We start from the raw sequence: 113,433 nt of genomic DNA, 5'->3' as shown, positions 1-113,433 counted from the left end.
CTATAGAGTTTTTTTCTTGTTTGTTTTGTTTTTCTTCTTTTTTCTTCTTTGTTGTTTGTTTTGTTTTACACAATGCAGTGGACAATTACTATGCAGAAGCAATAGTAACTACGCAAACTGTGCTGCAATATATTATTATTTTCTGCACTCGTAATGCATCGTCAAAATCTCTAAACAATAGCTAGAAGTACTCCTATGTGAAAGCTAGTCAACATATCTTGAATCGTGCTTTCGATATTAACACATGGTATTTCCTATTCCAAGGGCTTTCTCTCTCACTGTTATTAAAGTGACGAATGCTGAATGGTACTCAGTATTATATTTTCTACTATTGTAAATAAGGTACTGTTCTCGTGTTAATATTGTCTATCATACAATGCAATTATATGTTGGAGGTGCAATGCAGTTGTTTGTATTCAATCCGTTACGGCTCGTTCAAATAGGACGCCGTAAACCGCCACAAAACAGCAGCCACATTTTTTTAAATCTTTAAAATGAAAGGCAACTGCTAATGCAAACTTGGTTGTGGAAGAAATAATTATTTTTGTGTGCTTAACCTTTCTATAATTCTACTGCTCTTTCGCTTGGACAAAACTTAGGTATCTCGATATTCATGTTTGCTTTTGCAAATTGCAATGCCTCATTGATATATATTTATTTTATAGGAATCTATGCATTTATTGACAACAGTCAAAGGTGCATATTAACTTTGTCAGCATATTGTTTAGATTAATTTGTATTTCGTTTTATGCATGTATTTGCTTTGGAGATAGTTTCTCTCCTACGTTTTCTTGCTATATCATAACAATTCTTCCCGTTTACTTGCTTGAAAACAAGAAGATATTTAACACCTGTTCAAAGCCAGACAAAATTAACTCTCTATTATTATTGCTGTCTTTATGGAGCTAGAAGGGCATTAACTTGAAACTTGGAAACTGTAAAGGGTTAATGCCATTCTGCTCTCAGAAAATGATACAATTTTTTTGCCAATGATCATTTTTGTAATGTAATCAAATTCGCTGCACAAATCTGTGTTCAGTGCCATGTTACACATTGTTACATTCATCTGTAATGTATTATTGTATTTCGATAGTTAGAATGCAAATCGCATGCATTATGTGTTGCTAGGTAGGGCAAGCCATGATGTTTGTCCTACCTAGCACAATTAATGTATGCAACTCGTATTCTGACTATTGAATACAATTTTCATTACAGGTTAATGAATCAATTAGCAACATGGCAGGGAACAAAGATTCGTGCATTGAATTTGATTACGAAAATCGTCTAATTACTTGTAACCGGAGAACTGTTTAAACCCTTCAAATGTATGTACTATGTAATAGTCCTTTTTTGTGACAGAGTTTATATTTTATAATTATTTAGGTGTGAAGTTTGGGTTCACATTAACATGTACTATGTATATCATGTGGTTATCTAGGATGAATTATTGTAAAGTTGACAATATGAATAGTATATGATTGATAATAAAGATATTAACGATAACCCAACTGACAATGATGTATCCTTTCTTCATAATTGTCAAAACTGTGCGAGCATTTAGACTATGATGATTTATAATTTCATTCAATTTAATTATTTCCATTTAAAAAATACAAAATATTTACATTCATAAAGCAGACCTACATCAAGAAAAAATAGCATAAAATGGTGGGATACCCTACTAAAGCAAAGCACATGTGAGCAGCGTCCTAGAGTAATAATATTATAAGGTGGCACACGGAAACAAACATTAAAAACTTCACACGTACGAATATCTCTGATTTCCAAACCAATTTTTTTTATGGCAAGCTAGATGAGAGAAACGGAAATGCACATAGAAAGTGAAACAATGTAAGAACCATCCCAAACTAAAAATAATTCTAACGTTGGATCCTCATCCTCATGAGCAGTGGTTTCAGAAAAATAATATTATGGACATAATTATGATTTATATTTATATGCACTGATTTTCCGTAGAGATCAGTGATTTATATGGCGCCGGTATCCGCCTTTCTCTGACGCTGATGGCGCTGTACATATTACCCTGGTTGACTTGTAGCCGAGCTGCCAAAGTAACTAGCGCTCAAGCATTATCAGAAACCCATTAACACCTTGGTGGAGAGTGGCAGGGGCGTACGCAGGGGGGTGTTTTGGGGGTTCAAACCCCCCCCCTTTGGTATTTTCATGTATGTAAACCCCCCTAAAAAAACCTTAAAACCCCCCCCCCCCCCCCCCCCCCCTTTGGCTTTTTTTTTTTTTTTTTTATTTAAAAAAAAAAAAAAAAAAAAAAAAAAAAATTATACCCACGGCTAACCTAAATAAGGTGACCTTACCCCCCCCCCCCATACGTAAAAAATGTCAATTTTGAAATTTTGAGACCAAAAAAAAAAAAAAGTGTCCGCTTACCCCCCCCCCCCCCCCCCCCCCCCCCCCCCCCCCCCCCCCAAGGCATCAATCCTCATTACTAAGTCCCTTGGAATGGACTTAAAGCCGTCGGTCCCTGGTTGCTAACAAGCATATACACGCTTTCTTAGCAGTCAGGTGAATCAAACCATCACAAAGTAGTGATTTGTAAGGGAAAATGACTGTGCCTGACAAGAGTCTTTTAGTTGGCTGAGGAAGTGAAACGAAAAAAAAAAGGATGTTTTTTGGCCTATGGTAGAGCAGTGATTGTGAAATTTAGTTTGATAATATACCCCATCGGCACACTGAGGGCGCTAGTATCTCTTTCTTTTTCCAGCCATATATCTCTTTCTCTATTTCTCTCTTCTCGTTTTCTATCTCTCTAGTTTTGTTCCTCCCCACCCCTCTCCCTATTTGTTTCTATCTTGATCCCTCCTTCTTTCTCTCTCTCTCTCTCTCTCTCTCTCACTCTCTCTCTCTCTCTCTCCTCTCTCTCTCTCTCTCTCTCTCCTCCCTCTCTCTCTCTCTCTCTCTCTCTCTCTCCCCCTCCCCCTCTCTCTCTCTCTCTACACACAGTGTACCCTCTCTGTCACTCTCTTTCTATCTCCTCTGTCTTGATTTTTTTGTCTCACACATTACTTTCTAAAATTTCTCTATCTGTCACTCTCTCAAAAGTATCTATTCTGTCTCTACTCATTTCTACCTCATATTTCCTCTATCTATCTATCTACTTTTATTTATCTAGGTTTTCTACCACTCTTCCGAAAGCATATGCTCTTGTTTCCTGGGAATAGTGCCACGCCCCCTTTTCCTAGACAGCATTACCTCTGTACACATGAAGGTCATGCAGCACCGCGACCTATAAATCCGCCCTAAAACCAATACCAGAGAACGGTGGATCGGGACGAGAGGGTGAGAGAGAGAAGGAGAGAGAGAGAGAGAGAGAGAGAGAGAGAGAGAGAGAGAGGAGAGAGAGAGAGAGAGAGAGAGAGGGCAGAGAGGGAGGAGAAAGAGAGATAGAGAGCAAGACAGAGACAAAGACAGACAGAGACAGAGAGATACAAAGAGACAGAGACATAGTGAAAAGAGTTAAGACAGAGAGGAAGGGGGAGAAAGAGACAGAGAGAGACAGAGAGAGAGATAAAGAGGGAAAGAGAGAGAGAGAGAGAGAGGCAAAAAGGGAGACTGGGGAGCAGGGGGCTAAAAAAAAAAGATAGGCAGTGACATAGGGAAGGATAGAGGCGGGAAGAAGAAAGAGGGAAGGGATGAAGAGGAAAGAGAGAGAGAGAGAAACAAATATCTAAACCATCGAATTTGCTCATCAAAATAATGTTTCATAATAAGTTTCCTGTTGGATAGACATGCACGTATGGGTCTTATACAAACACCAAGAGGGGGAAGCCGGGTAAGGAACATTAAGAGAGGGAGAGAGAGAGAGAGAGAGAGAGAGAGAGAGGGGGAGAGAGAGAGAGAGCTACAGCTAATGACGAATACTCCTTTTATCACCTGTTTCACATAATCCCATGGGCACACCACACGCATGGTTCATTCCTGCTGAAGACTTCGTGGTATACCTCACCATCATGCACCTTGATCAAGTCCAAGTTGATCAAACTCCAGTCTGAACCTATAGCTCTAGTCTGGCTTATCGATCTACATCTGGGCCAAATTTGGACCAGATTCAAGTGAAGAGACCGAGGATGAATTTTGACAGTTTCGTTTACTTTCGCTGACTTTTAGTGAGGCCGAGTATAGAGGAACGGTGTGAGTGTGTCGATGTAGGGTCCATGTTTGATGCCTGCATGCTGCTGCTGGATGCTTTTTCATAGAAATCGAGTTTTGTTTAGTGGTCGCTCTTACCACCACCATCATCTTCTCCAGATTTCCTCATCTTGCATAGATTATAACACGCGAACAGAGCTCATTGAATATGAACTGTACATTTTTAATGGCCAGTGAAATCTGACCTGAGACAACTAGCATTTCAATAATTATTGCCTGCATGGAAACTTTGATGTTGAGTCGAGAAGTACTGTGCATTACATTTGAAACTTTAACTGTTTCATGGACGAAACTCATCTCTGCAAGACCGAATTTTCAATACCAGGAGCGTATCAACTATCATCATTTTGGCTAGCCACTTTTGATGGCAAACTGATGCTTTCATAGTAAACTTTCAGCGCAAGCGCATTAAGCGTCATCGTCAGACCGAAAATATTAATACAGTGTGGATGCCGCCAAAATATTAACATTCTGCTCGTTTCCTGTTTGGAAGGACTTCGTGAACGTGTATGGTTTCCTTTGCATATTTTTATGTTAGCGAGTAAAAAAAAAACTGCTCATACTATCCATTACACCCAACATTGATATGCTGGTACCTTTATAGCCGTATACAATCTGCACAGTAACGTCTCTAGAAATGGTATTCACCAGTGTTGTTTAGGAGTCTCGCCATACATTTCGCGCGTTTACATTTTCTTTCTGAAGAACTCGATCGTCCAAAATGCCTCGGGTATATTTTACGGTGGTCATCTCTGGGACGGCTTGGCTTTCCCTCGCCTTTCTCCTCTTCTTCATACATCATGAGAACAAGCAGATTATGGGGAATATCAAACAGGCCATGGTTGCCGACATAGCAGCGGTCGGACCGCCTGTCATCCACCCGCACAATGTCCACGATACGCGAGGAGGTGGACTAACAAGAAAGTTGGACGGTAACGACGAGGACCTTGACTCGGTCCTGGGCCAACTGGACAAGGATATCCCCCGTTTTGGTCCAGGGGAAGGGGGCCAACCGTTGATATTGTCGGGCAAGGATATGGAGAAGGCCAAGAAGAGCAGAGACCAGCATAATTTCAACCTGGTGGTCAGTGATAAGATATCTTTGGAGAGAACCGTCAAGGACACAAGAGATTCAAGGTTATTATTTTAATTATTATCTTCGTCATCATCATCATCATCGTCGTCGTCATTATTATCATCATTATTATCATCATTATTGTCATCATAATCATCTTCATCATTATTATCATCATCATTATCATCATCATTATCACATCTTCATTATCCTCATTAAAATCATCATCACCATCATCATTATTATCATCTTCATTATCATCATCATTAGTATCATCATCTTCATTATCATCATTATCATCATTATCATCACCATTATCACCATCATCACCATATCATAATCATCATCTTCATTATCATTATCACCATCATCATCTTCATTATCATTATTGTCATCCTCATCATCATCTTCATCATCATCATCATCATCATTATATTATTATAGTTGTTAATATCATTATTGTTTTGGTTGTTGTTATTATTATTATTATTTTTATAACTTACTGTTATCATTCATATTAATAGAATTAGAAGTAGTATTGTTTTTATTATACACTCAGTAAAACAAAAAATTAAAGTGCATGGACACTCTCTTTGTTGTTTAAAATGTACATGTCAGCACGAGGTAAGTTAACTGTTATTAAAACTTAAACCATGCAGTAAACTATTTTCCACCTTTTCTTCAACACATTTAAATCAACGTTTATGTCATGATTATAGTTTATGATTTGGATAACGATTAACAGCATTACTACCATTGACGACTTTGAAAGGTAAATGAGGCAACGTAAACAAAAACATGATTTGAATTGATTTTTTCACGATTTCCATGATTATTACAGGTGCCAGGACATCACATACCGGTTCTCCAAGTTTCCCACAGCCAGCGTGATCATCGCCTTCCACAACGAGGCGTGGTCGACGCTCATGAGGACGGTGCACAGCGTCGTCAATCGTACACCACGCGACATCCTTACCGAAGTCGTACTCGTCGACGACGCGAGCACTGATGGTAAATTCTCATTTCAGTGATTTATCAGTTACTAACTGTCATGATATAGTACTGGAAAACATATTGTGATTGATAAATATGAGATGGATGTAAAAACCTTTTATTATAACGCAAAGATTTTAGAGAAAAAAAATCAAACACAGGCAATTTTGATAGCCTTGACATCGCCCATCCTTGAAAATTGTACGAGCGTTTCAATGAACGTGAAGACGTATTATTTAATGTAAACATGATTTCTATAAGATATACAAAAAGGGGTTAAAATAAGTTACCCTTGATTTAATTTCTGAAAGTCTTTGTTATTCCTTAAATATTGTATCTGTTAAAAAGTTTCCAGTGATATTACGTAATAGTATTGTCAGTGTGTGCGTACTAAATTTAGATTATTAAAAAAAGATGAGAGCCATGTTTCTCAAATTGGCCAATGGGGGCACACGTGTGTTCATATCAACATAGACAGATTTCGGGGTGGGGTGGCGATGTGCCCTCCAGCACCCTTCCTCGATCTTCAAATAAATGCTATGTCATTTTGAATACAATATCTAGCTTGATGTATCAACATGCATGCTGCACAGTTAAAAATTTAGTGAACATGTTGTTTAAAAGTTTAAACAACTGTTGATTAACGGGTGACCTGATCTAAGAGTTGTTTAAAATGTTAAGCAACTCGAGATGTTTAAAGTTTAAACACTTAGTTGATCAACATTTTGAACAACTTGTTTAAAATCACAATTTAAACAACTGGTGTTGTTTAAAGACGGTTGTTTAAAACGGAGCTGTTGTTCAGTGGGGGTTGTTTACACCAACTGGGTTGTTTAAAAAGGAGCTGTTGTTCAGTGGGGGTTGTTTACACCAACTGGGTTGTTTAAAGAAAGTTGTTTAAAAAGGAGCTGTTGTTAAATAATAATAATAATATTTGATTCTTATATAGCGCACGTATCGACCTTGCAAGGTCCTCAAGGTGCTCCAACATTACCCGGCTATGCTAGGCTGCCATAGGACATTAGTTCCGCGGCGGGACTCGAACCGTGGACCTTGTGATCGACAGTCCGGCGACGTTTCCACTCATCCACGACACGTCTACAGCTTGGTTGGCCATGATTTGAAACAAATCTTTTAGCCAACGCGCACTTTACTGGCACGTGACACATGACGTCATATGTAAACAACACTGTCTAAAAGCTCTCGTATAGTAAATAAAGCAGTCATTAAATTTTAAACAGCGAATGTTTAACAAAATTACTTTCGTTTCGAGCAACATTGTTTACAATTTGTTCAACTGTTGTTTAAGATAGTGTACAACTGTAAGTGAACATCACTTTTTTAAGCAGCGTTTTTACTGTGTATTGTATGCGAAACTCCGACAGCTTGAACTGGTTCTCTTTCCCTTTTCACCCTTCGGGTTTCCTCTCGTGTTATAATATATCACGGTTTATCAGCGGGGACGAAACTAGCATGGCAGCTGGCCCAATACCTCTCAGTCATGTCTATAAACATACACGAGGAAGGATTCCTTGGAAGGAAGGCATAGTGAAGGATAATAACATATTTTCATTTTAGGGCCAGCACATAATTATTTGCCATCTGTGTAAGTACCGTCAGCTGCCGGGGATTTCTTTATACCGTACCTCGTCATCAAGCTAATAAAGTTCGTTCGGATGGCGACTGGAAAGAAGATTGTGTACCATTTGAACGTCTGAACGGATTTAGGAGGTTAATAGTTCGACCGGTTTCCCTTCTCGTTTTCGCCGTTCACCACCCCACCCGGCCCTTACTCCAAGCTCACCATAACCCACTTAGAATTCCCCTCTAATGCCTTTTTTCACAGCCCTTTAAGGTTGTTTCTTTTCTTCAATATCTACTTTATACATGTACCTTTTTTTATTCCTCGTTTTTCTTCTTCTCTGAATAGTTAAGGACGTGTCTCCCCGTCCCTCTATTTCTGCCCCCCCCCTTTCTCTCTCTCTCTCTCTCTCTCTCTCTCTCTCTCCATCGATGAAATATATGCCTACGCTGGTATTTTAAACCATGCGCGGAGTGCACGAGTACACGGTGTGTATTAACAAATTTGGAAGATTTTATTGCTGAACAATTTCTCCAGAATTGTTTGGACAATATCGTTTAGAAAAAGGGTCAACATCACATCCAAATGTAACTGTCGCACTATAGTCATTTATTAAAGTAGGATCTGTCGCAGAACTCTTATCTAAAATAATGAAGATTTGGTTTGGCGAGCGGAATAACGTGGTGCCTCTAATTACATCCGTCCATGCACTTGAGCAAGCATTGCAACGTGTGTATTGAATGGAATTAAATTTATTGACACGATACTTCACAATAATGACAGTATTATGAACAATCACACCATGCAAAGAATAATAATGATACATGAATAAATACAACAAGGAATAGTACTGTTGATTGAGCAGTAATTGTTTTAAAACGACATTCAAAAGTAGATCTGAATACTTGAATATAATGAAACAAGGAAGAGTACTGTTGTTGATTGTACAGTTTATGGCTTTAAAAAGATATTCAGACATACATCTGCATACCATTTTAATGTACATGTACAAGATATGCACATAACCATAATTTTTATGTTCTAATGTTAAGATGAAGTTGTTAAACTTGTTAATTCGTTAATCACCGTGGCTAGAAATTTAGAATTCCCTACGGTTTGGATTATCGTGCATAATATACGTGTGGCTAAAGTCGATTGTAGCAACCCCTTGCTTGTTCCTTAATCGACCAAAGATAGGAAAGGGTTAATTAATGGGAACTAGATGAACTTGCTTTGACTTTTCTCTACAACTAAAAAGTCTATACGACGTGCATGATATAGTCACGAAGTATTATAAGAAACTTTCAGGCCCAATCTGCTTGAGTCATCGAAACAAATAACATCCCAGTGACCTAAACTGGTCCCAGATGCGCCTCCGTAATTACACACGATCGATTACCCATGAGTGCTACTGATTCCAAGTTCAAGATCATGTTCCTAGCTGATCAAGTATTTCCACATGAACGTCGTGAAGGATTCATGATGTGATTAAATAGGTGGTGTCACACAGAGCCAATTATCTGGATAAGATTTATCTAGATAATTCGTAGCATGTCTTTCACCTGTTTGTCACCTACGCAGGTGAATTATCTAGATAACTATACATGTATTATCTCGATAATTCATGTTGGATCGGGAAAATTGTGTCTCAATCCGCCTAATAACAGATATATTAGCCTCTCTAACAATTTAAGAAGCTTTACTGTATACGAAGGATCTCTAATATGTGTTGGTGTGTAAATATTGGGCTCCAAGTTTACTCATGAGTGTTAATGTTCTTGTTCATGTTTTGTTGTTGTTGTTGTTATTGGTGTGCTGTTGTTGTTTTGTCCTATGCGTTTACACGAAAGAACTCAAATCTTGTCTCTTGTCTTGCCCTGTTAATATCCAGGCCCCTATTTGTGTTGTTGTTGCTGTCGTTGTTGTGTGGTTGATGACGATGACGATGATGATGATGATGATGATTTTATTGTGTATACAGCCCCATAGCTGTCATTATATCAGCGCGTCTTTAATTTGTTTAAATCATATTCGTTTTAGCTCGCTGTTTTATTGGGGGAGGCTGGTCGTGTTTTTTGTTGTTGTTGTGGTGTTATTATATTTGTTTATGTTTACTTTAGAAGGACCTTCTTTGCACTTGAATGCCAGTAAACGTCATACTGTCATAATATCTGAAGACACTAGATAAGAACTTGGCTGAAGCGCATTCTATAGGCCCTGCTGATCGGAACTGCCCCCTAGATTGTCATAATTTCTTGGCAACAAGGGCCAGTATCTTCTCCAAGAATGTGTCTTGAAATTGATGAAGACACTGAGAGGATGGGATACTTGTAGAGATGCAGGTATATTTTTGGCAGGGTCCCTCCCATCTCCCTGGTTTTGGAGGCTGTGTTTCAGAATCGTTAGAGGCTCTAATGGTAAAAATGGCCGGGGTTGTGGTAATCGCCTTTCCCCCCTTCAGTTACTAAAAGTTGATACTGGAAATGCGTTGAATAATACATCATATCCTAGATATAATTATAATCATTTATTAATATTCATTTTAGCGTTTGACCCCCTCAAAAACATGATAGTTTTGAAGTGTCTTTTTCTTTTCATGTCTAATAATAATTTCCAGATTTAAAAATGTTGCTTATCTATCAGCTATAATTGAAAACAAATACGAATAGGTCTATAATAAGACCAAGCAGTCCGAAAAAAAAAACTAATGAACACTAACCAAAGCTGTCACTTCTCTCTAAAATTATCTTTCATATCACAATAATTATATTCAGTTTCACTACTCTGAATTAATACTGGGAAGCAGCAGCTATAACTGCAAATGTCTGATACCAGACGCAGTGTCATGGGTTTCATATTTCCGTTATTTTCGTCTTTATTGAAGTCGTTTGCAGACTACTTTAAAAAAAAAATGTTTTACGTGGGTAATGTATGGCTTTGAAGTAGTTCAGACAAATATAAATGTTTAAAATGAAAACAACCGGATTTCCAATTTGTCTTTAGAAACAATAGCTTTCCAGAAAAACATTACGCCCACAAATATTTCCTTGTCAGACACATTAATTATATAAAACTCACCCCCCCCCCCCCCACAGACACACACACACAATTTCTTGTCGACAATGGCACCCATAACTAATTTACGTCAGAGGCCTGATGCCATGCGCCTATACCAATGATCAATTTTACAGTTTTGAAGATTTGCGAGGGAACGAAGCAAGAGAGCAAAATTTTGACTTTTTATTATCATAGTGACAATGTAAGACTATCATGAAAGTACATAAAGTGAGATCAGGGACCCTGGTACAGTATGAAAGATAGGAATAAATCATCTCTCTCCCCAAATATGATATGCGGTGAGATTATCTTGTTAAAAAATGTTATACCTAAAAATACCCACTTGACAAGTTGATCTCAAGCTATGTCAGTGCAGAAAATCCAGAAAATCCAGAAAGGTCTAAGAATGCAGTGACTTAATTATAGCGATGGTCCAGTCCTATGATCCAGCCATCATGGAGGGGGCACTTACAGCATGGGGGGGGGGCTCTGGTCGTATTCGTTGAATGACACGCGAGAAAACAAGACCATCGATTATGGTAGGCTGTGTGGGAGTGGGACAAATCGTCTTTAATTTCAAGTTTCTTTTCCCCATAATCCATTTAATCTCTCTCTCTCTCTCCCCCCTCTCTCTCTCCCCCTCTCTCTCTCCTATCTAAATGCATTTTCTTTTTGTTACAGGGTGGGCCCCTCCTCCCCCTACCCCTCCTTTAAATTCGCTAGTGCAGAATAGTCTAGGTTTTAGTTTGAGACTCTGCAAATTCAACTTCTCTTCATCCACTTTAATGTCGGACTGAAATTTTTACTCTTTTTCTTCTCCTTCGCCCTCCCCTTCTCCTCCTCTACCTCCTCTTCTTTCTCCTCCCCCTTCTTCTTCAGCCCAATCTTATTCTTCTTCTACTTTGTCTGATTTCTTTCTCCTTCTTCCTCTTATCCTCCCTCTTCTCCTACTATTCCTCCCCTTCTCCTCCTTTTCTTTGTCCTCCTCTTTCTTCTCTTCTTCTTCTTCTTCTTCTTCTTCTTCTTCTTCTTCTTCTTCTTCTTCTTCTTCTTCTTCTTCTTCTTCTTCTTCTTCTTCTTTTTCTTCTTCTTCTTCTTCATCTTTATGATTTATGTACTATGTACTGTTTATATATGGATTCATTTAAAAGTGTTAAAGCATATAATTATATTTTTATGTCTATGGAATTATTTTTACCTTGTAAATTCACTTGCATCAGCCTCCAGCTGTATTGTTGAATATTCGAATAAAAACCTTATCAAATCAAATCAAATCTTCATCTTCTCTTCTTTTCTTCTTCTTCTCTGTTTCCTTTATTTTTACTTTCTTTTATTCACGGTGTTCTCCATCTTATTCCGTCTGTCTCTCCCCCCCCCCCCTCTCTCTCTATCTCTCTCTCTCTCTCTCTTTCTCTGCCTGCAAGATTATTGTGTAATGTAAAATATGGAAAGTACACTGTCTACATCAATACTTTTCATTTTGGACCCATAGAAGTCTCAGTTGCATTTGCTGCTTAGTGATTAAGACTGGTTTCGTAAACATTATTCTGTTGCCCAGACACGTGGAGCCATGAAGCGGGAGATCTATGAAATACATTTTGAATTGGATTGATCAGGATCGTGATAACTTTATACCTGCCATATTAAACTTGCTCCTTCGTTTTTGTACTTGAAACCCGGGGGCGGATCTAGCTTTTTGCCAAGGGGGGGGGGGGGGTGGTGACCAAAAAAATCCAAAAATCGCGCCGCTTTACTGTTTTACTTTTTTTCTTTTTCACTTGGCCGCCCATGGGGGGGGGGGGGGGGGGTAAACCGCCGAAACACCCCCCCCCCCCAGATCCGCCCCTGAAACCTAATATCCAAATCAATCGTCGATTGCGAGACATTTTTCCAGTCTTGCCCAGTTTGTGTTTGCATTCATTACAGAGGAAAAGCAGGAAATCCACTGGAAGTGCAAACGGTAGATAAAGTTGCACTTACATAATAAGGTAACCGGGTCATTTGTTGGGGAATGTTTTGTGCTTGCGCATAGCAATCGTGTAGTAGATAATACATTTGAATTGAATTGAATTGAATTGACATTTATTTCCATGATCATCACAATAATTCTATACAAAGATAAAGAGTTGGAATATCATAACAGATAGAAATATATCAAAATTACATATAAACTGGCATAAAACATTAGAATCTGGTTTAATATGGCGCTTGATACGAATTATGCGCTTTACATATATTATTACCCCGGTCAGCGGATTTATTCATTCACAATATGCACCATCTCCACTCCCTGGGGAGTATTCCTACCATATGATCACCGTGAGGACATATGGCAATCACTAACACAAAGGCTTTCGTCATCCCACCAGTTAACATTCAAAATATATTTTTAAAATATTAAAGTGTAAACCCTAGTTCAAATGGAAAATGGTGCATCCATAAAATCCAATAAGGCTTGACAATTGAATGCACAAGGCGCACAAGTAATAATAAAATAGGCTGTATAGAAAAAAGCATATCTTTTATTTCCCTATCTTACTTCGCCTTTACTTCACTCCTTTTCTTCACTCCCTCCGCCTAAAATTTCTTCTTCTAACTTTCGATTTTTTTAATTCTCTTCTGTCTTTTTTTAATATAAATTATATACTATGCTTCAATATCCCTACATGACACAGTACATTTTCTGATTTCGTAATTTGATTATATTTCTTCATGTTTAAATTTATTTCTATGATACATTTTCTTTCAGAGGACCTGAAGAAAAAACTCCTGAACATTCCGAAATCGGTACGGGGCAAAGTGAGGTTGGTTCATACAACGCACAGGGAAGGGGTGGCCAGGGCGAAAATGAGAGGGGCCAGAGAGGCACGCGGAGAGGTTCTCGTGTTTCTGGATGCGCACTGCGAAGTGAACACCCATTGGTAAGTGGACGATTCCAGAAACTTTGTTTCTCCGAGCTAGCTGTGATGAATCTATAGTGCAAAGACCCAAGATTCCCCCCCCCCCCCTGTTCACATCTGAACTCACTTTGAAAATCCTTTACACGTTTTCCTCTTTAATGTATCCATGCATATCCTTAATTTTATCGTGTAGATCTCCCATGTTTCCTATCGTTATGAGTATAGTAGCCTCTTTTCATGAAGTGGTTGTGACAATATCCTTTATTCTTGATTAAAAAGAAACACAGAGATTGATAAATAAAGTTCTGATGAGATATAAACCTAATAGATCAAGAATAAAACATATTGTCACAATTATTTAATGAAAAAGGTAAGAAAAAAAATATACCAAATTACCGACTTTATGGAAAACAGTCTATATGACATTTTCTATTTAAACCAATGGAAATGAAAATGCTCCATGAGAAAATGTCAGTCTACGAAGACCTCTTGTTGTAAGTATGTCAGTGGTGAAAAGTAAATATGATATAAACGTATCCACACCAAGACAAGAAAGCCTCTTCTTGAGACATGACTATTATTAGGAACATTTTTTAATGAAATAAGCGTCCGGCTAAAAGGCATGCTATGTTTCCATTTACCCAATAAAAGAACTTTCGTTTTGCACATCCCCTTTCCCAACGGACTTCAAAATTTGGAAAGTGCATCGTCTTGGCTCGTATACATCGTTGGGACTGTTTTAATTAGTGGTGTATTGCTCCCAGGACTAAATAGCTTTTTCCGTTATCCGAAAATTAGTTTCCATTTTTTTTATAGTGGTGCAACCAGCGGAGATTTACAGAGATATAATGATACACCCACCCCATCCCCGTTTGACAATTCAGGGAGGAAATCATTAAAATAATGATGTGGATTTATTTACCGAGGTTGCCTGATCAATATTAAAACTACTACATGTACTTTCGGGGACTACTTTTCCTGAGAAGTCAGCAGTTGATCTTACATGCAGTTCACTTACGCCCCTGTAAATCAGTTTCTGGACATGTCACTGTACTTAATTATAACCTGTAAGCAATCTTAATCGGAGACGACCCTCCCCCGGAAATCCATTTAACATCAGGATAGATCTTATATCCGTTATGAAAGAGTGTAATGGGCATAAAGTAATGAAAATCTTGCCCAACAAACAAAATGACATGTGTTCCAAACATGAGCTTGCAGTACTACAAAGTGACTGTTTTAAAGGTAAAGACCAGTTATGGTCCTGCGATTGCATTGTGAAAGAAAGTACGTTGTGGAATCGATCAGAAAAGGTTGACAATCTAGCATCTAGCATCTGCAAGGTTCTGGAATCATCAAAATGATAAGAAATTTGGCCCATTCTTCGTAAAGTTACAAGGACTATACACAGAAAGATATGGGACTACCCTGTATCTCTCACAGACCATGAGAGAAACAAATTTACCAAATATATGAATTAGAAGGCGGTTTCCCGGCAAATTTTTTATCATCATGTATTAGTCAAAACATATTCTTTCACATGATTGGTAATGAGAGCTTCCATTTCATTTTTTGAAATTGGGGCGTTTCCAATACTGGTCTTTACCTTTAATGTCTCGATCACATTAATTCCAGGGAAGTATATGTTTAATGAACCCGATAGAAAAATAGTCTGAGAGGAAACCGGGTATGTTTTGAGAGCTGGACGAAAACAAATAAGGAGCATGAAGAATGATCCGACTTCCTGAGGTATTTGTTGAATGTTCTTCAATTTGAAGAGACTTCTTTGGAAAAATTGCTAAAATGGACCAGTCGTGAAGTTATGGGTCGACTGGAGAAGGGGGGGGGGGTAGAAAGAAAAGGGGAAGCGAGAGTGCGAAAGGGGAGGGGGAGGGGGACGGGGGGGGGGGAATGCGAAGGACAACGTGGAATAAGACGATAGTACCTCTCCCACACGCTCCACTCACTCTATGCATTACCTTGTTCTGTCGCAATTTATTATCTAATTTGTCTTGGTACCAGCATGTCGCAATTACGTGCCCCTTTGACAGCTTGACGTCACTCATTGATGCTTTGGATGTTATAAAGTATTGGTAGCCCTTTATTATCACTTGTTTCTATTTAATAATATGGTATTTATGTTGTTCAAGATAGATGTATAGGCCATAATATTATTATAGGCCTATCCTGAAATGGTTCGGTGTAGGGGTCTCCCCCCCCCCCAGGATGATTACGATACTTATATTGTTTCAATTTTTTAATCCGCTCGGGCACTGCTATCTAAACATTGCATCAATGTGATAAACATACATGGTTATATTTCTGGCTATAGAAACAGGATGGGGGCATATGCCAAGCTCATTACTTTTTAACGTAGATACGCCCATGAATGCAACTGCTATAATTATGATAAACAACTATATATGCCTTTATTACTGGGGGTAGTCCTCGACAAATCATTTTTGATTTCACTACTCCTTCCACATTTGCTGACTTTTTTTCTTTTTAAAACATACATTGCTCATACTGGAGTCGTTTTATATGATGTACATGTTCTATTATTGTATTGACAATACAAAGTATGTATGTATTTTATTTTATGTATCTCCCTATGTTTTGCATTTGTGGAGAAATAAATTGAACTTGAACTTGAACTTGAAACCCCTACAGCAAGTACTTTGAACAATACATTATTAATTCATGATTATGAATATAGTAATGGAACACTGTTCGAATTTCTGAATGTACCATGGGTCTTGTGGGGGTGGTCTGGTTCTAAACATTGATGTAAGGGGCACTGGTATCATGGGGGGTCCCGTCTTACTGGGTTGATGAAATTAAATGCGAATTCCAAGGTCATCGTTTAAGGGAAGGTGAGGGGGAGGGTCCTATTATCATTTTGTTTTTATTCATCCCCTCCCCCTTCTTTTTCTTACCTTTTTTCTCTTGATTTTTTTTTCCGCCGGTCGATGGGGTCTGGGTTGCGTGCACCCCTGGATATCCCTCCCATTAGTGCACCCAAATACGTTTAAATATACGTGTACCTGGACATTTTACAGGTCCCATATTAAACACAGTCTGTTTGGAGCCAGAAGAACATTTACTCACATCATTTTAACACAGAGTTAACGCACATCTGGCTTCTAAAGAAAGCTTGTTTTGTTTTAAACCTTATGTGATTTTGACCATGGCTCTGTCGAAGCTTTGACCTCTAAGTTGTGACCCATAAAACCCTCTTGATCACGTGCACTTTCTGATGATGTATTCGTGTGAGAAATAATTCGATCCAGATCCTATCTTTAACGATAGATTTATCGAGGTCATATGGAGGGGGTGGAGACTCTGAAGACGGTGTAGGAGTGGATAGGTAGAAAGGGGGTGGAGAGCAGGGAGAAAGGGGGCAGAGGGGACTTTGATAGAAATTAAAAAGGAGGCGAAAAGGGCGAGTTTGATTATTTTACTGTACATAGAGAGAAGAAAGAGAATGATAAGGAGAGAGAGAGAGAGAGAGAGAGAGAGAGAGAGGGAGAGACTATGATATAATATGCTATACAGTGGAAGGGGAAGAGGGAAGAGAGAGATAGAGAGAGAGAGAGAGAGGGGGAGTAATTAAGACATGGTAAGGGAGAGAGAGAGAGAGGGAGAGAGAGAGGGTGAAAGAGAGAGTGAAACTTTGACAAGTGAAGTGACAGAAAGATCGAGAGGGAGAGATAGAGATATTAATAGTAGACATGATATAACATTCCACGGAAAGAGAGTCGAGGGGAGGAGTGCCCCTTTAAATATGAGAGGGGCTGGGAGTGCAGCCGTAAACTCCCTCTATTAAACTGATTATCGAGCATTTCTTTATCACCTCAGTCCTTTCAAAACCGACTTAATCTACCATGTGCACTTCCACTCGGTTTCCTGTTCTTCATCTAAAATAAATACAAACCCAAAACTCAAGGAAAACACATCTTGCAATTGCCGATTGATTCGATATTTACTTCTGAAAATGTAATCCACGTTTCCCACATGTGCTAACCGGGGTAACGTCTGTTCGATAAATACATCACGTACAGAATTTAATCAACCGAATATTCTACCTTATTGGTTACGTGTGAGAGAAACAGGTTCTATATTCCGGCGATGTAGGTCTACGACTTGAACTTTCTTCAGAAAAATGTAAAGAGGTTTTGCATGCCATCGCATGGTTGCAGTGAATTTATTCGTTATTGCAAAAATGACTTTAGATCTCCAAGACTACTACTAGCTTAAACGTTTGCCTTTCATAAATATTTGATAACTACAATTTTATGCGCGACCAACTTTATAGAGCTTAATTGGTAAAAACATTAAATTAATCGACTTTTATTTGAAAGACAAAAAAGTGGGTCGTTAAGTTTGCCAGTGGAGAACACAATTTCCCAAGATAGCCAACGCTTACATTTAGTATAGGAAAAAATGTATTATGCCCTGTGCCGGATTTCCTATATGCTCATTACTCAGCCACTATACATTTTCTACCAAAATTTTTTGGAACATTCAGTGTAACATTTCGTTTGATTCTGTGAGAATTTATTATTACCAGATCTCAAGTGTATCTTAAAGATACTATGTCCCTTTTGCAGCCAACATCAAATTTTGTAGGACTTTGCAGGAATTATGAATATGTCATCTATGTCCTATCTGTGAAATTTAAACGTTAGCAGTATCCTAATGTTCAAATTATGCAAGGAAATCCGTTTACTTGCTAGACTTCACTGTCAGACACTGTTGTCAGTGTTGAGTGACTGACTGGCTTTTTCTTCTTCTTTGGTAATAACATACATAAAATGAGCTGTAAAGGATTCGTCTACATCAAATAACCCACTTCTTGTAATGGCCAAAATTAAACTGATTGAATCTTTGCGCAGCATAAAACGTACGACCATGCCGACCATGCGGTACAACGGTCTGAAAATCAAGACCATTACTTATTGGCTCTATAGCTCCTAAGTCGAATTGACAACTAATAGTCGTTATTTTCCCACTTACAGACATTTTCAAACCCCATTTTTTAAGGGGGGTTCTAAATTAGTATTGTCTTTCAAATGCCATTGGAATTTAACCTTTTCATTTTTTTGGCCTGCAAAAGGGACATAGTACCTTTAAACACTAAAGCTGATTTTTTAAAATGTTTTTTTGATGTTGAAAGCTTTGGAGTGATAAAGAGTTTCTTAATGTCAATCCATTCTAGAGGGCTTGGCCTCGCTATACATACATCACACTCTTATTTAAATTAATCATAGTCAGCAATTAAAATATGACATAACCACGATGGCAAAACATTACATCATCACAATTCTCCCCTGTTACTGTATAAGACTAATTATCAGGTCATTACCCTCTTAATTAATTACCTAATCACTACTTCCACAGTGCATGAATTATACGATAAGTAATTAATGGCTTAATCCTAGGGAGATGTGAGCAGGGGCGTCGCTAGACCTTTTTCAGTGGGGGGGGGGGGTGTAGAGGCCAACGATTACCGACAAAACTAGCCCCCAATTACCGACAAAATTAAATGTCGAATATCTACAAATTCAACCCTATAAACCTGGGACCGAAGGCTAAATTGTTTTTCCCTATGGACTATCTATAGTACTTGCATATGCGCAAAATGGTCATTTTCCTCGGCGACATAAATATACGAATTATTTCTTCAATTTAGTCAGCATCATAGCTATATATTTTAATGCAGGCGCGGAGCTAGGATTTTATTTTAGGGAGGGGCGGTAGTGAGCAAGAGAATCACCTAAAAGCGCGCTCATTAGGGGGGTGTGGGTGATGGGCCCCCCGCGCGAAGCGCGGACGCTTAGACGTTTCCTTAAATTATTAGGAAAAGAAGACGATTAATTGTACCGTTTTCGACTGGTAATCCTTGGCTGAATGAAGTTCCCCCCTCCCGCGCGAAGCGCGAAAGCTTTGACGTTTCATTAAATTATAATAAAAAAGAAGACGATTTGCTGTACCGTTCTCGACTGTTTGTCCTTTTCTGAATTCAGTTCCCCCCCTCCCGCGCAAAGCGCGGAAGCTTTGACGTTTCATTAAATTATGAGAAAAAGCAGGCGATTCGGTGTACCGTTCTCGACTCTTAATCCTTATCTGAATGAAGCTTCCCCTCCCGCGCGAAGCGCGGAAGTTTTGACGTTTCATTAAATTATTAGAGAAAGAAGACGATTCGGTGTACTGTTCTCGATTCTTTATCTTTGTCTGAATGAAGCTTCCCCCTCCCGCGCGAAGCACGGAAGTTTTGACGTTTCATTAAATTATTAGAGAAAGAAGACGATTCGTCGTACCGTTTTCGACTCTTAATAAGCCCTATTCATCTGAATTCAGTTTCCCCCTCTCGCGCGAAGCGCGGAAGCTTTGACGTTTCCTTAAATTATTAGAGAAAGAACACGATTCGTTGTACCGTTTTCAACTCTAAATATGTCCTATTAAATTTGTCTGAATTCAGTTTCCCCCTCTCGCGCAAAGCGCGGAAGCTTTGACGTTTCCTTAAATTATTAGAGAAAGAAGACGATTCGTTGTACCGTTCTCGACTCGTCTAAATGAAGTTTTCTCCTTCCGCGCGAAGCGCGGAATTTTTGGCGTTTCATCACTATATAGAGAAAGGAAGACGATTCATTGTACCGTTTTCGACTGTTATTAAGCCCTATTCATCTGAATTCAGTTTCCCCCTCTCGCGCGAAAGCTTTGACGTTTCCTCATATTTTTAGAGAAAGAACACGATTCGTTGTACCGTTTTCGTCTCTAAAGAAGCCCTATTAATTTTGTCTAAATTCAGTTTCCCCCTCTCGCGCAAAGCGCGGAAGCTTTGACGTTTCCTTAAATTATTAGAGAAAGAAGACGATTCGTTGTACCATTCTCGACTCGTCTAAATGAAGTTTTCTCCTTCCGCGCGAAGCGCGGATTTTTTGGCGTTTCATCACAATATAAAGAAAGGAAGACGATTCGTCGTACCGTTGTTGACTCTTAAACCTTGTTTGAATTTAGTTTCCCCGAAAATGTTAAACCTCTGATTTCTTTAGCTGACATTATAGGAAAGTGAAACTTCGAGAAAATACAAGTATTGTAGTTGTAGTCACTCTCGAAGTCGTCACAGCTGATAAGAAGTCACAGTTCGTAGGGAAAAAAAACTTGTCGGCGACCGACAATATACCTCTCACCGACTTCAAACTTCTGCATTGATATAGTACACGAGGATCGAGGAAGAATACCGACACAGCTGACCCGACACAGCAACATATTTACCCGTGTCTTTCTTGCTCCCTCGACGAGACGACTCCACCCAACAACCCCCTTCTCTCTTTTACTCCCACTCCTCCTCTCTCAGACTCTTACCTCCCCTCTCTCTCCTTTCTTCATCCCCCGTTTCTTTTGTTTCCCTTTTACTCTTTTGTCTTCTCTTTTCTTTCCTTTCTTTTTCTTTCTTTCCTTTCTTTTCCTTTCTTTCTTTTCTTTTCCTTTTCTTTTTTCTTTTCTTTCCTTTTCCCTCTCTTTTTTCCCTCTCTTTTTTTTCCCTCTCTTTTTTTCCCTCTCTTTTTTCCCTCTCTTTTTTCCCTCCCCCTTTTCTCTTTTTCCCGACGGCAGCGCAATTTTACCGACAATATCCTGACAGGTGGGGGGTGTCGCACCCCCCACACCCCCCCCCCCTTTGGCGACGCCCCTGGATGTGAGGTAGTCTGGCGGGGCCGTCAAAGGTATTTCTGACTTCTGACTTCGCTTACACACTGACGCTTGCGGGGCCCAAGTTCGAAACTGAGTCACGTCTTTTAGAAGATGACACTAAAGGTCGGTCCCCAGACATTAATAATTTAATTGATATCGCGCGCTTTTAAAAACCCAATAGACCAGTCGGTGATTTATCGCAATTATAATATACAAATGACCCAGAAATATTCACAGATCTTGTAAACGTTCAGAAGTCCCGCTTTGTGCATTTTAGAATAATCACTGCCAAGTTGATGAAGGTGCTTTATGAATACTTTTGTTTGTCCTCTTCAAAAGAATACCACATGACTTGTGTATCTTAACATGTAACGTCGGTGTATAAATGCATGATGATTTCAATAAGTTAGTTTAACTTTCATGAACATGACTGTATCCAGCAATCGTCTGGTAGTGGTGGTTATTTTACCTGACTGCTAAGAAAGCATAAATGCTTGTTAGTAAGCAACCAGAGGGCCAAGGGCTTTAGGTCCTCTCCGAGAGACCTGGTAATGAGGATTAATGCCTTAATACCAAACGGCACTATAGCGCATCGCCTTGGTTTCGAATCCGGGTCGCCGGATTACGAAACCATTGCTCTACCAACTGAGCTATCGCGTTCGATGGGTTTCACAGTTTTGTACAAATTAACTTTATTCTAGAATAACACGCGCATATAATAATCTTAGAGTCCATAGTGGCTTATCAATTCACAGACGCAACACTTTCTATCATTTTGTAAACTCATTGTCAGGTTGGAGCCGATGTTGGACCTCGTTCATCAAGGCCCGACCACCGTCGTTTCGCCGATCATTGACAAGATCGACCCCGAGACGTTTGGTTTCGAAGACGGCTCCCTGGCTCGGGTCACCTTCAGATGGAGCCTGGAGACTCGACGGATCCCGCTCAGTCAGATCGAAAAAGCAGAGAGACTCAACCCACTGGAGCCCGTTAGGTCAGTCCCTAAGCCACACCTAGGAATTCTGCAGGTTTTCACTAATTGTAATCCCCCCCCCCCCCCCATTTACGTCGTTTTTTATAATTTCATTTCTGTCATGCTGTTTATTGCGTAATGTGCAAGACCTGAATAATATTACAGATTAAACTTCAATCCAGACCAAGCAATTATGGTTGAACTGCGTTAAAGATACTATGTAAGAAACTATGTAGCACTTGAATATTTTTCCATCACATCAATGACTAATTCATGATGGTAATGTCAGTTTGCAGAACCTAAATAAGCGGTATAGGTATAAACTTTTAAGTGCTATTATGACATTTGGTAACATCATTGGTGTCATTTTATATCCTGTAGCATACAGTACTAAGATATTTCTATTTGAATGATCTCAAACTCATAATTGACAGATCACCCCTCACCAACGGAGGGATCTTTGCCGTCAGTAAGTCATTCTTTGAGAAGATTGGTGGCATTGACGCAGGGCTTGACGGATGGGGAGCTGATGGTCTCGACTTCTCTATGAAGGTGAGTTAATAAGTCATTCTTTGAGAAGTTCGAAAGCTTGACGCATGCTTGAATGGCTAGAAAGTTCCCTACAATGTTGATCTGACAATATTTCGTTGAGAAGGTTGGTTTTCTTGACGTAGGTCTTAACGGTTAGGGAGCAGATGGTCTTGACTTCTCTTTCAAGGTGAAAAAGTAATGCCCGGTGCACACGAGGCGTCCTTCGATTACGTTATTATTTGCGCTAAAGCAATTAGCTCATAGGGCCTACGCCGGTAATTTAAAGCAATTTTTACTATATACATATACTAATCGTTGAATCATTTTTTAAACAAAAATAATAGTTGACAATATAAGTTGACAATATATCAGTAGAAGTATATATTTTTCACCTTATATATTTTGTAAATGGTTATACATTCATTTTAACAGATATGCTTTTAATTGATACAAATTATTGATATCCTTCAAATATTGTCAACAGATATTTCCAACTAATATTTTCAGCTGATATGTTTCCAATCACTAGGAATAACCTCGACCAGTTTGAAAATGCGGAGACTGTATATAGCATTTATTTATTATGATAAGCTTTTATTGATGCCCTGGATTATGTTGTTTATCTACCCTCATGTATACGCAACATGTTGCATTTTCAATGTATTATTAATAATTGATGTATCTATTGTATTTATTCTAGTTGTAAAAGAATCAGCAATACGGCCATTCGGCCGCGACTAATTTCTTATCAACCAACCGTTTTAAATGACTTAAATGGATACAAATAATGTTTAGCTCTATATGGTTTCAATGGATATCATTTTATTGTCATTTTATGTATTTTTAACTAATATATTTCAAATAATATATTTGTCAGACCTGGATGTGCGGTGGTTCAGTCTACGTAGTACCATGTAGCAGGGTGGGTCACGTGACTCGTCAGGTGCCTCCATACTCGTTCCCAGGTTCCATCCAGACATCGTATCAGCGTAATTTAGTCAGGATCGCCGAGACGTGGATGGATGAATACAAAGACGAGTTCTATTCAGCAGTACCAGATGCCAGAGTATGTAGACTATGCCTTTAGCCCTCCTCTCCCCTTCCCCTCCCCTCCCCTCCCTAATCTTCCCCTCCCCATTCCCCACCCCTTCCCATTCTCTCCCCTTTCCCTCTCCCTTCCTCTACCCCTTCCCCTTCCCCTCCCTTTCTTCTCCCCTTCCCCTCCCCTCCCCTCCCCTTCCCCTCCCATCCCCTTCCCCTCCCCATTCCCGTTCACCTCCCTCCCCCTTCTCTTAACCCTCCCCTCCCAATTCCCCACCCCTTCCCCTCCTGATTCCCATCCCCTTCCCTTCCCTTCCCCTTCCCCTCACCCATCCTTCCCCTTCTCCTCCCATTCCGCTTTCCCTTCCCTCACCCCCCTTCCCCTCCCCTTTTCCTCCTCCTTGTTCACCTCCCTCCCCATTTCCTTAACCCTCTCCCATCCCCTCCACTATCTCTTCTATTCCCCTCCCCTCCCCAGTCCTCTCCCCTCCCCTGCTCGAAATTTCTGGCAGAATATCTTTAACTGTCTGGAAATTTGTAATTATGATTATTTATTCTACCGGTTTGAAAATAAGAGGCCTTTTTTTATTCTCCTTACTTCAAGAAAAATGTTAATGTCCATCATGGGCGCATTTTGTTATTATTACAAAACCTTTACCTTAAATCACTATACGCAGGATTCAATTTTATATCGCTTATTGTTGAGAGAAGAATATTCAATTAGCTTGAAGTTATGCAAATCCCTCCTTTTAAGCCGATTATGAAAGACGCCAAATAGTGGAAATATTGAAATGGACGTCTCAAACTTATTTTGTTCAAGGTGGTCATTTTTAATCGTTTTATTTGCAGTTTTAAGAAGTGCCTTTTGATTACAAAAATACAGTGTTAACGTATAATGAATCGTTTTTGCTTCTACCTTTTATTGTTATAGGACAGGTATTTCGGCGATGTTTCGGAGATCAAATCTTTGAGAGCACGTCTGAGTTGTCACAGCTTTGACTGGTATCTAAGTCACGTGACACCGTCTCTCCTAGCAACCGCAAACAACGCAAGAAGAGCATGGGGTCGGGTAAGGCCATTCTAGAACGCTTGTAGTTCTAACATAAATTATTAGAAAACAATTTCAATTTCATCTTTATTCAACGATATAAGAAAATAGTACAATACAATTAAACATATTGACATAATCATATAGCCTACATGAATAAAGTTAACATATCGTTAGGAGCAACCAAAAAAGATCGCTATACATGCTCATAAACATTAAGAAATGCAACACTCTCTGGCTGATTGTGTAAACAATTTGAAGAAATGCAAGATTTTTCTATCCACATGGTCGAATTCCAAGGAAAAACAATCCACTAGACACTCAAAGCTTCAACGGCAATAATTGATCATACGATTGATTTTTGCAATTAATTGCAATAAGTGATCAATGCAACTAATCGCAAAGATAAGCTTTGTGTAACGGGGCGGCCTAGACTACCACCCTCTGATGAATGACCCCTCCCCAATTAACCTGCAGTCAACTACCCGCTGACAACCGCCCCTAGGACAATTTTCTCACTAGTCTGCAGACAATTACCCACTGGCATTTGCCCCGTAGGACAATTATTATCTCATGATAGGACAATGATCTCGCGGCCAACTACCCCTCTCGTATCGAAAGTATGAACAAGAGGGTAATCTCTGTGGGGGTAGTTTCCCAATTTGTAATGGCGTAGATGGGCAACAGGAGGAATTAGGTGTGTGCCTCGTAATCGGATGGGAGAAAGAAGAAGAGTGAGTGGAGGTGGAAAGGAAGATGGGGAGGCAACCACCTCCTCCCTCCCTCACGCGTCCCTCCACTGTACTTGATGGTTTTGACGCATTTCTTCCCCCTAACATCAGTTCCCTTCCCTGGGGCGGGGTCCCGGGGCGGGGTACTCAGATTTGGTTTGGACGGAGCTGTGCCACTTAAGCCTCGAAACCCCTACCCATTTTTTTAGGGTTATTTGGGGGGATTTTTCTCGAAATAAAGGCCCATTTTTCACAATTTCCAAAGATTTTGAAATTTTGAAAAAACAGACCCATGTTTAATGATTATAATGGAACCCATGTTTATGGTTTTTTGTGTGAAAAAGTGACCCATTAGAGCGGCACACCACCGTATGTCTTAATATGTGAGTACCCCCCCCCCCCCCCCCGGGGGGGGGGTGCCCTCAGGCCTCAGCCAAGGTTGGAGGATCGGGGTAGTTTTCATTATACGAAATTAAATTGATGTAGAAATTGTCGAGTAGTAACTATATACTGGTCTAGTTTTTACCATTGTTATAATTATGAGGGTGTCTATGAACCTATTATATTGATCATGAAATAAATATGTTTAAGGTAGTTATAATTTTATCATAATTATATCGCTCCTTTTCAGGTTCATAATCAAAACCATGATGTGTGTTTCATGCCGAGCGAAGAAGGCAAGAAGTTGGTCCTAGACATATGCAGCAATTACAATGAAAAACAGGTAAGGATTGTTTACCTCAAGTTAAAGATGCATATAGTGGTTGTTGGCCATGGCCTCTCATAGGGAATTTGACACCATTCAGGTGTTCCCTTAATAATTATGTTGGCAGTCAGTTTTATGACAAACAGACCTTTTGTAATGCTTTGTATTCTACCCATCGCCCATTATGGTTAAAGGTAAAGACCAGTAATGGTCATGCGATTGCATTGTGAAAGAAACGTTGTGGAATCGATCAGAAAAGGTTGATCATCTAGCATCTAGCATCTGCAAGGTTCTGGAATCATCAAAATGATAAGAAATTTGGCCCATTCTTCGTAAAGTTACAAGCACTATACACAGAAATACTACCCTATCTCTCTCACCAGACCATGAGAGAAATAAGTTTACCAAATATATGAATTAGTAGGCGGTTTCCCGGCAAATTTTTTATCATCATGTATTAGTCAAAACATATTCTTTCACATGATTGGTAATGAGAGCTTCCATTTCATTTTTTGAAATTGGGGCGTTGCCAATACTGGTCTTTACCTTTAAGACAGTCATTATCTTACATTCTTACATTTTCTCTGGGAGACTAGGGGGTATTTCTTGATAGGTCTACGGGTTGGCCGTGTGCTAGACCTGTACACCCACTAATGGTATTTCCACCAAATCTCGTGTCAGCAAATTATGATCTTTTGTACGTGGACCCCGGCCCCCCCCCCCCCCCCCCCCCACTCAGTGTTATTTAGGGTACGCATAATATGCTCGTACCCTTTTTTTGAAAGCACCCCCTATCTGAGGACTGCCAACATTTCCGAACCCCCCTTTCGCGGGCTTTTCGCGTGCTTTTCCTGCCTTGGAGACCCCCCTAAATCAGGAAAAATGCTCAATGTACCCCCCTAAATTCGGAATAATTTCTCAGGAGTCCAAAGAGATGAGAGAAAAAAAGAAAAACATCCCCTTTTTAAAGAAATCTCCGGGTGAAAAGTCAAATACACCCCTTTTTTTACAATTCTCGGGCCGGACTTTGTCACACGAAAAGTACCCCTTTACCGGACATTTTGGCAACACGCATGCGGTCATTCCGACCTCTGAGTGGGGGGGCCGGGACGTGGACACTTACGACCACCCAGGTGCCCACTTTCAAACCCAATTTATTCTGGCCTACCTCTATGCCAAAAATGTGTCCCACTCAAAGTCCCAATGGGTAAGCAATTAGTAGGAAGGAAAAGTATTTTATAAGTCTCTTTTACATACAGTACCATAATGCGTTTTGATCAGATAGTAGTATAATGGGCACTTATTGAAATAACGGCTTGACATTTAGTTTTGATACGTGCAGAACTTGTCTGGCTGTATTCAACTTGAACTATATATTATGTTCCAATCTGACCTTTCACACAATTATATTTGTGATGATAGTGCTGTCAACCAGAATTAAAGGCTTAGAATCCACTCAGATGATCAACTGCCACATTATGAATCTCGGCAAATGTTTTCCTCTAACATTTTCTTTTATGTATACAGGCGTTATTACTCACCAAAGATTTTGAGATCCGTTTTGAAGATTTGTGTCTGGATCTCTCAGACTACAGAGTAGGGCAGCACGTGACATTCGAAGCATGTCACGGAATGGCGGGAACACAAGAATGGATACATTCCAAGGTAGGATGTCGTCTGCTCATTATTACTGAGAAGGGCGCTATTTCAAAGTATTAGAACAATGCGAAGCTCAGAAAAATAATTATTACTAAACTAGCAGTTCTCTGCAACCCAAGTATGTTTCTTGTTTTTTGTTTTTTAAATGCTGACGTAAAGTGTAATAAAAGTGAAAACTGCGGCGGCGGCGGCGATTTTTTTTTTTTGAGGGGGGGGGGGGGGGGCGGTTGACCGCATCATATCTGAACCAGCCTCGAGTCGGTTAATAATGACCGCAGTTCATCATCATCGTAACCTGAATTAAGTTTGTTGTTTTCCTCGTTCGTATCAAATTTTGCAGGGTCGTCCATTCCTCCTTTTCCACCTCTGTGACATTAAATCTTGACGTTTTCTCTTTCAAGATGATTCTCCGTTTTTTTCTTCTTCAAGAACTCGAAGGAGGGTTTCACAGTATTCATATTCCATTTTTAAAGCGTCATGCGTAAGAGGCATTACCCCTACATTATTTTGGCAGTCCTGTTGCGCATATCAACAAAGATTGGTTCGTGTAAAACGAAATACCGTTAAAGGTAAAGACCAGTATTGGAAACGCCCCAATTTCAAAAAATGAAATGGAAGCTCTCATTACCAATCATGTGAAAGAATATGTTTTGACTAATACATGATGATAAAAAATTTGCCGGGAAACCGCCTACTAATTCATATATTTGGTAAATTTGTTTCTCTCATGGGCTGTGAGAGATATAGCGTAGTCCCATATACATCTTTCTGTGTATAGTGCTTGTAACTTTACGAAGAATGGACCAAATTTCTTATCATTTTGATGATTCCAGAACCTTGCAGATGCTAGATGCTAGATGATCAACCTTTTGTGATCGATTCCACAACGTTTCTTTCACAATGCAATCGCATGACCATAACTGGTCTTTACCTTTAAAGACCACCTACAATTGTATCAATACAGACCGCTTTACTTGTCTCTCTCGGGTGGTCTTTCTATACAGGTTTCACTGTATTCTCTTTTTTGTTTACCACGTAGTCTTGTCTTCTTCTTTTTTTACTGCAGCCTGGTAAAATAAAGCATCGTGAGAGTGGATACTGCTTGGATGTAGCGATCGGACGGATCTACAAACCACAACTCATGACGAACGAATGCAATGATTCAGGAACGCAGAGATGGGAGTTTAGGCATTATACGAAACGAATGAATCATTGAGAAATTGAATATTTTCACCATCGTCGAGTATTATTTTGTGCAGTACTGGAATTCGCTGTGTATATACTATGATGACGCGCCGATGTATACACGATTGAAAGGAACAAAAAGGGAAACACAACCCCACTACGCTCTTTCGCAAAAAAAAAGTGCTAAAACAATTACGCATTGCTTCCACTCTGCAATTTACATGCGCTTTTTGAACGATATGCAACACTACTTGCTGACGGGCCCTATATAATGCGGCAGAGACTTGAAATGCATTGCTATAAAATGGACACTACCTTACATAAGACTGTCTTATTGACACGCGATTAATCTTAATCTTAATCTACTTGTAAATCTATGATATTTTGAAAATGCAATCATTTGTTACTATTTTTGTGAATATGAAATACCATTTCATCCGAGTAAGCCAGTTACTGATAAAGAAAGTTGTGTCATTGGAAAACGTAACATACACAGGGTATTTTCCCCATACTTGTACCATTTTTTAAAGAGAATGTACATTGTATTTGGCTTATTCAGAAAATATGTTGGCTTATACATAAAGAATGTTGATTTCTCGCTTTTTATTGATGTACTACAAATGTGACAAGCAAAGTAGTTTTTATAAAAACAAATAAAAGAATAAAGTAAATAAAATAAATATGAATGATTATTTTCTAAATCTATTCCTCTATGTGACATTTATTAAGTGGTTTGAGTCATTTTCAGCACTTTTTCTTTCTATTTTTCTTTCTTTCTTTTTTTCTTTTAGAACTTTGTGTCGGTATATAGACCACTAGATGGCGCACTACTTGAAATACAAAGGGAGGGAATGGAATACAGCAAATCATTGAACTAAAATTATTTTGCTTACATAAACTTTAGTAACGGCCAAGCCCAATTCGATGCCTTCTTCAGTTTTTCTCGACTTATTTACTTACTTTTCTCGGGACTTTTCCCTTATCAATTATGATTACCTAATTTTTCATGTTGTTTTCTTCTTATGTTTCTTATTATTTCTTCAATTCTCTTTATCTACTTTGGTTTTCTTAAAGCATATCTGCACTAGTTTGGCCAGGAGGGATTGTACCTCCCTGCATGGTCACTGACTGGTGGTCTCAAGTCAGCTTCAGTGAAAAAAATACACGGGGGCTCGGGGCGAAATAGCCCCCGAAATGCCCCCAAAACAGGCACGTAGCCAAGGGGGGGGGGAATTTCCAAGATCGGTTGAACTTTTTTTTACCTCGATCGATTACAGGTATGTGCCCCCCCCCCCCCCCCCCCCCACCCAAACATCAAACTCTGGCTACGTGCCTGCCCAAAAAGCCCCTGAAAATCAGAAAAGAGCCCTCTTAAATTTGCATAGAGTTCAATGCAATTTTATAATGTTATTTTCATGCAGGCAGGGTTGAAAAGTAGGCCCCGAAAAATAAATATTCATTTTTCCCCGGCTCTCAATTAACATTTTGTTTGCTATATAGAGGGCGCAAGTAGCTATAAGTAGTGCAGTGGGGCTTAAAATTTACCTGACCATGGTCGACAGTGTTATAAATTACTTTTATCACCACCCCCCCCCCCCCTTCCCCCTCCTTTTTTCTCTCTCTCTCCCTTTCTCATCCACTCTTTCTTTCTTTCTCTCTCTCTCTCTTTCCCCCTACTTTCTTGATCTGTCTCCCTCTCCATCCTGTCTTCTCCATTTTGTGTGTATTCTAAGATTATTTTCTAGCCCTTTTAAAAGTACCTTAATTTCCCAAACAGTGTAAGAACTACTTGCACTTTGAATAAAAATAAAATGCTCATTAATAATAAATGTCTTTTAAAGTTTTAATACAATTTTATTCTGTAATATCATAAAAGATTTCATAATAGATGCAAAGATACATACAAGATAGAACAATATTCTGAGTAATAATCACAATATGTATTGCCTTTTATACATATTTGGTGTTGATACAATCCCATAATTGCATTCCATTGGCATTTTACACTACTACTCCGTAAGTGGAACAAAAGTTATTTCTCAAGTATAGTTAACATGTACTTCGATGACAAAAATATTGAAAATGTGTATTTCTTCCTAAATATCAGAGGCAGTTTCTAGGGCTTTTTTCAGCATTATCAGCGGAAAGTACATTGCCCATTTAACATGTGAATGTTAGAATGGTATAAATTTGAATACACTGCATGGATAGCTCTCAATATGTCGCTTACTCCATTGTGTATAATACTCTGTTATTCTATATACTAAGGGGTTTTTCTTTTACATTTTGCAACGTTTCTTTCTTTATTTGTTTAATTTCCAGGCAAAGTTGAACAAAAACAAAAACATACAGAGACAAAGGAAGTAAGAAATACCACTGGTTAGTGCCCGAGGATACTACATGCAAAAGGGTATTAATTCCTGTTAAGAAATCATTCCATCGTTTACTGTAAAACCAGAGATATATGCCATCATAAGATGCCAATATAATTACCCATAATTAGTTTCCGTATTAAAAGGTCCTATATTTCTTGGCGAATTTACCCCCAGGATATAAGGCGCTCCGGATGATCCGCATCTCTATTCCTCACATACTTCTTTCACGCACCCACCTGTGTCTCTTACATTCTAATCTCTCAAACAAGAGATGCAAATCACCCGGAGACCCAACAACCCTGGAATATAACAAGGGATAAATGTTGCTATGTCCGTCCACACTAGCGAGCCCACATGCTTCTGGCTATTACACACCTGTAATCCTCACTTCCCCTCTCATACTATTTCGATAGTGTGAACAGACCCGGCAACAAGGAAAAACCCTTCCAATTGTAATACAAATCTATTTCCCAAATTTGCCTGATTAAATTTAAGTCAACTGTGGCGACACGCCCAACGACACCTAATCCAATCGGCCAAGCCGAAAAAGTAGAGCCAAAATTAAGAGCGCAACGTCTCGGAACAGGTGTTAAAAATAGCATACAAGGAATTTGCCTTGTATATGTACGTCAATGAACCTTTGAGGAAAACGTAAACACGAGAATATCCATATCATCCCTAAAACAGTAAAAATTGAGAAATTAAGGCGATATTTTTCACCAATTATTGAAGGGACCGTAATATTGACGGTTAATTATCACGGTAATTAGTCGTTTACATCAAATTGGAGAGTTAATAATTTTAATTATCCAACTTTTACTGTTTTAGGGCTGGGCACCCGTCCTGATTTTATGAGTCATGTTCTTATTTGGTCATAGCTTTGTCCGCCGGACTCTGGGCCGGCGGGCTGGGGAGTTGTCGCTTATCGTAGCTGATGAGCAGCGTTCTGTGCAGTGTTATGGAGAGGGGGGGCTGAGCTTCTCCAGGATGCGGGCTAACCCGAGAAGGTATTTTCGTATTCTGGAGGAGGCCAGCTCCACGCACTCTGTGTTGGTAATCGATTTGGGTACCAACGACTTGAGTCAGGCGGAGCCCGTGACCGTGGCTCGGCGTCTGTGGGAGTTCGTGGATGAGTTGGGTCGTCGGGGGTTGTTCCCCACGGCGATCTTTCTCCTCCCCGTGCTCCCACGGACTCGGAGATGGGCCGGTTCGACTCTGTCTCTAAGGGAATTCAACTCCCGTGTGCAGGAATTCAACCGACTTATGTCAGATGGTTCTTTCCACCGGGACTTTGTGTGGGTGTGGGAGCATCGGTTGCTCCCACACGCACCCCATCTTATCATTGATGGAGTGCACCTCACTCCCCGGGGGACAGAGTTGTATCGGCGTACGCTCCGTCGGATTTCTAGTTTTTGTCGAAAGAATTTTTGGATGTAATTGTGGTGATTTTTAATTGGGGTCATTTATGGTTATGGTGATTTTTGCCTAATCGCGTATTGAAATTGGTTGTATATTCCATGGATTTGCATATTACAAATTTTTATATTTTTCCAGTTACATGTATCGTTGTCTATTCCAGTGTTCGGAGAATGTGCATGTATTATCACTAGTATATTTCAATTTTTAAGTAATTTCTGATTACATATGGATGTTTACAAGTGGCAGGAGAAGTCCCAACAACCGGTTGGAGGAGGTCTGGGGTATCCGGCTCTGACCGCCGGGGTTGTGACACTTCCCTAAGCTTCGCAAACAGTTTCAGGCTATAATTACGAGTAGTTGGAGACATGATAGTAGTAGGTTTCATAGTCTGCTGTAGGGAAATTTGGGCGTTTTTGTTAACCATGCAGGAATAGGACACTCGAGGAGTTTATAATAGGTTTTTGGATTAAAATTTTAATTTTGTTATTGCCTCTTTAGGCAGAACCACATAATTGGTTAATTATGTGGATGAAGAGAGAGGAAAAAAAAAGGAAAATTTTGGAGTTTGGGGGTTTGTGTAATTGACTATTGCATTAAGGTTGTGCATTTACTTGCAAAGTATTGACATGCTGTTTTAATATGTAAAGGGCGTCATTAATGGGAGGTGATGTTTCTAAGTATGTTTGAACTAGTGGGTATTTTTGTGAGTTGGATTGACAGTTTGATATGTGTGTTTACATATTGTAATTTGGAAGCCATGTTGGCTTTATATGATGTATATGAAGTTATTGTAAATGTTTTAGGGCTGGGCAGCCATGTACGTGTATGTACCTTAGAGGGGAACGGATTATGACGAGAATTTCAATTTTTTTTGTTGGTTTTTTTTTGTTGCGATCTTATGGGACAGATCGTTTCAGTAGGGGAGTTTGTAATGATATGGATATTCTCGTGTTTACGTTTTCCTCAAAGGTTCATTGACGTACATATACAAGGCAAATTCCTTGTATGCTATTTTTAACACCTGTTCCGAGACGTTGCGCTCTTAATTTTGGCTCTACTTTTTCGGCTTGGCCGATTGGATTAGGTGTCGTTGGGCGTGTCGCCACAGTTGACTTAAATTTAATCAGGCAAATTTGGGAAATAGATTTGTATTACAATTGGAAGGGTTTTTCCTTGTTGCCGGGTCTGTTCACACTATCGAAATAGTATGAGAGGGGAAGTGAGGATTACAGGTGTGTAATAGCCAGAAGCATGTGGGCTCGCTAGTGTGGACGGACATAGCAACATTTATCCCTTGTTATATTCCAGGGTTGTTGGGTCTCCGGGTGATTTGCATCTCTTGTTTGAGAGATTAGAATGTAAGAGACACAGGTGGGTGCGTGAAAGAAGTATGTGAGGAATAGAGATGCGGATCATCCGGAGCGCCTTATATCCTGGGGGTAAATTCGCCAAGAAATATAGGACCTTTTAATACGGAAACTAATTATGGGTGGATTGATATTACGCAATGCGTCTGTGTGACACGCCTCAATTTTTGGGTGCGCGAGGCGTGTCAGTTCGGGGGTATAAAAACCGAGTTGCGTCTCTAGAGCGGGACCTCTTTTCCGTTACGATCGACATGAGTTGCTAATTTGTTTCGATTGGGTTGCCCAGCCCCAAAACATGAACTTCGTGATTTATTAATTCTTCGTTTATTTTAATAAATCTTCAACTCCAATCAAGAATTTGTTTCAGTGACTTTGATTTATCTTCGTTTTCTACACTTCAAGAACTAAAGCTATACTTTAACATTTTCTGAGTCGGTACTAGGCGGGGCGGTTTTGGCCACCGGGCCGTCTCGCCGTGGATCGCTTCAATTGGTAGTACGGATGGGATAAGAAAGTACTGGTGCTTCAATAAGCGTTTGTTTTAGCAATTGAAATGCTTCATTTGCTTCTTCATTCCAAATTAAACTCTGAAATTTGGGTTTCTTACCCTTAACTAAAGGGGGAATTAACTTAAACAAAGGAGCTGCTATCTTCGCAAAATTATCTACGAATCTACGATAATATCCTGCTAATCCCAGGAATGAACGTAACTGTTCGCTACTAGTTGGCACAGGCCAGTCTCGGATCTTCGAGATCTTATCGTCATCTACTTCGATTCCTTTCGCACTAACAACATGTCCCAGGTAATTGACCTGATCCTGAAATAAATGACACTTTTTACCCTTAATCTTTAAACCAAAACTATGAAGCCTAGCAAATACCTTACCTAGGCGTTGTAGATGTTCCTCAAATGTTGTTGAGAACACCAAAATATCATCTAAATAAATCAATAGTTCTGACAAATTCATATCACCTAGACAATTCTCCATTACCCTTTGAAAAGTAGCTGGAGCATTGCTCAACCCAAAGGGCATTCTCCTAAATTCAAACAATCCAAAGGGGATCCTAAATGCAGTCTTATAAATAGAATCTGGATCCATAGCAACTTGATAATATCCATGAGCTAAATCTAATGAACTAAAAAAACGAGCACCCCCTAGGGACTCTAGTGACTCCTCTATTCGAGGAAGTGGGAACGAATCTCTAATAGTCTTAGAGTTGAGTCTACGGTAATCTATACACATTCTTAACGACCCATCTCCCTTCTTAACTAAAACAATAGGACTGGCATAGGGACTTGTACTGTGCTTAATTATATGCTGGTCTAGCAACTTTTGGATTAAACTCTTAACTTCTTGAACACAAGATGGTGTAATCCTACGGTAAGGTAAATTAATTGAAACTTCATCATCCGTATGTATTTCATGGGGAATCTTATCACAAAATCCTACATCAAATTCACCCTTAGAAAATACAAAATCGTACTTCTGAACCAAACGAACTAATTGTTCAGCCTGCTCAGTAGAAAATAAAGACAATCGTAAACTTAATCCTGGTGGTAATGTATATGTATCACCATTGCTAAAAACAAAAATCTCACTATCAGGATTCTTTTCAAGTTCTTCAACTTTTGGTTGAGTCTTGGGTTGTCCCTTCGAAACATCACTTATAACAGAAAATGTATTAACCTGTATTCCTTGTTCGTCTTCTTCTAAATGAACATGTGAAGTCGATTTAGCTGGACTCATTCTAGCTATTGGACTATAAGGGGGAATCCAAATGGGATTGACTCCCGAATTTGCAACGAAAATCCCTAAAGTATTTCCTTCTACAACAGTACAACCATTGAGAACCTGAAATGTATCGAGTAAATCTACAGCACTATCGCTATCCAATTCTTCTATCAAAACTAAGCTCCCATCAAAATGATGGAGAGGTTTACGAACCCTAATGGGAACTCTCTTAACAGAGTTAGGTGGTATTTCCACACCTAACTTCCCTACTCTTAATGCAACGGGACTCTTAAAACTACATTTTTGCTGATTTACTGTGTTTTCTGATGCCCTAGTTAATTTAAGACATTTTAATGCTAATACCCATGCTTGTGCATCTCTATCTTGATTAGGTACTTGAACATCTATAAATTCATATAAAATATTACTCCCAATAATTACTGGTGTATTCGACATTCCTTGCCTGAAATCTTGCTTAACGATAATAAAATGTCCAATTTTTGTAATGCCAAAAACTTGTACTGGAATTTGAACATAACCAACTACTGGGACATCTGTACTATTTACACCTATAATATTACAATGAATACCCAACTGCTCCACCTGAACTTTATGTAATAGGTATTTATCAAAATAAGTTTCACTAATAAGAGAGGTCTCTGCCCCTGTATCTAAAAGACAAACAGAGGGAATATCAAATAAATTAATATTTACTTTGGGGCAACTACGGACTAATTTATCCCATAATTCAGAAGTGGAGTCAGCCTTGCTTTGAGTACTCTGTTCCTCCCTCACCTGGCTTAAGGGTGGGGAGGTATCCAGTTTCCCGAGCCTCTACCCCGGTTTATTGGTGTCTGCTCTAACCATCTACAATTAGCTACTACATGTCCAAATTCACCACAATGATTACAATGCAAGGGGTCTAGCAGCGCAGGGGCTGGGGGTTCAGTGCTCTGAAGGTGCGAACCCGATGCCCGGTGATGCCCTTCAGAGAGTTGACGAACCCCCACCTCCCTTACTGCACCCCTTCTAGTTTGAACAGTATCCAATTCTTTAAGTAACTTTCTAGCAGACTCCCTCATATCTACAAAGGTTTTGGCTGAACCAGCTAACTCAAGGCGCCTAAGTTCTAATCGAATTGGCATACTACGGGCTCCTGCAACAAATTGGGCAATGAGGGCTTCCTCTCGCAAACCTTCAAGGGATGATTTTTGTGTGGAGTTTGCTATTGCTATGGCTTTATCATATAAATCAATAAGGTCCCTACTAAACTCCATTAACGATTCACCCTCCTTCTGACTACGATCGTAAAAGGCCTGTTGCAGAGACTGTACAGTCTGTGTCTTACCAAAGTGGTTCTGCAAAATAGTAACTATTTGATTTGTATCTAGTGTTTCAGAATAACATCGTAACTCTTTACGTGCCGGCCCCTCCAAATGAGCCTTGATCACACTGACCTTTTGGGTCTCTGAAATTTGTGACTGTTCACAATATAGGTCAACCTCTCCTAACCAATCTTCTAATAACATACCACCCTGCCCTGAAAATCTATCCAACGTAGCGGTTGTCCTACCAGTAGGTGTAATCCGGATACCCTGTAGAGCTTCGGTAAAACCCGTTACCAAATCTTTAACCAACTCTTCCGCCATAATTATTATCTAATGTAAATATTATTAAATACTTAGTCTAATATGAACATTAAGGCAAGGGATGCAACCTCGGGTTACCATATATAGTATAAAACCCCTAAATACTGCTTACCTTAATTTTTTGAAGAGATGTATACTACATGTAGGCGAGCCAGAGTGAAACCAGAACCATATTCTTAGTTACCATATGTATATATGAAAAAAACACACCTTCACTACTGTTCTCGTTTACAAGGATTATATAAATTTACCAGTCAATTAATGAATTATGCCGTCAGATAATACACTAAATGTTCTGAATAATGGTATACATCAAAAGATGTATCTAATTGTATATAATGCCATACGCAACAAGGCATAGAATCAATTATCATATATAGATAAAGTGTTCTAAGTTCAAGACATACCAGAGATGTCAATCCGCTGCCTGCATCCGTCACCCTCAGAAATACTCCCTCCTAGATGATGTCTGAACACGCCTTAGATCGCCGTAAATACACAGTCTTGCAGACCCTCTCGATGGCGATGATGTTGTGTCGCGTCGATGTAGTTGACTGCAAGACTTCACGTCTACGGAGATCACAGGACGAACCGTTAGGCTACGCAGAAAACCCGTAGACCAGCTACGAGACCAGCTGAACGTACCTAGTTTCCCGGCACCGCGGCCTTCTAATTCACCGGAACGATGCAAGCATGCAACACTGAAGGCATGTGCCGCCGACCATGAATGAAGTGACGATATCACCTCCCCGCTGACACAAGCAGCGAGCCCCTTCAAGATGACACCCACGCGGCCCTAAAGTACTACCGTTTTCCCAGCATAAAAGAATCACCAGCTACGCTTCCACCGTCGCTTCGTCGCGCTGTAGCTCTGCGGAAATAAGCTCCTGGGCCCCCTCGTCAGGAAACCACCAGCAGAAGAAAATTTCACTCCTCTCAATACTCTTCGATGCTGAGCGGCCGACAAAAAAAAAAAGTTAGTTCGAAGCCCAGGGGTTCTTGGACTCCGTCCTCGTGACAACCCTAACAGATCCACATATAACTAGTTGACGGATGTGAGCTAACAAAAATCTCTGCAGCTCTCCGCTGACGTCGCTAATATATCTTGAAGTTCCAATGGACGTAATGTCCGCATGGGTTCGAACCCCATCCGTACTACCAATTGAAGCGATCCACGGCGAGACGGCCCGGTGGCCAAAACCGCCCCGCCTAGTACCGACTCAGAAAATGTTAAAGTATAGCTTTAGTTCTTGAAGTGTAGAAAACGAAGATAAATCAAAGTCACTGAAACAAATTCTTGATTGGAGTTGAAGATTTATTAAAATAAACGAAGAATTAATAAATCACGAAGTTCATGTTTTGGGGCTGGGCAACCCAATCGAAACAAATTAGCAACTCATGTCGATCGTAACGGAAAAGAGGTCCCGCTCTAGAGACGCAACTCGGTTTTTATACCCCCGAACTGACACGCCTCGCGCACCCAAAAATTGAGGCGTGTCACACAGACGCATTGCGTAATATCAATCCACCCATAATTAGTTTCCGTATTAAAAGGTCCTATATTTCTTGGCGAATTTACCCCCAGGATATAAGGCGCTCCGGATGATCCGCATCTCTATTCCTCACATACTTCTTTCACGCACCCACCTGTGTCTCTTACATTCTAATCTCTCAAACAAGAGATGCAAATCACCCGGAGACCCAACAACCCTGGAATATAACAAGGGATAAATGTTGCTATGTCCGTCCACACTAGCGAGCCCACATGCTTCTGGCTATTACACACCTGTAATCCTCACTTCCCCTCTCATACTATTTCGATAGTGTGAACAGACCCGGCAACAAGGAAAAACCCTTCCAATTGTAATACAAATCTATTTCCCAAATTTGCCTGATTAAATTTAAGTCAACTGTGGCGACACGCCCAACGACACCTAATCCAATCGGCCAAGCCGAAAAAGTAGAGCCAAAATTAAGAGCGCAACGTCTCGGAACAGGTGTTAAAAATAGCATACAAGGAATTTGCCTTGTATATGTACGTCAATGAACCTTTGAGGAAAACGTAAACACGAGAATATCCATATCATTACAGTAATTTAGTTCTTGTAGCTTTAATCTATCAAAAATCTGGGCCCTGTCTCATAAAACTTGATATCAACAACAAGTAACAATGACTCTTATATGCTCCTGAAATCATTGCATTTGATTGGGCATGAGCAAATTTCTTCTGGAAACGTGACAATTTTATAAACAACATTTTTTATGAAACAGGTCCCAGTACCAATGAAGAAATTGTGCAATTTTCTGGTTGAACCCGTATAAGATGACTAATCCCCAATTACAATATTTCAAACCTGAACCTTATCTTATCAGCCAAACATTCATGTGGCAAGTTCATGATGACAGGATGTAGTTGATCACTTCTTTTACAACCAGTGAGACTTCCTAGAGCTGCATTCTAATTGCCTATTGTAAGCAAAGCAAAAGGTATTTTCTTTTCCCATGAAAACAAGTACAATACAACCAAAAGCAATAAACAAAATGGAAGATACATGATTTCTATATAATAGAAATAATGCACAAGTAGATTTTAAAGGAAAAGAAATAAATACATGTATACGCTACTCAATAGCAAGGCATATATAAAGCAGATAAAGCAATACATCATTTTACAAGGAGGGAGGCAAATACAGGTGCTCAATCTTCTCACCAGCATTATTTGTGCGACATGTTTCATGGTGTGAATTTGTTTTGTTTTTAAACTCCAGTCGCATCAAAACACCGACGACAAACAAACTTCTTCTTTTTTCTTGGGGGGGGGGGGGGGTTATGTCCTTTTCATTTGGAGTATTGTCAGTCTGGTGTCCATCTCGGTGGTGTAACGAGATGTAGGCCTACATTGTAGGTATCAAGGATCTATGTAATACTGGCTCAAGAATACCATTCCCTGGTACACATTACACAAATATATCACCAGTACCCGTTTCACACAGCCTTTTTTTAATGACAAATGACAAAAAAAAAAATCAGTGACAAATCTGCTGATAACCAATCAAAAGCGAGGATTTCAGTAGCTTATAACAAAAAATGTAATTTGTCACTGATGACAAGTTCTGTGAAACGCCCCCAGATGGTTCAAAAGAGGTACATTACTGTACAATCAAATGTGTGATCATATCTTCCATACAATAACCCTTTCCAACAGATTGTAAAAGTATTCTAAAATACAGCTCAACTAATCATCAATTGGAGTAATACATCAAAAGAATTGTGAAATAATGAAATGTTCAAAAAATTGTAATTTGCAAAAGAAATAAAAAAATTGGACATGATTAGGGACACACAATAACGTTTGGTCTGCCTAAAACAAAGAGAAAAGTTTCCTTGATGTAAGTACGGATAACGCCAAATGTCCAAAGTCCCAAAATACGTTTCATTTGGTTTAAGGTTCAGCAGTAGCTGCGTCACAAAGTAAAGAACTGGGTGATAAAGCATGGATTCTACAACACATTCTTTCCACATTGTTATCAATATTTGAGATACGCAAACACATAATGGCACTGCATTCCAGCACTGCAAGATAATGAAATGGCAAATCATCCTCATCAATATTTAGTTAGAGCCTCAAGGGGACTTTGTAAGCTTAAGCTTATCTGCCTGGGCCTGTACCAGGCGCCGATCGTGGCAGCATAGAAGTCCACCAAACTCTTTCAAAAACTAATCTCACAACTCGATGCAGAGAGACCAAAATATTGTAACAAAGTTTGTTATCATTGCAAACTCTTTTGTAAATGAGATAATCTCATTCGTCATTAATGGACTTTGTCTCTGTTTGAAAACAGACTGATTGCTTCCCATACCCTTGTTTACTTAGATCTACATGCACATGCAAAGTCTGAGTAAGAGGAGATGAAATGCCTTAAATCGATTGGAATTGGAAACACATTCTCACAATGTCACAATGAGTTTACATTATGGTTGCTAAGTTAAACGCACTGTGTACCTGAATGTGGTAAATGGTAACATAATGTAATATCTATTAGTGTGTGTCATGGATAGTTACAATGAAGAAGAGATAAAATCTAGGATTTTAGTAATATTGTAAATGCGTACTCTCAACATGTAACATTGTTTCCATGTTTTTAAATATTGTGCACTTTTACAATAGAAGTCTTAAAACATCTATGACATGGACGATATGACGTAATATCAAAGCACACTTTGAGCAACATATACATTCATCAAAGTGAGAGGTCTTTAAGCAAAGATATAGAATGAAATCCCCTTAAAAAAATATATGTACAGCCATGTCGTACTATGTAGTAGCTTTAAAACAGGTACATATCTATAAAATAATAACATAATTATGATTGTAATATGCAAAGTAAAAACATCAGTCAAGACACTTTGTCCCATAACTTCAATCAGTAAGTATCTCTCATGTTAGAACAGATTATGCGACTGAAATGCAGATGAGTTTCATGGCTGCTCTGCAACTTCATTCACACTTACTGATACTAATCAAGTGGCAATGGTCAAAACCAAAGTAAATATCATCTTGTCTGGACTCTGGAGCCAGGAGGGCGTTCACTCGGTGCAAGACGATGAGCGCTAGCACCCTTCTGGCTCCAAACAGACGATATGATCAGATCTAAACTTGGAAGACCCGAGGGCAATTGATGTCAGCATTTATAAAGTAAAATATCTGCAAATCACTGTATGCAGGTTATGGCTCAGGACGGCTACTTCAAATTCTGCATTGTCCGCTCATATCAGCAGGAAGACCTTTTAAGTTTGTGAGAGGTATCCTCACGTATCTGCCACTTTCTCACTAACATTTAAAGCTTAAATGAACAGAGTTAAGAAATTGAGTGACATGTTAACTGCATCTCCATAAATTCAACCAGTCGCTCCTTACCATAGCAGCACTAGGGTCAATAATAGTTCCTGCGGGCACAACAAGATGTAGAAGACTTCATTCCCATTATCTACCTTTAGTCTTCACCAGGCTTCTCACCAGGAACTTGTTTAAACTTGGTCCAAATGGTGCGGTGCATGTCCTTCCAGCATCCCCAGGGGTGGTTTGGGATGACCAAAGCAATTTAATTGCAGGTTGAAAGCATGCATCATCACATAAACTACTTGCTGATTCACCTGTCTGGGAGTATTCGCACTTGGTATTTTCTTCCATGAAGTCCCAAATGCTTGGTCGTCGCATCAAGGGTGTTAAGGGCCGGCAAAACCATGGTCTACAAGACTAGTTTCTGACTACTGTTCATACATGAAGATTAGGAAAGAAGCTATGTTTCACCCTCACTCTAGACATCACGTTTCAGCACAAAATTTGTCATCGTGTATTTAACATAGCATCATCAACAATCTTCACAATTCTACTTCACGTCCTTGTGATACACTGCAGAGAGATGAATGCATTCAATGCTGAAGGCGAGCTAAGGAATCACCAATTTGGCAATGTCAGTCAAAGCCTTGGTTGGGAAGGGTACTTGATGGTACAGAGTAGGTTAAGTACAAAAAGTAGAACTTCTATTTCCTCTTCTATGGTGAAGAGAATATAACGGGCAAAGTAGAAGGCACCAACTCAACTTTTTATCTTCGGCAAAATCCATTTCCCATGCAAGTATTGCAGATTTCGCAGAACTATTCACCCGCAACCTGGACGGCCATGGCTGTCTGAAGTGTTCAAACATCGCCGTAAGCATGCAGCATGGAAGTACATCTTGAAGCTGGCAACATCCTGTTGAAGCTGCATCTGAGCAGACATACACTTACTTAAAGTTCTCCTGACTAAAATCAGAATTCTGCACTTGCGTCATTTTGGTTTGCTCTCGGTGGCATCTAGCCTCTTTCGTTGCACTTTATACAGTCAGCTGCGGTTGTAAGTTCGGATTTGTATCAAGACAAATCTTATAATAAAAGTCTCTTTCTTCAAACGTTGCCTGATTTAACTCATGTGCTCCTTCACAAATTGACGATCAACCTGCGAGAAAGAGGAAGAATAAAACATGTATATAAACAAGGGAAACGCTCTCGGCGGTCTCGCCTGCATAACGCAATTCAATATGATAAACCAGAATGTCAATGACGTAGCGCTCATCCGCATCTCACAACAACAAATATCGTAAATTTTATGTGGTACACTTTTGAACTGGTCAAAAAATAGAAATTTGATGCCCTGGAAGGGACATAATTTCATTTCATTTGCATAAAGTACCATAAATAATCAATGGAGCAAAATCTCACAATTCTGTGTAGAAGTTTAGTGTACCAAAGTTAGCTCTACGATATAAAGCAAACCAAATGAAAATCGGTCGAGAAATGAAGGAGAAGAAGCCTTTTTTGTGATTTCGAATAAATTTGCATAAATTAGCATAGATAATGAATTTCACGATTCTGTGTAGAAATTTTAAATTCCCTCCTAGCCCTATCATATGAAACAATCAGAATCAAAATCGGTTGAAAAATAACGAAGAAGAAGCATTTTGAAAAACTTAATGTTGATGCCACAACAAAGTCTAAGTTTGTTGACCTTAAATGGCCTTTGACCTTAACTTAGTGACCTGAAATTCTACTCACATGATTGGGGATACTTGATTACCCTATAGTCAAAGTTTAATTGACTAAGAACTTATACTTTAAAAATTATACCAAAAATTCAAAAACTTAACCTTAGGTTAAGTTTTTGATGTTGACGCCGTCGCCGTCGCCGTCGCCGTCGCCGCCGCCGTCACCGGAAAAGCGGCGCCTATGTCTCGCTTTTTGCTACGCAGGCGAGACAAAAATTAGATTAAACTTTAAGAGGTTCTACAAGACGTGCTCTGGCATCAGTTGCTCCACATTCAATTTCTAACACTATCCAAATAATGAATTTTAACCCAGAACCCAACATCATACATAATCCTGAACATAATACAAAAGCCAATGGTGAACCTACACCTAACTCTATACCTTGGTTGAAATAAACCCTGTAGCAAATGTAGCGATAGTGTGTGTAGGATCACCAAATTACATTTTTAATACCAATTACAAATTACTATATTACTAAACACTATCTACTGGATTAATTGCATAGAGGTATGTACACATTGTAGCTGGATGCTTGTTGACATCTCAATACATGACTACTGATGAGAAGGTTGGGCGCAAAATTGGTAGAATCTGGTAGATGCCCCATTATCTCGTCTCCGCCCCCCCCCCCAAATATGCTACTGGTCTTTAGTGACATGTACAGTCAAACCTGTCTATAGCGACAGCCGACCACCCAAGGAAAACACAAAAAGTGGTCGTAGTAGACAGGTGGTCTTTGTAGACAGGTTCCTTTAGCACATGTTTCAATGAGAAACCATTTTTAAGGGAAACAAAAAATGTGCTCTTTGTAGACAGGTGGTCATTCAAGCAGGTTTGACTGTATATTGTTGTTGATGTGTTATACATTTTGTTGATGAACTCACCAGAGCAAGCTGTCTGCCTATATTGCCTATCGTTACACCTCCCGAGAAGAAGACGCATGGAAGCCAGGATCGCACGTACAGGAAGTCAGGCTCTGTGTATCTGTAAGAGAAAGTATGCTTGGAATTATTATGTGCACATAATCTTTACATCTCTTTTTCTTTTCTTCTTTTCTTGTTTTAAAAGTGCACCTTGAGCTGAGCATTTCCTTTCGAGTGGATTTGGCACCTTACATATCTCATACATTATTAATACTACTATTATTATATAACCTAGGCTTCTATAGCGCATTTCATCTTCAAATAAAATAACAATGCGCTTTACAATAATAAAACAACACAATTACACATAACTACTAATTCATGAACTAAAGAAATATCAACATAAGGACAAGATAAATCAAAATCAATCATTATCAACATTACAGAGAAATAAAGCAAATTATGACAAAGTACAGTAGTGTAATTAAATTAAATCATTCAAATACTTGTTATATCCATACCTGTATACTCCTTTATACACAAGGAGTTGTGTGATGAGAGTCGCTAAGAAGGCAATAGTCAGGGCCAGACCAAATCCACTCCTTGACCGATCAAAGAGCCACCACAAACCAAGAGACATTGCAGCCAAAGTGAGAGAAAACTGGAGGTTGTTGGCAAATTCGATTTTCTGAATTGTCAGCTGGTCAAGGAAGAAATACGACTCTGTGTCCATGTACCAAACATATTGATAAATGTATTGATAAATGTATTGATAAATTTGCACCTTTTGTGAAAATAATACAGAGAAAACGAGGGAGTGCTTTTGATTCTCAGATTAAATTGATGAATAAATTCTTCTATTACAAAGCTTGATATTTACCTTGTATATCATGGTCTAATCATTGCAAAATGATTTCTTCTTTTTTCTCAAAGGTACATGTACAAGCTAAGGTAACCTATTGTGACCATCAGCACACAAATGCAAAAGTACCAATCACCTGTTACCACCTGGTAAATCAATTTACATTTGTTTCCTATCTTACTTCCAATGATAATCAATTCCACTCCTTCAAGCATGTAATGGAAGAAACAGATTTCAAATGATATCCGTTATATAAAACATGCAATTACATGTATGAGTGTACAGCACATTTTCCACCAACATTTGCTCCTAGATACATTGCCAACAGTACTGATCAAATTCCATGCAGCTGCAACATTTGACTCAACACTACATGAACATCATATTTCTATTTATCAACTAAAAACCTGTCCCGAAAAGCATACCCCAAACCCTAACCCAAAGCTAACCTAAAACTTAAATAACCTGAAACTCAATAGCAACCCCAGCCTAAACGAAAAATCTTTGACGAAATAAAGCCTGAAGTGAACGCTTCAGAGTAGATTGCAGATCACAGTGTGAACATGATTATTCTCTGATTTGTATTACAAGGATACAGCACAAGCATGGTTGATTCCGACGAAGACGGCAAGACATCGCATGACATGAGACCATTCTCTCTTGTAGTAAGGCGTTTCTCCAAGCTTATCGTCTATGCAAGGGTACAGCAGTCCTACAAGTACTGTGGTGAGAAGAAACAGAATGTAGAATGATTGGGTTGATTAAAGCCCCACTGCACTACTTATAGCTACTTGCCCCCTCTATAGGCAAACAATGCCTAATTGGTGACCATCGGTCCCCATGATGCCCTTTTTCTTATGTTAATTGAGAGCTGATTTGATTAGATAACAACCTGCCAGTGACCATGCATGGAGGTCTAATCCCTCCTGGCCAAACTAGTGCAGATGGGCTTTCAATCACAAATTTAAAGGTACAGTCAAACCTGCTTTAGCAACCACCTGTATGGAAAGACCACCCGTCTATAAAGATCACATATTTTGTTTCCTCTGAATATAGTTTCTCATTGAAACATGTACTTGAGGAACCTGTACATAGAGACTACCTGCCAATGAAGGCCACTTTTCATGTTTCCTGTGAGTGGTCTTTATATACAGGTTTCACTGTATATCCAAAGTCCTGGTATGAAAGAAATTGCCTCTGTGCAGAAAACATCTTGAAAGTAAAGATATTGAAGGTAGGAACATACTTTCATAAACAACAATTTTCTTATTTTTTTCATGATTGGAAGTTGTTTAAAAATTTACTAATAATATATTCCTCAGAGATTTCATAGATGCAAAATGTGAAACTTAGGCGCATTTTCTTTGTAACTTAAAGGTAAACCATTCAATACAGCACTCTGCTGCTGAACCACAATAGGGGCATCCCAATGATAATATCCAGTGTTCGAGTGCCACTTTTTTTTTCTTCTTCTTTTGGGGGGTGGGGATCTTCAGATCAACAATATTCTCATGAAGAAAAAAAATCCAACTTACCAGCAGCCGAGCCACAGAAGGGAGCGACCCACCAGGCCGAGGAGGATATACTGTCGAGTGTCTCGGGAGGAAACAAGGTGACGTTATTTTGGACTTGAAGTAGGTTCAGTACAAGGGCCATCACGATGCCAATGAGGAAGAGAACCACGCCGCGTCTGCACAGGGATCGACACAGCTGTGGATTCGGTAAACAAAACAAAAGACATCATTAGGCACTCAATCATCATTGTAATTTGTAAATGTCATGTGTCTGTCCCTTATGAGTGGTTTGTACGAGTACAAACACAGACTTTACATCACGCTGTCATTTATGCAATGGGAACATGTATTTATTTACTCCCTTTTGTTTGCGTCAAATAAATTTGTAAAAATAATCTTATTGCAGAAAGAACATTGGATCATGAGATCTGCTTCAAACTTTCAAATAATAATAAACCAGTAATTTTATGGGTGTAATTTCAAAACCCCTGATGATAAATAATTCATTCAATTCATGTGCACATATGGGATGTACCTTGCATCTTGACATGCCTGAAGAGCCACAGGCAACTGCCTGTGTCATCAATATCATTAAGGTAAGGTAAATGTGATGATCAAATGTAAATAAATTGCCACCATTGGGGCTCGAAATTGTATTTAATGTAGACATGATGTTTATATAGGCATTATGCTACACGGATAAAAACTTGAGTGACCTACCTTGACCTTCTGTCTGTCTAGTAGAATAGCCATGGTGTGGCCGAAGGAATGATCGCTCATGCTCTCCTTAGGCTGCTGACCGCTGGGTATGGACGGTTGACCGCTGGGGTTTTGTGCAGGGGAAGGTGTCCCCTGAGAAGCCATGTTTGTTGTTCGATTACGACTCGTTCGTTCGGCAGACTGTATCTCTTCTACAGTCTCTTACAAGATGTGTCGGTTAATTACAATGTACAAGGATGGCGAGCCATGCACTTGAGAGTTGAACAAGCAGTGACTGAGCTCACTGTTGCAGTATTTGTGTAACCTTGCTATAAGTCCTTGAAGACAGGAAACCAGATCATGCGACTTTTCAGCAGGAAAACATGAAGGTTGGGATTAGGAGACCTTTGCAAGATGGGATCTGTACGTGGAAAACAAAGGAGAGAACAATCAGATATTAAAAATACAGGTAATATTATATATAATACAATAATCTAACCAAGGGATTCTTGTATACATGTATATCCAATAATTGTCATGAATATTCTACTTCATTGCATACATGTACACTTCACACAAAGCTTTGAGGAAAACTGCAAAGCAACATCAAGATAATAACATGACAATCACCAAACATCAGTAAACATTCTTTCCAATCGACTTGAATGATTTACAGGCCAATGTCAATCATCCAGGCATGGGCATTATCTTTCTTGTACCCATTTTGTAGTCCTCGATCAGGCTTCCTTTTTCTGCACACCCTTTATACACATATAACCTTATGAGATAACAAGATCATTTGGAATTCAGCCAAAAGTTATCTTTGCCCTATCCTTTAATTTACAGCTCAAGGTTATTGAAAATCCTTGCAAATATAACTTTGTTTACATTTTTTCTGGTCATTAGTCAAGCATGTACATGTACACATACAGTATATTACAGAGTCATATGCATGAAGGCACATGCATAAAAGGCACATGTACATTGTGCATGTACATGCAAGAACAGCACTCTGCACTAATCAAAGAGACTATAGTCACAGACTAATACAGTAAGACCTTTCAAAAGTCGATGTACTCCTGAAAATGAGTCAGAACCTTTGATCTATGAAAAGGTCAATATTTTTATCAAAAAGGGGTAATTCACAAAAGTTAAACCACCATATATTGAAATGGTTATTGCAGTAATTTTGTTAAATCTAAAAAATTAAAATGTGCACTTTGTGGATGATGAAAAATGAGAAAGCAATGTACATGTAGCTACATGTAGCTCAGCCTGCAATTAGAAAATAATGCTACTGTCGAAAGTAGACATACTTACCAACATTCTATTGGCAAAATACATGTAGCTTGTAAATTGAGCTCACATAAAGTATTAATGTACTGTATATAATTTACCGGTAGGCATCAATTATATAGTCAACTCCCAAAAAGTGCAATCATGCAGACATGCACTATGCTTTTACATACGTGTAACAGACAACATCTAACTCATCGAAAGTGTACGACTTCCCTGCAAGGACTCTGTCTGGCAAATTGAGAGATGCAACAGGAAATAGAAGTTGACTTTTTTTTCTCCAAATCTCATAACCACTACCTCATGATATAGAGAGTTGGAGAGTACAGCTGCATCGATCTACACGCACATATCAGATATACTGTAGGGTACATAAATGGGGACACACAGGTTCATGCAAGATATAAAATACCATGCAAATTGATTTCTAATACATTCTGCTAGAAAGCTACGTGTACCAACACAAGATGGAGTAATCTGCATGGCTTAATCTTAATCATTGTACCAGGACAGAGGGGGAGGATCACAGAGGGAACCCCACCGCCCCCCCCCCCCCATGTTTTGTTTTTTGTTTTTTTATGTCAGTGTCAGATATTTTCTCACAAATAGAACCCGGCTTTTTAAGCTTGATAACCTTTGTTGCGTCGTATTGCTTTTGCATGTCATATTTAAAGGAAATTTTAACCCCCAACCCCTTACAAAACCCTAAATCTGCCCCTAAATATGTTACATGTACAGATGCATGTACCTAAACATGCTTCTGAGAGCCTGGACACAAAGCTGACAGGCCACTTTCGCCCTTGGGAACAAGGAAACGTGACCAGTGCAGCTTGACCACTTCATATTCCAATATATATCCTTACGAGGTCAAGGCAACTGAAATTGACCAGTGACCTACATTGCATGCAGCCTGCATCTTTTGTGCACAAACTGACCTCCATAGTGAACCTGTCCTATATATATATTTACATGTGCTGTACAACAAAAGGCTACCCGGCCTAAATGAAATGTACAGTGCACACTGCACTTCAAACTCACTATACTTAATCTTATAAAAGGGACAAAGCAGTACAGCTAGCCACTTTAGGTTTTGGGAACAAGCAAACGTGACCAGTGCACAATTGAAGCAGGTTATCCGCTTCATATTGCAAAGCCCTACGAGGTCGAGGCAAATTAAATCGACCAAAACAGTGACCTACATTACACTGAGCCTGCATCTTTGGTGCACAAACTGACCTCTCTGCTCTATACAGTACATGACGTACATGTACAACAAAGTACTATACAATTCACACTCTTGCTGTTTTATGTACATGTAGCTGTGCTGTACTGCTAGTTGCGAAACCCAGGAGTTTGAGGTCACTTTTATCTCAGAGGAAGAGTGACCTACATTATGTACATCACTGATTCACATACATGTATGATATGTTTCCTCAAGAAATATCTTATATGACCCTAATTTTAGAGTGAAAGTGGTCTCACTTCTACGACTAAAGTAAACATCTGCACTGTGGCAATTAAGCTGCTCCAACAGCTATATTTGGACGTCAGCCCACTTCAGTGTGTGTGGTATGCACACTACAGGCATATGAACATGTATGAACATGAATGCAGCTCTATACATTATCAACATAACTACTGTATGTACACGTACACATAGAAGGCATACAGTATTAATATTACACAAGATTGGGAATGATTGAACATACTATCTACTATAATGTGTTATGGCTCATATAACAGTTTAAAATTGACATGGTAGACACTTAATTTGGGCCAACAGTTATCTTCTGGTTATTTATGATTTTTATGATTTTACTTGATCATTTTCATTTCAACAACATTATTATTTTTAACAATTTTTAACAATTGTTTTAACAACAGGATTTTTTAATTTTTATTACCTTGCTAAATTTGATAATCAATTAACAGAATGAACATCTAAATTTGGGTTTGAAGGGTTTGAGATTTTGGCCCTTTCCATTTAGAGCACAACAAATGGGAGACCAGAATACAACATAAGCTGCATTTGTTGTTTGCAAGCAAAAAATCATAAAATGTCAGTAGCTGCATTTACCTGCAATGCAAGCAAAAGTCCTCAAATGTCGGTAGATAGCAACTACCGGCAAACACGACGAAAAAACAAGATTGAAAAACCCACCTCTGGATTGTGTCTTTTTTTTTAAACGCCTGCCAAAATTTCACTGATTTTTTTTTCAGTTTAAATGCTGCACACTCTCTAAGCTACGGACGATTCCATTTCTTGTCACGTGACACTCTTCGCTTCTGTGCGATCACATGCAGAACAGCGCAAAAAAAATGAAATAAAGAAACAAAGTTTAAATGGGTTTCTCTAGTACCAGTGGTGTACATAACAGTAAAAAAAATTGATGACTTTTCAAAATGGTGTTGTTTGAGCTTTGTTACTGTAAATGGGCCTTTTGGTGTGTTATGGTTCAATGCTTCTAATCTTCATCCATCCAATTTGAAAACTTGGATATAGGACAGGGGAAACGTACTCTACGCACTTTCGTTTTCAAGGGCTGGAGTGTTATCATCAGTGCTGTGGGAAATTTATTTACATATTCAGCAGTTAAATAAAGAGGAAATTGCAAAAGAAAAAGGTCAATAAAGGATATTTTCCAGATGGCTATATGTGAAGTCATTGCCATTGGACTTCTTCTTCTTTAGTTTAAGTGGCGGTGGTTATTTTACCTGGCTGCTAAGAAAGCATAAATGCTTGTTATTAGTAAGCAACCAGACGGCTGACGGCTTAATTTAGGTCCTCTCTGAGGGACCTGGTAATGATGATTAATGGCTTACCAAAGGGCACTAGCGCATCAACTTGGTTTTGAACCCGGGTCACCGCTGCTCTACCAACTGAGCTATCACGCCTCCTCCTTCTCCATTCACTAAAGCTACACAAGCCTCGTCCAATGAAGGGTCTGGTCTTGTCATTGATGTTGAAACCCTCTACTAGGCTCTAGCCTAATAATTATTGACAGTGTTTTATTCATCGTCTTATCCATCTGCTGGTCTTTGGCCTTTCTTATGTTTTTTCTCACTCTCTCTTTCCCTTTCTTCTCCTCTTTTTTTAAACCCTTTTTTTAGACTTTAAAATGCAAGGCCAAGGCAGCCTATGAAAACATGATATAGGTCTAGATCAAGACCTAGATCTATAACCTGTCATGTGTTATTGTCAATTAACATTCAACATCATCCATCCATGAACATGATAAGATTTACATATTCACTCTCAGTCCACTGATATTCGGGAGAATCTTTACTGTCAGCTTTGCCTTTGGTCTGGAGTCTTTTGAGAATTTACTTTGTGTTGAATCCTTTATTCAAATTAATAACAAATCACGTACCAAATTATGATGATCTAACAGTAGATGCTAAAATCTAACTTGAATCTTGATCTAACCGAAATTGAGACAATTTATCTCATATTCATCATCATGATCATGCTCGTCTAGATTCTAAGTCTGACAACACAGATGCACTTGATGGTGGAGCACATTTCGCTTGAATCATAACCATGCACGTATTCGCAGCTAACATCAACAACATTCAATTCATCAGTTTTCAGACACATTTGTCATTAGTTTTGATAAGAAACTGCAAATTAAACTTGGTTCCAAATTGTATGAATTAAAAAATACACTCACCTAGTGCTCGAACAGAGGCTGACACGTCGTTCGTCGAAATCAGATGAGTTTGCAATGAAATATTTCGTATGTTTGGCCTCCAAATCTCGTATAAAAATTGTTAACGTGATCGTATGCTACGAAAGGTCACTTGTGCTCGCCCGCGCCGCTCTCAGAGATATCAGCTCAGCTGTTGTGGTACGATCGCGCGATCATTATTATTATTATAGTAATTTATGCAAAATGGATAACCAATTAGAAGCCCGAATCGGTCGGCTGACTGAGTATACCTAGTCTGTACTCCAAGCGCTATTTTTATTAAACACGAATGAATATTATATTTTTAAAGCTAAAATAGCAATTTAACTATATTTAATCTTAGATAAACATTAATATGCAACTCTCAATTTATTCTTACGTATCAAATGTGATTTTTGTACTATTTTTATCATATGATAAGTGAACATGAACCATAGGATCCATGATATTACAAAGACGGTGTCTATATATAGACTATGAAAACAATCACGCCCCCCACACTCCCTTATGCATAATTCATAAGGGTGTTCTCACACCACTCTGGTTGACCTTACCCTACTTTTTGTGCACATGTCCTTTATTGACAAGTTGAACAAAAAGAAAACAGAGGAGATAAAATAGGTCACTTTTTTGGTCTCAATCAATAAACGCCTGCGCCTGTATTCTATTACGTCTATGATTTAACACAGAATGATGGCTATTCATGTAGTATGCCCTAGTTATTTCCAGCTAAAAATCGAATGATGTGATAACATAGCCAGGTCGAGAAAAAGGGCAGTCCGCGGATCGCGAGACGTATGAAAATCAAAAGATTTGTCAATCAAGTTGTGTAGATGTAGATCGAGGCATCAAACCAAAGTAAACAAAGTTGTACTAGGAGGAGTCATCAGAGTTTGTTAGTAGGCCTACGACACTTGGCTGCGTCAATACACTTACAGTTTCTACCCTCGGTCCAACTGATATATCCCTAAACCCAAACCTAACCTTTAAACAGAAAAGTTAAATTCCAACGGCATTTGAAGGACAATATTAATTTAAAACTTCCCTCAAAACGAAAGGGCTTGAAAATGGCTTTTAGTGGGAAAATAACGACCACTAGTTGTTGAAGCGACTTAAATGATTGCAATCACCTAAGTAATATTCTGATTTTCAGACCCTTGTAACGAATGGTCGTACGTTTTGTGCTGAGAAAGATTCAATCAGTTTAATTATGGCCATTACAAGTAGTGGTTTGTTGATGTATAGACAATTGCTCATGTACCTGTTACAGCTCATTTTATGTCATTACCAAAGAAGAAAAATGTCAGTCATGCAGTCAGTCACTATAGTGTCTAACAGTGATCTTTAGAAGGTAAACGAGTTTCCTGCATACATTGAATATTAGGACACTGCTAATATTTAAATTTCACAGATAGACATAATAATTCCTGCAGAGTTCTACAGTATTCGATGCCTTGGCTGCAAAAGGGACAGTACCTGGGTTTTAAAAAGCGTCAATTTTCAAGAATTAGGGTAATTTTTAACAATCCTGTTGTACGCGTTTAGGGGTATTTTTCTAGATCCCGACTCCGAATTGAAAGCTTGTCAGAAAGCCAGTCGGATCTAAGTTGTACGAAGGAGGAGTCACCCGAATTTGGTAGTACGACACTTGGCTTGGCTGCGTCAATATATTACACTAACATGCAGATCCCTCCATTGGTCATTGGCGTATCCAGGGGGGCCGGACGGGATGTTTTGGGTGTTCAAACCCCCCCCCCCTCCCATTTGGCAAATAGGGGGTGTTTTAGAATTTTAAAGACACTATTTATCTGTGTTTTATCTATAGCCCCCCCCCCCCCTGGCAAAAAAAGAAAAGAGTAAAACAATTTTGGTTGGTTGCTCAAAGGTGGGGGGGGGGGGTCGGATATTGAGGGGGAAAAGGAGAGTTCATCCCCTCCCCCTCTTTTATTCACCGCCTTAAAAAAAATCCTGGATATGCCCTTGATCCAATATACCCAGACCCCTAACCCTAACTCAAACCTAACCGTGAGTGAAACCCAAATGCAACTCATAGCCCTAAGCAATTAACTGTACAGTGTCGCACGTCGATCGATGAGCAGGGGGGGGGGGGGGGGGGCGCTTATTTTAAATGACTTTAGAAAATGCACATGTTTATACTAATATATTTGTAACGTGAATGGAAATGATCACATTCTCTCTCTCTCTCTCTCTCTCTCTCTCATTTCCCCTCCTCTCCTTTTTCTTTCTACCTCGATCTCACTTCCTTCTCTCTTTCTCTCTCCTCTCTTTTTGTTGGGATTCCCTTTTTTCCCCTTCACCATTCGATGGAGGAGAGGGGGGGGGGGGGTATTCAGGTACTAGTAGGCGGCAAGTCCCCACAACCATAGCCACGCCCCACGGCTAATGCACCCCCCCCCCCCCTCCCTCTCGTGACCGTTGACCAGGCCCAAATCACCAGGAATATTTACTTGGAATATTTAATTATTACATAATTATTCTTAGTACTGTATTGCCCATTGATGTGAAATAATAATAATAACAACAATTCAGAAGAAAAGACAAAAAGTAGATTGCCGATTTCATCGTTCCATCCCGCCACTAGATGGCGTAATTTCGAATGGCATAAAAATAATGATCAAATCATTCATCCTGTCCAAGTTTACCAACTTGACTATGACGAGGGCTGTGTTTGTCCAGACACTTAAAAAGTGAAACCCTCTCTTTTACCTTTGGGTTTAATGAAAAATATTAATCATATAGCACTAACCACTATGAATTATGTGTCTGTTACTCCGTTATAACATTATCCGATATAAACCTTAAAATAATTATGAAATTTTGCTTGGAAACTTCTTCAAATTAGTGTTTGAAATCGTCTGTCTGGATATCAAATCCGTGTATTTCTATGTAAATCTGAGTCGTATAGTAATCAAGTTACAACATAAATTCTGGAAAAACAACACTCAATAAATATTATATAGGCACTGACAGAGGACACGTTAATATACACTGTCGCTTATATAGTTGGAATATTTCTTTTTTTACCCCAATTTATGGAATTATTTTGACAATGATTTATTCCTAATAGATCTAGATAATAGGATACATTCTCAGATTTTATTGAATAATAATTTGCCAGTGTTTGTTTTGCGTGACTGCTAAAGCATGTGTATGCTACTATCTTATTAACTAGAGGACCTACGCCCTAATTACTCTCTAAAAATAAATCGAGTGATCACGGACGTCACTCCTCTGGAGAGTGAAAATGTAGTGAAAATAGAGTGAACATTCTTTTCTTCTTAGAGAGCACTCTAAAATCAATCGATTTTCACTCCTAAACAAGTGATCACGGACGTCACTCCCAAGAAAGTGAAAATAGAGTGAAAATTCACTTTTTTTTTAAAGAGAGTTTATAAGTCATAAATGAGGATTAATGCCCCACAAAAGGGCACTATATGGCACATCGACACGGTTTTGATCATGGGGCCTCACAGTTACGAGACCATTGCTTTGCCACTGAACCATGACTGTACGCAGCGGGGGCTAGGGTAGGGGGCAGTTTCCGCAAATAAAATAAAAACAAAGAAAATGCAATAAAATTTCAATAATTCATTGAATCCCCCCCCCCCCCCCCCCCGGTCCCCGACATAAAAAAAAAAAAATCTTTTGTGTGCCCATGCCTTGAGCCATAATGCATGGTTGGATTTTTTGTTTATGTTGGGGACCAGTCTACAAAGCTCTAAATGGTCAAACTCCTAGTTACGTTACTGAATTGTTGCATATCAAGTCTCAAACTCATGGTCGTAACCTTCGTAGTACACAAGACACATTAATGTTGCAAATACCCCCATATAAAACCAAAGTAACCCGCGGGGACCGGTCATTTCTCTGTGCTGCCCCTAGATTATGGAATAAATTACCACTAGAAATAAGGAAAGCCCCATCACTAGATAATTTTAAATCAAAACTGAAAACTCACTTGTTCATATAGTATGTATAGCACAGCATTTACAAGCTCTTGCAGCGCAATAGAATATATCCACATAGTTATTGCGCTTTACAAATGAATATTATTATTATTATTATTATTTAAAAAGCAATGAATTATTGAAAATTTATATGAGCGACAGTGTATCCACAGAGTATCCACAACAAAAATGGTTCCCATATAAAAAAAAAAAAATGATGTTATGTTGCACATCCTGGAATTAATAATCTTTTTTTTTTAGCCCTGCAGTGGATATATTATGACCCCCAGCAATGCCAGCATGTAGATATATTTTCGTGGGAGAGGGGGGGGGGGGGGAGGGTACATACATATCGTCGCTGATTTTACGAACCGGCATACGAAGCGTTTTTCGTGTCAATTTTCGATTTTAATATTTTTACATATTCTGAATGATATTACCATGATCAACCTTTCTGCAAAATTTTAGGTCATAAAACGCTTTAATTAAAAAGTTATTCGATTTTATAAAATATGTGCGCTTTGTATGCCAGTTCGTAAAGCTCGAGTTAACGCGCGAAAAGGGAATTTGTTGATTTTACGAACCGGCACGCCTAGCTATAACTAGTCTGCTAGCAGAATAGGATTCACCGAAATCTGATGCTTAAACTTCGAGTCTGCGTGGAACTGGTGAGTTGAGGTTTATTTTGTTCTCGATTCAATGAAAATGTATGCACGTCGTGATTGAGTTATCTATAAAATTGTAAATAAACCTCTACTAAATTGGTGATTACCCTATGATTATTTCCTCTTTCGTAAACCCAGTCCCACATATAGCGGGTTGTGTTAGTGTACAAAGCACGTGCATGCAAACAATTTAAAAATGTTTCGCTCAATGAACGGGACCCATTAAATTAGATTCTGGGGTTATCGTAATAACAACAGACCCAATTTATTTGCTACTAATCTGTGGGCTACAGTATATGTTTAGAACTTAAATTAATGTGATGTGGCAAACCTGGCATGATTTCAGAGATGGGTTCTGTATCTGTTGCTGTAGAAATATACCACTGCCACTATATATAGTGACTAGATCTAGTCTAGTGAGTAGTGAGTACACTGCATCAACATCTACCAAAGATCACCATCACATTTACCTTTACTTTAGTTTCAAATTCACTTTAGACCTGCATAATTTGGTCAAATATGTAAGTCTTTTCTTTGCATCCTTATAAGTATAAGTGGTTTTAGGTATGACCATATTTTGTCAAAGTGCAGATCTTCGGTAATAAAGTCTAGAGTCTACCGTACATCTATACTCGTACTCATCGAAAGCTGTTTCACTTTCAGCAACTAAACAAGGATATTGTGGTGTGTTGTCTCTCATAGTGGTCACAATTAATTAGAGCAGAGTGAAAGAAATGACTTGAAACAATATAATTCAACAGTCTGACTGGGTCTAAACTTTAGTGCACTAAAATTATTGTACATGTAGAACCACATGCCTTCACCAGGTCAGGTCTAGCACTTGGTAGGTTTGCCAGTGTTAGAGATACGATTATCAAATATCAGGTTTTATTTTCTTTATAAACTATTGCTATTATAAATACCTTTATTCAAACATTAGATGGAGTTTATCCAGGATAGCCTTGTCCCGTAGAACAGGGACAAATCTACTAACTTGACTGATATCAAAAGGAGAAAGAATTCGGTACCAAGGAGAGGCACTTAGGTGAAAATGAAATAGGGCAGCAGGTGGTGGCGGGGAAAATGTTGGCAGTGTCGGAACCTGGACTTGTACACACCATGGATATGGGAGACATCCCATTAGCTGAGCTTGGTTAGTAATTATAATACATTTTTCTATTCAGATACTTTCTTCTCGTTAATGCACATCATCCAAATTACTTTCTATAAAGGCTGTTATCAAAACTGAGTACATCTCGTAGTTTGCAGTTGGGTACTGGTAGTGTGTAAAATAGATTAGTTGATATGCTTTTTAAAAATTGGGATTATGTTGAGAGGCTACAATCATTACACTGGGTTGAATTAATGCAATTCACTATTGTTCTTTACCGGAGATTTTGGGAACACAATTGCGGTCCCTTTGACCCCGAAGTGAGGAGGGGGGGGGGGGGGGAGGCAGTACCAGCCAGATAAAAAAATAATTATTAGGTGTGTTTATCTCCATAGTAACTTAAGTTAAATTATTTGTTTCTGGGTATAGTGATATTTAAGCAAACATTAGAATATGTTTATGGTGTAGAATGCTTCCAATGCAGTCCATTAATTTATTGCATTATTTCTGTTTCATTCTGAATAATCAATTCAAATATTATATGTATTGCTTTGCAGTGATTCAGATACGTTCACGCCCAATGACCGATGATACTAAGTTTGACTGCCCACAGACTGACAGCCTAAAAATGCTCCTGACAGAGTTGAAATGCCCATCAGAGGTCCAGCAAGGATGTAATGTCCCATACATAGACCCCTTTTGATTGAAGACAAGCCAACTTAAAGCTCACAGATTGGTGGTTAGTTATTCCTCATTCTATTTTTTTGTTGTAGCTAACAAAGATATACATTTAGCCAATGTTAATGTAACTAGATACGTGTATAATACTGAGTATTTTAATTGGTTTTGAAGTTTGACATACATACCTGAAAATAAATGAAATTACCACCTTCCAGTATAATTTTATGACAGATATCATTGTCCTAAAGAATGGTAAGTTTTTGAAATATGAATCATGCAATTTTCATTCCAGTTAAAGAAAAGTTATAGTTTTGGGTAATATTCATTACACCAACTAGTATATTTTAAGCATATATTTATATGTACATGTTTGTGAATACAGTCAAACCTGTCTACAGCGACCGCCCAAGGGAAACACAAAAGTGGTCTTCGTAGACAGGTGGTCTTTGTAGACAGGTTCCTTTAGTACATGTTTCAATGAGAAACCATTTTCAAAGGAAACAAAAAATGTGGTCCTTGTAGACAGGTGGTCTTTGTAGACAGGTGGTCACTAAAGCAGGTTTGACTGTGTCTGGATTTTATTATGAAACTATGAATTGTGATCAAACAACATTCACAAGTGATTAGAATATTGTAATAAGAACTTAGCAAGTAGTTAGGTAAAAATAAGTTTAAAGAATTACCAGATGTATCTTTTTTTAAATTCTCTATTGACAATACTTGACATTCACATTGAATCTGCTTGCAAAGTGAATATGGATTATCAAATTATTAATTGTTGTATAACTACCTTTCAGTTTGTATTCACAATTTATTATACATGCATTTGGATTCTGGTAAGCCTGATATGAAGTTGTTGTTTTGTTTTGTTTTTGGCTGCTATACACATGTACCTACTCCAGCATACATGCATTTATCTGTATATAGTATTCCATGATATTTTCTTGTCTCATTTCAAAATTCCTCTGTTGTATTTTTATGCTCCCAATGAAATGAAATAAATGAATGATATTATTTTTTTTATTTCCAGTGATTCGATTGGCCCCAGTTCTACAAAAGGATAGCCCACAGTTTGCTGACAGCCCACACACTGACTGCTATTAGAACAATGGTCCACAAATAATTGCTCAACAAGTTGAGAGCCAAGGGATCCCAAACCCATGGACAACAGGTCACTGGTTTTTAGGTAAGTTACATGATTGTTTACACCTCCTGAATGCAACTATTGAGTGATATTTAAAAAGTGTCCTTCTATTAAGTTTTTTTTTTGCAGGGGATGTCTATTTTTATTACCTTTGGTTAGTGTACAGTGCAGCTTAGAGAAATTAGCTTAGGATTTGCAATTTATGCATTAACTTTGACTGCACTTTCTAAGTTTGTTGAATCATGATGTTTGTGTTACAACAACTTCAACACATTTTGTTGATTTCATTAGAATATATTTTTGTAAAAAATATCCGTTTGTGGCTGCTACAACCTCATATTCAGTAATTCAGACCAAAGCAAGATTTATTAAATTCAATGAACCATCCAAATAAATAAACCAAGACTGATGAGGAATATTGCATATGTGATATTCTTTTCTAAACTGCTCCCAAACTTTTTTGCTCTCTGTGTTAAAGTTCTCGGACCTGGTGAGGACATCCCAAAGGCAGAATGAAACAAAACCCATGGAGTTGGATACAGACTTGGAGGATGAAGTACACAAAGTGGAATCTGACACAGAAAACTTCCTGTTGGTCAGTAATAGCACAGCAGATGTTTCACCTGTTATATTGGAATTTGTATTCATGTAATTTGAATCATAATCACTCAAATTATATACATCTATATATATATTACATAATTCTTTTAATTTGTCCAAGGTTTACAAGTAAAAGATATGTTCAAAATAACATTGTTATTTACACTTGGTTATTCCAAAACAACTTAACTAGTACTCATGCTACAACATCCTAACATATAGTATGACTTTATCAGAAAATTACATTACCTTCTTCGTGTTTATTTTGTAGCCTTCATTTGCAAGCCTCCACCAGGATCTTGAAATGTAATAGGTTTATTGTCATTTAAATTCAACAACTTAATACAATAACAAGTAATCATGCTACAACATTGTATAATACATGATAATTTAAAGAGGTTTCCTGGGTGGGGGCCAATTGAAGAGCTAAAGGAAAAAATCATAGGAAGGAAGATTGTGTATTCTAAGATTTGACTTATCATCTACTGAGGAAATTACATAGAAGTTGGAAGGCTTTAGAATGAGGGCCACTACCTTTATTAGTTGGACATATATTTTGTTAGATTTACATTGTTTAATGCTTTCAGTTTCATACAGTAACTCTTCTCATGTTGGTGGATCTTTTCTGATGGGGGCTGAAGTGTTCATTTGTGAAATGGCTTTCATTGACAAATTTTAAAGGGATTTAAATGTATTGTTGAAGAATGCGTTGTTGACATAATATGTATATAGTGGCCTTGCAAACTTCTAATCATCAATTGTCTTTCAAGTGACTGATCTACACCAATATTTCATTGGGGAGCAATAAACTCATGTAATTAATATTAACAAGTTGGTTTAATTATATCTGAAATACTCTGAATGTATATTCTATTCCCATTTGAGCTTTTAGTGTTTGGCATATCATCTGAAGAATTTCTAAAATATATCTGATATGTCTTTCTAAACTGATCAGGAAGGGCACTGGATAATCACCTTCTCTGATCCAGTTCATTGTTGATGCTGTTTCTTTAGTAATGAGTAATCTAGCTTAGTTATAGATAAATTAAATTGAGAGTAGATTTCATGTGAAAGTACGCTTTGCTTGTGTTATCTGAAAAAGTTATTTCCTGTTCTAAAAATAGTATTATGCTGCAGATTCCTTGTGCATATACTGCAAGAAATGTAGTCAATTATGCATGAAAAATATATGAGCTGTCATATGGAGTAAGTAGATGTTAGCTGCATCTCAAAATTACAATATTCATATTCATTGCAACATTTAAAGAATATGGGTAATGTGTACTATTTGTATGCATCATTTCTAAGTCTTCAAGAATCATCTTTTCTGTGGCGTATTTGTACTAATTAAGAAACTTGTTGAAATTTGCCAATGTTTTCAACTTGTCCATGAACCTCATTTTGGCTTCATAATTCCATCAAATGTTATAATTGAGTAAATAAAATGTCTTTATATTAATGCAAATCCATGGACATTTTTGACACCCCCAGATGTGCACACGTATGCATTTAGTATAAATTGTAATAAAAATTGAAATACATGTAATAGGATGAACATATTATTGTATTGTGCAAATATATTGTGCTTAATTTTACGCCGATTTGTAGATTGTTAGCATGCCTCTTGTAGTTTTGCTACAATCGTGTTTTGTAACAACTATGCAGCATTTTATAATGGTTACATTTAATTGTTGTACAAACAATTAATCATTTCTTTGCTCAAAATGAGGATTATATGTATATTATCAATTAAAACCATGAATTTCAAAGAGCGAATTTTCTCTTTACTGTAACAGGAAAATATATAACTACACCGTGCCCCACATTATGGTACCTTGAAAATAATATGATAATATGTAAATTAGATACAATGTACCTCTCTGAATTTAAATTCTACTTTCCTTGAGGTAAAGAGGGATATGACTGAGATAGGAATATGTAAAAGGTTATATAAGATAGAGAGAGATTGGAATGAAGAGAGAGCATGTGTGAAGAGAGAGGGATTGCAGTATTGAGTATCTGCCCAAGATGTGGACATTTTGTGATAAGAGTTGGGGAAATTACTTGATAAACCATGAAGGTATAACATCAAACAACACCCCTCCCTGAAAATTACTCCTCTTGGACAATACCCCCCCCCCCCACACAGGACGATTAACCCCCGAGAGAAAACAAATCTGGTTTTATTAAAAAACCAACTTATTATCAGGGTCGACTTCCCCTTTAATGAACTGGGGTAATTGTCCTAATAATAGAGGGTGATTTTTCATGTATGTCGGGGGGGGGGGGGGAGGGTAGTTTCCCGGAGAGGTAATTTTCAGGGGGTGATTGTCCAGGGGGAAATTGTCCTGATACTATGGTAACGTAAATCTACGAATCATATAGTATATGTTACAAACGTTAATCGTTTATATGACTAGTAGGCCAACATGATAGAATTCAGAAGAGAACCACTCAGATATAATTTTCTTTTAAAGAGGAAAATACGGGATACTTAATGCGAAATAGAGAGAGAGAGAAGGGGTAGAATATTGGAAACAAATGAAAAAATCAAGAGAAAAAAAAAAGTAAACAAAATATAAATACAGGTTCAAGTGAGATATCAAAGATTATGCTAAACGTGTGATGCGGTATAGGAAAAAGATTGAATTATCCTCGTGACAATTCGTATTGAGAATGTCATTTTAATGCACCATCAAACTCATATGCCGGTTCGTAAAACTCATCAGTGCGCGCAGCTACACAAGGCGCAAGTTTTACGAACCGGCACAGGATCAACGCGTGCCGGTTCGTAAAATTTTTCTTAACTACGCGCTCTATGCAAAATGCGCATACGAGTAATTTTACGAACCGGCATACGTATTTGACCATGAATGATACCCAATGATACCAAAAGTATTTCGTTTCTTGCTGTAATATTGAGTGCATATGAAAGAAAAAATTCAACTCTTATCACACATGTAATTCCATGTTGATTAAATGAAAGTACGGTATTCAAATGAGCATTTTAAACTGGCCGCTGTCTTTAAACACGATTATCTCGGAAACGTGTTTTCGCGCTGTGAGGCTTCGCGTGCCGGTTCGTGAAATCAGTGACGATATTACGGCACACGGTGCCCACCCCCTTAATATGGATCCACCATAGGTTTAAACGGGCGCGGATCCAGGATTTCTTAGGAGGGGGAGGGGGGCAAATTTGAAATCAATTTGAAATTCAGTGTGCTGAAATTAGAAAATTGTGCCGACCGATAATTCACTCAGTTGGGGGGGGGGGGGGGGGTAGTGAGCACTTTTTTTTTGGGGGGGGGCCTTCGAAAATTTTGAAAAATCGCCAGGGGGGGGGGGCCATCTCCAAAAAAAGATAAAATTGACGTTTTTTTACACGTTTTTTTTCTCCAGGGGACAGGCCCGCCCCCCCCCCCCCGTATCCGCCACTGGGTTTAAAGCCTATCTGCAATAGTTTGGGATTAGACCCCTCTGTGTGGTCACTGGCAGGTGGTTATATCTCATCATGGACGTAATATGTCCATGATCTCATCAAATCAGCACGAAAAAGGCACTGTTGGCTATATAGAGGGCGCAAGTAGCTACAAGTAGTGCAGTCCCGCTTTAAATGATTAGAATTTTTATCTGACATACAAACACATTACATAGGAAGCGTCTATATCAAGGTCTATATATATATATATATATATATATATATATATATATATACCGGGGCAGTTTTCTGGACTTCGACCGCGCATTATAAGCTTCTCTTGTCAGAGAATAATTTGGACTAAAAACGCTCCTGAACGTAACCAGAATTTTTGCTCTGTTTTATTTTATTTATATTTAGGAAGGGGTAATTTTATAGCATAATTTTCTGATTCGTACCCCATTCCCCCTGCCTTCGGTAATCAGTCCTGGATGATACAATATTACCCCTATCCAACCAGTTACTGGGAAGACGCGAGACACCATTATTCAGAAACATTTAGAAACAGTTTAATTTAAAGGGAGTGTAGCCTGACGAAACTACGTGTCTTTTCCGTGGCCTGACTTAGGGGTCAATCGGACGACGCGACCGCAGCAATCACGTGCGTGCAACACACGCAAAACCGAAGCTTGAGGAGAACTTCGGCTGTTTCGCGAACGTTGACCATGTAGAGATTAAGTCGCTGTCTACCGTTAATCAAGTTCATTTGTTTACGTGCAGTTGTCCAAAAGCAGACATTAACCAGTATTTGCCAAGCTACACTCCATTTGAGGCAGTAAAGTGCCTGAATACCCACATAATTAGTCAATGAGGTGCCCGATTATCGTCACATTCGGGTAGGAAAATGCTCGAATACATTATCTTTCATGTTTTGTAATGGAAATTGCATTTTTACCACGCTCGTCCGCTTTACTCTCTCAGATCATTAAAAAACAGGATGATTCTGGACAACGAGATACCCGAACTTCCTTAGTGCATCAAGGCGACCGAATATATAACTCTTTTATTCATGTAATAGACTGCGAGGTGCCCGCATACATAATATCATTATCTTATCTATATAATATGTTTTGTTTATAAAATAGCATTTTTACCACACTAAAAACGTTTTCTCCTTTTTTTGGATACAAAATGTGCCCGTACGTGTGTACATGACACTTGACGTGGATCGACCACAGTGATGGAAAATGAATCCTCTGTTATGAATTTGGAAGCGGGAATGAAATGATTTGATCAATTGAAAAAAGGGTATAGTGAATTCATTCTGATTTTTTTTCAAAATGAAAATAATGCCTCAGAGACGTGAAATTTGATTTTTTTTTCCACTTTTATGCTATATAATGAACAATAATTTGCTCATTTTGAAAAGATAAACTGTTTGATGCGAAACTTATTATTTTTCAACAGGGGTGCCGCCGCGACTTTAAAAAAGGTTGAAAAACGATGGACTTTATACAGCGACGGCTAAATCTATAGATCTGTATACCACACACAACAGCAGAAACAGTCTGCTGAGCGATGGATAACTGCAAAAATGTTCCAAAGTAAAGGCCAAAGGGCATAGCTGAATGGTGATCCGGACAACCATTATCGTGTGCGCTTACAACCAGGGAAACAACAGCAAGCTGGAAATCATGGCCTCCAACAAGAGGATTTGTTTGGACGACTTTGAGAAAGAAGCAAAGGAATGCCTCGACCCAATGATGTGGAATTTCTACCGGGGCGGGGCGGATGAGGAGGTCACTCTCCGAGACAGTCACGCTGCATATTTGAGGTAGGTGGGTGCATGGGTAATATGGTGGGACCTGGTGCTCTCACGTTTGCTCCGTCGGGGTTCATTTTGTCAAACTTTGGGGTATAAAGGGGAGGGTTACAAAATATGAGGATCATGGATGTATGGTTAAGGTTAGGTTAGCTTTTAAACAGTCATGTATATCGGTCTAGTAATGAGGAAGTTCTTAGAAGAGCTGGAGTGCAAAGGAAATGATACATGAGATGTTGATCAGGCAGTTGAAGTTCATGGGTCACATTACACGTAAAGGCAGCTAGAGAATCTTGCTTTGACAAGGAAAATTGTGGGAAGGAGGAGTAGGGGAAGAAGAAGGATACTTTGGATGGACAGTCTGCAAATATTGTAAAAAGAGAGAAGACTTGGAGTGGTGCTAATAGACGGATAGCGTAAACATGTTAAGCAAATTGTCTTTTTGATAACGTGCCGCCAAGTCATGGTGATAGGTACAGTGATAAAAGCTGTATTCTGTATCATCATCCACGTATAGAGCTGCATGCATGAATATAATTATGGCTTATTGTGTATTGTGCATTTGTGGTTTGGTGGATATAATTATTCTAAGCTCAATGTAAAGTACGGGATTCAAATCCCTGCCACATCACTATAGCAGCCATTCTAAAGCCGAAGATAATGATATTGTGGAGCGCCAGGAATATCAAGTCTGACAGACATGTGCGCTATTCAAGAACCCACTATTATTATAATTATTAACAGCCAATTCGTGACTGACTGTATGATGCTTTGGAAACTTCTGCATTGATTTATCAACTTTGTACAAAAGGCCCAGTATATTCGTTCAATGCAGAGTAACATTATAGCTTAGAAACTGGGGGGGGGGGCGTAGGCCTACGTGTCCCCTCTCCGTAACTAATACGGCATCGTGTCGAACCACTATCATTCGTTTCTCTTATTCCTTAATCTTCCCACTCTTTCGTTCACTCAATTTTTGTCTTCAGTTTCTTTTTTTAAAATATATTTCATGTCTTCATTTTTATGTCTTATCTTCATTTTTTGGCCACTCAATTGGAGGCACGTACCCCCTCTCCTCCTCCGTAGCCTGTACGCCATCGTTTTAAACCCAGGCGTGGATTCACATACAGATTTTTCCGGCCCGTCCCCCCCCCCCCTTGCCCAGAAAACGATTAAAAAAGTAGGATAATAACGTATATTTAACCTTTTTTTAAACAAAAAACAAAAGCGGGCACCCCGTAATACCCCCCCCCCCCTCGCGTATTCATCGGCTGGATGAATCGCTGCTAAATATTTTGTCACGAATTGGACCCCCCCCCATAAAAAAGTGCTCTCACCCCCCCCCCCCCTACCGCTTATTTACCGGCCGGCTGAGTCGGCACTAAAAAAAAATCTCAAGATTCGGCCACCCCCCCCCCCCCTCCCCATTGTGGCCGGCTGGATCCGCCCCTGGTTAAACCACTTACATTCGTTCTCAAATTCCTTGACCTTCCCACCGTACTCTTAGTCTCTATATGTCTTTATTGTCGCCACTCAATTGGGGGCATGTTCCCCGTGCCCCCCACCTCTGGAGCTACGCCACCAAGTCGAACCACCAACATTAGCTTCTCTCATTCCTCCACCGTGCCATTGTAGGTACCGTCTGAGGCCAAAGGTCTTACGTGACGTCTCCAAGAGAGACCTTTCGACCACCATCTTAGGTCACAGGGTCTCCTTCCCTTGCGGCATCTCACCCACCGCCTTCCACAAGGGAGCGCATCCAGATGGAGAAATCGCTACGGCGAGAGGTAATGAATAGGATATGTCGCTGTTTTCACGAAGTGACGGTAGTGAAAAAAAATTGCATTCACTTTGCGTTACGATTTTCCTCACTACCGTCACTTCGTGAAAATAGGGACGCTTGAGTGTACCAGGGTAGTCACATTGGTATTAACACTGTTTCTTTTTGCGGGCCCTGCAATATAATGACTATATAATTACAGCATTGCTAGGTTGTAGAGGTTATACGCTGTCAAAAATTTCACCATCAGCTCGAATTATTTCGTGATGAAAAAAATAGACAAGAACCTCCCACTAAAAGCATAATGATATTTTTTTTCTGAAGTCCACTCTCCTGTCAGTACTAGGTAAAATATGATGAACTCCTATCATTTCCGTAAAAGTCAATGAGACAAAAAAACAAGTTACCGGTAATATTTTTTTTTCACCAATGATATTTTGATATTTGCGCGCGTGTTTTTTAATTTTTTTAAAAATATGTAGCTGCTGCAGCCACTGGTGTGTTCATGTCTTTAAGCTGTGGAGCAAACGTTATGATCGAAGACATAGCCGACTCTGCCCCGGGAGGACTGCGGATGATGCAGACATACATCTACAAGAATCCGAAAATCACAGAACTTTTCTTGAGGCGGGCCGAGAAAGCTGGCTTCAAAGGTAAGTAAAAGTCAAGTGTAACCCTTTTAAGATAAGTTTAGAAAATTATCTGAGTTTAAAACTGAAGGAGTTAGGTAGCACTTTTCATCTGTTATTGTTGCCAAATATGGAAAAACTATAGGCAACATTTCGAAAGCTTGAATTGTCTCCATTTAATTCATAAACCTGTACTTTGCATAGCAATAACCATTGTAAATATGTTTTGAGTACTAAATAAAACATGGGGACCACTTTAGCAAGGGACAAATGTATTAAAATAAATAATGATAAATAATACATTTTAAAGGAAGGAGGGGGACACAACTCCAGAATAATATGCAATTAACCCTTGACTACTGAACTATCTAATTCCCATAGGCTCAATACAAGGACCACCCGGTTCCCGTAGGTAACGAGTTAAGGGAACGTTATGTAATTTAGAGGTGGTATAATTCATATCGTCGTGAATTTGAGGTGGAGACATGGGTACAGATCGAGATGCCCATTTCCACTTTCAACACTCCCCCCTCCCCCAAATGAAAAAAAGGGGGGGGGGGGGAAGGAAAGTAACAATAATATATACGACCTTCAAGCCTAAGTACATACATGCAAACGAATCTCAAAGAAAAGAAATAGTGAAAGAAAGTTTTAACTGTTTATTGCTTACACCGCATTTATCGAAATGTCAAAATTATCAGTTTTGTGTTTCTCTGCCCTAAAGTATGGGCCGTGACGATTATATTATTAAGCCATAGTTTACTCGTTAAATTACGCGATGTTATTTGGCGATGCAAATGTTCACATTTGTCTAGTTTGCTTTGTAAAATAGAGAACCCTATGGAAGGGAGGAAATCTGTGCCACTCGTTTTGATATCCCTATTCTTTTTCCGTATTCCACAGCTTTGTTAGTAACCGTCGACTTCGCTACCTACGGGTATCGCAGAAACGAAAAGGAATTTGATCTGTATGAAGCAGTGCGAAAAAATCCTGCTTATCATCCACTAAAGTAAGGGTAACCGACACACCGATTGTATAATATTCAAGTTGTACACATTTTATTTAACGTTATCATTGTTACCAATATTCATTATCTAAATTCATAATCATTATCACGATCATCACCACCAACTCCACTATGACGGTCATGTTCATAATCATCATAATAATCATCATCAGCGTCGTCATCATCAGCGTCGTCATCATCAGCGTCGTCATCATCATCATCATCATCATCGATCTCCTCCCGGTATCGCTGAGTCTGTTGCTGACAGGCCGTTCGTCTTTAAGTGTGACAAAAGGATCATAATCTACCCTCCCCCATTGCATTCTATTCCATAATTTCATGTTTCTCAACTTTAAACCTTGTAAAATGTATTATAATATTGAATGTTGAATTGTATAATAATATAATAATAATATTTAGCTTTTATATAGCGCTTATCACAAATGTCTCTAAGCGCTTTACAAATATATTATTACCCCGGTCGTTGGATTCAGTGCTTGCACGCACACACTGTGTGCACAATCTCCACTTCCTGGGGAGCATTCCAGCCAGGCGTTACTTGACGCTCAAAAACTGTTTGACCAACAATGACGGTATATCTGATTTCTTGTCAAAATTACTGTTCTGTTGGAAATGAAAATAAAACTGAAACTGAAACTGAAACTATTCTTTCTCAATAAACAAAATCTGGCATGCGTGAACAAAATTAGAAAAAATAGGTGCAATCGTGTTCTATAAACAAGAATGTATAATGTATATATTTTTCCTCCTGTGACTGTAGATGTGTTAACATGGAGATGATGAAGGAAGGTGCCGATCAAGCCAGAGCTGCCGGGGACACGCTCCTCTGGTGCTACAATGATACCAGCGATGATGCAGCTACTTGGGACAACATCAGATGGCTCAAGAAATATCCTCCATCCCCATCGTCGTCAAAGGGATATTAACAGGTATGTCATTCCTTCTAGAACGAGATTTTTGGAGGGGACTATCCAATCCAAAAGATATTTGATATAGCGCCCTTTCCTTGCAGTTACAAAGCGCTACACACACGCCCCACCATGTTTGGGCCACTTAAAAACAAAAGTTAGACACTTCTCAGGGATCAGTAAAGTATATGTAGGCTGGTAATTAAGTAATTTCTAGCAGAATAGATGTGACTTGAGTAGTTTCTTGAAGTGGTCAACAGACGAGGCCGTCTGCACAGCAGTAGATAGCTGGTTCTACAGTTTTGTAGCAACCGATGGAAAAGACAATTCACCAGCACGTTTCTACACTGAGTGAGCCAGATGGATGATGATGAGCGGGTATTTCGGACTCGACCAGTAGTAGGATCTTAAAAGCTATTCTCTGTCGTACAGGCAGCCAATGGAGTTCAAGTCGAAGAGGTTGTATGTGAGTCCGAAGAGGATTGACTTAGAGTAATTTTACGAGGTCAGAATCTATACATGTTACGTCATGCATAAATCTTGCGGACAATTTCTAAAGAAAAATTGGAGACGCGTAATTCGCTCTGCAGCTTAATACATTACAAATTGACGCGTCCAAATGTCATGACTGGATGAAAATAGTACATGGTTGAAGTGATTTGTATGGTATATCTAATAGATGACGAAGATGTGTTTTTGGTGGTATATCTACTGGATGACGAAGAAGTGACTTTGATGGTGTATCTACTAGATGACGAAACAGTTATTTTGATGTTATATCTACCGAAAGACGAAGATGTAATTTTGATGGTACATCTACTGAAGACGAAAGTGTGATTTTGATGGTATATCTATTAGATGACAAAGATGTGATTTTGATGGTATAATATTACTACTGGATGACGACGAATTGACTTTCAATTAATGGTGTCTCAACTTGATGACGAAGCGGTAATTTTGATTACCCATCTACTGGATGACGAAGAAGTGACTTTGAGGGTACAGTATAACTACTGGTTGACGAAAAAGTAATTTTGATGGTGTATCTACTGGGAGACGAAAGTGTGATTTTGATGATATATCTACTGGATGACGAAGAAGTGACTTTGATATTATATCTACAAGATGATAAAAAAGTGATTTGATGTTATATTTACAGAACGACGAAGAAGTAATTTTGATTACTGGTTGACGAAAAAGTAACTTTGATGGTGTATCTACTGGGAGACGAAAGTGTGATATCGATATCACTACTGGATGACGAAGAAGTGACTTTGATGGCGTATCAACTGGATGACGAAGCGGTGGTTGTGATAGCATATCTACTGGAGGATGAAAAAGTAATTTTTATGTTATATCTACCGAACGACAAAGATGTAATTTTGATTATACATCTACTGGAGACGAAAGTGTGATTTTGATGGTATATCTAGTAGATGACGAAGATGTGATTTTAATGGTATTACTACTGGATGACGAAGAATTGACGTTATATCTACCGAACGACGAAGAGGTAATTTTGATTACACATCTACTGGATGACCAAGAAGTGACTTTGAGGGGACAGTATAACTACTGGTTGACGAAAAAGTAACTTAGATGGTGTATCTACTGGGAGACAATAGTGTGATTTTGATGGTATATCTATTAGATGACGAAGATGTGACTTTGATGGTATATCTACTGGATGACGAAGAAGTGACTTTGATGGTGTATCTATTAGATGACGAAGATGTGACTTTGATGGTGTATCTACTGGATGACGAAGAAGTGACTTTGATGGTGCAGTATAACTACTGGGTGACGAAAAAGTAACTTTAATGGTGTATCTACTGGGAGACAAAAGTGTGATGTTGATGGTATATCTACTAGATGACGAAGATATAATTTTGACGGTATGCTATCACTACTGAATGACGAAGAATTGACTTTGATGGTGTATCAATTGGAGGGCGAAGCGGTGATTTTGATGAGATATCTACCGGATAAACAAGATGTGCTTTTGATGGTGTATCTATTGGATGACGAAACAGTTATTTTGATGTTATATCTACCGGATGACGAAGATGCAATTTTGATTATACATCTACTGGAGGCGAAAGTGTGATTTTGATGGTATATCTACTAGATGACGAAGATGTAATTTTGGTGGCATAATATTACTACTGGATGATGAAGAATTGACTTTCAATCGATGGTGTATCTACTGGATGACGAAGCGGTAATTTTGATTACCCATCTACTGGATGACGAAGAAGTGACTTTGAGGGTACAGTATAGCTACTGGTTGACGAAAAGTAACTTTGATAGTGTATCTACTGGGAGACGAAAGTGTGATTTTGATGGTATATGTTTTTAAGTTGATAACGAAGCGGTGGTTGTGATGGGATATCTACTGGATGACATAGAAGTTATGTTGATGGTATATCAACTAGATGACCAAGGGTTTGATTGTGATTTGATGGTATAATTTTTTAATTTATATCCTCTTTCTTCTACTCCATTCCCGTACCTCCCCCTCTCCCTCCCCCTCTCTCTCTCTTTCTCTCTTTCTCTATCTTTCTCTTTCTCTCTCTCTCTCTCTTTCATTTTCTATCTCTATCATTTTCTCCCTCTCGCTCTTATACCATATACCAGGTGAGATGGCTCGGGAGGCTGTCGGGGCTGGTGTAGATGGTATCATGGTATCAGCACATGGCGGACGACAACTCGACACAGCCATTGCACCGGTAAACTCAAATACCTATAAATTAATTAAATTCCATTTATCAAACTGAACCGGTAAAGAAAAATTCTAAAAAGGTCTTGGGTCGCACGAGCCCCCTTTAATATTAATTGCAAATTATAGAGGAACTTTTCCATATGCACTATACATAATGCTTTTCGTAAGTGGGATACCAGTACCTAATGTTTACTCCAAATGTGCCTCAATAATGTGCTTTAGTGCGCTTTTAAAATTGTAGACCCCCAAATTCTCCAGAAATTGATATGTGTTTGCTTGTGAGAGATTTCGGGGTGTTAAATTAACACCTATGAATACATGTATATTTGCTCCTGTCGACAAACGTTACTTTTTGAAACTGTATTGCCTCATACCAGCTGCTTAATTCTGTCCACTACCACTGTCCTCTGTTGCTTTGATATTCACTTTCACCAGGGGGGTGTTTCACTAAAGCCCTAAAATCGATCTAAAATCGATTTGATCGATTTTAAGGGCCTAAAATTGATTTCGATTTAGCAGCAGTTTCACTAAATAAATAAAATCGATTTTGGCCTTAAAATCGATTTTAACTTAGAGTGTGATCCATATCAATTTTAAATCAATTTTATCCTTAGTCTTTGCATTATTGATATGCTATGTTCAGCATTCATTGGTTTTAAAGGCGTAAGTGTCGGCTAGCTTCATACATCTGAAAATGAAGAATCCTGTTAAAAATGAATGGCATTTTTTTTTTTTGGGGGGGGGGGGGGAACAAATCTTTGTTCATAACCAATTTTTTTTAAATCATCATAGTAAGGCATGATCAATACCAAATTTGGCACTCTGGTGGGGGGGGGGGGGAGCACAATGGCCCATTTTTTCTTCAAAAATACATGGGCGGCCCGTTTTCTACTTAACCCAATCTAGCCTGGGAGGGGGGGGGGGCCTTATCCAGCCGGCGGCACGGGAGGACGCCCAATTCGTGAGACGATATTTAGCAGCGAAACAGCCGGCCGATAATTCGCTCATTGGGGGGGGGGGGGGGGTTGGGTGAGCACTGTTTTTTGGGGGGCCCCTCGAAAAATGTTAACAATCGCACACCCCCACCCCCCTTGAACGCCAGGGGAGGGGGCCCATCTCCAAAAAGAAGGTAGAGTTAACGTTACACATTATTTTTCCCAGGGGAGGGGGCCCAGGCTCCCTACATCTGTCACTGCTTAGAAGTGCCCCCAGGCTATGCAGTTTCAAAATAACCCATGCTAGATAGGGTTAAAGTGCCCCTTTTACATCTGATTAACAACCCTTTTTGTTTATTAAAAGTGCACTTTTCCTTTATGTAGTTTGTCCCGTTTCTCTTTGTTTTAAATTTCCTCATGTTATTTCTAATAACTTCTTATGTTTTCTTCTTAGAAGTGCCCCTTTCCATTTTGTTATGTGCCCCCTTTTCTATATTTGTTTAACCATATGTGCTTAAAATTATGTGTCCTTATTCCGTTCATTTTCTCTCTCTCTCTCTCTCTTTCATTAAAATAAAATGACACTCCCATCACAACGCTTAGCTTGCCGCCCCTTTCAAAGTAATTTTGTTTCTTCATATAAACACCCCCCCCCCCCCTTTCCCACACAAAAATAAAAAAAAGAACAAAAATGAATAAATAAACACTAACTTATAACAAGATCATTACAGGGATATTTGAATACTCACCAGCAAACAAACACACCATTATTGAATAACATCATTGCCCTTTATCATCATGTAATAATTATCACCATGCGCTAGCGTACAATGTCATCTATTCACCCCCCCCCCCTTTTATCTTCTTAAAAGACAAAAAATACATACAAAATAAAATTAACACAGATTTTAATGTCTAATCAATATGCTTATGCTTTAATGAATGAAATCTACGTGTTGTAAATGATGAGCATAGCAAATACATTCAAGGGATACAATAAGAACATTTTAAAAGACATAAATGAAAGTGCTACAATGAAAGTATCAGCCAGTTGTTAAAACTACTGCAGCTGATATCTGCCACTCTCTATTCGAGTTACTTTTAAGGAGATTAAAAGAGTAATACTTGTCACAAATATTTCTGTTACTCGTATGTTTGTTAAGCTATGGATGATATACATTGTCATCTAGCTAGGTCACGCAGTCGGTGAGAATGTGATTTTCTTGATACAATAGTTTGTCTATATGAAATTAATCATCAATTCTTTTCTATCAGCTTTGAAATAGCTTAGGAATTAATTTGTAAATCTTATTTTACAAATAGTGTTGGTTGTAAAAGTGACCAGTCCATGATATCAAGATCTGTGTCTCATTGTGGTCTCTCTTGCTTAAAGCTGGAAAAGGGAGCTTCTATCTGTGGGCTGGCTGATGTTTCATAGGAAGCATAACGTTGCAGGTAATTCAGGCTCTGCAGTCTAGAATCAGAATTTAAAGTTATGGAAAAAAATGAATCAATTAGTAAATAATTGTGCAATTTTTCAACCCATCTTCAACTTTTGTATTCATGCTTATTTCAAATACTTTAATTGCTAAATAAATAAAGAAGAAGAATACAAATATTCTTTAAAAAATTTGAGACAAAAGTAGTTTTAGTTATAGAAGATAAATGATTGTTTGCTTTGGAGAAGAAAAATCCTTTCATAACCATTTGTGTACTTTTTATACAACAGAATGGTTAAGATGGGTTTTAGACTTCTTACAAGGATTATGAAAAATGTACTGACTAATGTCTTTTCATTTTTAATGACTGCTGTAGAGGTATGACAACAATGGCAGGCACAGAACATGCTGATAAGACCAATCATGGTAATTGATACTGCTTACCTTTTCAATTTGAAGAGATGGACAATAAAAGTCCATATGTCATGAACTAGCAGTACATGAAGATGCCATAGCTCTTTATTTTGCAACCTAAGATTTAAAACAGAGATACATAATTGTGATGAAGAGAGCACATCTATTTTCCAGAAAAATATTTGTCATTGTATCTAATGTGTTCAACAGAACATCAGTACATTTTTATCAGTAATTACAATAGCAATTTACATGAATTTGGTCCCACACATTGTTACCAACCACATTGAAAGTTTTAGACATTTGCAAGATTGACTATGGAGTCTAATCTTGATCTCGGTTACCCTACTCTTGAACCAAACAATGTTGTACACAGAATCAATGAACATTCCCCTGTCGTGAGTAAAAGGGAAAGATATACCTCAGCTGGTAAATAACAAACAGCTTTATAGGTCTACATCATACATATATGCTCATAACAATTTGTTCAATCACATTTTTATACATTAATTGCTGCCCTATTATTTGTACAATATTTATCAGTCTGGCTGACGTAGTCATTTATCTTTGATTTAGACATGCCATGGTTGACTTCTCCTTACATGGATTTATCAGTTTGTGATTGTACGTAGAAAATGTAATGAAAATCAAGATTACACCCTCAACAACAAGTTATTAATTTATTTATATGTAGGGTCTAGGTCTAGAAGAACCACACACAAAAAACTTACCTTTCACTTGTTTAAATATTGGTGTGCAATTTTTACTAGTAAAAAGATCACTTCACAGGGCCGCTTAGCACAGTAGGATCTAGTCTAGAGTCTATAGCTGTACACCTATACATTGAGTTTGAGTACATTCTGCATATCCAAACCCTTTCCTTATTGAGCCAGAGGCCGAGGTAGAAATTCGTAGTAGGGTCTAGAATGAGAAGTCCAAGACTGTAGAGAGTAGAGACACGGCAGAAGAGAACTTTTGAGTCTTGAGGTCCACTCCATCTTTGAGTCTGACTCTTAAAAGAAAATTAAATTAAGAAAGAATAAAAAATTAATATAGGGAGCCTAAGGCTTAGTGACCCTAATACTAATAGTCTACTGAGTAATAGATCTAGACCTAATTTTAATATTAATATGCCTGGACCTAGGCCTACTAGACTAGTCTACAATCCAACTTGTTACTGTAGTGCTAGGTAGAGTCTATAGATCTAGACTAGATCTAGACCCAACTGAGTAACTCCCAGTAGACCTCGGCTCTAGTCTAGACTAGATTCTAGGTCCACATCTAGGAGTAGGACTAGTCCAGCAGAAGAGAGCTGCAGACTGAAGTATGCTAGAGCCTTAGATCTAGACCTAGTAGTACGTTAGAGAGGCTAGGTCTACATCTTCCCTAGATCTAGTATCAAGTATCATTATCAAGTAGATCTATCTAGATCTAGGCCGAGAACTTAGATCTAGACCTAGATCTAGACTAAATCTAGAGTCTAGAGGTCTACATCTAGACTAGATCTAAATGTAACTTGGGTCTAACAGCAACACTCTAGACCATCTACTCTCTAGAGTCCAGACTAATCTTCTTCTTCATAAAATATTAACATCAAAACAATGATCCTGTTGATTTTTGATTTTATTAGATCAACAAAAACAAGACAGGGCCGCTAAATAAATAGATAGATCTAGATCTAGGCCTAGATCTAGGCCTAGATCTAGGCCCTAGAATAGAGGCCCAGATCAACTAATAGGCCTAGTATATTGTATATAACCCCAAGACTACTGCAAGAATAAACTAGATTAATGAGTGTGTACCTGCCCTAACCGTCGGTAGAAAATTCCTATTGAACCTGCATGAATTTATATGAATGGGACTGAAATGATTGAACCAGTGCAATTCGCCCACTTTTTAGCCCAGTTGGGGGTGACATCAATTGATATTATCTAAAGTTTTGTTCAGTTATACACGAATGTAATTCTATAAAAGTGACAGGAACACTTTTCTTCTTCCAAAATAAAAGATTTTTTATCAACAGAATTAATATTTTGAAAGAAAAACGGAATTTACTTACTTTTTCAAGGACTCTCTGGCAGTAGTTTAGCAAGCAATTTTGTGATCGATTTACCCCAAATTGACTAGCCTTGATTGCAGACACCTAAAAATCTATTTTAGCTTAAAATCGATTTGATGAAACAGCTCACACGTATCGGTTTTAAGCTAAAACTGATTCGGCCTTAAAATTGATTTTTAAAATCGAAATCGATTTTAGTTGATGAAACACCCCCCAGGTTATTTACGATTTATTTATTTATTTATCTATTTCTTTATCTATTCATCTTTTCATTTATTTTACATTCTTTATTTATTTATTCATTTACATATTCACTTATTTATTGATTGATTTATACATTTACTTATCAATCAATTAATTCGTTTACTTGTTTGGTTTGTTTCTTTGTCTATTTGCATTTTTATTTATTATTTTTCTTTCAGTTGGATGCACTCCCCGAGGTAGTAGAAGCAGTACGAGACACCAATATCGAGGTCTATGTAGATGGAGGTGTACGGACTGGTACGGACATCATCAAAGCACTCGCCCTGGGCGCTCGGGCAGCATTCATCGGTCGGCCCGCTATCTATGGCATAGCGTGCGGGGTATGTAGGATAAATCAGAGGGGCGTTAGAGGGGGGGGGGGGGGGGGGTCATCTAAATCTTCTTTTTATTTAATATATTCAATTCAATTCAAATTTTATTGATTTAAATCCAATATGATATGAATATTTTGTTAAGCTCATGTATTCAAACAATATCATGCTCATTTTCTTTCTGGCAACGCGAGCCCCAATCTTCCATTTATCTGAGGGTGGGATCGAGTTGTAGTATGATTGATCGGACTATCCGAAAGATTAAATTGCCCTCGATAATTTCCTGACATAGCAGCGCTGTGGATTCTGACTATACGAGATGCTAAAGAGGTTCGTCGATGGGAATTCTAGGAAGAAAATCAGTTTCTTTAAATAAAGTCTGAATCCATGAGTATATATAGCATTATCCATCAATCATAATGATCTAACATTTTGTTTAATTTTGATTGCCTTTAACCATGCCATGCACTCAACATTATATGTTTTATGTTGAGTATATTAATAGTTTCTAAAGTATTTCATAATAAGTTGACCAACTATCATCAATTTTGTCATTTCCTAGGGTGAAGAAGGGCTCACAGATCTCCTGGACATTTTGAAGGATGAGTTTAGCAGAGCTATGGCTTTATCAGGTTAGTCAAGACACTCTGTAAGTCCATGCTATCACTTTGGTGATGAAAATAAATGTCTACACTACATTGTATTTCTTCAAAAATGAAAAAAAAAGACATTTTACCTTTAAATAGGGTTGGCAGTTTTTGGCTCAGGCTGTATTAATGGTCAAAATATAAAAGGGCCGAGGTAGAAAGGAATCAAACTATTAATATTTTGTTTTAATAAATGGGTCAGTTTATGTCCTCTTCTGGAAGTCTTTTAAATGTTTCATAATAGCACTTTCAGTACACTTGTGACCTAAAGTATGTTTTTTCGAGGGCTTAAAAACATATACTGGAAATTTTCACCTCCAATCACCCTTGCGTCATTTCCCATTTGGCTTAGCTGTTTATTTTGGCTTAGCTGTTTATTTTTAATTTCCTTTTCGTTACATAATTATAAAACAACTAAATTATTAATATCTTTACCAAGTTTGGTAATTTTTCAAGTATGTGAAAAAGATAAATTGTCCCGGATTATGTTTCTTGAGAATGTGATATATTTTTAAAAGATTTCATCTAAAAGTATTCAAAAAGGCTCCAATTCAACTAATCCGCCATTCATCGAGCTACGAAAAAAAACCAAAACATCACGTTTACAAGAGATATGAAACTGTAAATAACAATTTTGACTGATTTTCTCCTCGTTTATTTTATCTTGTCTTTATTAATTATGCAGGATGTGCGAAGGTAGAAGACATCGATAGATCACTGGTGAACCATCGATGCTCGTGTTGTGATTCAAAGCTTTAGAAATAATGAATTAATTATTTACATTTTGATTCATGCTTTTCATGTTGTCATTCACTCTATGTATGTTATCTGCTTTGCTTACCTCAGCAGTTAATATATATCGGGCAAGCTTTTGTGTAATTGATAGCCAACTATGTTGGAGAATTATATGCATCAACTTGCATGTACTAGCGCCCAATAATATGGTGCTAATCGTGTAAAGAAGAGAGAAAGATAGAGAGAGCGAGATAAGAGAAGAAAAGAAATCACTTGAAATTCAATAATTCCTTCATTCAAATTTTATTCTGAGTTAAATGGTAAGACATGTATTGAAATCAAACATGAAAGATCGAACGAGATAGGACTCTTGTAACATGCCCCCATTTAACACAATTATGCAATAACACTTACTATTACATTTAAATAAACGAATGAAATGATTAAAATTACTCTCATGTTACGGGGAAAAATATTACAAATATATTATGAACCAATTGATTTGGTCGATCCAGTTCGATGGCACAAACACGGCACTACTGGAAAGAGATCTTAATAATTCTTGTTGCTCTGTTCGCCCAGCAGTTTGAGGATATGGAATTCCGCGGCACAATACTCACAAGAGTTCTAACAAGCCAAGCTTATACATAGCCTATAATAAGTAATGTTGTGCATGTAGCACCCACCCGTTAGATCAAAACTCAAAACTCAGGACTGAATTTTAAGAATAAAATAAAAAATGGTAACCATCTAAAATTTCATCATTGTGATAAATATCTATAAAGATTTATCAAGCAACAAAAATAAATAATATCATGTTCAAGAAAAGGATATATGCACTTTGTATTCTTCTTTCGTGTCCATCATCTGATCTCAAATGTTCTGGCAGCCTTTTGCACACTGAAGAGCCTTCTCATTTGCTGCCACTAGGTCTTCCAGGCCACAGGCAGCATCGGTCAACTAAGAGTGGGCATCTTATCTTAATAAGTGTGACATAGATTGCACGGTTGTTCCACACTCGCAGTCGGTGTCTGTGCAGGCGCGTACACAGGGGGGGGGGGGGGGGGGGGGGGTTGGGGGGTTAACCCCCCCCTTTGGTCATTTTTTGTGTGTAAACCCCCCAAAATTTCTCAAAACCCCCCCCCCCCTTTTGGTTTTTTTTTTTTTTTTTTTTTCCCCCATGGTTGACCTAAAAAAGCTGACCTTACCCCCCCCCCCAACGGAGCAAAATGTCAAATTTTCAAATTTCGAGACCAAAAAAAAAAAAGTGACCTCTTACCCCCCCCCCCCCCCCCCCCCCCCCCCCCCCCCCCCCCCCCCCCCCCCCGCTTATTCAGCGGCTGGCTGAGTCGTTGCGAAATTTTCGGCCCGATTTATAAATGTTAAACCCCCCCCCCCCCTTGAAAAAATCCTGCGTATCATGCATATTGTATTTGCATCGCCCCACCCCTGTGCGAAGCCTATTAAAGGAATAGTTGGATTGAGAAAAAAATGCTCCTAATAATATAATAGAATATTTTTAATAAATGTATTGAACATGATCTATTATATTATTAGGAGTATATTTATATTTATATTCCACATACTAAGAATCTTGTTCTACGATTGGTCAAAAGTAAATCACGTGATGAAAGATAGTTCGCCCATTATTGATGGGAGAAGCAACAAGTTCGTTACACTGTGTAGATAGTACTACTATCTACACAGTGCACTTTCACTGAAGATAGAGGTACTATCTACAAAGGGCAACGCACTTTCACTGAAGATTATCCAAAAGCGCACTAAAACAGGCGCAATTAAGCGCGCATTACCAATGAGCGCAATTAAAGCAAACACATGCGCGCACCGTCCCTCAAGGGGTTGGATTAAACTTTTAACTTTTTTTGGTGTGAATTTGGGCCTGGTGTCTTTTATGTAGATGCATACACGTCCTTTTCTTTTTGTAGTTAAATTGTTTTACATGTGGAATATAAATCAAATAATCACCTTTTGGTTTCAAGCGATGGCAAAACTATCACTTCCTCGTCGATCAGAATGTATACGCTATCTTTCCTCAGCTTCGCTTCGGAAAGATAGCTACATCCAGATCGCCTCGGAAGTGATAGTTTGTCCCATCACCTTCACCAACGGTAGTTATTTGCTTATTAACAGCATGCATTAGTTTCATACAATAGTTCATTGAAGTTACTATGTGAGAAAATAACATTGGTGTCATCTGCAAAAAGTACAAAATGGAAAAAGTATGATGCATTACATATGTCATTAACATACATAATGAATAAGAGAGGGCCCAATATAGAGCCTTGAGGTACTCCACACTGGACATCGAATATGGAGATTGAAAATTGTTTTAAAGAGTAAATAGACATCTATCATTCAAATAACTATTTTAAAAAAATCCCATGCTATGCCCCGAATTCCAAGATATGATAACTTATGCAAAAGAATGTTATGGTCAATAACATCGAAATCTTTAGTTAAATAAAGATGCCAAAAGAATGGAAATTATTTTGGAAGGAATTTAGCGAATTAGATTGTGTAAAAATCAATAAGGGCATGATCACAGTAGTGGTCTGGTCTAAAATTATACTGAGCGTTTTTGATAATGGGAAATTGTTCTATTATATTAAAAAAAAAATCCAATATTTTCGAGAAACAAGGTAATAAAGTAATGGGCCTACGATTTGAAAATAAATGTTTGTCGCCTTTTTTGTACACAGGAATTATCTAACCAATTTTCATTTTATTATGGGACTTCCAGAACAAAAAGATAAGTTAACGATATGAACTAATGGTTCAGCTATTACATGAATAACTTTATTAAGTTTTTTTATTAAGTTTGAGCTAATATTATCAAAAACTGTACTATTAGTACTTTTAAGCTTTTTTTATACCATATTTATAATTTCATTTGCATTTGTTGGATATAAAAATACCGATTTATTACAAGGAGTCCTTAAGTATGATTTAAAATGAGGATTTACTGATTGATTCAGCTTTACTCGAGCCAGTAAGGCAATTCTAGAAAAGAAGTCATTGAACCCTTCTATTTTAATCCCATTTTTCGTAAAAAATAAAGGAAAATCTGACTTTACCAATTAAATTGTTTATAATTTTCTATACTTTAGCAAGATTATTTTTCTTTACTTGTAGTAATTCACAACATATGTTTTAACAGCTATTTTCAGTTAAGTGTTTAAAACGTTACGATATCTTTTAAATTTAGTATGTGATTGAACATCACGTTTGACATTAAATATATTATACAGTCTATTTCTATTTCTCTTGTTTATGTATTTCAATATTAAAGAAGATACCCAGGGCTTCCTTGGAATAGATTTGTTGTTTTACTACGATATTTCTTTAAACACTCTTTATCTATTGCTTCATTGAATTTATACAAAAATCGATTATAAGCACAGTCAACATCTTCAAATAACAAAGTAGACACTCATTAATGGCTAAATGAAAATCATGAATTATATAACCTTACATTTTCATAATTTTAACAAACGAATTTGTTTTCACTGGCTGCCTGCCGTATAAATGAACGAAATTAACAAAAGACTTAACTCCGTTTCGTTGACAATCAGCCATGCATGAAGACTCTCGTCTACGGCTGATTGTCAACGAAACGGAGTTAAGTCTTTTGATAATATTGTTCATTGATACGGCAGGCAGCCAGTGAAAACGAATTCGTTTAATAAAATTATGGAAATGCACTCACTACTTTAAACAAACAGAACTTTGTCATTCCTCGCTCATTTTTCCTGATTGAGGTGTCATGAAAGGGCAGAATCTCAATTTTTCTAGAAATGTGCATTTTTCTTCGAAATACAGATACCGCCCGCCAAATGTCTTTTTGGTTTCCTTCCTTCAAATTGCTTTTAATCACTCATGCGTGAAATATGCATCATCTGAGTAGCATCACATGAAAGAGGAGACTCTAAGCTTTCCAAATTATGTATCATTCATTAATTTTAGTTGTGATTAAGTTATGATAGAACATCGATACTTCTCGCTTTCGTTTTTTCTGGGACGCACTGTACATACAAACAAAAATAACTCATTTCTCATGCATTATGCTGAAATTGAAACAATCACATTTTTTCTTCGTCTTCTTCTTCCTTTTTTTTCCTCTCTTTTTTTGGTTGTAATATCAGGGGGGTGTTTGTACAGGCCATCCCCCTACTTCAAGCCAGGGGGGTGCAGCCCCCCCCCCCATCCCCCGGGATTTACGCCCCTGGTCGCTATTCATAAAGGTCATTATTCATAATCGACGAAGAGGGTCGCTATTCAGAAATGAAGGTCGCTATTCATAATAGGAGAAGAGGGTCGCTATTCATAAAGGTTATTATTCATAATCGACGAAGAGGTCGCTATTCAGAAATGAAGGTCGCTATTCATAATGCAGAATGAGGGTCGCTATTCATAAGGGTCATTATTCATTATCGATGTGGAAGGTCGCTATCCATAATACGAAATGAGGGTCGCTATTCATAATAGGGGAAGAGGGTCGCTATTCATAATATAAAATGAGGATCGCTATCCATTACACGAGCAGAGGGTCGCTATTCATAAGAGAAGAAGTGGGTCGCTATTCATAATACGGGATGAGGGTCGCTATTCATATTACGAAATGAGGGCCGCTATTCATAATACGGGATGAGGGTCGCTATTCATAACACGGGATGAGAGTCACTATTCATAAAAAAGTGAAACAAATTAATCAATAAACAAAATGATAAGAAAGCGAAACAATGGATAGGGGACACCCCACGGTTGTGGCTTAGGCGCGGGGGGGGGGGAGCCACATGGCTCTGAATATTTGTAGAAAACATTTATTGAAAACATATTGTAATATATACCGACCCATCATCCCGGGACCCAGCCCCCCCCCCCCCCCCATCATTTCGACCACGCTGCGCCATTCTGCCAATCCTGCATATTACCGAAAATTCACGTCCAAGTAGTTCATAGATGGCGTTGCCTCCGTGTGTTTCATTGGGGGCGGTAGGGGTGTAGCAGTGTTGCCATTAAGGAGCAGGGGGTGTTTCACAAAGATCCTAAGTAGAACTTAACACTAAGTTTGACTTAAAAATTATGGACAGCCATTGGAGCCTTAAAATGAAATAAACTCAAAAGCAGAAATTCAAGTATTTTAGACATTTTATAAATTCCACAACAAGAATATGAAATCTCCTTAATGATAGAAAATATGAATGATTTGAATAAACATTTTATGCCTTTCAAAAATATTTTTACCAAATATTTTCAAAGATGCTAATGGCTTTCCATAATTTTTAAGTCCAACTTAGAGTTAAGTTCTACTTAGGATCTTTGTGAAACACCCCCCAGATCTATCATGACCCTAACCCTCAGCAAAGGAAGGAAGCGACAAAGAGGCGGTTGTATGGATTTAGGTTATATACCATACTCAAGCTTTTCGTAAATATACAATATTGCACGATATATTTTCCATTAAAAGTAAGGAAGTTATATTTTCAAGATTTTAAGCCGAATAAGATACGATTTTATGATCGTAGGGCATAATGCCTAATGCCGTCCCGTGTATTATGCCTTTTTAAAAGGTTTTTTTATGTTTAGCTTTGATGACTATATAGAGACATCCCCATAGTTTAGCTAATATATTTACCCCACTCCAATGGTGACCAAAATGAAAAAACGAAACCTAACACACACATACTCCTATCGTAATTTGTCCCCCTTGTGTGAAATCTGCCCCCCCCCCCTCAACTGAGAGTCAAACTTATGAAAATTTACTTTGGTGACAAGACGCTATATTTTACAAGGAAACCACCTTAGCCCCCCCCCCCCCCCCGAAAAAATAAAATATATGTCCGACATCTGAATGTTCCAGTCGTCATCATGTAAAAGTTAGTGGGGGTGGGGTCGGGGGGGTGGGAATAATTCATAATTCAATTCAAATTCAAATTTTATTGATTTTTTTTTTTTTTTTTTTTATAACATTGGGTAACAAATTTCAAAACTATTGTGTAATGGATAAGGCTATAAATTGAGCGTGAGAGGAAAGATGACAATAACCAGGAATGACAAAAATTAACCTTCTCAGTACTGCGTCATTTCTGCATGTCTCTTCTTGAATATAATACAGGGATAAGAATAAATTATTTTACTAGTAATAATTTTTACAATATGTTTTTCTTCTTTTCTCTTTTTTATTTTCAAATAAAAAGGAAAAAGGAAAAAGAAGAAAGATTTACAACATGACAGTAAGACAATATATATATACACTGTCGCTCATAAATTATAGTTGGAATATTTTTTTTTACCCCAATTTATGGATTTTTTTTTACAATGATTTATTTCTAATAGATCTAGATAATAGTATACATTCTCAGATTTTATTGAATAACAATTTGCCGGTGTTTGTTTTGCGTGACTGCTAAAGCATGTGTATGCATGTGTATGCTACTATGCTTATCGACTAGGGGACCTACGCCCTTAAGTCCAGCACATTAGTGGACCTATCAAGGAACGAACTCTTTGCAGTGGTGTACTGATGAACTATGGGAGGGCATTACAAGACATTGTCTTACTAAGGAGCCCGAAAAGACAGATGAATACAAGTGAATAGGTGAAAGTCATAAATGACAGTAATGAGGATTAATGCCCCACAAAAGGGCACTAATATGGCACATCGACACGGTCTTGATCTTGGGGCCCTCACCGTTACGAGACCATTGCTTTGCCAGTTGCCACTGAACCATGACTGTACGCAGCGGGGGCTAGGGTAGGGGGCAGTTCCCACAAATTAAAAAAATTAAGAAAATACAATAAATTATGAATAATTCATTGCATTTTACCCCGGTCCCCAACATAAAAAATCCTCTGTACGGCCATGCATTATTATGGCTCAAGGCATGGGCTCTCTGGCCGGAGTAACATCTCCATCAGCGATTACAGTTACAATATGTGGGCTACACCAGTTTCGAGTAGAATACTTTAGACACTTGATGTATTAACACAATGATCTCTTCATCCATATGAGCACAAACTTGTTACAGCGAGAAAAAAATGCGAGTGTATCATTTCCCGGCCCCCCCCCCCCCCCCCCCCCCACTCAGAGGTCGGAATGACCGCATGCGTGTTGCCAAAATGTCCGGTAAAGGGGTACTTTTCGTGCGACAAAGTCCGGCCCGAGATTTGTAAAAAAAGGGGTGTATTTGACTTTTCACCCGGAGATTTCTTTAAAAAGGGGGTGTTTTTCTTTTTTTCTCTCATCTCTTTGGAATCCTGAGAAATTATTCCGAATTTAGGGGGGTACATTGAGCATTTTTCCTGATTTAGGGGGGTCTCCAAGGCAGGAAAAGCCCGCAAAAAGCCCGCGAAAGGGGGGTTCGGAAATGTTGGCAGTCCTCAGATAGGGGGTGGTTTCAAAAAGAGGGTACGAGCATATGCGTACCCTAAATAACACTGAGTGGGGGGCCGGGATCATTTGCGTTAAGCTTCCAATACACTGCACCGTAAACTGCGTTCATTTTGTATACAGTACCGTGCGGGGAAATCGGGGAATTCCCCCGTTTTATACGGTGCCAATCTCTGGTTTGGACAGCATTGAATGATTTAATGTCTAAAAAATATTCTTTATCATACTAATTAAGTAATTTTATATACAAAAGAAATAATTCATCGGTTAACAAATATTTTTTTACTCCAAAATATAAATTGAAATATAATAAGACATAAACCAAGTCTAAGTATCCTCATAGTACCTTTGCTCTTCCATTCAGTCTAGCTGTAGGCCAATTATGGTAGATAGATAACACTTCAGTCCGTATACATGTAGATGTACAGTTTCCTGCGTTCTGAATATTCTGATAGGTTTAAAAACTATACACGTCTAGATAATGGTCTATCCGATGGCTGGATAGACGTTTGGCCTTCCTTCCTGAATACGAGATATCACTCTTGTCTCCTCGGCCTCGGGGAATCCGATTTGCATACCCAGGTGAGCTACTATAAGTGGACAAATTTTCCAACGACTCAGCCAGCCGCTGGAACGGGTGGGGGGGGGGGGGGGGGGGGGGGTATACGGTACGGTTTGGCGGGAGGTTTTTTCATAAACCGGGAGATTCTACATTGTTGGCGGGAGAGCGAGAGCTCGGAGGAAGGCGTGGTGGCCGGAGTCTCCCGCTACAAGCTTTTTGGGGTGGCGGGAGAATGAGCGTGGGGGCGTATTAACTCCCTCCAAATGCAGGAGGGTTGCTAATGTCCAAATTGCTCTGAATTTTTTTATATTTTTTTATATTCAGTGGACAGAAGAGAAAGATTGTGAAAGTTTGAATGGAATGGGTTTACAAGAAAAGACCACTCTATATTATACATGTATGTTATTTATGTAGGTCTACACTTTGAATTTATCAAAAGCTTATGAATTGGTTTAGTCCAATTGGTTGTGTGTCCATTAAGTGTATGTAGCACTTAAGGATTTTTTTTCTGATCCCTGGATGGTAGAGAATATTTATATTTTAATAGCTGCACTATATTGATCTAATCTATGGAATGAAGGTGTGCTGAACTGCTGATAATAAATGCCAAATATCCAACAAGTCTACTATTGACATGTAGATGCTGGTAAGCAGTAAGCAACCTGTCAATTTTGTCAATTTTAAATGCATACATGTACATATACTTTGTTTAAATGTTTTATTGATTTTAAAGAGGTATAACAAACATATTTTAAAAAGGTATATAAAAAAAACATATTTAACGCAATAATGAAATATATTCAATAAATGAATCAATGAATACAACAAAATCAAGGAAAAAGACAGAAAAAGGAAAACCCAGGCCCCCTCCCCCACCAATAAAAATAAACAAATAAAAAGTAATAATGATAATAATAATAAGAAGAAGAATGATAAAATAGAAAAAATAGAGAAATAGAAAAAACAGCATGGAAATCAATTCAAATCTATATAATATATGTATATATATATATATACATGTATAAACATGTAAATGTATAAATAAATCCATCAATAAGGGAGAAAATAAAATGTGAATGATTATGCTAGATTAGTTTTCAACTTCCTTTTCATAATGTTATATTCTGTTATTGGCATGTATACTTGACAATGTCTACTTAATTTGTTGATAGTGAAATCTTATATTTTGTCATTCTTTTCTCTTTGTTTATTCCCCTTTATAGCTGAGTTACATTCAGCAAGATTGCTTGAAACATTCTCCAACATGGATATAGAAACTGTTATTCAGACAGGAACTGCAGAGAGGTTGGCATCTGACATGTCTACAGCGGGTTCCCTGAGAAGCACAGAGCTAGTAGCTCCTCCGATGGGTCAACCAGGGGGTCAATCCCAGGTGATGAATGTTCATCCAGCCAGCCAGACATCCAATCGGTCACGTCAAGGAGCTCGGAGGGAAAGGCCAGTAGGAAGTGTTCAGGCTGATCTACATGTACATGTAGATGTCCCACCATATCAGAAGTCGTGTATTCAACAGCCCATTGGCGAGCCTCCCATTGAAGCTAGATGTTTCCCGTTTGCCGGTGGCCAAGTCGGAAGTGGCCATGCAGGCACTGTTGGTCAGTAGTTATTATTTTTACTATCACTATTTTCTATTTTTTCCTGATACGGACCTCTAGCCCTGATGGGGGTAACCTCACTATTCATAAGGACCGTTATTCATAAAACGGAAAGGGGGTCACTTTTCATAAAGGCATAAGGACCGCTATTCAATATTCATAGTGTGGGATGAGGGTCACTATTCACAATTCACACTGAGGACCATTACTCATAATGCAAAATATTCATAAACATGATGAAGAAGGGGCGCTATTCATAATTTATATTGGGGGTCACTACTCATGAGGACCGCGTCATACCAATACCAAAAGACATTAAAAGACGGGAGTTGCTGCTACCTTGTTTGGCGCTCAACAATAAGGGATAGAGCAACGTCGATCTGGCACTGCTCAGTGGCTGCCAGGCTCACGAACAATTGGGCAAAAATAATTTCCATTTTCGGTTTAACTTAATAAAATTGAAGTGGACTTTAAAAAAAATTATTATTTTATTATTATTTATTCATAATACGAAATGAGGGTCAGTATTCATAATACAAGAGGGTCTCTATTCATAATACGAAATGAGTGTCGCTATTCATGATACAAGAATAGATTCGCTATTCATAATACAAAATGAGTGTCGCTATTCATAATACGAGAATAGATTCGCTATTCATAATACGAAATGAGTGTCGCTATTCATAATACGAGAAGAGGGTCGCTATTCATAATACGAGAAGAGGGTCGCTATTCATAATACGAAATGAGGGTCGCTATTCATAATACGGAATGAGGGTGGCTGTTCATAATGCGGAATGAGGGTCGCTATTCAAAATACGAAATGAGGGTCGCTATTCATAATACGGAATGAGGGTGGCTATTCATAATACGGAATGAGGGTCGCTATTCATGATACGGAATGAGGGTCGCTATTTATCATACGGAATGAGTGTAGCTATTCATAATACAAGAATAGAGTCGCTATTCATAATACGAGAATAGAGTCGCTATTCATAATACGAAATGAGGGTGGCTATTCATAACACGGAATGAGGGTCGCTATTCATGATACGGAATGAGGGTCGCTATTCATGATACAGAATGAGGGTCGCTATTCAAAATACCAAATTAGATTAGATTTTTGGGTCACGAGGTCAAAGGTCACAGGGCTCATTATGTATGCGAAAATAGCTCGTGATCACATCATTATAGAACCGAAAGACAGATTTCCATCAGACTCAGGATATGTATGTATCTTGCTGAGCCAATGAACTGATTAGATTTTGGGGTCAAAGGTCATGAATTCAGAGACAAAGTTTATGTACGGTATGCAAAAATAGCTTGTAAATGCATTCTCATTAGAACTGACGGATGGATTACTATAAAACTCAGGACATGTACTTGTATGTATCTTGCAGAGCCAATAAAACTGATATGATTTTAGGGTCATGAGGTCAAAGATCAAAGGGTCATGCATGTACATTAAAGCTTGTAAAAATCGCTCTATGGCGGAGGCATCATTTTAGACTGCACGCAGTCGAAGGTCCATCTAGTTTGTTTATAGTTTAGAATGGATTTGCTCTCTATAGCAGGCCAAATTTGTGTCTTTATCGTAATGTATATGTTGTGTTTGCTTGATCTTCATTATTAAAGATGATACTGATAATAACAAGGGAAACAACGACCAGCTGACATCTCTCCAACATGACTCGGGGAGCAATCGGGATGATATTTCCTTCAGTGGTCTTTCGGCACCGCCTGAGATCCTTGCTCGGGGGGGGAGAGCACGGCGAGCGTATGCCAAAGCAGCTCAAGCTGGCACAAAGAAAGTATTCCGAACGCGTCTGATGCTTGTGGGACAGGAACGTGTCGGAAAGACAAGTCTAAAGAAAACTCTTACAGGACAAGGGTGAGTAAAATATCTCTTTAATTCATTCTCTCACTCTCTCTCCCTCTCCCTCTCTCTCTCTCCCTCTCCCTCTCCCTCTCTCTCTCTCTTTCTCTATCTTATTGTTCCTTGTTTATTTGTCTTTTTATTAGGTATTTCTTCCATTTACTTGAGAAAAAAAATAAAGACAACTTTATTACCATGTCTTGTTGACTTAACATTTTCTGTTTGGATGCATGAAATCGTTGTCCAACATAATAGGATCAGGTAGCAAGATGATTTGATCTGGTTTATTGTGTCTTATCGATAGTAAAATAATTCCCTTTGTGATTACTTTTCCTTGTTTTAATCGCATTTATCTCTTGTTTCTCTTTTGTCACACGTATTTATGTTACATTTTATGTTTGTTTATTGGAGGACATCAGTTTATATTATTGAGATGTCATAATTATTTTTCTGGTTTGTAGAAAATAAAAAAATGTTTTTGATAATAAAAAAAGGTATTAAATTTTTGCAAAACTATTTACATCTTTTCTTTATCTGTATAGCAAGTTGCTTTGAAGGATAGAAGAAATATCTGACATACAGACTTGTGAAAGTTTGAACAAAATTGATAAACTGTGAAAAAGTTATGAATTTTAAAATTTGTGTATATGCAATCTACACAAATGTATATGAAGAAATTTCAATTTAGCAAATAGGCAATGTAACTGTGATGTACCGTTCCACAACCTTCCTTAATGTTACAAAATAAAAAACGACTGAAATATCTTTCACCAAAATTCATTTCAATTCAATTTAAAAATGGTTTTAACTTTTTTAGCCATGTTTCAGCGCAATAAGCTGAATTGCACACATGTATACATAAAATGAAAATAACGATCAAGGTGCATAGAAATAAACAGCGGTAAGATGATGTTTAATAGATGATAATTGTTGCTGAATAAAGACAAAATACATTATCTTAGTTAAAGGAGCTACACAAAGAAAATTTACTAACAACTGATAATTAGAACAAATTACATATGGATGGAAAGATTTTCTCTTGAAAAACACGAATAATTTGCTGAGAAATCATATAGATATCATGGAAAGGCGTAAAATGCAATTTTTCAAGACCCTTGTTAGACCCCCCCAAGCGCCCCGAACGTAAGCCAAACACACGAGCGTAGCGATGCTCTGAATAGTGACGTCACACCCTGGACAAACAGCTCGGTACCGGCCGCATACCGGAGTCGCGTGTATAAGTTTGCAGCTAGACAGCCGTGTCCAGGGTGTGACGTCATACGAAGGACTGCTAAAGGCAGTAAATCTGGATCTCAAAACTAACATTTTTGAAAGTTGATTTCTGCGGGCCCCAAACATATTTTGAAGAGGAAATTTGTTGTATTTGATCAGTAAGGCTTCCCCTTTGCAATGATATGAATTTTGCATCTATTCAATACACTTTTGCTTCTTGGTGTGACTCCTTTAAAGATATAAATGTGCAAATGATTATAAGCAGTATCGGGAAAATATGGCACGTACTTCCAAAAGATCAGAAAAATATAGATGAACATGTAGAAATGTTTCATTATTATTATTATTGTAATTATTATTAATGTTATTATTATCATCACTTTTATTATTATTACTATTATCATTATTATTATTAATTATTATCATCAACATCATCATTAATATAATTATTATAATATGCTACAGATTTGATAAAAACGAGGCAATAACAGAGGGTGTAGAAACAACAAACTCTTGTGAAATTAACATCGAGGTTGCAAAGGCCGACGGGAAAATGTGGTCAATTCACAAGAAAGGTAAGTAGAACTTCAACAAAGGTTTTGCCCTTCACGGCAAAGAAATATGAAATTCTCTGCAATACTATATCTTTAATTTTGACATTTTGAATTTTTCAAACTGTTGGGGACAAATGAGGACGGAAGACACTTTTTAAATCGAAATTCAGAGCATATCTTTTCTTTTAAATTTATGTTGTAATTTTTAACCACATAAATTCTAGTGTCTGTGCTTAAGAAATGTCTACTATTATAATTTTGTATTATTATAAATATTATTAGTATTGTCATATTTATTATTATTATTATTATTATCAATAATATTATCATTATTATTATTACTGTCCGAAACTTCCCCTGACATAGCAATCACGAAGTTATAGTTCTTGTAGTGGTAATACACTGCATTCCAGAAAAAATGAAACCAAGAATTATCAATGTTTTATCATAACTTAATCACAATTAATAAATGACACAGCTTAGATCCTCCTCTTCCATTTGATGCCACTCAAATGATGCTTTTTTCATGCATGAGCGATTAAAAGGAATTTGAAGAGAGGAAACAAAAAAGTAATTTGGCGGGCGGTATCTGAAATTCAAAGAGAAAATAACATTTTTAGAAAGTTCAATTTCTGCTCTTTCATATGACACCTCAATCAGGAAAAATGAGCCAGGAATAACAAAGTTCTGTTTGTTCAACGTAATACTTGCATTTCCATAATTTGATTAAACGAGTTCGTTTTCACTGGCTGCCTGCCTGCCGTAGCAACAAACAGATTTGACAAAAGACTTAACTCCGTTTTGTTGACAATCAACCATGCATCAAGTCTTTCGTCTTCTTTGTTTCATATTTTTAGCGTTCTGGTAATTTTCAGCTTGCTATAAAGGCAGGGTTGCATGTGAAATTTTTCGTTAAAATCATAAAATTTATGTTCCTCTGGAGTCATATGATCTTACATTACAATATAATATATGATAACATAGTAGAATATGTCATATGATGATTTACTTTCACAGAGGATGAATATAGTAAAGCTATTGCGAATGATATAGCAAAGAGGCTGATCGTTACCCCACCACAGGTGATTATCATCTCCATACAGTTATTGTGTTTCTAATATGAGTTAAACCAGTGAGAGAGAATGAAATGGCTGTCAAACTTTGTTCATCAAAATAAAAATCTCTCTATAAAAGTAAACGTAGTGAGTTATGATTATGATGGAGAAGTGAAATTCTGTCTGAAGAAAAAAAAATAATGGTTTATGATGACTATCCAAACAAATAAATGATGCCGGAAATTTGGGTAATGAATTTGATAGCAATATACCTGAGTAGTATATTTGAACTGAGACTACAATGCTCCACAGTATAAAAAGGTCACTGTTTCCTTTGTATATGCATTTGATTCATGATATTAAATTTTGATGCACAAGTCAAACAGCCACAAAGTATGTAAAAAAAATTTAGAAAATGGATTCTTATCATCATGCTGTTTTGAACTTTAATTTCATTAGTGCATAACAAGTTTACATTTAACTTGCTATTAGCCATTCAAGTATTCATAGACTCGAGAAAATGTATCACAGATGCCAACTGTTCAATTTTTGCCGTATTTGTTCTGTTGTTTTGCTAAAAATATGGCAGTACGTTTTTGTCTCGCCTGCGTAGCAAGAAGCGAGACATAGGCACCGCTTTTCCGGCGATGGCGGCGGTGACGGCGTCAAGGTTAAGGTTTTTGAATTTTTAGTATAATTTTGAAAGTATAAGTTCTCATTCAATGAAACTTGGACTGAAGGGTTATCAAGTATTCCAATTCATGTGAGTAGAATTTCAGGTCACAAAATCAAGGTCAAAGGTCATTTCAGGTCAACAGACTTAGACTATGTTGTGTCATCATCATCGAAAACTTAACCTCAGGCTAAGTTTTTGAATTTTTAATATAATTTTGAAAGTATAAGGTCTTATTCAATGAAACTTACACTAAAGGGTTATCAAGTATCCCTAATCATGTGTGTAGAATTTCAGGTCACTAAGTTAAGGTCAAAGGTCATTTCAGGTCATCAAACTTAGACTCTTTTGTGGCATCAACATCAAGATTTTGATTTTTTAGCATAATTTCAAAAGTGTTTGTTCAAATTCCATGAATTGAAACTTGTACACAAGGGTTATCAAGTATCACAAATCTTATGACACAAATTCCCAGTCACAAAGTCAAAGTCAAAGGTCATTTTAGGTCACTATGTGAGGATTAATGAATCAGTTTTTGTTATTTTTTCATATTCCATGAAAGTTATTAATCTTGGTACAAATTATAGTAAATAATTCTCCCGATGACTCTTGGTCAATATTCACTTCAAAATGCTGATTATATTCAGAGGATTTCATTGGGGGGGGGGGGCTGCTAATGGGCCACCCTGCCTATGAATAATGTCCCAACCTCAATTTTTGTCTCGCCTGCGTAGCAAAAAGCGAGACATAGGCGCCGCTTTTCCTGTGACGGCGACGGCGGCGACGGCGGCGACGGCGTCAACATCAAAAACTTAACCTAAGGTTAAGTTTTTGAATTTTTGATATCATTTTTAAAGTATAAGTTCTTAGTCAATGAAACTTTGACTATAGGGTAATCAAGTATCCCCAATCATGTGAGTAGAATTTCAGATCACAAAGTCAAGGTCAAAGGTCATTTCAGGTCAACAGACTTGGACTATGTTGTAGCATCATCATTGAAAACTTAACCTAAGGTTAAGTTTTTGAATTTTTGATATAATTTTGAAAGTATAAGTTCTTAGTCAATGAAACTTGGACTATAGGGTTATCAAGTCGCCCCAATCATGTGAGTAGAATTTCAGGTCACTAAGTTAAGGCCAAAGGTCATTTAAGGTCAACAAACTTAGACTTTGTTGTGGCATCAACATCAAGATTTTCAAAATGCTTCTTCTTCGTTATTTTTTAACCGATTTTGATTCTAATTGTTTCATATGATAGGGCTAGGAGGGGGATTTAAAATTTCTACACAGAATCGTGAAATTCATTATCTATGCTAATTTATGCAAATTTATTCGAAATCACAAAAAAGGCTTCTTCTCCTTCATTTCTCGACCGATTTTGATTTGGTCTGCTTTATATCGTAGAGCTAGCTTTGGTACACTAAACTTCTACACAGAATTTTGAAATTGTTGTCCATTAATTTATTATGGTAATTTATGCAAATTTATTCCAAAAATAACAAAAATTGCTTCTTTTCCCTCATTTCTTGACCGATTTTGATTTGGTTTGCCTTATCTGGTAGAGCTAAATTTGGAACACTAAACTTCTACACAGAATTGTGAGATTTTGCTCCATTGATTATTTATGGTACTTTATGCAAATGAAATGAAATTATGTTCCTTCCAGGGCATCAAATTTTTATTTTTTGTCCAGTTCAAAAGTGTACCACATAAAATTTACGATATTTGTTGTTGCGAGATGCGGATGAGCACTACGTCATTGACGTTCTGGTTTATCATACTGAATTGCGTTATGCAGGCGAGACCGCCGAGAGCGTTTCCCTTGTTCATCATATTGAATTGCGTAATGCAGGCAAGAGCGTTTCCCTTGTTTGTATGTTTTGTTACATTTTTAAATATTTTTTAATTGACGTTTTTCTTAATTTCCGATCATGGGCTTTGTGTCGTAAGTGTATTATGCACCTATGTCTTCACACGATGCACGCAGGAAGATGATACGAGCCCCAAACTGCGCACATTACGAACAACCCACGTGTACTGTATGCACGTCGCGCTCCGATCCGGGTACGTATACGTGGTACTGCCATTTTTTTAAGCTGCTTGCTTGGGCAATATGTTAAGGTGAGAGAAATTTTTTCAAAAATACTGTTTTTTGCGCTTAAGAATGCTTTTGTTTGTTGATGAAGGTTAGCATCTCTGATATATTAGCTGTTTGTTTGCATGTAGTATGTCAAATACTTAGTCATGCAGTGACGCAATAAATTGCTCTAGACAAGTCTAGAAAGACAGTGTAAACAAATAAAGATTGGGATCATCTCATCAACCACGTAAGAAAAGTAGTTCTCGTTGCTGATTGTGATGCAGCTAGTGCAAGCTGCACGATGACAATCTTGATACTGATTTTTTTTTGTGTGTACAGAATCAACAAAGTTTAGAACCACTCAGCAATACTACTGATCTAAATCCGGAAGAAACAGGTTTGTGTATTTGCTTATTTTGATTTTTTTTAAAAGTTTTAGTTTGTTTGTGTTGTTTGTTTTATTTGTTTGTTTTCTTAACACTAGATCAATCCTTAATTCGTCATCCGTAAGATATAAAGTATAAATGGAAGTTGATGACAAAATAGTAACTACTCCTTAAAACTCTTTTAACATTTTTATCACAGAAATTTGTCATAACCATGGAGTTACTAGTAACTCCATGTCATAACTCAGTGCACGTTTAAAACTGCAATCAATTGTTATTTATTAAATGTCAGTTACATGAAATGTTATAATAATAATGATAATGTTAGTAGTCACATTTGTAGGCCTATAGCTGATACCCTGAAAAAGTGCACATGCTCCATTCCCTGGGCAGTATTTTGGCCAGACGCCATTTTACAAGCGTAAACATGCCAATCCAACCACATTAATGTTCGCATCCTTCTTGGTACCTATTTTACACCTGGGTGGAGAGTGGCAAATGTAGATTAATTATGAATGTATTGTAGATATCCTTCAAATATTATGTTTCTTTATTGCAGAAGAATATGTCTTGGATAGTGTGAAGGCATCCAAAGCTGAAGGAGAGGATGACAATATGCCAAATAAAGTAGCAAGCCTGGTGGAGAAAATGCTTAAGGAACAGATTCGCTTAAAGGTACTATTCATTTTTAATCTTATTCATTATGTGGGATATGTACATGTACATGTACAAGATTTTCTACAATTCCTCAGTTTTATCCTAGAATCTGCCACTTCTTTGTTCCATGTGTTATAGGATCTTTAACATTGCATGCATAATTTATCGGCTTGTTAACACAGGAGACCCAGATTTAGAAAAACAATTCGTACCTAGAAAAACAAATTAATGGTACCCCTTAGCAGAATGTAATGAGTCTGTTTCTTCAAAAGCGCAACAAACTGTCACTATTTTCGAGCAGTTAACAGAATTTACCAGGTACAGTAAATGTCTGGAAAGTGAGTGTTGCGTAACATGACCTTTAAAGCCCCACTGCACTACTTGTGGCTACTTGCTCCCTCTATCTATATTGGAGTGGTTCAGGAATTACCTCACAGACAGAATGAAATATGTTAATTTAAATGACCATGATTCATGTTTACGACATATCACTTGTGGTGTCCCGCAAGGATCCCTCCTTGGTCCGCTCTTGTTTCTACTCTACATTAATGATTTCCAAACTTCCTCCCCCATTTTTGTCATTCATACTTTTTGCCGATGATTCCAATATTTTCTTTACTCATCCAAATCCCAATATTATTGCTGATGTTGTAAACAATGAGCTACTATCTGTTTTGGAGTGGATTAATGCCAATAAATTATCTCTTAATGTGACTAAAACAAACTATATGCTTTTCAGTAACTCCATAACATAACTACCTGGTAACATTTCCATTAATGACACAAACATTTTATTTGTTGAGCACACAAAATTTCTTGGTCTTGTTATAGACTGTAAACTTAATTGGAAAATGCACGTTGGAAATTTATGTAAACTTTTATCACGAAGTACTGGCGTCATCAACAGACTTAAACACTTCTTTCCTCTTGATGTTCTGTTGAATCTATACTCCACCTTAATTTCCCTTACCGGTATTTAAATTACGGTATTCTAGCTTGGGGCAAATGCTCAAAGACTCAACTGCATAGTTTATTGGTCATTCAAAAAATAGCGCTGAGAATAATCCACAATGTTGGTTTCCGGTCACATTCAAACATCTTATTTTTCAACAATAACCTTTTACATGTGTCTGATATATTTCTCTATAATTTGTGTATTTTCTAGTATCAACTTACAACAAATGAATTGCCTGATTCTGTTGCTTATCTTTTCACTAAGAACTTGGATATTCATTCATACCCTTCCAGGAAGAGGAATGATTTTCACATCCATCACATCCATTTTCTCAAAAAACAATAGTGTATACTGGTCCATCTTTCTGGAAAAATCTTCATCCTGATTTACTTCACCCTTCTTCTATTCATCAATTTAAATATAAAGTCAAGTTACATTTGTTGAATGCATATACAATAATAATGATGATTAGACATTTCATGTATAATGTTCATTTTTCTTATAACTTGTACCATGTTACAATTCATTTTACAATTCATTTGCAATTTTAGGCGCTCTTTTGCCTGTGTGACATAAGTGAATTTTAAGAGGAATGAATAATTTATGACTTCTAGTGTTCAGTTTTTGTAAACGTTCAGGTGGTGCAAACATGTGGTGGAAATAGGTGCATACTCCGTTATTTATTGCCTTGTTACTTCTCTTCATTTTAGTGTATTTCTTTTTCTTTTTTTTCTTTTTGCCCCCCTTTTTTCCCCCTTTTTTTCAGTATTGTACTTTATTGAACTCCAAACAATTATTTGTCATATTACTGCCGTCTTAATTTTAGTTGTGTACTTCTCTCTACAGTAAACATTTTCTGTCCCTGTCATTTTTTCAAGTCTCCCAGGAATCTATTCTTTACAAGCTCTGCTTTTCTATAGGTTCCTGCACATTTCACAGTTTGTACTTTTGTCTGGGTTTCCTTTAAATGATATTAGTTGTCAAACAATTGTGATGACATGTAACTTTGTAGTCTGATTACCTTGTTAATTACTATAATAATTTTTTTTAAAATTATGAAACAATATGTCTTTTATGTATATTTTGTTATATTTATTATATTTATGAAATATATGTGAAATGTGAAACCAATAAACTCAACTCAAACTCAACTCAATATAGAAAACAATGCCTAAGCGGTGCCCATTGGTCCCACATGATCCTCTTTTTCTTATGTTAATTGAGAGCTGAGTTGATGAGATAACCACCTGTCAGTGACCATGCTGGGAGGTCTAATCCCTCCTGGTCAAACTAGTGCAGACGGGCTTTAACATTAACTTTAACAGAAACGTTTCTACAGAGCTGTGACAGCCCGCATACACAAATATATATCCACCTCTGACAACGGGTATGATAATCTGTTTCAGTTAATGGCATCAGATTATGGTGTGTTTCCACAAGAGTGTATAACTGCAGATAATCAATTAGACCCAGGAAGCAGGGGCGGTGATCCCCCCCCCCCCCCCCCCTCCCACAAAAATTTGAAAAAAGTGCAAAAAGAATATGTATAGCAAATACTGACTAAAGACTGCAACACACTTTGAGGGTCTGGAAGGCCCAAGAGTGCAGCGTTTAGACTAATAAAATTGCAAAAATCTTCTTGCTCGGTCGCTACGCTCCCTTACATAATATCCTTCAAAATGTACAAGTAAATATTGTAGAAAATCTGTATTCCGTTGGTAGCACTGTGATACCCACTGGCATTCTTATGGGGCCAGCCCTCCCCCCCCCCCCCAATAAAATTGAAACGTGGTTTATTTCTATTTCGATACTAGTGATTACAAATGTTGCTAGAATGACATGATTTTCTGTGATTTTTCCTTACTTTTTTTGCGTTTGTTGGACAATGACAAATTCTCAAATTTACAGTCAGGCAAAAATATACTTATTTAGAAGCCTTTGTGTCAGGACCTGAGTATGTTAAAGATACTATTTCCCTTTTGCAGCCAACATCAAATTCTGAAGAACTTTGCAGGACTTATGAATATATCATGTGTATGTATGTCCTATCTGTGAAATTTAAACGTTAGCACTGTCCTAATATTCAAATTATTCAGGGAAACCCGTTCACTTGCTAGACTTCACTGTCAGACACTATTGAGTGACTGACTGGCTTTTTACTTCTTTGGTAATAACATACATAAAATGAGCTGTAAAGGGTACATAAGCATTTGCCTAACATCAATAACCCACTTCTTGTAATGGCCAAAATTAAACTGATTAAATCTTTGTGCAGCACAAAGCGTACAACTATTCAGTACAATGGTCTGAAAATCAGACTATTACTTTTGTATTGGTAGCATTTAAGTTGATTCAACAACTAATAGTCATAATTTTCCCACTTAAAGACATTTTCAAGCCCCCTATTTTTTAGGGAAGTTCTAAATTATTATTATCTTTCAAATGCCGTTGGAATTTAACCTTTTCATTTTTTTGGCCTGCAAATGGGACATAGTACCTTTAAAGAGAATAGAAATTAGACTCATCTGACCTTAACTAAAGGCCTAAAACCCCTGAGCTTCGTATAGACCTGCTGTGTTTGTGATGCATTGGGGTGTATATAATAGGGCCTGTGTGTGTGTGCCACGGCAGAATACATACAACGTTTTCTTTATCTGTACCACATGTTCAGGAGACCCATGTGATAAAAACTCTGATATCATGCACTCTAATTTTAACAAATTAATTTATTTTTTCTGACGGTCAGAGAAAATTTCCACTGTACACAGCTAGGCTTATGAGCCTAACATCATACACCCCCATTTGCTATATTGACACGTCCAATGTACGTTGTTCAGCTACCCTCCTGTGCGACGCGTATCCAGCGCATATCAGTAAAATCTGCGTTTGACTCCGCACAGCGTGCAAGTGCTGGTATTTTCTACGTCGCGTTAACTGTCCAAATCGAGCAAAACTAATTCATATGTGCTGATTTTTTTTCTTTCTTCTGGCCCCCCTCCCCATACGTTTTTGCTCATTACGCCACTGGTGATACCAACGGAATACAGATTTTTCCTTGCATATCTATGTTAGAACCTGAGGCTCATGAGAGTGAGAAACATGTATCAATGGAACACTTACCGGTATAAGGGAACCAAAAGCTTATTTTCTTCAGACTTGCAGCTCCTTCAGAGGCATGTTGGACTTTATACATTCTTGTTTCCTGCACTGTGGTGAAGTTATATATCTAGGAAACAAAATGGTTATTTTCTAACCGGATGTTCTTGCTCATACTCTGCTTAAAAATAATGCTACAGTATGTGATATGCAAGTTGTTTTATGATAATCATTATGTTTCCATTATTTATTTGCGAAGTTGTAAATTTGGTTATGATAAATGTTCATGTGGATGTGTATTCGTTTTCTTCATTCCTCAGGAGATAGGACTGACAGACAGTTCTGATAGCGGTAGAGGAGAAGGAGTCTCACTAAGTATATGGGACTTTGCTGGACACGACATATACTACACAACCCATCAGGTAAAAGAGACCTTATTTTCATTTTAAGAATATTAGAATGCTTGTGAATTCTACCTTGGTGCCATGTAAGCGAGTTTGTTATATTCTGGTATTTGAAAAAATTGAATAAATTTTATTGACTACCGGTACAGTCTCCCATACATTCCTCATGGAGTATCATTACAAATACCCCCTGGAACATCACCCCGGTAAAATAACCTCCCGGAAAACTTCCCCCAAGGACAATTACCCCCTAGAAAATTACCCCCATGGACAATTAGCCTTGTGGACAATTACCCCCCCCCAAAAAAAAAAAAGCAACCAAAGACAACCACCCTCGAGGAGAATTACCCCCCACCCCAAAAAAATTACCCCCTGTTCATTAAAGTAGAAGTCCACCCTGATAATAATTGGTTTTAACAAGAAATTTTTTCGGGTGTAATTGTCCTTGGGGGGTAAATGTCCCGCTGATAATTGGCCAGGGGGTGATTGCCCACAGGGGGTAATTGATCTAGAACCCGCATGGCATTTATGTCATAAATATTTGATATTTCTTGTGTGATTTGTTTTTGTTTTTCTTATCAGTTTCAGTGAAGATTTCTCACTCTCAAAGAAACTCAAAATTGAGACTATTCCCCCTGCTGTCTCAATATGATGCTTCAGTTCAGGGCACAGGGATTTATGCACAGCTGTAGGCCTACAATTTGGATTTACCATCAGTTTTAGACATTAATACATGTATGCATTAATGTGTGGTCCAGTCGTAGATGTATAGTCACGCCCAGGGTCTAAATTATTGCTTCTTTTTTTAATTTTATATTCCACTGTAGGAGAACATACTTGACATTAGTTTTGAATCGCTGACTTCTTGCTATCTAATAAAGGTGCAGAAAAGTGCTGTAAACAGCAACACCTCTGGAACTATGTCTTATTAAACTTTGTTATATTTTTTCTTTTTTAAATGAAGTTTCCTATTTATTTGATCTGGTGTTATCATGGGGTTATCTAGGAATTGATAATATGTATGCAGGCCTTAAATTTTAATATTTTTAGGGCAAGGCCACTTTTCTGTAGGGCACATTCCTATATTACAGCACAAATAGGAAGAATTGGAAAGGGCACACAAAATCTGCACGGCCAATGAGAGGGGCATTGAGGCCAATCAAAAGGGCATCCACGGCCATGGCCTTGGTGGCCTTGGATTAATTTAAGCCCTAGTATGCAAGTGATTGGTTTATCATTATGTATTGTAGCGTAGATACTCGAAAATTGATAACAGCTTTAATATGGAGCCAGAGGATCTACATCAGTCAGTTTTACCCCAAAAACATAACACATTTTTGAAAATCAATGCTTTGTTTTGGGTTCGATTAGAGATTGCAATATAGAGACATTTTGCCCCTTCTGCTGAATTATACTCTCTATATTAATACAGTTAACAGCTAAACTACTCATACCCTTATTAAGTTTTCTAACTTTTTAAGAATGTGAAAAACTGATTTGTCCAGATTTATGTTTATTGAGAATGTAAAATATTGAAGCTTACATTTAACAAAGGCCTTAATTTAACCAGTCCACCTTGCATTCATGGGTTACGATACACACAAAAAACATCAAATTTACGAGGGGTACAGTATGAATGATTTAGTTCTTAATCGTATATAAACAGTGCCTGAGGTCTCTTATTATTATAGAAATAATAGAGCATATAGAAACAACATAGCATGGTAGTTATTAAATACTTATAGATCATGTTTATTCCCTTCTCCTGCAGGTGTTTCTAACGTGGCGAGCCATTTATGTGATTGTCTTTGATCTCAGTAGAAGTTTGGATTCTGTCGTTCCCTCTGAATCCAGAGACGAGAATTATGAAAGGGTATTTCTTTATTTCATTTTATCCTGCTTGGTAAAAATAAATTATGCTTTCCAGAGGATAGATAAATGTTAGATAGTGTTGTGTTTTCATTGCCAAACATTAGTTATTTGCCAATTTCTAATTGTATCCCCCGGCAGTATGCCAGTGGGGTACTTTGGATTCAGCAGCGTTAAGCCACCGCGTCATATTCTTGTGCGCTCTAACTGCCACATTCCTTAACAGATTTCTTTCAAATTTTGTATGGAGGTGTATCTTGGTATAATCTACACGCCTATAACTTTTGGTGGTGCTGCCCCCAGCGTTCCATCTTCTATAGGGTAAACGGCCATATATTTGTTGATGGTTTGAGTGCTTTCTATAGGCCACATTTCTCAAGAGATTTTGTTCAAATTTTGAACGGAGACGTATCTTGGTATAATCTACATGCCTATAGATTTTGATGATGCTGCCTCCAATATTCTATCTTTCATAGGGTCACAGGTCATTTTTGATAGATGTCTTGTGTGCACTCTAGTGTGCGGTCTATTAAACTGCATCATATCTTGACAGATTTCTTTCAAATTTTGTATGGAGGTGTATCTTGATCAAATCTACACATCTTTAGTGTTTGGTGATGCTGCCACCTGTGTTCCGTCTGTTATAGGGTCAAAGGTCATATGTTGGTGGCTGTCTTTTGTGCGCTCTAACTGCCACATTTCTTGACGGATTTCTTTCAAATTTCTACAGAGATGCATTATACTCTAATCTACACACATATTGTTTTGGTGATGTAGTCTTGACAATAGTCACAGCCACTAGTGGCAATCTCTACTTTGGCTCAAATCTGACGTTTCATCATTGAAAGGTAAAGTATGAATGTAAAGAACTTGGTACAGATATCTATACGAGGATCGTGGCTGAAGTCCAACAGTCCTAGTAGTATAGTGTCCAGTCTGTTTCTGAGCAAATAATAACTAGACTATCAACGCTGTCTATCGCTTGGTCGATGTGGTGACAACAGTAGAAATACAAAATTCACGGCCAAGAATACGAGAACACAGTGAATATACTACATTAGGAATAGCTTTAATAGTAATTCAGATAAAATGTTGAACTAATTTATGAGTCAGTATACTCCTGGGGAAACTGCCACACATTGGCATTTTTAAAAATATTTGACCTCCTAATTCAAATTTACTTCGACAAAATTATTATCTATAGCATGAGCGTCTCCCGGTCAATTACCGGTAGACTAAAATCAAAATTCTCAACTTCATAAATATGTAATTTGATATGCGAGCTCCTATTATTCCATTGGCTCTAAAATTAAAATGATATAGATCATTATGTTTAGACTTGATACAGTAACATTTCTTATCGAGATTCAATTACCATTTGTCTGATTATGCTTGTGTCATATATTGATATGGTTGTCTTTCCGTAAAAATTATCGTTAAATAAGATGACACAGATAATAATAAAAATGTACATGTTTTAATCGAAAAGTAGATTTATCCCATAACCGTTCACTATTTTCTCCAAATAGGGCATTCACATACATACGATGGTGTTTTTGTGTGTTTTTATCATTGGCATTATCATACATAATTCTTTACAATTAAAACACAGGCTAAAGGAGGTGCCAAATCAGAACTGACATGTCTTGAGTTCATCAACTTCTGGTTGTGTTCCATCTACGCCCATGCTGTGGCACCCTCTTCAGTCAGGAATAAGAACTCTTCTAAAACAGCCCAGATATCTCCACCAATATTCATCGTTGGAACGCATCGAGAAAGTGTGACAGGAGATGCAAAGAGAAAGAGGAAAAGGTAATAGTTCATGATATACATGTATGTTGATAAAAAAAATAACAATTTTGTTTACTCCACGAAGCTCCATCAGCATCGGCTGTTCTTCCTGACATTCCAGTAATTCTCTGGGACTCCCTGGACTTACCTACTTCCAGCAGGCACGTGGCATGGGCATGGCCAATTGCATGGTACACATTTTATGCATCCTTGTCCATGATTGTTCGAGAATTTAAGAAATACTTAGGGATCCCACTGCATTTCTATCCTTTTTCAATTGTTCTTTGTCAAAATGCCGCGAACAGAGTCGCGATCGTGCAGTGATTTCAAACTTGTCTTGTTTTCGGAGCAACTTTCCAGGTCGCGTTGCAGTGTAGGATTTGTTAGAAATTTTACCCAAGTCACATCTCTCATTCAGGGATATCTCTGGAGGTTTTTTCCTTTATTTTCGTGCCACCAGCACACAACAGATTCATAGTATTGCACCATATTCCAACTGACAACTCAGATTGTAAAAAATATATAATTGCTTACGATATACTATGGAAAAAGCTAAAGCGAAAGTTACCCCAATCCTACTATAGAAATGCGTCAGCTACATGCAGGCGCGGATCCAGGACTTCTTAGGGGAGGGGCCCAAATTTGAAATCAATTTCACTCAGTGGGGGGGGGGGGGGGGGGGGGGAGGGGGGGGGGTAGTCAGCACTAAATTTTTATATTTTAAATATTTTTTTTGCTCCCGAAAATTTGAAAATCGCGTCGGCCGATAATTCGCTCAGTGGGGGGGGGGGGGGGGGGGGGGTGGGGGGGGGGGGGTCGTTAGTGAGCACTAATTTTTTTTTTTTTTTGATAAATCGCACCCCCCCCTCCCTCCCTTGATTGCCAGGGGGGACCCATCTCCAAAAAAGGAAAAATTAAGGTGTATTTACACCTTTTTTCCCAAGGGGGCCCCCTGGGCGCCCCCCCCCCCCCCCCCTCCCCTGGATCTGACACTGGCTAGATGTAGCTCGGTGACTCCGTGCCCGTCACAGCAGACGGCACATTAGGGACCTTTAGATTTGCGTGAACTGATACGTGTGACGTTCATTCAAGGCAGTGCATTAAAAGGACGTCAACCGTAGCAATCCCCGTTGTCTTCGTGCGCTCATTAGGGGGGTGTCGGTGTTAGACCTCCCGCACGAAGCGTGGAAGCTTAGATGTTTCCTTAAATTATTAGGAAAAGAAGACGATTTATTGTACCAATCTCGACTGTTAATCCTTGTCTGAATGTAGTTTCCCCCCCCCCCTCCCGCGCGAAACGCGAAAAGCTTAGACGTTTGATTTAATTATTATAGAAAGAAGACGATTCGTTGCACCGTTTTCGACTCTTATTAAGCTCTATTTATCTGAATTCAGTTTCCCCCTCTTGCGCGAAGCTTTGAAGTTTCCTTAAATTATGAGAGAAAGAAGACGATTCGTTTGAACCGTTCTCGACTCGTCTAAATGAAGTTTTCCTCTCCCGCGCAAAGCGCGGAAATTCTTGCGTTTCATCCAAAATGTAGAGAAGGAAAACGATTCGTTGTACTGTTCTCGACTCTTAATCCTTATCTGAATTCAGTCCCCCCCCCCCCCCCCCCCTCTGCGCAAATCGCGGAAGCTTAGACGTTTCCTCAAATTATTAGAGAAAGAAAACGATTCGTTGTACCGTTCTCGACTCGTATAAATGAAATTTTCTCCACCCGCGCGAAGCGCGAAAATGTTGGCATTTCATCAAAATATAGAGAAAGGAAGACGATCGTCGTACCGTTGTTGACTCTTAATCCTTGTTTGAATTAGTTTCCCCGAAAATTTTAAACCTCTGATTTATTTAGCTGATATTATAGGAAAGTGAAACTTCAAGAAAATACAAGTATTTTAGTTGTAGTCACTCTTGAAGTCGTCACAGCGGATAAAAAGTCACAGTTCGTAAGGAAAAAAAACTTGTCGGCCGACCGACAATATACATCTCACCGACTTCAAACTTCTGCATTGATATAGTACACGAGGATCAAGCAAGAATACTGACACAGCAACATATTTACCCATGTCTTTCTTGCTTCCTTGACGAGACGACTCCACCCACAACCCCCCCTCTTTCTTTTACTCCCGCTCCTCCTTTCTCAGGCTCTAATTACCTCCCCCGGCCCTCTATCCTCTCTTCACCCCCCCCCCCCCCCCCCCGTTTCTTTTGTTTCCCTTTTCTCTTTTTTCTTTTCTTTTTCCTTTTCTTCCTTTTCTTTCTTTTCCTCTCTTTCCTCTTCTCCCTCTTTTTCTTTTTTCTCTTTCTTTCTTTCTCTTTCTCTTTTTTTCCTTTCTTTTCCTTTCTTTCATTTCTTTTCCTTTTCTTTTTTCTTTTTTCCCTCCCCCTTTTCGCTTTTTTCCCCGACGGCAGCGCAATTTTACCGACAATATCCTGACAGGTGGAGGGGTGTCGCACCCCCCCCCCACACCCCCCCCCTTTGGCGACGCCCCTGCTTTCGGCGTGTACATTCATGCGTCGAGCTCCGCCCACACTTTTGAGCATGCTGAAAAAAATCCCGACGCACACAGCGAATGACGACGGATGCATAGCGTTGGTCCAGCGTTGGTCCAGCGCGCTCGACGAATGAGTACCGAATGATGACGCACACCTAGCGAACGACAACGCACTGGCCAAAATTGCAAATATCCAATGCGCTGGTCATGCGTTACCCATGCGTCCCTATATGTGACCAGGCCGTTACAGCCTCACAAAATAGACAGGAAGCGACTTAGAGGCTGTTCACACCGGCAGAGATATGCGGTGTGGAAGGTACAACATCGTTTCGGTCCGCCCAACAGCGAGCCACGGCGAGCCAAAACGACGTGCCACTGGAGCACCTCTTGGGGGTGGTCCACGAGAGATAGCGCCGTCTAGCTCGCGCTAGACCGCGCTATCTCTGCCGGTGTGAACCCGAGCTACGATAGCACGCCAGAAGTCATCGTTCTACACGCAGGGAATTTTATACTATTTTGGTGCGATCTGAATCTGAATCGGTACAACTCAACACTCCTAGTTCGTAATAGCGCGCGAAATCTTTGACCGCTCTGGCCTCATGACGTCACGCGTCATGGCAACAGGACCTCTCAAAAAGGGGGTGCTACGATAGACCGCGCTATGTCACTGCGGTGTGGATCCGGCAAATGCCAACGGGCGGACCATGGGTCGCGCTACGATAGCGCGATCCACGGTCTGCCAACGGTCCCCCCTTGCGTGTGAACACGTCCTAAGTCACCAAGCTATATCCCATAGTGCATTTTTAAAATGGGCATGAAACTAACATCCAGGCATTTTGAGGTATTGGCGAAAGCGAGGATTGTTATTTCCCCTGAAGTTGCCAGGTTCTCATTTCCACGAGGGTGACGAATAGCAGATGTGTATTAACGTCTTGCTGAAGTACATAGTGTAGGGCTGGGATTTGAACCCTCTAATCCCTGCATTGTAAGTCAAGTAAATGCCCCACCTTCACCTCCATGATATGTTTTGAACCAAGAGTGAGAACGAACAGACAATAACATGAAAGATAACCTTAATACTCAACTTACACCAAGACAACTAGACAACTAGACGCCGCCATGAACGAACGTGCACGATTTTAGCTCTGATTGTTATCAGATTTTGTGTAGAAATACAGCAGTAAAATCAATTTACTCATTGTTGACTTTATCTTCCATGGTCTTTGTGGATATATTTGCATTCTTACCAGGATATTGAATCTTCTTCAGATTATTTGACTGTTAATCAGTGTTCGACCTTGTGATATATATATATGCCTTGTGAAAAGCCCATCATGACGAGGAGCAAACGCAGTGCCGATGATCTCGCGAGAAACAATACAAATGTACGAGAAGAAGTGCAGAAAGCTCTTGAGGCAAGTGAAGTCATTGATATGCTTGTAACTAAGTAAAATAAAAACTCTTCTCATTGAGGAACTAACCACCGTTATTACTCAGAAAGTCGGTGAAAACTTCAGAGAGACTTTTGAGTTTGAGTTGACGACAAGAGATGAGAGGATTACAAAAATGGAAAAGGAAATTGAGCTAATGAGAGAGCAACAAGATGAAGCAGAACAATATTCGAGGAGGAATTGCCTTGTTTTTCATGGTCTGAAAGAGAATGAAGATGAAAATACAAATGAAATTGTGAAAGGGGTCTGTGACAAAAATGGCGACATCGACAGGACGCATCGACTCGAGGCGAAAAGGGCAGGTCACGTGGTATAATCATACGGTTCGCCAACTATGATGCCAGAAAACCGTGTGTATCAATCCCATCTTCATTCAGGAGAGTTTGACCTGGTCAAGCTCTAAAATTTTCAAGGAAATCAAGTCAAATCACAAAAGCAAATTCAAAAGCATCTGGAACCAAGATGGACGCATACGTGTGTTAACCAACGGAGGTCATCGCCTTACGTTGACAAAGAAGTCTCATATAGTCAAACTTCAGTCTGCGGATTAACGTACGTTACAATTGGTATAATTAAAGCCATGGAGATTCCGTGACGCAGCCCCTTGAAGAGATGTGAGCACTAATTGGTTGCTTTTATTCATGTTTATGTTACTTTAAATGTCTCTTTTCTGCTTTTGGGGCTATCGAGAATGACAACACTGATCACTTAAAGTGGAATTCAGTGGTTACAGCTCATTGACTAATCTTGACGGATTAACGATACAATTAGTACTTTCAAGATTCCTTGACTCAGTGCCTGTGTATAGACATGAGCACTAATTGGTTGCTCTCTATTCATTTTGTACATGGTTATATATGTTGCTTTAATTGTACCTTTTCTGCTTTTTAAGCTATTCAGAATGAAAACACTAAATGCTTAATGTGGAATCCAGTGACTTCAGCTCATTGACTTATTGTAAACCATTGGGTCGTTGCAAGTGCAGTCAAGTGAATAGTACCACTTTATTAGCCAAAAAATTATCTACACTGTATATCCATTGTTTTTGTATTGAATGGCCGTGTCATACGACTGACCCATGAACGCCTTCTAGTTGAGTAAGCAATTAACATAGAATATCAACTCGTTGTATTTACTACACTTCTGATCATTTCGATTTATTTTCAAAAACAAGCTTCTTATTGACGTATCTTACATGATTAAGTTTTGTTGAAAAGTATTCTATTTTATATCTCACATACTAAGAATCTTGCTCTACGATTGGCCAAAAGTAAATCACGTGATGAAAGATAGTTCGCCCATTATTGATGGGAGAAGCAAAAGTTCGTTTCACTGTGTAGATAGTACTACTATCCCCCCCCCTCCCCCCCCCCCCCCCCCCCCCCCCCCCCCCCCCCCCCCCCCCCCCCCCCCCCCCCCCCCCCCCCCCCCCCCCCCCCCCCCCCCCCCCCCCCCCCCCCCCCCCCCCCCCCCCCCCCCCCCCCCGCTTATGATGTTCATAGTGTTACTTCCTGCATGCATCTATATCGTTGAGTGCAATCTAAAAGATTTCTAATTGTAGTCAAAATGGGCAGTTAAGTACGTTGACACGCATGATCAGTCGGCGTTCGTCGTGTTCTCGTCCACATAATCTAAAAGTCCCTAATGTCATTCATTCATGTACCTACAAAGAATTGATCAAAATTCCTTATCTAAGTGTTAACCCTTTTAGCAGTTTGAATTTACCTAAAACACCTGTCAAGCACAATTTATAATTCGTCAGGTCTTGCCTTGTTTTAAATAGTTGTGTTTCCTCCGAAGCTGAATTCTTTTTCTTTGTAATCAAGTAGTTATTGACAGGTTATTACTGACTTATTCACATAATTGCGACTTAATTAATATTTTCCTATTGACATTACTGTTTACTAGGTTAACGATTATATTTATTTTGCAAACGAGTATTATTTTTGTAACTGTTCTGTATAAATGTTATAAACGATGTAAATATGTTCATTCAGGGCCCCATGGAAGACCACTACTTGTTGGTGAATGGGCTACCCTGTCAAAATATTAGAAATAAATAAATAAATAAATAAATTATACAGCAAGCAATGATCTGTTTCATTCTCAGGGCTTTCTTGGGTAACACATTCCTCAATGTCCTTTCTATAACATTCAGCTATTTTCTTCCTTACAAGGGGTACCCACTTCAGTAGTAATCTGGTATGAGGTAAGACGTATTCAATGTGAGTTTTGTTGCATGCCTTCATCATTTCATATGTAAATTCTCAAATGAGCCTATTCAATGCTAAATTTTCTTGCATGACTTCACCTTTACATTTGTAAATTCTCAGTTATTAAGACTACTCTATGTGAAATCGTCTTGCATGCTTTCATGCTTTCTTTTTTTGTTATATAAATTTATATTCTCAATTAAGCCGAACATACTCGTTGTTGAATTCTCTTGCATGCTTTCAGCTTTTCTTTTTTTTTTAAATTTTCAATTAAGCTTAAAGTACTCGATATTGAATTGTCTTGCAAGCATTCACTCTTTCATTCTTTTTCCTTTATTGATTCTCAATTAAGCTTAACGTACTCGTTG

The 113,433-nt window shown here is 38.3% G+C and overlaps 4 protein-coding genes and 3 long non-coding RNA genes across 8 annotated transcripts; 5 read left to right on the top strand and 2 right to left on the bottom strand.

Annotated features, from left to right (window-relative positions):
- Window positions 1–3,553: 3,553 nt before the first annotated feature.
- LOC100888695 (inactive polypeptide N-acetylgalactosaminyltransferase-like protein 5) lies at window positions 3,554–30,037 on the top strand. The gene is made up of 10 exons (XM_030990601.1): window positions 3,554–5,322; window positions 6,102–6,271; window positions 13,642–13,813; window positions 22,281–22,481; window positions 22,895–23,012; window positions 23,869–24,057; window positions 24,964–25,101; window positions 26,443–26,535; window positions 28,045–28,182; window positions 29,243–30,037. The coding sequence occupies exons 1-10, from the start codon at window positions 4,907–4,909 to the stop codon at window positions 29,390–29,392; spliced, it is 1,785 nt and encodes a 594-aa protein (XP_030846461.1). The 5' UTR covers window positions 3,554–4,906; the 3' UTR covers window positions 29,393–30,037.
- Window positions 30,038–39,201: 9,164 nt separating this feature from the next.
- LOC592390 (insulin-induced gene 2 protein) lies at window positions 39,202–53,567 on the bottom strand. Its single transcript, XM_030990600.1, has 7 exons — window positions 53,395–53,567; window positions 48,449–48,848; window positions 47,750–47,924; window positions 46,811–46,935; window positions 45,874–46,040; window positions 45,374–45,473; window positions 39,202–43,902 (listed from the first exon to the last, which is right to left on the bottom strand). Exons 2-7 carry the CDS (start codon window positions 48,590–48,592, stop codon window positions 43,867–43,869), a joined length of 747 nt encoding a protein of 248 aa, XP_030846460.1. The 5' UTR covers window positions 48,593–48,848; window positions 53,395–53,567; the 3' UTR covers window positions 39,202–43,866.
- A 4,164-nt stretch (window positions 53,568–57,731) lies between these two features.
- Window positions 57,732–61,563, top strand: LOC115926115. The gene is made up of 5 exons (XR_004064974.1): window positions 57,732–58,048; window positions 58,986–59,198; window positions 59,714–59,895; window positions 60,868–61,023; window positions 61,460–61,563. It is a non-coding gene; the product is annotated as an uncharacterized LOC115926115 (long non-coding RNA).
- A 4,820-nt stretch (window positions 61,564–66,383) lies between these two features.
- Window positions 66,384–80,938, top strand: LOC592375 (hydroxyacid oxidase 1). Its single transcript, XM_030989849.1, is given in 10 exon segments — window positions 66,384–66,833; window positions 68,457–68,608; window positions 69,084–69,254; window positions 70,134–70,239; window positions 71,018–71,142; window positions 71,145–71,186; window positions 73,803–73,894; window positions 79,157–79,318; window positions 79,872–79,941; window positions 80,642–80,938. Coding segments are annotated over 10 exon segments (1,200 nt in total). The 5' UTR covers window positions 66,384–66,627; the 3' UTR covers window positions 80,716–80,938.
- LOC115926114 lies at window positions 75,714–78,946 on the bottom strand. Of its 2 annotated transcripts, none has more exons than XR_004064973.1 (3): window positions 78,735–78,946; window positions 76,706–76,792; window positions 75,714–76,296 (listed from the first exon to the last, which is right to left on the bottom strand). It is a non-coding gene; the product is annotated as an uncharacterized LOC115926114 (long non-coding RNA). The 2 variants fall into 2 exon arrangements; XR_004064972.1 differs by lacking the exon at window positions 78,735–78,946 and adding an exon at window positions 77,407–77,547.
- An 8,990-nt stretch (window positions 80,939–89,928) lies between the features above and the next one.
- Window positions 89,929–95,061, top strand: LOC105440078. Its single transcript, XM_030989848.1, has 4 exons — window positions 89,929–90,280; window positions 91,916–92,171; window positions 93,855–93,964; window positions 94,961–95,061. The coding sequence occupies exons 1-4, from the start codon at window positions 89,929–89,931 to the stop codon at window positions 95,059–95,061; spliced, it is 819 nt and encodes a 272-aa protein (XP_030845708.1).
- Window positions 95,062–103,168: 8,107 nt separating this feature from the next.
- On the top strand, window positions 103,169–106,914 carry LOC105440076. The gene is made up of 3 exons (XR_004064857.1): window positions 103,169–103,266; window positions 105,020–105,121; window positions 106,730–106,914. It is a non-coding gene; the product is annotated as an uncharacterized LOC105440076 (long non-coding RNA).
- Window positions 106,915–113,433: the final 6,519 nt, after the last annotated feature.

The sequence above is a fragment of the Strongylocentrotus purpuratus genome, unplaced genomic scaffold (genome assembly GCF_000002235.5).
Source record: "Strongylocentrotus purpuratus isolate Spur 01 unplaced genomic scaffold, Spur_5.0 spur5_scaffold_19, whole genome shotgun sequence".
Classification (NCBI taxonomy): Eukaryota; Metazoa; Echinodermata; class Echinoidea; order Camarodonta; family Strongylocentrotidae; genus Strongylocentrotus; species Strongylocentrotus purpuratus.
This window is presented reverse-complemented; position numbering and strand designations above follow the sequence as displayed.

Coding starts and splice junctions, on each gene's coding strand:
- LOC100888695 (XM_030990601.1), top strand. CDS start 4,907: ATGCCTCGGGTATATTTTACGGTGGTCATCTCTGGGACGGCTTGGCTT. Junction 24,058..24,963: donor CAGCAGTACCAGATGCCAGA/GTATGTAGACTA, acceptor TTATTGTTATAG/GACAGGTATTTCGGCGATGT. Junction 26,536..28,044: donor GCAATTACAATGAAAAACAG/GTAAGGATTGTT, acceptor TTATGTATACAG/GCGTTATTACTCACCAAAGA.
- LOC592390 (XM_030990600.1), bottom strand. CDS start 48,592: ATGGCTTCTCAGGGGACACCTTCCCCTGCACAAAACCCCAGCGGTCAA. Junction 47,925..48,448: donor TAGACAGACAGAAGGTCAAG/GTAGGTCACTCA, acceptor CCGAATCCACAG/CTGTGTCGATCCCTGTGCAG. Junction 46,041..46,810: donor GAATCAACCATGCTTGTGCT/GTATCCTTGTAA, acceptor CTGACAATTCAG/AAAATCGAATTTGCCAACAA.
- LOC105440078 (XM_030989848.1), top strand. CDS start 89,929: ATGGATATAGAAACTGTTATTCAGACAGGAACTGCAGAGAGGTTGGCA. Junction 90,281..91,915: donor TGGCCATGCAGGCACTGTTG/GTCAGTAGTTAT, acceptor TCATTATTAAAG/ATGATACTGATAATAACAAG. Junction 92,172..93,854: donor AAAACTCTTACAGGACAAGG/GTGAGTAAAATA, acceptor AATATGCTACAG/ATTTGATAAAAACGAGGCAA.